The 130,289-nt window shown below is 39.5% G+C and overlaps 7 protein-coding genes across 16 annotated transcripts; 3 read left to right on the top strand and 4 right to left on the bottom strand.

Annotated features, from left to right (window-relative positions):
* Window positions 1–8,273: 8,273 nt before the first annotated feature.
* On the bottom strand, window positions 8,274–39,362 carry ptgfrnb (prostaglandin F2 receptor inhibitor b). The gene is made up of 15 exons (XM_077717921.1): window positions 38,939–39,362; window positions 34,366–34,478; window positions 33,632–33,890; window positions 30,010–30,417; window positions 27,763–28,191; window positions 25,293–25,439; window positions 25,035–25,195; window positions 24,817–24,937; window positions 24,094–24,313; window positions 23,813–24,000; window positions 22,347–22,454; window positions 11,880–12,066; window positions 11,311–11,429; window positions 11,180–11,230; window positions 8,274–10,466 (listed from the first exon to the last, which is right to left on the bottom strand). The coding sequence occupies exons 1-15, from the start codon at window positions 39,015–39,017 to the stop codon at window positions 10,354–10,356; spliced, it is 2,703 nt and encodes a 900-aa protein (XP_077574047.1). The 5' UTR covers window positions 39,018–39,362; the 3' UTR covers window positions 8,274–10,353.
* A 2,162-nt stretch (window positions 39,363–41,524) lies between these two features.
* On the bottom strand, window positions 41,525–46,684 carry LOC144197253 (uncharacterized). Of its 2 annotated transcripts, none has more exons than XM_077717940.1 (8): window positions 46,331–46,684; window positions 43,854–44,153; window positions 43,444–43,517; window positions 42,680–42,854; window positions 42,517–42,591; window positions 42,360–42,437; window positions 42,122–42,279; window positions 41,525–42,000 (listed from the first exon to the last, which is right to left on the bottom strand). In XM_077717940.1, the coding sequence occupies exons 1-8, from the start codon at window positions 46,353–46,355 to the stop codon at window positions 41,917–41,919; spliced, it is 969 nt and encodes a 322-aa protein (XP_077574066.1). In that variant the 5' UTR covers window positions 46,356–46,684; the 3' UTR covers window positions 41,525–41,916. The 2 variants fall into 2 exon arrangements, with proteins under 2 accessions (XP_077574066.1, XP_077574058.1); XM_077717932.1 differs by lacking the exon at window positions 46,331–46,684 and adding an exon at window positions 44,366–44,446.
* Window positions 46,685–47,358: 674 nt separating this feature from the next.
* On the top strand, window positions 47,359–51,337 carry pln2 (phospholamban 2). Its single transcript, XM_077731592.1, has 2 exons — window positions 47,359–47,492; window positions 50,675–51,337. The coding sequence occupies exon 2, from the start codon at window positions 50,810–50,812 to the stop codon at window positions 50,969–50,971; it is 162 nt and encodes a 53-aa protein (XP_077587718.1). The 5' UTR covers window positions 47,359–47,492; window positions 50,675–50,809; the 3' UTR covers window positions 50,972–51,337.
* On the bottom strand, window positions 51,195–74,399 carry fam184aa (family with sequence similarity 184 member Aa). 7 transcript variants are annotated; one of them, XM_077730861.1, is made up of 24 exons: window positions 73,407–74,148; window positions 70,369–70,446; window positions 70,068–70,202; window positions 69,905–70,003; window positions 68,803–69,009; window positions 68,276–68,449; window positions 68,013–68,174; window positions 67,038–67,173; window positions 66,654–66,835; window positions 66,391–66,576; window positions 64,660–64,782; window positions 63,769–63,930; window positions 63,395–63,516; window positions 63,164–63,314; window positions 60,032–60,146; window positions 59,378–59,475; window positions 58,332–58,485; window positions 57,847–57,974; window positions 57,572–57,756; window positions 57,166–57,312; window positions 56,947–57,064; window positions 56,762–56,866; window positions 55,638–55,763; window positions 51,921–55,463 (listed from the first exon to the last, which is right to left on the bottom strand). In XM_077730861.1, exons 1-24 carry the CDS (start codon window positions 73,587–73,589, stop codon window positions 55,431–55,433), a joined length of 3,309 nt encoding a protein of 1,102 aa, XP_077586987.1. In that variant the 5' UTR covers window positions 73,590–74,148; the 3' UTR covers window positions 51,921–55,430. The 7 variants fall into 7 exon arrangements, with proteins under 7 accessions (XP_077587150.1, XP_077586987.1, XP_077587071.1 ...); XM_077730945.1 differs by having other exon boundaries at window positions 51,921–54,417; window positions 73,407–74,147; XM_077731285.1 differs by lacking the exon at window positions 73,407–74,148 and adding an exon at window positions 71,536–71,624.
* A 1,370-nt stretch (window positions 74,400–75,769) lies between these two features.
* LOC144206395 (voltage-gated delayed rectifier potassium channel KCNH8-like) lies at window positions 75,770–92,992 on the top strand. Of its 2 annotated transcripts, none has more exons than XM_077731475.1 (15): window positions 75,770–75,803; window positions 80,195–80,428; window positions 80,784–80,915; window positions 81,022–81,167; window positions 81,456–81,714; window positions 81,787–81,944; window positions 82,022–82,229; window positions 84,768–85,145; window positions 85,222–85,421; window positions 85,767–86,016; window positions 86,711–86,925; window positions 88,963–89,237; window positions 90,014–90,126; window positions 90,202–90,254; window positions 90,325–92,992. In XM_077731475.1, exons 1-15 carry the CDS (start codon window positions 75,800–75,802, stop codon window positions 90,799–90,801), a joined length of 3,102 nt encoding a protein of 1,033 aa, XP_077587601.1. In that variant the 5' UTR covers window positions 75,770–75,799; the 3' UTR covers window positions 90,802–92,992. The 2 variants fall into 2 exon arrangements, with proteins under 2 accessions (XP_077587601.1, XP_077587529.1); XM_077731403.1 differs by lacking the exon at window positions 75,770–75,803 and adding an exon at window positions 75,924–76,323.
* A 980-nt stretch (window positions 92,993–93,972) lies between these two features.
* LOC144199404 (voltage-dependent L-type calcium channel subunit beta-4-like) lies at window positions 93,973–112,441 on the bottom strand. 2 transcript variants are annotated; one of them, XM_077721021.1, is made up of 14 exons: window positions 112,344–112,441; window positions 100,063–100,182; window positions 99,866–99,988; window positions 99,640–99,761; window positions 98,793–98,845; window positions 98,527–98,546; window positions 98,320–98,400; window positions 97,768–97,826; window positions 97,564–97,664; window positions 97,343–97,494; window positions 96,098–96,193; window positions 95,688–95,858; window positions 95,424–95,462; window positions 93,973–95,333 (listed from the first exon to the last, which is right to left on the bottom strand). In XM_077721021.1, the coding sequence occupies exons 1-13, from the start codon at window positions 112,422–112,424 to the stop codon at window positions 95,433–95,435; spliced, it is 1,209 nt and encodes a 402-aa protein (XP_077577147.1). In that variant the 5' UTR covers window positions 112,425–112,441; the 3' UTR covers window positions 93,973–95,333; window positions 95,424–95,432. The 2 variants fall into 2 exon arrangements, with proteins under 2 accessions (XP_077577147.1, XP_077577155.1); XM_077721029.1 differs by lacking the exon at window positions 112,344–112,441 and adding an exon at window positions 101,912–102,104.
* Window positions 112,442–119,701: 7,260 nt separating this feature from the next.
* Window positions 119,702–125,359, top strand: cbln4 (cerebellin 4 precursor). The gene is made up of 3 exons (XM_077721041.1): window positions 119,702–120,189; window positions 121,787–121,903; window positions 124,854–125,359. The coding sequence occupies exons 1-3, from the start codon at window positions 119,929–119,931 to the stop codon at window positions 125,049–125,051; spliced, it is 576 nt and encodes a 191-aa protein (XP_077577167.1). The 5' UTR covers window positions 119,702–119,928; the 3' UTR covers window positions 125,052–125,359.
* The last annotated feature ends 4,930 nt before the right edge of the window (window positions 125,360–130,289 follow it).

Below are 130,289 nucleotides of genomic sequence, written 5' to 3'. Positions count from 1 at the left end.
ACATCTCAAAGACTACACGCTAGATCGATGAAACCCCCCAGAATTTGCACATCTGTGATTTTTGTTTATTTACATATTCTGCGATAGGCTGGCCATCTGAATGATGTGTACACTGTTGCCTCCTGCAAAGACTTAGCTATAGCACCCCCGTGGGGCTTGTGATGATAAGCAATGCAGAAAATGACTGAATCAATATGTATAATCTATCCATTTTCAACGAAAAGAGCCCAGATACATGCAACACATGCAAACATGAATTATGAGAACATTTTTTTAAATGATCTGGAGTGTTGCATTAATTAGTCAAATATAATGTTATGTGATAGTAGAATGTCAATAATCATTCATTTCAAATATCCAAAGGCTGACAATATTAAAATATTCCATTGCAATACTAGCAATATCCCACTAGAGGGTGGTGTTTTCTTTAAAACTCAACTTTCTTTTTACAGGACTTTTACAGTTTATTTCAAATACAACAATGTGTTTCAGAGTGTCACACTCTATATATAAAGAGCAGCATAAGGTTCAGAGCAGTTTATACTATTGCAAATGACAACCACAATCACAAACATTAATATTTTACCACAGTCAAAATACTGCAGTATTAAATATGTAAACAAAGCATTTTGTTAAAAATATCCATATTGGATCTTTTGAATCAAAGGAAATAAAATACATGTACATAAATAAGAAGTGTTATTGTAACACAGTTAACATATCCAAAGGGCCGTATTTTTTTAACTTAAAAAGTTGTGCATCATGTAACATATTTTTGTGTGTGAGACTAGCTTGGGTTTGAATGAGGATCAGTGATACTGTGGTACATCTTATCTTTTTTCCCCCAACAAGATTGACACACTCACACTTCTGTATGGAAATGAAGGGCGGTGCAATTCTGCACAGAAAATCACTGTGGGTGGCAGATGGTGGCAGGAATGAAAGGCAGATGGAAAAATCACTTCCAACATGTTCATCGTTGTCAACTTTGTGTTTGGAGGGGGGGACTAATTCCCTTCCGTTAATGAAAAACACAAATGCAAGTTTTATTTGTTAATGCAGATCCCTTGGTTGACTAAAACATTATTCTGCTTGTAATCTGTATAAGATATCAAACTAATATCAGTAGCAGTAACACATAAATGTAGGGATAAATGTATAACTGTTGCTACGGTTACACTTACGTCAGTGCAGAAGACAAATTCTGGGAGGAAGAAAAAAAGTACGAGTACATGCCTGTGAAAGTAAGAGATTGACAAAGTGGCTAAACACCAGAGTAAGGCACACAACTTTGTGATCTCTACAAATACGCCTGTCAGAATGAAGTAGGCGTTGTTTGAATATGTGTAACAGACAGACAAACGTAGGGAGATGAGAAATAGAGGAGAATATAGCTTTGTACAACTCCTGGATTAGATAACCAAAATGTAGAAGTAAAATTGCAATCATTTCACTGGAGAATGTACTTGAAGAAAAAGACCTTGGTGAAATGTCCTTCATTTTGTGGGATCTTATACAGTCATATACTATACAGTATTATGGTCACAGGGGAAAGTCACACACATCCTCACATTCAAAAATGCTGACGCGCATAACTGGCTCAGCATATTGGTGAGGACAAAATTGACAGATGTATGACAGGGAAGGTGTAGCTCGTTGTCTTTTGTTTCTCCAATTTCTTGATTTAAAGAAACAGGAGTCTTGTGTAAATGATGTATGTCAATGTGTGGGGGAAAGGTATGTGATGGCTGGCAATTCTATGCAGATATAATCCAATTTTTTATCATTATGTGCGGATTATTTGTTTGAAGGTTTAACAAGCAGCAGACACAGACTTCTCGGGACGCTTAAACTGACAATAAGGTGGAGGACGGGCTAGTCTGGACACAGAAACGAAAGGCTTTGCAATGGCGTCTGAAGTGTAAAACACTGCAGAAGTCTTGGCAGGGAGGAATAAAATCCGCAGTTACGCGCACAGAGGAAAAATTAATTGGAAATATGGCTGCAGGCAGTGCTCGTTCATTGTTGGAATTTGACCCAAGAGAACACGAAGAAGCCGAGAAAGGAGCGCACCAGAGCAAAGACAGGGTGGCATATTTTACCAACCGAGGTTCACTTTAACATTTTCTGATGTAAACCATCCCAAAAAAGGACAACAACCCATGCGTTTTCTATGAGTTGTGTTTTTTCCATACTTCAGAATAATATAATTCATTCAAGACAACCAAAAAGTTGTTGTTTCCACAATACTAACACCAAGAACTACATTTATTTTCCAGACTATTATAAGTCACACCACCATTTTTTTTTCTCGCAGAAACAGGACCTGGTTATAAGGTGAATCCAAGTACTGCATTTACCATTCGTTCTTTTACTTTTTACATTGTATTAAGGAGATTAATATAGTACCTAAACAGTGTTATTAGGGGATTTTTATTTTATAAAGTGATATCTTTATTAACAAGAGTCAGTCCTGACACGTGGGTTTATTCCGGGTACTCCGGTTTCCTCCCACAAACCAAAAAACATCCATAATTGGATGCTAAATTGTTCTTAGCTTTCAGTAATTGGCTGTGTATCTCCTGGTGCCTTGTGATTGGCTGGCAACCAGTTCAGGGTGTCCCCTCCCTGGTCCCCAAACTCAGCTTGGATGGCTCCAGCACCCCCTAAGGTTAGGTGGTGCAGAAAAGTAATGAATGAATATTTCTTTATTCATATCCCATCTGCAGTAAAAATGTGACTCTATATTGAAGACACAGTAGGGGGCAGACAGCAGTACCATGCAAGGCAAGACCCCCCACCACTACCACTAAGGGTGTGGGGTCTAGATTCCTTCTATTGTCCAGGTTGCAAGAAGAAAGAAACATCAAGATAATTTATGAACTGAGTGTGTGAGGGGACACTCTTTTCTCTTCCTGACTCGTGAGAAAACGATAGCTGCAGTATTTGTAGATATGAAAATTTCTGCACGGATAAAAAGCTTCCACCTGTTCAACCAGAACTACCGTGTAGTACTCACTTCATTTCTATGTTCAACTCCGCACAAACTGCACCCTTGGGGATCACCCGCAGGCTCTTCAAGCTCTGGAATAAATATACGACACTGATCATGAAAAATACATTTAAGTATAAGCTAGTGGAAGCTGCGTTAGGCTAGGCCAGGGGAGGGCAAACTTTTCAGCCCGGGGGCCATATTCACTTTAAAAATTTGACAGATGGGCCTGGTCAGCACAAGATATGATACATATAAAAAAGTGCATCCGTTAACAGTACATATGAAACATAAACTGAAAAAAAAGATTAAAGTATCAACATACTCATCACTCATCATTAAAGTAGAAAGTATAAAGTACAAAGTAAAGTCAAAAAGAATGTATTAAGAAATATTAAAATGTCATTTAAAAAAAACATAGAGGGGCTGTAAAACACGAAAAACAAACAAGAGTGGACAGAGGTACTGCCACTGGCTTCCGGTTGACGGCGCCATCTTGGAAAAAAAAAACATTATTTGGACAATGTCGGCAGGCCGGATTAAAAAGCCTAGCGGGCCATAGTTTGCCCATGTTTCGGCAAGGCAATGTTTCATTTTAGCTTTTTGATGGATCAGCACTGTTATTGGGATTTAAGTCATTAATCATGACAATAAAGACATCATTTAGGGCAGGGGTGTCCAAACTTTTTGCAAAGAGGGCCAGATTTGGTAAGGTGAAAATGTGTGCGGGCCGACTATTTAGCCTGACATTCTTTGAACCATTAACATTAAATACAAATTAACCTTTTGGGATTTTTTTTAATTACAAATGGCATACTTTTACTTTTACTTTTTTTTTTTTTTACATTTAGGTTTTTACCGAAATCACAAACCACAAAAAATTAAGAAAACTATCAAGGATATCTAAGTTCATGTGAAACATCACATATTATTCACTATTATATGCTCACTGTAGGAACAGTGCTGAAAACAAAACAATGATCACTGCATATTCAAACTGTGATTTTGACCATCACAAAAAAAATAATGAACTCATGTATTTTATACTGTGGTCAACAGTGCTGGCGGGCCGTGTATTATTGATTTCATGATAGAGGCCACGGGCCGGTAAAAATTTGTCCACGGGCCTTAATTGGCCCGCGGGCCGGACTTTGGACATGTCTGATTTAGGGTATAAAGACCTCTATACAATATAAACATTCTTTATTTATGAGATTAAACTCATTCCATTTGACAATTGAATATTTTACAAGGATAGACTGTTTTACAAGATGAACAAAGATTCACGACAATTAAATCGTTCTTTACAAGATTTTAAGGACTTGCAGATTTAGGGGGTAAATCTAAAATTGCAACATTTACCAGCTTTGTGGAATGAGGAAGAGGGAAGAATCGCATTTCAATACAGAGGTTGTTTTTTCTTTATTTCACCATTATGAATAAAGTTCACGTGAATTGAGATGCTTCTCCAGTCACATTGACAGACATTTGGGATTTGCTAGATTTGGAAGGTACGATAAAGCCGTCCTCCATTTCTAAGAATGAAAAGCACACCGGTATTAGAGTCTCTGAAGACTAGACATACACGATGACTTTTATTTGTCCTCCTGCTTTGAGGTTACGCAACAACTATTTTCAGTCGCGTTGTTGAGGTTGCCAATATATACAGTGTGTGTATAATGATATACAGTATTTTATGAGACATTGGGCTGTTGTTTGATGTCGACATGTTCCAGCTCGACATTTCTGCGCTCTCGGGGTTTATGTGACCGTGAAATCCAGTGATTGATGGTGCGCTGGCCACAGGAACACACAAACATGGTGTCGCACTTTCAAGATGACTTGACCCACATTTTGCCTACGTTTCTCATTTATGGGGAACCCAACAGGACCAGGTCACACAACCCTTTTCATTTTAATCTTAGTTTTTAAACTATGATTACAATTGTCATAGGGGATGGGCTATCTATCAGGCTTCGTGCACTCTTCAACGAGAATATGTAGAATATAAAATGAATGAAATGAATCAGGCTGGTGTGTTAAGGATTGTTTTATCTGATAGGAAGTCTACACGTGATATGGCAGTTAGTCAAACATCAATCTCAGAGGTCCACAAATATTTTTCATTGTGTCAATAGAGCAATACTGTGATGTAAAATTATATTAAGTTCAATGCAACAATAATTCAAATAAGAAGGTTGAACAAAAGAAAGAAAACAAAAAAATAATAAAACAATGACCCTCAGGTCAAAACTAATTTTTCTCATGGGCCAGGTTGTATTTAGTTTCATTCAGATGGCCGCTATGTCTACCAATTAGGCTGCCGAAATTAATTGACTATTGATTTGACAGCAGACATTCTTTAATCAGCTAATTAGCCAAACCTTCTTTTTAAATGATTTTTGAAAGTCTTTTATTTTCATCTTGTGTTTTAATCAAAAGAAAAAAAATTGTAAATATTCATTATTTTTCTTTATTAATATAGAACTGAAATGTTTTTTTAATTGTTTGATTTTCATTTAAAAAATAAACTCAGAAAATATATTTAAAGAAATATATCTATTATCATTTATTTAGAACTAATTTTAGAAAACAGGAAATATCCTGTTTCATTTCTTTATTTTAAATGGCCATTTTTTAAAATGAAAAAGATACTGCAAAAAATGAAACTGTTGGACTTTTCTGACTGAAAATATGTATATTTTAAATGTATTTTTTCTAAAAGCACGAGAAATATTCTCAATGTATCTATAATCATTTGAATTTTAGCATGAAACAAAAGGTGACACACACAATTTATACTTACGCATGGCAATTTATACTCACACCGTGCTGTGGCGGGTCGGATCTGGGCCCCCGGACCACCGCTTTGAAAGATGTGCCTTAAGGGGTGGTGAATTTACAACACCCCAAGTTGAGGTTGAATAGGACCATCTAAGGAGAATCATTCTACGAGGTATTTTTGACATATTAACTCTTTCTCTGAGGATACTTATAAAAGTCTATTCATGGTCTTTTCTGTGGGCCACATTGTGTACATGAGACACATCATCGCCAGTTTATAGATCACCCAATTATAATAATAGTCTGCCAGTGTCTATTATCAGTCACATATGTGCCTTTCAATGTGATGCCTGACTTTTATAGAAATCGAGGGCAGAAGCAGGTCAAGCAGGGTTTTATAGGCACATTTACAATCCGGCAAGCCGGAATTGGAGACATTTATGTCTGAGCAGCCTTTATTCTTGGCTCTTGATTTCACGAAACTAGTCCTAGCTTGCGAGACATCACAAGAGCACTTCTGGTGAAAAGCAAGTTACAGTCCCACTAAGTTGGAGTAGTCGCCCCACGAATCTGCAAGTTTTTCTGGCGGATACTCACAAGTCTTGACAGCTGCGTATGACTTGCAGTGACTTTCCTTATCCCCTTACACTTCAATGCTTTCCCGATGAAGCATTAGCCGAGATCCCTGCAGCCTAATGTGGAATTATAGCCGGGATGTCAATACACTGTTGGCGATTAGCTGGATGTGCTCCTCAAGACACTATATCGTGCCATACTTAGAGTTTTGAGCACCATCGGTAATAGGAGATGAAATAAAAGGACTATTGATATCTCGGCCTATACCTGATTGCTTCCTGACGTGAAGCCGATTGACTCTCTAGTCCTAATGATGATAAACTGAGTCAATCCGGCACGGTCACGATCAGTTGCATTCGTCATCGTGGGTATTAATAACCATTCAGACGATGAAGTATACAGTATTAATGGCATGCACGTCAAGCTGTTGCTGTTGGCTGATCTTTCAGCGAGCTATAGGCTGGCGGCAAGCCACTGACTCATCCCTGGCTCATATTTGCACGACCAGTTATTTGTGGTCATGCGTGTATATGACACACCATGTAAGGGGAGGTTGGGCTGGAGGTCATTTGGGAGGCTAACAAACTTTGGTTCCTTAGGTCCCTATTGAGGTGTGAAGTATGGATAAAATCACAAAAAAATATTATTTGTCTTCAAAGTGAGATAGATAAGATGATTTGATGAAGCACATGCTAAATATAGTTTTCATAGATATTCGGGAACTGAATAAATGTTTATATGTTCCATTTCTTGGTTTAATTAAACAGACATGGCCTTTAGACGTTAACTAGCAGGGTAGCCATGGTATTTTGCTAAATGACACGGTATTTCTGACGTCACAAGCTCAACACAAGTGACTTTTTTCATGGTTTTCGTTCTGATAAGTGGTAGCCACTTACATTTCAGAAGCCTGATACCTAAAGTTCAAGAATCAGATTCTGTAATCCAGTCACCATCAGAGACATCTGCAAAAGCAGAAAAGTTTTTGGCAAAAATGCAAGAATTGTCTGATTTTTCGTTTTACTTGAACACACTCCAGTTGGAATTATGTTTGTAGCAACCAACTTTGTTGACAACTCCTTCAAAAAGTTGCACCGACTTAAGATTTACCAGTGGAATATGACGTTACGCCTTGCATAAAAAAAGCAAAAAAAACAAGCTGGCAAATAGGGTCCTGTATTCAAAGGCAAGATATAATCCTCACGGAAGACAATAGCGGAGTCGTACCAAGCACATATTACTAAATGATCCACGCCGAGAATGAACACCCCAAGCAGGACCACCTAACTGGGTCAAGTGGACCCTGTGAGATCACGCTGGAAATCCGCGCACGCGTACCAGACGCCACCCGATCCCACTTCTCTCCACATGAGATGCAAATGAGAGGGAGCAGGATGGATGGAGAAACCGGCAATGAAGAGGTGCTAAAATCAAAGCCCGGGAGAACAGCCTGGCCTCATCTGCATTTTCAATCAAGAGTGAGAGGAGAGGAATTGGTATAATGTGGCGAGGCAATGAAAGATGCGTCAAAATGGAGCGCAAAAAAGAGAAGCCGGAGACAAATGGGGAATAAAAGAATATATGCACTGAGTGGATTCCCGTAAGACTAACAAGTGGATGGGAGACAGTAAAATGTGGCCCAGTCCTGAATTATGAAACAGTGAGGAGAGTTTCGGAAGTTGGTTAAAAATGATTGATGGCTTGAACTGCAAATGCAGACAAAAAACAATGTTGCTCTTATTCCCATAATACAACCCACCCCTCTTTCCCCCTTGTGGTAACTCCGCACTCTCAACCACATCAGATTCGCTGGGAAACTCATCTTCAGCTGTGCGAGAGGGGAATGCGGGTTGGAGACCCTACACCCGCTTCTTTATTTACACACAAATCCATCTAGTCTGTGCCAATTAAAACACACCCATCAAGAGACAGCCACTTTTATTATAACTGTATGTTGGTTCGAGTAACATATAGAATCAGCCTTTTACAATTCTATTTGTTTAAAAAAAAACATCTCATCACAATACAATGACAGTACACAAAAAGAAGGAAGTCTGTCGTCAGTGGCATTTGTTTAGGTTGACAATTTGGCACAAAATATTTAAATGTGGTATTGCAACGTGTGTATGTGTGTGTGAAATAATAACGGTTGCATGTGGCGCACCTTTTGAAGAGTGTAGCTGCACTTTCACAGGCACCGTTTATCAGGCCCCGAGGACTCGGACTCAGGGTGGAAAATAATTAAAGACGGCACAATATTGCTCCTCTACGTTCAAATAGTATTCCTGCTTGCTTGCAATACTACTTGACAGCTCTGTAAAAATCCATCGTGGTTACACAATGCTGGCACCTTTTCTCCATAAAAAAAAGGACTGCCTTACCTTTGTGCAAAAACAACGCCGTGCTAACGTGACATGCGGATGCGATCCAACTACAGTATAGTGAGGAACTAGATTAGTTTGTTATTACACGAGAATTCATTTGGCTTTTATTTTGCATTGACTAGAGAAGGAAGCCAAAATAAGAGCGCTAGTGAATTCAACTGAATTTACTCTGCAATACGCAGTGAATATATTAAAAAATGGCTTAAAAAGGATCAAAACAGTTGTCAAACTAAATATAAAAAGAAAAGAACCCAAGGATCAATACACGTCAGGTATTTGAAACTACTATATGTTTGTTGCCAATACTGAATAATAATTTAAACACAATTTTAGACAGATAACAGACTGTATATTCTTTGTCCTCGGATAAAAGCGACCAATATTACTAGGTTTAATGAGTGACCAATGTATCTTCGTAATTGCATAACTTCATATAATGCATAAACATCAGAAGTCGCAATTATGATCCACAAATCATTTAATGAATCCTATTCAATTCCAATCCTATTGTTTCCAAACGTAGTCAATGAGACAATGCAATTTTCCTTAATTAAAATAATCCATTTTCCTTTAATTCTTCGGGAGACGGTATTTTGTATTTATTGCAATGGGCAAAAATCATTGGAGTATTTTGAGATGTGAGGTCAAGGGACAAATTAAACCCGTATCTTCAAAGCAGCATTTTAATCGGGGGAGAAAAAAAAACAAACCAGCTCCACAGGGTCTACAAATATAGTGGCTTGGCTTTGCTCAAACCCAGCAAAAATGGAGAATGCAATCATTGTTGGAGGGTGAGATGTGCAAGATGTGGAAATTAAAGGAACAATTCCTTCTCGGGAGCGTAGGCAAATTTTAGGAGGCTTTGATGTACCCCTAAAACGTCTCCTGCTGCTCACTTAGTGCTATAAGACACAACATGCACACTCACAAGAAATAATCCTCGAACAGTAACTTGATTCATACACACTTACGTACGCACACACATGGCATGTCTCCTTGGGACGCATAAAAATCTTTCACTTTAAAATTTGTTATCTTTAAAAAAAAAAAAAACTACAGTCGTGACTAAAACTTAGTTATTGTCCATTTGTTAAATCCGGATCCCTCGGGGTCGGTAGTGCAATGCCCGGTGCACCCCCCCAAAAAAATTAAAACTCATGCTGTCTCAAGAGTCACACTTTCTGGTTGGCTGTGGGACCGGACCACGTTGTTCCCTTTCAAACCCATTAATTCCAACAAACACATCCTGTGCATTCAAAATGTGGCTTTTGCTTGCACTGGGGCAGCCTGAGAAGTTCATTTGTTAATATTGGGTAGACAAGTGGTCTTTTATTCCCACATGGCAGTGAACTCACCTGTGCTGTTAAAAAAAATTAAAAAAATAAATGGAGAAAAAAAAGAAGAATCCCTGCACATCCACTGCAGAGCTGAAATGTTTCTGAGTACAGCAGGAAGCTTCTTGTACGCTCCCAAAGAAACACGGCGCCCATTTTACTCCCAATGTTCTCGGCTTGGAAACAACTGGGTGTCCCACAAGTCATTGGCGGGAGTGTGTCTGTGGTGCGTCTGCTGTTTTTTGGGAGCACTGCAGTGTGAAGGTGCAGGGGAAAGTATTTGTCAGTCCATCTCCAGGTCCATCAATTTGTTGCGTGAGCGTGGAGTGTGTGCGGCGTTGCGACAGCAGCACTGGGCGCAAACAAGGCCTAGAACCAATGAGAAGAGGCCCACACCTGCAGAGAGTACAAGGATACATTGGAGTTTGGGGTTTTTGTCTTAGTTGGTGGCGCTCTTTCCATGGTAGGAAATCTTTGGGAAAGCAGTCATTGCCTAAATGTATAAGCTATAGCCTTAAAATTGCCTTAAAATCCTTGAATTTTACAATTGCTCTCATATAAGATAACCCTCTGATTCACAAGTTTCACCCCCAGATTCATTGTATTAATAGGGAGTACAAATATGTTACTTTGAAGGGAAAATCTTAAGAAAAATCATAGCACGTGGTATCTCTGAGGTACTGTATAAATCGAATTGGTCATAAACTGTAATCTTTTCAATGTTTCATTAAAGTCCTTGAATCCAAGGGTTCACTTATGCTATTTTCAAATAAAAAATACAAACCGTTTTTATTTGTGGTATTAGTTTACATTGAAAGTACTTGTTTAACTCTTCTGGTTTTAATGAAGCCGAGTGCTGTAATACTGAATATGTTTACTGAATACTTAGGTCTTGCTGAATCCTGGTTTAAAAGGTTTTTGTTAATGTCATCACAAATGTCATCTCTTTTTTTGCCTAATTTTACAGTGACAAATGGTTTTTGGATCGAAACAAATGAGAAGAAAATCAGTAGAGTATATTATGCCCACAGAACAATATATTCTTGTCTCATTCAAATCCATTCCAATATCTTATTCATGCAAACAAAAGTATACCAAATATATTTTACCTATCGATGCTGTAACACCGTACAAGAGGGGAAACTTTAGGGACTCCCAAACTGTAAATAAAAAGAAAAAAAAAACAGGATAAGTAGTAAATATGCGTTGGCAATGCACTTCAAGTGCACACACTCCTTACCAGCGAATCGCACTGTCAAGAATATTCGAGATGAAGTCAACTCCCCAGCTTGAGTCCAAACTCCTGTGGAGGCAGACAGGTACCATGGAGTGGCGACACAGTGGTACTCTCCGCTATCACTAGGAGAACAAACACATCAAAACTCAGAACCATGAGCAGAAAGAGAATCACCCTGTGGTCATACATAAAATACAAAAAAAAAGGCCAGTTTGTCTCAATACTCATAGTACGAGTTAAAATCCAACCACTTGACAGAGTATGATTATTACTATTATGACGTAAGCTGTCAAGTAAGCTGTCACTGGTAATAAAAGACTGTATATATGCAGTTTTACTTTATTAATTTACTGAATGTACCTGTTTAAGGTAAACAATGGCTTCAACACAAATAATTTTTGTAGCCAATACAATCAAACAAGCCTCTATATTTTTTGTAGAAGGCGAAAATTGGGGTGTCAACTAGGAATGTCCTGATGCTGATTTATTTGGGATATGTTTTGTCGATACCGAACTGATGCCCATATTTTTAGACCAATGTTGTTTTGGCATTGGTAAAAACACACACTCACCTGTCATGTGCGCCATGGACATTCAGCGTGTACGAATGCGTGTCCTCACGCTCCATGGAAACGTCACTGGAGGCGTTGCGATACGCTTTGCTCACCACACCAAAGCGGTCAACGCTGGCTACCTGTGTTGTTGTCTGCCCACCTCGAAGTCTCGTGAAAAACCACCGCACCTCATAGGCCAGGTGGTCTAAAAGAAACACAAGCCTTTGAAATGTCAAGTCATTCCCATTAACCTAGTTTAATATTTAGATAAATGTCCCTCCCTAATTGGTGCAAAAGACGAACAAGGGGCTAGTGCCCATATTTTCTTCCTTAAGGGCTGTTGTCAAAACTTTCAATTAGTAATATTATCTTCTTGTTCTAAGCGCAACGAGGGAGTATAAATAAACCACATGGTTGGTGGAATGGTCGTTTCCTATACCTACCAAAGCTTGTGTATTCAAATCTAAACACATGCGACCATGTACTAGGCTATGTTCGCACTCCAGATTAGATTTGCGACAAATATCTCGTTTATAAATTATGTAGTGTGAACAGTCCAATTCAGATTTTTTCATCGGCTCATTCATGAATAAAAACTGCATCTATTTGACACTCTGCACTTTGAGCGCACATTTGAATGCATGAATTTGTCTCATATGTCATAAACAAATGAACAAAAGATATATTTTCTTACTTTTACTGCATTGAAACTATGAGCTGCTGGCAAGATAGCTACGGTGGCATAAAATCTTCAAACTATCCACAAGAGTGCGACGGCAGAGACCTCCAGACTGGTTAATATTTACTTCTGTGTAAACACTGCAACACGAGGCGGCATGTCACAGTGCAAGTGTATGAATTTGCAGTGGCATTCTGTTGACACTACGAGTTGCATATTTTTGTAATCTAAACGGCTACACAGAAGAAGTGGAATTCACCCCCGCCCCAAAAAATCAAAACTAGGAATCACACTTTTAAGTATCCTTGACCAAGACACTGAATCCCATTTGTTGCTGATTGTCCATCATCAGTAGCTGCACTAAGAAACAGTGTTAAAGTGCTTTGAGTGCCTTTCGGGTAGAAGTATGAACGCGAAAGGCCAGCTACCATTCACTACAACACAACAAGTACTTTATTGTACTTTAGTACCAGCAACTTTGTAGAGATTAGTAATACAAATAAAACACAGATGAATTTAGAGTTGGATTTCCTCAAAATCCCATCCCATTATCCATCTGGAATGATGATCTGTACTTTTGCATCTAGCATAACATTTACAAAGACATGTCACATCTTAGAAATACAGCTAATTGTAGTGTTTTGGATGCACCCCGACAAGTGACACCCACGTGTATACATCAGAACCTTCCGAGCAGCGTAGGGAGTGGCTGCTGCTCTCTCAGTTATGGCGATAAAACTAATGGATAGGCGCCATAAGAAAAAAGGATGCGGGTGATGACAAATGGAAGCAAACGGGGATGAGAGAGAATTATGATAATAGATGTAATCGTCGGAGGAGGGGGGGGGAAGCTAATTATTTGCAGGAGAGAGTGAAGAAAAGAGAGATAGGCAGAAAGGGAGAGCACAAACCAGTCATTAGTGTGTCAGGGAGAAGAACCATTAACACTGTAATGCCTCCTATATACAGACACACAAACTCACACTTCATACAATACATGTAGAAAAATACAGCAAAACAAACAGAGATGCACAGATACATACAATAAGCACCATATGATATAAACTATAGGTATCAGAGAAACTCAGGAGCCTTTGCAATTGACGCAAAAGAAAAGAAAAAGGCAAACAAAGATGAAAACCATTAAAAGACGGTGGGTGTCAGGCAAGAAAATGATAGATGAAGAAACGAGGTGGATGAGAGAAGAGAATGGAGCGAACATAATGAAGAGGAAAGAGTGAAGTCACCCGAAGCGGAGTAATGAATCACATCTCAACTTCCCTCGCTCGCCTGCTCACTTCCTAAAGGATTTGAGTGTTACGCCTTTAAAAAACAGTCATGGCACCCGCTATGATAATCAAGCTTTTGATTTTCCTTCTCATCAGGCTGAGCACTACCTACAACACTCACTCAACAAAATGCACTGACATCTGTTCGGTCAATTGTGTTGTAGACCAGATAAATGCCATAATATAACAGTTGTATTTGACCAAGTATCAACTATCACTGTAAGAAAATAACATAAACCAGAAGACAAACTATGTCACTACAATGAATGGATGTGAAGGATGAAATACCTCATTACATTTTAGCAGTGCTGATTAAAGGCTGAAAACAACTTTGCCAACCCCAACATTGGGATTTCCCAATATACAATCATATTAGTTAGATTTTGTATTGTTAGAAATGGGTACTTGTCAAAATATGCAAACCTGTTGACAGGGTGGACAATAACAAGGAGGGAATTCTCAGGTTAAAATAAAAACCAATGGTGGAACTTTACTTAGAAAACACAACATGTGCTCAGTTTTTATATCACATCTGTTAGCTAGACAATATCCAAGCACACACATGAGATACAAACCAGGAAAGCAATTTAAATAATTTATTCTGGTATTCACTGTTTCAGCATGCTTTAGACTAAAAAAAAATGTTACTTGTTATGACACTGGCAAGAAAGCCAAAAAGACCAAGAAAGTCCCCAAGCAAGTCCGGACAAAGTTCTTGCATAAAAGTCAGGCTTATGTTTTAAAAAATAAATCTTTGATGATGTGAATAGGGAAATGTCACATGACAGTTGTCACTCAGTTATTTATTTATTTATTGTTTGTTAAAAAACAGGTTTGCTTCAAAAATTGCACCAGATTTTCAGACATTGGGATACATGATGCGTTTTCCATCAGTACTCAAAAACACACACATTTTTGCATAATATCACAGGCTGCTCGTTTCTGGTAATGGCAACTACGTTCAAGGAATGAAGCTATATTTAGTAAGCCTCAGCTTTCTAACAGTTTGTCCTCTATCCCTCATCCATTACTTCTTTGTTCTTGACAGCCGTGATGACTGGAATGAGCAGTTTAGAAGGGGTGGTTTGAATTTGGAGATTTGGAGTACTTAGTGGGTGTGGAGATTATTTTGTTTACGAAATAGCTAAGAATACAAGGGGGACACCTTGAGCGTCTACCCACAATTTGCTCCTACAGATTCCTCAACGAGGCTGACATGCAGCTGTGGACCCCCCCAAGTGGACTACAGTCTCTGGACCCTGCTAGGTTAGGTCTTTCAAACCAAAATTGGGAAAGAAGCGTCCCCTTATTTGATCTGGCTGCGAGGAAGTGACAGGGCAGGGACTATCTTTTCTTTTATTCCCCCATAATCAGCTATAAGTCATACATAACAACAGAAAAAAATGGTGGTTCGATAAAAGAAAAGTAAAATCAGTCCTGTACATTTTACAGCACAATTAAAATAAAAACTAAGACCAATCTTTTGTTTTCTACCGTTTCCAACAAGATTACGGGTTTGGTGTCCAGCTATGTTTGTCCCTTCATTGTAACTTGGCACTACGAGGAATTGGAGATGCAACACTGGAGGAAAATCCCGTCAACCTGATTAGCGAACAACTTCACTAAGTACTAAGGCTTCATTACATGTTTTTTTTTAGTGATGTGGTGGCTTCATTAAGCAGGGAAGGAGCAGCATTGCAATGGCATATTGGGAACTACAGCACACCTAGAACGGAGTATCTGGCTTTCTTCTAAGCTCATAAAACTAAAATGGCTGTCTGTGGAAATGAAAACAGCCTGATTGGATTTTCTTCTGATTAATCCCTGGAGAAGACTACAAGGGTCCTAACTGCCTGAAATTCAAACACAGACACGCAAAATACCGGCAATTACCACACAGGCTTATAATGAAAATGGCTGAGTTCTCCGCACCATAAAGCAAGGCGGCGTTGGCAGAGCGGAATCCCGACAAAAGATAAAAACAACATTTAGCCTTAAGAGACGAAGCTGCCGGGCAGCAATCCACCCCTCATTACTGCTTAGCGCTCATCTACTGACTGATTCTTGTTCTTCACGCCTTGGCTTTTTTGATCGGTAAACTGAGAGTTGAATTTGATATTCAAGGCTTCATTGAAATTCTTTGCCTTTTTTTAACAGTGCAGCTCATAAAATGAAAATCACTGTACTAAATCTATACCTATTTTTCTATTACCTTGACATATTTAATACATTTTCCCGTCTATCTCTCTTCTGTATTTCTTGCTTTATTGACCAGCCTCCCACTACGTCCTCCATTACGCATCCCTTTTTGTTACGCTATCAGAAGCATAAAAGTGTCAAAAGTGTGCGCATCAATTTTGATTCAAGTCATCTGGAGGTCTCTGAATATTACAAATGTTTAGGAATAATTGAATGAGACCAGCTGAGGCGCATTAAAGTTATATGAAAGAATCTTCTTCCCCCTTCATAATGTGGAAAAGGCATTTATCCCACCTTAGTTGTGGGATATGCAGTACATTGAGTCAAAGCGAACAAGACATTTTTGCTGTCCAAACGAAATTAAAGCTTATGCTGTACAAGCGTATCCTGTTGAGATGAACATTGATGATTTAACATCCAATCAGGTGGTGTGATTTCAAGCTGCCAAGCTGCATCAACAAATCCATCTGTCTCCTGGTTTTGTTACTTACATAATCACCACTTTCTAGATTCCTGGAGCTCTTCCAGTAGTGGGGATGGTGGGGGGCAAAACATTCTAATGGTGGTTCGTTTTTGGACGTTATTCAAATGCAACTTGAAATGTACTAGTGTGACTCATCTTTTTATTTTTGCACCATCTAATGAGTATGTATACCTAGCTAATTTCCGGACAGGCAATGCTTTTTACGAACTGCTGTGAAATGCAACCAATGGGCAAGGATTTTTTCCCACCCCTCAACAAGCTTTTTTTTTTCCAACTCGGGGAAACTTTTCACACCATTCTCAAGCGTCCTTCTTCTCCATTTGCTGGCTGTGCTATTCACCCTCCATCGCTGTTGCTCACTTTAACAGTCTGTTTAGTGGCCTCCACTTTTCTCTCATTCACTCCCTCTCCACATCACCACCTATTCTTTCGCGAGCTCGTTCTGTCTCCTCGGCCGGCTAACGGAGCGTGAGATTGGCTAATTAACGGTTGCCTGTCGCCCCTGCAAAGACAGCTGGGTAATTTGGTGAGAGTGGAGAGGAAGGGAGAGGAGGAGGAAAAGGAGCAAAAGGAATGAAAAGAGAGACGATAGACTTGTGACTCAAAAAGATGATACGATCCATTCATCAGAGGTGCTCAACAATTTGGCAGGTGTTAATCACCTGCTTGGGGAAGGTCACAAAGTGCAAACACGACAAACATCGGCATGTTTGTCGCTTTACTTCAGCCCTAGCCATTTTAAAAAGATGGGGCAGAAACACTTTCAAAGTTCCACCTGTTATAAAAGAGCTGGAATAAATGTCACAGATGGAAGTTTATCTGAGTGCTTGTGAATTACTTCCGGATCAAATGACCGAGCAGGTAGAACATTATTATTTTTTTTTTTAAAGAGAGTTTTGGTCAGAGATATAATTTTTTTTTGTGTTCAGTGTGTGATGCCTTTTTGCATTTTCATGCTCCAATATCCATCAAATGGGCATGTGCATACGTAGCAACAATGACTCAGTTGGTTCCAAATTGATTTTGAGGAAATACTGAGATTAAAGACGATTGCTTTAAAACGTTAATCTTGATTTGTTCTTTGAAAAGCCAAAAAGCTGCATGATGCACACAGCTTAATCATTTCCTGGTGATTTTAAAAAGGTATGGAATTTCCCATGACTGAAAATAAGGACAAAGCTTCATTGTAGAGGGAAAAAAATATGTCCAAATGATGATGTCATGGCTGTCGGTAAAGTAAAATTGGAGTGTGATTTAAACACACTTCCTGAAGATGCATGAAATTTAGTTAGCATGCAGTGGTAAACTAGCAGAAAGAACATAACAGTTCAAAAGATAGTGTCATGTGTGTTTTATGTTTCGCATAGTATGAGCAACTATGCCAATGCTGTTTGAATGCTGCAATATGGCCTTAAATCAATGCCTGCCATTGACAAAAATGGGTCTTCATTTCATTTACACTCGAGCTTTCTTTCTTTACTAAAATATTGCTATAAGTACATCTGAATTATAACATATTGGTAACTAAATGCACCGATTTTAGTCCATCTTTGAGTAAAAGGCATTGAGACACCGCTGGGGGGCTTTCAGGGAATGCTGTTACATAGTTGAGGCAAAATAGTCAAGCAGCAACATGTGATCATGACTGAAACACAATCGGTGGATATTGCAAACTTTTGTTGGAAATACACCAAGTATGCAGAGAAATGCTTTTCAAAAAGAGAAGTTTGGCGCCAGAGCCTATTTATTTTAACGGACATACAAAAAATTAAAACATTTACATACTATTTACATGTTATCTGTTCCTGCTTAGATTTCCAGATAGCAGAGTAAACATATTATTCGACATGAACAGGGAATAATGGAGAACGCCATTAAGATTTGGAAAATTGGAAGGTGTTAGGAATCCAGTGTTGTAAGCAATAGGGTTTTTAGCCCTGATTAAAAAGGGTTGGATGCATTTAGTCGATATATGGCTGTCATGTGAAGTACATAAGAGTAACAGACGCACAGACAAATTGAATTCAGCTTTTAAACCACATTCCTCCCAGAGCTATCAGCAACAGTCAAAACAACTGACCTATCTCTCTTTTTATCTACCTGTCCTCCTTTCTCCCTACTTAGCCTGAGACCCAAATTTACTTAGCAGCAAATGTTACACTATTATAGAAAATCACTCCTGGGGAAAAAAAGACGAAAGGGGATGGATGGTTAGACTCGTCATTGGAATAGTAATGAAGTGTGGCCTCATAAAAGTGTAAACACCCCGTGTGATGTCACACTTTGGTCCGGAGGTGTGCGAAGCGCAGAGGGGGAGGCACACTTTTGATGTCAAATTGTGTCAAAACTACTCGACGGATTGAGACTAAAGCCTGCTATTATGTTGCAGGTGATTAGAGAGAGTAAGTTGGCCTAGAAAAATGGAAGGCGCAATTTTGGTTGGAATAGCAGTTTAATAAGAAGGAGTTATTTTTTAAGCCATTGAAAATGTAAATAACAAATACTATTTCGTACTCTTGGATGATGCTTTACATTTCTGGTGCTAAACCTGTCAAATCACTGTGTTCTTATCCATTAAGTGTATTAATTCATCTATTAAATGTCATTTCTTGATTTTTCCTCCCTCGGAATATAAAGACACTGTAAGAACATTATTTATACTTTTATTTTGCAATAAGTGAAGTTGCCGTAATTAAAGGAAGACTATTCAATTATTCTTTTATAGAATTGACATCAATGTACTGATAAATAAAAGCACTGAATTATTTGCTATTTATAGATGTGACAATCTTGAATTTTTCCAAAATGGGTGTCCTTTTTAAAAAATAGAAAACAGTCTAATTTTTTTCGTCAAACGAACAATTAGATGTTTGCTTTTTGTGCATTATGGAAAATATTATAGCAGGTAATAACGTCTATTTTACGGAAATGTTCACCTGTTATTTACACATGAACCAGTGAAATTATTTCATTAACACCTACCATCTGGAGAAAAATATGTTCTATTGCTATTACACAGACAAGTTTGGTCTTTTAAAAACACGATTGCAGTTCAATTGACTTTGCTGTACAAATGATTGCTGATGAAGTGAGGGAGAATCATGGGAAGTGCATGAATGAATAAATAATGCTCGTCTTAAAAGCAAGTTTGAACAGGAACGCTGTCTTTAGCAGCCTTTTAGGAATGTACTTGCTCAATTGCACAACTGAGTTACAAAACGGCCAGCGAGCTGGTGTGAGCGCACAAACGTCTATCAGGGAAGAATGAGTTATACAAATTGCCCAACTACGTAGGTAGCAAATTCCGAATCAAGGCCCCCATGCTCGTGTAGTGGTCCATTTGCCTGACTTAGGTACGGGCAGTTTGGGATCGATTCCTGCTTAGTGGCAGTGTGATTGTGATTGCTGTGCAAATTGTTATTTGTGTCTATATGTGCTTTACGATTGGCTGGCGACCAGATTGGGGAGTTGTCTGCCTTTCACCAAGCCAGCGGAGTCTCTGGCATTCCTATTTTGGTTGTATTAACGTGACATACTGGAGGGTACATCATTTTAATATATATATATTTAAATAAATGGTTTTAAATATTATACCAAAGCAACCGCATAAATGTGTAGATTGAATTGACCTGAAATGTGTAATTTGATATAACTAATGGACCTGGAGAGACTATTCTGAGGGAGCTGGAGAAAACTATTCTGAGGGGACTGAACCATCAGAAGACAAGATTAGTAGTGGTGTTGGACAGTTTTTGTCGTGTATATTGTTTATTTGGTTCAGAGTTTGTCCACCGATACAAGATGGAGGCCAATAATTTTTGATTAGTCATTTATGATTTGTTGAAGTCTTTTCGTGTACTTGGCAGAGCTGTTACACCAGAAGGTTATGGAGGATATTGGAATGATTATATTTTGCTTGAAACACATTCAGGTATGCCCCGAATGGTCTGAGAAACAACATTGAATGACCACGATGCATGGTGTATGAAACAGGAGGCTCCTGTAGTCCATGTGCCAGTGAAAATTGAAGATCTACTACTAATTTGAAAGTTTGTTGGAAATCGTCAATGATACAGTCATTAAGTAATCTAGAACCTCTCAATGCAAAACTGATTTCCATCCTTGAAAGGGGGCATGTAATTTCACATGACAGAAAATGATATGCTCCAATGATCTTATAATGTCTGATGTCAGGGAAATGGCAACTGGTACAATGTACTATAATGGTTAGTCTACTCTTTTGCCTATTTCACTGTGAGGACCAGGGTTTACTTTGCATTCATTAGTTATCATACTATGCTCATAAGCTTCTCATTTACTGTATGCACATTTGACTAAATAAAAATGTATTGAGGAATTGGAAAGCAGGATCTCCACAGACAGGTCTGATTAGTACAACATTGATCCCAATGTTCAGTAAATTGCATTCCCTAAACAATAGGAAAAAATATACAGAGGAAAAAACCAGTACTGGTGTAACAAAACGAAAACCCTGGCACACCCATTAGAGCTATTAGCAGACAAGTTAAGTCAGAACACCTAAGCAAAAGTTTGGCTAGCAAAAGCGGCACGCCTTTGTTTATGCATGTCATATGACACCAAGCTGCCCGATGGACTATTACTTAACATTCAAACCTACATGCATCCTCAACCTTTGAACCATAGAGTGACATTCCGAACCTTTGGGAATTTTGAGCTGCAAAACAGTCAAGAAACAACTAGGAGTGCCATTCATTGAGAGTATGGAAACCTGATACATCAACAGTTTCAACACCAAAACAAAAAACAAAACAAAAATTCTATTTCAGGGTCAATAAAAGTGTGAAGATGAATTGCATTTTGCATCTGCAGGTGAAAATAGGTGATCGCATTGGAAGAATCAAGAGCCATGCTCCACACTACATGCATGCACAGATTCATGCAAGAACCCAAGTGTAAAGAAACATATTTGCATATGAACAAAGCACAGCAGGGAATGCCATCCTGCAAAGAAACCCCAAACAAGCTCACACGCGGTGGCTGAGGAGCACCGTGTTTGATCAATTTGGGGATTAATCTTAGAAGGCATGTGATGGCTGGTATGGTAAAGAGGCAAGAGAATGTTGACAGGCGGATTGAAGCGAGCAGGGAGTGGCACATGGGATCATGTGACATGTTTACATCTACAGAACGTATGCATGACGACAAAGGGAAACTTGATGGGTTTCTAGAAAGCAGAAGGTTGAAGGCATGGCTGAATGTGAGATGAAAGCCTTCCTGGTTAGAATGATGCAGTGAAATAGCGGAATGGAAAACACAAACAAAATCCATTTTTTTCTGCATGTGGCATTGCTCTGCTACAATGAGACGAACATGCAATTTCTTGCAGAATGATTTTGATCAATGCAACTCAGTTGAGCAGGAATAATTATTGTTTGTAAGAGTGAATGTAACTTGCTTCCTGTATTTTGGTAATTTTACTCATAAATCACTTATATACTAATGACACTAACTAAGCGCTCTTATAAGCAGTGGTGTTGACTGATGGGTGAAAGTTCCATATTATTCACCTGAGATGCAGGGTGGTCTATTTCTGTATCTGTTTGTGAACAAAAAAGCATGTGGAAAGTGTGTATTTACAAAAAATAGGATACGCTAAGAGATTGATTTATAATTAGTTACATTTAACATTTATTAGAAGGATTATTTTTATGTTATTTGGATTCACTTTGGTTGTTAATGTTATTATTATCATCATTTTTTTAAAATACAATTTTAGTAGAAGTTGGGTTTCTGAAGATGACTTTGAACGTATGTAATGCAAAGCTCTGGTTGTGTGTGTGTGTTGTACCGACCCGTCTTTGGTGAGGATCCGGAGACGCGAAGGGAACACTTCATTTTGGCTGTTTGCCAGGGATAAACAGTGCTGGTGTCTGAATGGATGGCAATCGAGAAGGAAGGTCCTGGGGAGGAAAAAAATTAAAAAACGTGCTTAGCAGTAGGATTTGCCACAAGGATAAAAAAAAAAATGGTAAAAATCACATTCTCTTTGTAATCCCTGAGGATGTCAGTAATAATGGACAAAAATAAGTTACAACGACAATTCAACCTTGGGTCCCAAGAGAGGTTTAGATCACTCTTGACATCCTTAATTAAATCCAGTGGGCATTTATCCAGTGTTCATATATTTTGAAGCCTAATCCTCTTTTTTTAATCAATGTATTTCTACATTTAACAGTTCATTATGTGACCTGTGTATGAATACAAATATTTTGAACCAAAAAAAAAAGTTCATACACATGGTCCAGATTGCAAAGGGGCCTCAACTGTGGAGAATCTGACCCGGTTGTAAAAACAGAACTGGACCCCTTGATTTTTTTTATTTTTACATAGACAATATTGGAAAAAGAAAGCTAGTATAAATCTTATGGAACATGAGAGCAATGTTTGTCTTTTAATATTCTTCAGTCATCCCATGACTTCAACAATATTACACATACTATAGAATAATTTTGTGAAGAGTAATGAAAGAAATATTCTAAGTATTACACGTATACTGTGAAATAATAAAGATTTGGAAGCCCTTTCAACATTAAGTCTAAAGTGGCCCCACATTTAATCCAGACATTTTTTCTTATTAAAATCACTCATTCATGTTCTGAACCGCTCACAAAGGTCACGGGGGTGCTGGAGCCTATCCCAGCTAACTACGGGCACCAGGTGGGGGGCACCCTGAATCAGTGGTCGGCCAATGGCAGGGCACGAGGAGACAGACAACCATTCACGCTTATACTTGTACTTAATGGCAATTTAGAGTGCTCAACCAAACTAGCCTACATATTTTTAGGAAACAACATACGTGTATGCACACAGGGAAAAGGATGCAGTGGTGAAGATTTCTGTAGATGGATTATTAGCCAAAGGGTATCACTTTGAAGACATCCCAGGAAGGGAGGGGGAGAAAAGGCAAGAAACTTAAAGGAAAGGTTTGACGGATGGAACGTGAGAGAAAAATCGACAATTAGGTGAAAGAGGGCGCGTTCAAGGGCTGCCTTTTTCCTCAGAGAAAGATTTGCTTTGCTTAGCTCCACCTCCTTTCATCCTTCACATGTCTTCTGTGTGCATCCTTAAACAGAAGCACGTCTACTCCTTTTTGAACGTTTGTTCTGATTGACTCCCATTCACATCAAACATAGTAAAGTAGGTCAGATACGTGCACATGTGTAGAGTTGTGAGCTATTGACAAGTGTGGGTGGTCAATGAGTGGAATGCTACACTTTTACTGTGGAATGTGAGCATTTGTAAATGGCTTTGAACGCACCGTTTTCCTGAAAGTCTATCTTGACTTTGTTGGACTCTGCACTCGTGGCTCTGGTCCAAGTTTGACCGGGCTGTTGCTTTGTCCAGGCAGTGATGTCACACCAATAGAAACCTCGATCCGACAACTGGACACCACCGAGGCGAAACCTAAACTCAACCGGGCCGGACTTTGTCAATACGAGGCTGTCTCTGTATAAACACAAAGGACATTGTTTTCAAATACCAATTGATGAATTACAGTGAGCCAAGTAGGGGGAGGGGACTTCCTTGGGGGTTGCATACCTCCTGTTTGGGTCTGTGGCTCCTCCATGCTGCACCACACTGTCGGGGCTAAGGGTCATGATGGTTCTCACATTGCTTTGTAGGCTGTCTTGTGACTGGATGAGAACTGAATATCCCGCCTCACCGAGGTTCTGTGTCATCATGGTGCAGCCCATCTCAAAGGTAGCCCCGCCCACAGAAGCCTCGCGAATGCGTTTGGCTACAACGTCCAGTGATGGCCCTAGAATAACCCACCATTGGATCAATGAATGGCTCCTTTAACTTTATGAAAGACATTATTCAGTCGCGGTGGAAGTACATGCTCTTTGAAGGGCTAACCCCACAACAGGAGCAATCAAACCATGAAGTAAATTTGATTCATAGCAGATGTGCGTGCCCACAGAGCAAGACTATTACATCATGGCTCAATTAGCTAGGGTAAGGGCATAAAGTTCAGCATGTGGATTTGGTTGGGGAGGGGGAAGTGCATCGACGGAGGAAGACAAAAGACTCCGTTGAGAGATTTCCTCTGAAGTCTAGAAATGCTACAATTGTATTTCAGACATAAACTCATTGATCAAATCCAACAGCGGGGTGATTATGACTTGATGGAGCCATCCATTTTAAACCAGGCCACAGAATATACATCATAGTTTTGAAATAGATAGTGAGGTTCATAGAGACAACAAAATGGTATATTCAGAGAACATATGCATAGGGATTGGATGATTGAAACTCCCATACGTTTTGCGTCCCATCGCACAATCAGCGGCAAGCTGTGGTGCTCGGCAGTCTTTAGTACGTCGCCCTGGCCGTTAATGCTCCACGCAGAGACGGCGCAAATGTACTGACCCATGTCAATTTCCTGTAAATGGCAAAGACCACACAATCAGGAATTGACTCTTGTGAATGCTATCTTGAACCATTGAAATAAGAATTAAAATAAAAAACTGATTGTCTACCTGTGTGCGCAGAATTCGCAGTTTGAAAGTGTCAGGCTGGACTCTCGTTAGTGACATCATGCCGTTCTTCAGTCTGTCCGAATAAATAGCACCAGGCAACAGATTGCCATAAGCGTCCATTGAGCCAATAGAATGTGCAGCCTTGGAATCGCTAGTAGCTCCTGTGACAACAAAAAAGATTCAATGTCATAAAGATTTTTTTTTTCTTCTTCACTAATGCATTTTTTTTTATGTTGCTGATGACCAGAGTTTAAGTACCAGCAAGTGCAACGTGCTCCCATGTAACACCCAGCCGGCTTCCCAAGGGTAAGTGTGTAATATTGGTTACATGACAAGCCAACTCTGTCGGTTCACTGGTCATTTGGGGGTGAACGATGGTCTCAATATCCAGGGTGAAACTCGGTTCTGGGGAGAAAACAGAAAGCAAAACATGTTACTCAATGTGCTCCAGATATTGATTGAGTACCAGCAGCTATACTTCAGTGTTTAGAGACTCTCAAACACTTTGTGTTGAATAGGTTTCAGTGCTTCTATATAACAGTTGAAGTTACATTTCCTTCTCACTCGAAATATCATATCTGCTGTTAAAAAAAATCTAAGTACTATTTGGACCTGTTAAAAGCAGTACTATTAAGAGCAGCATTTCCTCAAACAACAGCCTAATTCTAATAATAACGCAGGTAGCAACGGGGCTGCCTCCGGACAAATGATTCCCATCCCCGGCACATTAATTTCATATGTCAATGCCAGGTTTTATCCTTAGTGGATAGACAGGTCCAGTGTAGCGATGGATGCTTTTTGCGTTGGATCTCGAATTCAACGAGCAAGGCCACGAGAGGAAAAGGAAAATAACACTGTTGACTCTGGGAGATGAGGTGTGCATCTCTTGTCAGCCCTACAGATTGCATCGTTACACTTCAGTGAGCAGCAAACACACACCTGCATGACGAAGGTGTTGGGCTGTGAGATGTTCCTAATATTGACCCACATTGTTCACAGATCTGTGGTGAACATCACCCTCCAAAGAATCAGCACAGTAAAAAAAAGCACATTTATTTCATGCACATTTATGCATTTGGTTAGAGTGATGTCATTTGTACGTCACATACACACAGCACCTCATGCACAGCCACCATCTGCTTTTACACTCCAGCACATCCCTCACACACAGGCACACAGGCACTCCCACTCACACACATACACACTTTGATGGATGAGAAAGTGTGAAGCTTCCCTGGCAATTATTCATGTGCCACTCTCGCTCACTGGAATGGCTTATTTAGCAAAGCAACACAAGCAAGCCACCGCAAGCAGACCGTTGATGTCAACTGGCACTCCTTTTCCCCAGTCTCACCAAGATTAGGCCAAAACTTCAAGTAGAGACTCAAAAATGTAGCTTTTGAGGAAAAAAATAATATTGCAAGGAACAATAATTAAAATTAAAAATCGCATTTTAACTGCTCGCACGTTCCCTTCTATAGGGCATGCTTAAATAAAGTTAAATAACATAGTGAAGCTAGCTAGATTACGTGTAATTTATTTAGAATTTAAAGGCATATAAACATGCTTATAAGAAATGAAACTGTTTTATCAATTTAAAGACGGATCAGGGGCAAGAAAAAGACTTGCATATTTATTGTGCTCAGATACACCAGATGACACATACATTTTTTAAAGGTGCCATCACTTACACGTCTTTCTTTTGTGTTGCCAGCGGAGAGCGTGGGTGCGACAGGCTGATTTGATCCGGACTCTGACAACACTAAACAGCCAGCCACCCACCCAATTCGTCTTGTCTCACTTTCCCGCTAACTAGCAAATGCAAGACTGTATGTGCATTCATACAACTCTCTGTAAGAAATACTAATTGGTAAAATCGTGAGGCTGGGAAGGCAATGGATGAAAAATAAAAACGACAAACTACTAATAAACTACAATACATTACCGTGAGACTAAATATTTGTTTGTTCCAGGTAAATGGATGATAAATGGACTTACATTTTTACAGTAGCGATTTTCCAACTTTCAGGGTCTCAAAGCACTTTAAATCCTAAATACTTATTTAACTACCAATCATTAGACATGGGGAATCGACCTCAAAACCTTGGGTATGGCTACTTAAACACCGTTCACCACTGTGCAGTGTAGTAAAAAAAAAGTTTTTTTTATTTTAATATCTTAAAGGGGCAAATGCCCAGAACGCTTCACCCACCAGGCACGCATCCAAATCAGATGCAGCAGCTTTACCCCGAACCCTGCCGCCAAAGTTTGCTATGATATAGAATTTTTTTAGCACTTTATTGACAACAATTCCAGCTGACAAAGCAACACTCACAAAGACCAACAAAAGATACTTCAAAGCACAGCCCATGGGTTAGAGGACTTAACCCCTAGTGCGTGTATAAGTGACTGTGAGCATGTGTGCACTTCAATAACAAGTTTCCACAAAACAGCTTGACAGTCTGGTGCGTGTATGGAAGGACTTGGTCACGTGTAGTATGTCGACAGATGAAGGATGCCGGAATGCATGCCTCCAGGCTACAACATGGGAACACCACCAGTTAGAACAGTTCCACATCCCGTGTATGTATGTGTGTGTCCAAACACATACATTTCTATGTAGACCCACATGTTTAAAAGTACCTACATGCTGAATCCATTTAAGGCTTTCATTCTTCATTTTAAAATATGTTGCCTATGTTTGAATTAAAAACAAAAAGACACTTACTGATATGCATCACCTTCACCATCACAGGGCTGGATGTTTTTTCAGCTGCCATGTGCCAGCGCCCTCCTCCTCCAGAACTCTTGCCTCCTTTCTCGATGAAGGCCCGGATGCGGCAAACATAGGCTCCGCCATCCTCCGTGCTCACCTGCCTCAGCGCTAACCTGTACTCGTTTGCACCAATCCTCTCGATGCTGGCCTCCTCGTGATTTCCTTGCATTGAACTAGCAGAGGTATTGGAGATCACGACCCCACTACGCTCCATAGTGATGATATCTCGGCCATTGGCCAGCCAGGAAACTTCCAGGGACAAGGAGGGCAAGTTGTCGGCGGTGACAGAGCAAAGCAGCATCAGTTTGTCGCCGGGTGTGAGGTGCAGATTCATGGAGGGTGCCGAAGAAAACGAAGAAGCCTTCACGCTGAGAGACTGACCTTGAAAAGAGAAAAAGAAAATGGCTGTAAATCAGACAGAAAACTTAACCATGTGGCTTTTGTGCTCATTTTACACTTGTAATGCATGTAAAATGTTGAATAATTTAGCGGAAACTGCAAATCTAAGACTATAGATATTGATTATTAAATGGAGAGCAACAAAAATTCTCAAAATTACACACAAAAAATACATTGCAGATTTTTGGAGAGACCTAATATTTTGTAAACCTTAAAGCCATACACAGTAAACTAGTCGCCAAGGCATTGAAAGCAGTGCATCAGCGTAATCTGTCATAACATCAATAAAGCATGAAGACTTGTCAATCTTCTAGATTTCCCCGCAGAAAACAGTCGTGCCAAATTTGAATTGCTAAGTCCTAAACAAGATGCTTTGTTTATTGATCTATACCTCTATAAGAAAATGAGCAACACACAAATCTACAATTTCCAGATATGCTTTATCTCTTCCTAATATTTAAAAATCACAGAGAAAAAAAGTCAAAATAAAAACCAAATTTGCTAATGTCAAATAAAGAACAGCAATAGTTTTTTAATTGTGCTGCCTTTTCAAAAGACAGACTGCTTAATTAAAAATGGGGGTTGGCTATCTTCAAACGGACAACTTGGACACAGTCTCCAGTAGCAACCAAGAGCGCTCCATGTTGGGAAAAGTCTCTATATGGAGTCTGGAGTTGGACACAATGAGACAAAGCCCAAACTGTTTGACTTCTCTCATCTTCTTTGCTTTAGTTGCTCAGTCAATAAGAAACAAGACATACCCCAGACCAACGGGCACATGTGTGTACCTTAAGTGTGTAGTAGTTGAACTCGAGACGAGAGTAATCATAAATCAGTCAGTGTGTTTTCCAGTACTTTAGGGGGTGTGGGGGACTCAGAAAGATAGAAGATATGGTGGCTACGGCAACAACAATGAATGAGTCAAGTATGTGTGTTTAGGCCTCACTAAAACACAATACTCAAGCAGTGAGGGTCATCAGCCTACTAGAAAAAAGAGCAAAGGATTCCATTCCAATGCAGACAGCCACACAATGGAGGGTACCCTCTTTATGTGAAGTCGATCCAAGCATTTTCTTTAGACTGCTGCTTATAAGTTGTTATTAGTTGCAGGTGAGCCTATCGCAGAAGACCCCTCATGAGAGGTGCTAACAATACAAAAAGCATCTCCGTAATGCCTTTCTTCTTTCCATCTTTAAACAAAAAGTACCATAGTGTCTTTTAGCAACCTATTTTTCTGCAATATCCAGAGGACTGAATACAAGTGATAACTGCAGACAGTAACCGAAAATGATTTACTTACATCTAAACATTTCCCAAAAGGTTGAGATTGTTTTCAGCTCCTTCCAAATAAATTATGGATATTTATCGCGGGTTATTTTGTGGGGAAAGAAATAAATAGGGTGGCTTTTATAAATAATTCCATAGTCATCACAAGTTCTTAGTGGTATACTAGGACAGACGCAGAACCAAATAGCTATGATAAGGTTTGAGAAAAGAGTCAAGACTTTTGTCACCAGGAATGACAGAACATGTGATTAAAAGGTCTATAACAGACATTAGAGTCTATTCCAAATGCAGCGCTGCTTTCGAAAATAACTGCGTGGACATAGCACCGTAAGTTTGAAGCCTGCTCTCACCACCTGCTCCAAAATTTTCAAGTCAGTGCAGCCAAGATTTCTCTAAATAAATAGCACTCTGAGCCAAGGCCATAAAAGCTGAGTAACGACCACTGCAATGTTACAAATCGTTTTTTTTCTTATTCTTTTTTTTTTCTATGTTGAAAGAATGAGTGTTTCTTACCAGTTGGAGTAACAGCAATAGTTCCCATTTCCTTTTTGCTTCCCACAATTTGAATCCATTTGCCTCCATTTTCATGTGTCCACTCTGTTCCATTGCACTCGTAAATCCCCTCATCAGATGTTGTCATTCTGGAAATGACCAATTCAAACAGTCCACTCTTCCCAGGCGCTAAACGGATGGCTCCATCAGCATATCGGCGTGCATACTTGGCACCCGTGACCACATCACCCTGAGGGCCAAAAGTCAAAATCTCCTCTGACGTTCCTCCTTTTTTTATCGACCAGGTGACGGACAGGTAGGTAGACTGTGTGAGTTCCCTGGTGACGTTGCAGGAGAGCGTGACATCGCTACCCTCTGGGACGACAGGGGGAGGAGTCTGAGGGGTCACCAAAAGTGTGTTTGGAATGACTGAAAGAGAAAAGGTGAAGAGATCAAATTATTTTTATTTTAAACATACCGCAAGAGGATGTGCTTTTGATTATGTTCAGCATGTTTTTTTTAAAAGGACAAATTGCAGGTTTAATAACATGCTTAATACTGGTCACTTTGGTGGATAGACATTTTTTTAGAGGTGGACCATTATATGCTGCTTGATGTAATTCTGGTTTCTCAGAAAATCACGAGACGGTTTAAATTAGGATAATGTATACTATACTGTCAAAGGTGGCTTATGTTGAAATGACTCATTTCTGTTATAAATGGTAAAATGTCTACAATGTGCTGACACTAAAAAAGTCATTTAAGTGTTTTAAGATAATGAATGGTCTCCTCATGAAAGGAATGTTTTTAAGTGCTCAGAAGAAGCGTTATTCATTGATTCATTTTCCGTACCGCTTATCGTCACAATGGTTGGAATGTGGGAGGAAACTGGAGTACCAGGAGAAAACCAGGTCCAGACCTGGGATCGAGCCCTCGATCCAAGAACTGTGAGACCGGCAAGCTAACCACTTTCCACCGAGACTTTATTTTCTTGCTAATATATAAAATTTACCGAAAATCATCGACAATAAAAGCCTTTACTGATAGCATATTCTGTTTCAGAATGTTTTGCTGCTGTTCGGATATCTGACAGTAGTTTATTTTGTAGGGGATAGAAAATTTACACCAGATTCATGTCTGCTACTTTTGCGACAAAAATAAAAACGGGAGAAAAACAAAAAGACATAATGAAGATGAGCCCTCTTTGCCAGCAACGCTCCCATTGCCCTACTTTTAATTTCAAGGCAAATCTAATTCACTGAGAATATATAAAAATTAATGAGCCTGAGGGAAGCGTGTGGTTTGGGTAAAACTGTCTGTCAATTACCACCAAACATCCATCCATTCATATATTTATGGTTTACTGCTTATCCTGTTCAGGGTCAGGATGGGTTGGTCAATCACATGTTACATAAAAGCAAAATGTTTGTAATGATTCATGTGCCGCAGCATGACGTCCGACAAGTTATTGCAACAACTGTTAGATCACATGGTGCGTGGATTAAACACACCCAGGAGCTGTTGTTGCAATTTAGTAGATGCAAGTTTTTGTCTTCAATTGGGTTAACCAAGTCATTAATTTAAAAACAAAAGTACTTTTTCCCATTCATGAGTAATTATCTTTTGCAATAAAGGGAGAGTCAGCAACTATTAGAAAAAACAGAGCATCAACATCACTAAAGTGGAAAACAGAAACGTTAGATACACACAGCGTTAATGTTGTGCGGTGGATGTAATTCGCGCATTAGTGTTGTGCTTACATGGTTATGTGTATTTTTTTAATGTCCTAAAGCTTTGCAAAAAGGGAACAATCTATATTAAAAAAAACATCAGTATAATCTTGTGCAGTTCTACACTGCTACAAATAATGTTAATGTACCTCTAATAGTACCAATTGCAAGGCAGATATTTACTCCAGCACTTTTGTTCCTTAATCTATTCAGGCCTTTGGAATACAGTACAGTCAATGGGAAAAAAAAGAAAAAGCCAACTTCCCCATTTGTTCAAATGTCAGAATAGAAATAACTTTATCAGGTTTCCATGGTTTGATTGTCAAGAGAATTAAGACAGATTTGGTGATGCCTCGACTACTGCCCAGTGCAACTTGTGGTCAAGGGGGCTATGACATGAGTGTTGATGACACGTCGCTAAGGCTGAAAGAAATAATAATCCTCGTTTTGCACTATCAATTAAAATTAGCCCGAACTGAGTTCTGAAACCCACAGCGACCTCCAATTCACTCGTTTCTTACATAACCAAACACCCTCATCAGGGGATAGACGCCGGTGTGTGTGTGTGTGTGTGTGTGTGTGTGTGTGTGTGTGTGTGTGTGTGTGTGTGTGTGTGTGTGTGTGGTGCACAAGTCTCGACTGGTACACACACCCCACAGCAGCAAATCCGACTCATCATCTCGGCTAACAACCAAGTGGCTCTCTCACACACTACATGAATATTCTGCGCCATGTGCATAACAAATTGCATGCACACGCTCACACACACACACACACACACACACACACACACACACACACACACACACACACACACACACACACACACACACACACACACACACACACACACACACACACACACACACACACACACACACACACACACACACACACACACACACACACACACACACACACACACACACATACACACACACACACACACACACACAGGCGCGCGTGTACACACATGGTCCACATAACAGTTCTGCCAAGTTAATTCAGGTCTATATTTAACAAGGTGCCAGGGGAGTTAAACTAGGGAGCAGCTGAACATGATTGTGCATTATGAAGCTAAATAACCTGTTCTCAGGCATCATCGCTTATGTGTCAAATATTTTAAAAACGCCAAACAAGCATCATTTTCTTTATGCATGATTGAGATGAGGACAGCCATAGTGTTACAACAGAAAGCCTCCTCTAATATTCCGGGTGTTTACGAGCAAATCGCAGGCCAAAAACTCAATTAAATTCAAAGAAATGCTGAATACATCATCTTCCAATTCTTTTTCCATAAAACAAGTCGGATTATGCAGGAGCGTGATTGCACTAAGGCTTCATGAATGCGCAAATATTTCAAAGAAAAAATATTTTCAGCAGGCGTTTCCCCAAACCTCCAATTTACTCTGCCCTTTAAGCAAATAAAGAGTCACAGTTTTTTGTTGAGTAATCAGTCCAGGGTTAAGGGTTCAAGGAGTGAATCAACTTAATGAAATACTGTAATAAGAAATGGTCCTACTCTATGTATTCATGCCCTTTTCTACCACACTGTGAGGAGATAAAGTATAAAAGATGGATGAATGTTTAAGTGACACCTTTTTCCTGTCTTGTGTACTTCGGAACTAATTCAGATGTTCGTTCAGTCGGGCCGAAAGTTTGACGCGTGTTTAGCAATTTCGTGTGAAAGTCTAAATAGGAACCAGGGTCATACTAAAGTGAGCCTTTATGGCTGCTCATGTTGTTATGTTTTAACACGTTCACTAGAGCATTGCTAAGTCATGGCAATGGCTGTTAAATGAACCGTGGGGAGATAACTACTTATAAAAAGTAAAACTAGATAGCTTGGTCAAATGAGTCGCTCGCCACGCGAACACACAGACACACAAATACCCCTCCACATTCCCTCTTACCAATGAGTTGGACCTGAGCCTCATAATTGCCACTGAAGACAGAATCAGTGCTTGGCGTTTGGCACACGTAGAAACCGGCATCTTGTGACTTGGTCTCCGCTATCTTCAACTCCACTGTGTTGTCCTGGAGACGCATCACTGAGATGTCACCTGACGCCACACGCTTGCTGAGAGATGCCTGGGAGTAGCTGGCATCGAAGGTAGATATCATTTTGATATGCTGGCTGTTGGGCTCCCTGGACATCATCCATTCAAAGTCCTGAAGGACAGTGCATGAGACAGTTCAAAATGAAGGAGGTCACACTGTGGAAAACTGATGCATTGATGAATTGCAAGCTGGTAAAACTAAAAGGTACTAGGCTGAAATGTTTCAAAATTGAATATGAAGTAAATGTAGAATATTAGAATTGGGGGAAAAAAAGTTGCACATAGTTATGTATTCAATGTTGACATTTGTTACATACATATGTAGCATTGTCATCATTATAATTATTTTTCTAATCTCCTTTGTCCTTCATATGATTTTTCTGACATTGCTATTGCTTTAGAACAGACATGGGCAAACTATGGCCCGCGGGCCACATATGGCCCGTTAGGCTTTTCCATCCGGGCCGACGACATTGTCCAAATAATGTTTTTTTTTTTTTCAAGATGGCGCCATCACACGGAAGCCATGAAAAAGAAAAAAAAACACACACACACAGTAGTCCTGTAGTGTAGTAAAAAGAACTTACCTGCTCACGAGGCCCCATGTAGTCAGTAACATCACATCTGATGGAGACCGGCTGACCTTCCACGCGCACCAGTGGGCCGGGAGATACTGTCACCACCCGGGCCAAGCAGCCACCTTGAGTGAATAGCAAAGATCAATCACTACCAAAAAATCTGATTTTAAAAATATGGTCATAAGTAGTGCCAGTAAATGAGTAACATAAAAAGTACAGAAAAGCTAATCGGCTAAGCAAAAAAAAAAAAAAAGAAGTCTTGAATTAAATGTATTTCCATACTTGCTGTAAATCATTGAATCTTATTTTTTTATTTTTTTATTCATATTTATTTTGATTTGGGCACTGGCAATGCGTATTTTAAAATATAAACAAAAATTATGCTGATAAAGTATCAAAAACTACAACCACAAGTGCCCATGAAACCAACCATAAAATCAGATGCATACTGGTCTCTATCCTAAACTACACAACACTAAACATTTAGCTGACAAAGTAAACACGCTGCAACATGCAGAGAAGAGGAACAGGAACATGAGCAATCAGAACCAACATGAAGAGAATTCATGTGAATGATTGTGTCAGCAGATTAAGAATGATTGTCCAGGAAGCAGAAAGCGAGAGATTTACGTAGATGAGCCACTCGGAAATTTACAAATCATCCTTCTCCTCTCATTAGCACAGGCAAATGTCATCGTATCAAATAATCTAGTATTAAAGAGTGTGAAGAGACAAGGCACAATGTGAGTTCTGAACTCAGTCCAATTTCGTGGCCTTGCTCGTCACTGATAAACCACCTGCATATTTTCAATCTAAATTTTCCAAACGGTTCAGGCAAGACATTTGACTAATATTGCTCGAGGTAGACAGTAGTCTAAGGTCGTACAAAAATATGTTTAAGAGACACCTGTTACAATTGTTCTTTCTTATTTGTAGTCTGTTCAAAGTTTGGCGGTTGTTTTGAAATATAATTTCAAACCAGAGATTGCTAGTAATGAACTCCAATTACTGTTGTTGTGCATTCAAGCAACTTACTTTTGCAATCTATTTTTATTTATCATAGATTTGCTGTTTGACTCTGTTCCATCAATCAAAGGAAGTCAAATGAATGCACTGCCTCAGCGCAACTCCACATAGAGGAAAAGTTTTCAAAGTAATTTATTGATGTAAAAAAAAAAAAGAAAAGAAAAAAAATCTATATTTACTGCAGATAAGATCACCTACAATCCAAGTGAGAGGTAAACAAATGACTGGATGGAATACCAAAAAGAACAGATAGTATGTCACATACTGTCATTTGTGTCTTCAGGTCGAAGAATTACACTTGTAACCTGAGGAAGATCAAAGACTGTTCATCTTATAAATGCAGTTTTTGTGTACTTTGTCTAATCCACTCAGACCAGTTTGAGCTCTTTGTTTGGGTTGTGTATATTCAAAAAGGAGTGGAGAGAAAAAGTAATCTGCAATGTAATATGAACAGAGCAAAAGATGTAAAGACAGGGTTCTCAATTTATGAAAATTGTTTAGATTGAGTGTGTCCTCACATGTCGGTGATTTTTTTTTCAGGACCAGGGACATAAATACATTGGAAAAAATAAATATTTACTTCTGTTCATTTATTTTAAGTCATTTAAATGCATATATCTGTAGCACAGGAGCATTAACATCATTCATATTATAAAAAAATATATAAATAAAGTGAAAAAACCTATTAACATTACCCTAATGCTTACTCAGATTAGCAATACACAGTGAGCAAGGGCCAAATTAACTTTAACTACCAGTCAATTACCTAACATCGCGTCTCATCAATAGATTTTGAATGTTTTTTTTTTTAACACTAACAACAAGGAAATGAGAAATACGCAGCACTTATACTTTGAACAGGTATCGTTAATCACCAGCCATTTTACATTGCGGTCATTTGTTAAACACAATATTATGGAATATTAAGTATCTTCTCTGAAATAGCTATTAATTGCTCCATTTTCAAAGGAATTTTAAGATTTTGTTAAAGTTGAATTGCAAGTTTAACCTGTACATGAAAACACTTAAAAAAAATACTACGTTTCCCTGTCTGTCACATCTAAATTCTGCCTTAAGAAGTTAACTTCACGTTGCAAAATTTCTGGTTTATTCCCACAGTTGCAATTCGGAAAAGGGTTCCAATGTTAAAAATCCTGGAATTTTGCAAGTCTATCCTTTTTGACAATGAAGCATCTTCTTTGTGGCTTTAGTAAATATTCAAAGATTTATATCCTTCCTAGATTATCATTGTTTACATTTGGGGAGTGGCTTGGAAAGCCTCCCATTCACCTTCTCTACACAATAAAACTTGATGTGTTGTCTTTTCTGATTTAATTTGAAAAGACAACCGTGAAAATGTTTCCTGAAAATGAGCAGCAAAAGATCAGAAACTTGATGAAGAGAGAACTGAGCTCCATTGTTGGCGAGTATGCAGCCTTTTCATTGATTATGCCAGCCAAGACGAGGTCTTTTAAAACAGAACTTGGCTTCCAGTCAGAAACCATCTAAAGTTAGCTCATAGCAAAACTAATGCATTTAACCATATGCTAATAATAATAATACCAATAATTTTACATTATAACAACAACAAAAAGTTGTTAGGAATCCAACCCAGCTGAGCTGGTCTTGTCACCATCAATGGACCAAATAGTGCTTCCTCACCAAATCATTTAAAAGTATGAAAGCAATGCCAATTAATTTTGTCCAAAACAAGTTGAAAATTGTATTTTAAATAGAAAGGAAATTACACTTTTTGTGCAAAAGTTCTTAAACGTGTTTGACACAAACACTGCAACACTATTCATCACCAAGAAACACCATATCTAGAGTGATGGTGGTGGCAACATCCTGATCATGGCTGTTTTTTTCTACATTTTGAGATAGGGCCTAAAGGCATCATTACATATACACTCCTTTCCTAGATTTGACACTTCCACCTTCACTAGTGTGCCAATATCTCTAAACTTAACAGCGCGGAAATCTAATGCCAGGATTTGGCTGACACTTGTGAATTTTTGTATTATTATAGTAGTGATGGCATTAAAAAAAAAAACGCAGACATTGTCCTTGCACAGCTTTTAAATTTGACAGTAGTTAGGAACCATGCCAGGGACATTTGAGTATGCTGTCACAGCATGGGACTGAACAGACAAATCACAAGAGATGATCGAAAAGGCATTCTTCGCGGAGTAACAATCTTTGCCGAGCGTGTCGAGTGTTGCCAGAAAAAAATGAGTGTCACATGATGCCATGTAGACACTGTTGCATACAGTCGTAAATCTACTTACGAAATGAATTGAAAGCCCATTCGAGGGTAGCGATGTTGGAAAAGTGAGAATCAATGTATCTGCAACGATATTTCAAAAATAAAATAACAGATAAGGAAATGCATTTACTTTTGGGGGGATGTCCTAACTTGGATTTTTTTCGTATCTTGAATCACTCATTTGCATACAATTGTGAACTGAAAATGTCATACTTAGAGGCATTCGTAAGTCAAAGTATGACTATATTTGTGCTTACAATGATAATGACAATGACCTTTTCTATTCCATCACAATTGAGAAAAGGAGGCGTGTCAAAAAACCTAGGATGACCAGTGTGTTTTGGTGTGAAACAATCTGATCTCGCCAAACAACCTTTTCTAACCATTTAAAGAATCTGTTTAAAATAAAGCAAGTTTTTGTAGCTGGGAAACAATTTCTAATTGTTTTTCATGATCACACCCTATCCAGTAAGGGAGGTTATAAGCAAATATCTCCTCTTTCCACTTGTTAATATCTTTCTATTTGCCTCTTAACTGTTTGCTTGGCCAGCATTTTCAACTAATGCCTCTCTTGGACCTACCAATATGGCTTATGTCTGTTCCACCAGCATATATAACTTTATTAATGGAGGAAATTCAAGGATGTTATCAGTTATCAGGTGCCCTCTTATTTTTTGTACATTTTATATGCACACAAATATAAATAAACATAAATATTACCAAAACACAACTATTGAGCTGCAGGTTCAGTGCACAGTTGGTTGTTTTACCGGTTTAAGAAAACTACCCAAAACAAAACAAAAAAAAAGAAAAATCTTAATATTTTGACTATTTACCAACAAACCTACTGCTGCCAAGGCAACAGAGCATAACAAACAACACCAGGCGCGTCTCAGTGCTTAACATAGCACGTTGAAATCCCAGCAAGTTAAGTACAGTAATTCAATTCCATAGTAGGTACTTTCTGATTTACTATAGAAAAAAAATCATTTGATATTTTAGTGTAAACACTTTTAAGTGCGCCTGTTCAAAACACCAACAATCTCTACTTATATGATGGAAAAGTGTCAACTGCATAATTCATTTATTTAAAATTGCTGGGTTAACTTAAAATATTCTGAACTTCTTTACTTAATGTCCCTATCTCACAGTTACGACATGAATTTTCCAAAGTAATTTAGTGTGGATTTTAAAAAAAAACAAAAGAAAAATGAAGGGGAAAAAAAGAATCAACCTAAAGCAAGATTCGTATCTCGAGTTAATTAGCTCTCAAGCAAGGAAACGTCTTACCGAACATAAGCGTCGCCCAAAGCACCGACAAGAGGTAGTTATCCATTCTTTTCCGTTCCATTACGCGATTATATCCCATTTTCTTTCTTTGTCCAGCGTAAGGGGGGAGGCAACAGCGTCCCCCCTACTAACCGCGTTTGTTGGACCCTTCAAGAAACTCTGCCGGCCACTTTAGTACCACCAATCGCCGGGCGGAGCCGCAACAAAAACGGGATGCCAGCCGTGGTTCCAATGAGGCCGATAAATCCACACCTTCCGGATCAACATGGAGCTTTTAAGTGGTTTCGGATACGGGGAGCGACTGCAACCTGCACGCGGGATACGAGTCGCGAAAAAGGCAGGTAGAAGAGCCGGAGAGCGTGGCCGGAAGTTAGGTGCTTTGGAGGAGAAGGGAGGGCGCATTAGGAAGGAGGGGGAGAGAAATAGAGAGAAAGAGAGAGAGAAAGAGAGAGAGAGAGAGAGGGGTGGGAGAAAGAGAGAGAAGGAATTCACGCTGCTTTCTTGCTGCATGACATATTAGTTTAATTAGCTTTTATGTGATACACATTGCCGACGCAGCATGGTGTCCTAGTGTTTTCCTTCCCTGGCAAAGTTGCAAATCCCTCCGAGTCTGGTTCCTCGATGAGCAAACATGACAAGACTTGAACAAAAAATGGATTTTTTTGAACATATGTCATCATTACTGTACTCGCCTTCCGTGTGGTGTGTGCAAAATCTGGCTCGAGGGCTACACGCTGCCCACTTGTTTCTCCGATTGGGCTCTTCCTGTGTATTTAGTCAAAAGCAATATTTGCAGGAAGTTGGTAAAAATATGTGTTGTTAAATCAATTTTAAATGGCAGAACTATTTTAGCCAATCAAATGTGTCGCTGATGGTGTGATGGTGAAGGAAATATTAATTCCAGTTTCTTTTATGTCCTTACAAATATTTTTTTCAATGTTGACAATTTATTTTATACATATCCTTTATTTTAGACTTCTCAAATCTTGATTGGACAAAAGATACGTTACAAAGACAACTGAGGTTATTCTGCCCTCACATGACTAAATATAATATCAATTATTACATTTAACAACAAATGAAAGATACTACTTTAGAATGTCCTGCCCTTTAAATCTGAAAAAAATGGGTGTCAAAGGAGAATAATTCCGGATCAGTGGACAAGAAACAGGATATATTTAAGAAATAAAAATAAAAACACTATAAATAGGTTGAGTGTGAATGGAAATGTTTTGTTTGTGAGCATGTGTGTGATTGTGTGTTTCTGGGAATGAAAATAGAAGACGGCTTTTAACCTTAATTTTGGGGACAGTATTATTTTGGAAATCTAGCTATTTTCCATCCATCCGTTTCTCCATATGATTTGAGCAGGTATCTTCTATATGTGTTTTCCCATTGCAATGCATTTGTTTACAAAACTAAACCGCTGTGCTTTCAAAACCAGCTGACCTTTTCACAGGATAAACTGTGTTGACGCCTCAGAGCCTGTACTGAGTCACTGGAAGTACAACGAGGTGTGTCTAGTGCCACCTCAGCGCGACCCCAGGATCAAGGTCATCATTTGGACGAGGCCTGAGGATGCAAACAAAACGGCATCAAGTGTTTTTGGTGAGAGGGTTTGTCATTCTATGTGGGGACTCGCTGTGAGAGAAACCTCAATCTCACCACCTGATGTTCTCAAATGTCAAAAATTAACCAACTGCTATATACTCAGATATAATCACCAATCATTAAGGAACATATGTGGTTTCAAATAGAAAAAAAGACGTATTTTAATTTAACATAACACTACCATCTTGTGGACACATATAACTAATGCAGGTTTTTCACTTGGATGGCTCAGCTTGGATGTGAATTGTGACTGTTTCATATCATCTCATTTTATCAACCACTTTATCCTCATTAGGGTCGCGGAGGGTACTGGAGCCTATCCGAGCTGACTACCAGGCCATGGGCGGGGGACACCCTAAAATTGGTGGCCAGCCAATCGCAGGGCAGAAGGAGACAAACAACCATTAATGCTCACATTCATACCTAATGGGCAATTTAAAGTGTCCAATCAGCCTACCATGCATGTTTTTTGGAATGTGGGAGGAAACTGGAGTACCCAGAGAAAACCCATGCAGGCCCGGGGAGAACATACAAACTCCACACAGGTGGACCGACCTGGATTTGAAACCAGGTCCCCCACTGTGAGGCCGACGTGCTAACCACTCAGACAATATATGTGTGTATATACATAGTACTATATAATTTCCCACAGTGCTGAAAGTGTTTTTTTTTTGCATTTTGCATAGGTTTTTTTTCTTAGTGGCGGATATGGGCTTGCATACAGTCCCGCCAGACACTGAAAACCACATTTCTGCATGAAATGTCATGCACCTGCTTTGTGTTGAGCTGCAAAGCACCGCATAGGTATCACATTTTCTTGTCATTTACAACCAATCTTCTCTTTAGCACATGCATTAAAAAAAATATGTCTACTGCTCCACTTCGATGTTCTAATTGTATTTAAATCATTCCAAATGAATGAATGAAAAAACCAAAAAGATCCAACTGTAAAAAAATAAAAGCTACATATACATGTTCAGGTGTAAAACAAATATTTATGTTGAACTTTGATGTAAAGTACATAGACATACATGTATTTGTTTCTTTTAAAGTTTGTATAATAAAAATGATTCCTAAGAAAAAGTAATGACATCAACGCAACAAACAGCTCATTCCAAATTGTTTCCATTTTGAAGATGATCATAATAATGATGAAAATGAAAATAACAATTAAAGATAAGGTGTGCATTTATAGGTTATGTTAGTGCTTTGAAAGCCTTTGCAATGGTTTTATTTCTGATTCTGATCATTTTATATCCTGAAAAACTGTCAACTTAAGAGGATTAGAAGCAGTAGGGAAAAAAAACTATTGAAAATAATGGTGGTAAGGATGATACTGTATCTGGACATAATGAACTCTCACGTCGTCACATTGTTTGTAATGGGACGGCCGTTTTTCTGGGTTTAGGATGAGCAGGACCGTGCGTGTGTGCGTTCACTGCTTGAGAGTCCTGAAGAAAAAGACACATTTGCATTTTTTTGCATTTATTCTGAAGAGGAGAGCTAGTTAGAAAAGTTATGTTGACACCCTCCTCTGCTTTTAATGCTGGGACAGGTTATCTTTCCACTGACCTGTGGGGCTCTTGGGGGTCCATCCTGAGCGTGGTTTCTTGGACAGCTTCTCGCTTTCTGGTGTTTGCTGCAGTGTTTGTGAGCACCAGTTTGACCACAATGATGTTGCTGATGTTCCCTTTCAGAATTGGCCCATCCTAAGCGAAGCTCCTCCTCCTCTGTTCAAATTTTATTACAACAAATGAATGTTCCAAATACTTTATGTACTAATTTAGTGGACTTTTATTTGTTACTTTACCTGTCTCTTGTTTTTGTTTTTCCTTTATGGCTCGAATACAGCAAACAAATAAGATAATGATCAACAACAGAGCCAAGCCTAATAAAGGGGAAAAAGTAATATACATTTGTAAATCATGTTTTAAATATGAAACAATCGATTAGTGAAGCAAATTTACCTCCCAAACTGGCAAGGATGCTCACCATGGTCGTAAAATCTTGGCCATATAAATCATTGGGGAAGATGGATGCACCTTTTTAATGGTTCCGCAGGAAGAAATGATTATTTTAGAGAAGCGACAGTAAATGGAAGGACAGTTTTGCTGTTTGGATAATACTCACTTGAGCTCGTGCAATTCTGTTTCACACTTTCACTGCTCATAGAACTGGCTTGATTGGAAACTTTGCATTTGAATAAATCTTGGGTGACCTCACTGGCAAGTCGCCGGACAGTCTTTGCATTTTCTCCGGGCAAAGGATTATCATTCTGAAACCACTCCACGGTCTCATAAGGTGTCTGTGTGTGAAAAATATATCTAGAGTAGTTCAAAGTGTTTTTTTTTTTAAACAATAAAAGTAAAATAAAAAATTAGCTACCGAAAATCTACCAAGCAAAAGTATGAATACTCAGCCCATCTTATTTATCCAGCTAACGTTTAAGTTTGTTGCACAGTATTACCCCAAAATAGTTGGAATTGGTGACGATATTTTTACATTAACACAGGTTAATAGTTTTTGGAAGGAAGTTGTTGTCATGGCATCATTATTATTATTATTTTTTCGCTATTCCTATTAGAATTGATGGCATTTTTTTTGCATTGTCCTTGATAAGTTAAAAGAAATGCTATTAATTACACGTTTTTTATAAATCTTTTGAGTATCGATAGAGATGAAAATATTCAGTAACAGAACAAATGAGTATGATTTCATCATTCATAATTGAAAAAGAAGGAGATTTTTTGCACTTGTGATTTTCACATTTCATTATCGCACAAATACGGTCACTATGATGTTTACAATTGCTTTTAACTCAGTCATAATCATCTCATCACATTGCATGTATTTCAGCTACAATGAGAAAAGAAAAAATGTGTGTTGGATCTTACCGGGCCAGGAATGCAAGTGAATGTCACATTGGACAAGGCACAGTCAATTTTCAAATCGGGCTTTGGAACAGGATCTGACCAGATATGGAAGATCATTACTTGCACACCAAAACTACTGATAAACTCAAGAAGCTCACATGAAAAACATATATATACTGCAATTTTTAGGGCCCTGAAATGTTGTTATATTTAAAACACCAGAATCATTGTCGGGTATTCACTTATTTGTTTTAACCATTGATTAATATAACAATTTCCCATCTAAATATACTATAATTATTCTTCAAATAACCCAATGATGGTCTAATTTGATGTGAGGTGTTTAAAAAAATACCTGTGTAAAATTAATGACCCTAATAGTAAATTTCCATAAAAAGCAAGGAAGACAAAATGTACAAGTAGATACGTACCCAGAATACACAAATACATGGGTTGCGTATTGAGTAAAGATAATCCACTGTCATCATAAACCTGAGGTAAATAGTAGCCTTCACTGCTTCTCTTGAGGTTTCTCAGTATAAGAGATCCATTTCCATCAACGTCATCTTGCTTCCCCACAACAATTGTGACCGTCTTGCCTGGTCTTCGATCAAAGATCTTGGTCCTGTTGTGCTTCCATCTCAAATTCTCCAATTTTTGTAGTTTGTGGTTCAGAGGCACAACAAAAGTCTCGCCGACAAGGGCGTGGGCGTCACAAGTCACCTGGGCATCTGTGGAACAAAAGAAAATAAGGGAAAGCATATTCAAATGTGTTAATTGCTTAAGAAATGAAACATTTTGCAGTGCTTTCTTTTTGACAGAACAACTGCGGAAGAATATTTTCATAACAGTATTAATAAAAACAGAATTCCTTGGCAAAAGCCCCGAACTGAAAACAATACAATTTGAATTCTATACCTGCATAGATATCAAAATGTTATACCTGTTGAGGTCAAACAGCAGCAAAAGAAAAACAAGAAGACAATTATTGAAGCCGCCATTTTCAGTGTCAGCCTCATGGTAGCTACTTTTCAATATGAAGGTTATTTCCTGTCAAAGCTGTGAACACCTCATTTCTCAACTGTTGAATTTGTGTCAAGGGAAGTGGTTGAGGGGGCTCTTTTGTCTCCAAATGCCAGAAAAAAATTAGCAAAATACACTTTTACACATACCTTTTTTATTATAATTTATTTGACTGCATTCTTAGAGATTTATGCATTACAGTACGTGACTGTGATAAATGTAAATACCCCACCCCCACCCCCTGCTCAATAGCCAAGCCTTTAACAACATTTGAATAAACTAAATGGCTGACATACATAGTATAAGAGCCTATTTATTACCGTAATAAAAGGGCAAGCAGTTTTTGTTTGACTGGAAATCAATTTTTGATGTTAAGAAATGTTAACTGTTTCACAGTTTTAGTTTTGTTAGCCCATTACTTTGTATCAAAATGTACCGCCAGAGCTTTTTCAGTCTATAAATGGACTTTATTTAAATTCATTTTGCAAGTGTACCTGATAAAATACAGTACAGACTTAAGAGGGCAAATTCAATCTAGCTATCTAGCTGCCCAACATGAATCAATCCTGTATAATTTGTAGAAGCATTATTTGAAGACAGAATTTAGATGGGCGGCCCGGCGACTGAAACGTTAGCTCGTCGGCCTCACATTGGGGGACCTGGGTTCAAATCCGGGACTGTCCACCTGTGTGGAGTTTGCATATTCTTCTGTGGGTTTTCTCTGGGTACTCCGGGTTCCTCCCACATTCCAAAGACATGCATGGTAGGCTGATTGGGCACTCTAAATTGCTCCTATGTATGAGTGTGTGTGAATAGTTGTTTGTCTCCTTGTGCCCTGCGATTGGCTGCCTCTTTAAATATTAGGACATGCTTTATAGCACTGCAGAGTGTAGCTCGATAGAGTTCATAAATATACAGTGACTTTATTATTGTTGTTGTTACACTTGTAAGTTGCTGCGGTTACTTTGCAGTGTTAAAATGTTACGAGGTGTAATACACCTGCTTTTGTGCACATTTCCTGGTTCCAATCGGATTGGTATTGGAACAGTTGCCTAGGTCACTGTTTTTTTATCATGTGACCAGAATGAAATAAGAAGTGGCCATTGAGTTTGGAGCCTCATTTGCACGTTGAGTGATAGTGGAGGAGTAACAGAAAATCCGTAAAAAAATATATCCTTGAAAACACATCCATTAATTCAATTGATTGATTTTTTCATTCAACTCCAGGAATGTGAACAGTCTAGAGAAGATCAAATTAATTTAAACTCAGTAGTTTTCCAGCTTTAGTTGAGTTAGTAGTACTAATAGTTTCAAAGCAGGGCTGATGCTGGCATCCAAAAGTCCATAAATATGAATTTGTGCCGGCCTAGGGGGATAATCTGGTTGGGGAGCTCTCCACATTGTTGTCTAAATCTGGAAAACACAGAGGGAAAGGGTGACGTGAGCGATTGGGGAAAGGGTTATGGGGGCGTAATGGACAGATTCAGAACCAGAGAGGAAATGTGTGTGAAGCTGCCAACAGAAGCAGTAGGTCTTCCAGAGTAAACACAGATGATGGGGTGAAGTCTTCTTGACCCTTTTCTATACTACACTGTACAAAAACATGAAAACAAGGGGGGTGGAAAATATCTATCCCAAGCTTGTTGACATACACACTAGACTAAACCTTTCATCAAAAATAATACTCAGACACCAGGTCCTAAAATAGCAGATGCACTCATGACAGTAGATAAGACACTGACCATTCCATGTTGTGCCACTCTAGTGTGTAAAAGTTTATAATCGATTGTAGCTATGGGTCAGAGCAGTGTGAAAATAGATGATTACTACATGAAATAAAGGCATTTTAGGCCGTTCAAAGGGAAAAAAAAAATGTATTGCTGACCTTTGACTTTGCCACAGCACTGCATGCCTACTTTTATCTCCTCTTCACAATGCTGGAGGATATGACTCGCTGGTATGCCAGAGAAGTGGTTTCTTTCTGTCTCTCATCCTCTGGCCCTCATTTTGGGTCAGTCATCTTTTCACCATGTAAGGCTATAAAGGCTGTACTGCTCCAGGAAAAAAAAGCCAGTCAAGAAGAACTCTCATTCTTTTCAAAAAGAATTAAAAACAGAAAGCCTTGTGAACTCCATTTGCCTTAACAATTGAAGGAATACTAAATTTCCATGGCAATTAATATCTGCCTATATTATTTTAAGTGATGAATACGCGGCAGCAAATTCTATTTCGTTCTTGTCTTCACACACTTTCTCATTGCGGTCTGGGTAAAGACTCTGCTGGGAAAACATTTGGATTATCTTGAATTCACACTGCACAGACGCTTAACGTTTGTGTTTGTCTTCCTTAATTCTTCATCAACACCGACTGGATTTTCCCAGCCTTTCAGGAGAGAGGAGGATGGAAATGCCATGTCCAGTCAAATCTTTGGGAAGGCAACAATAGAAAATGTCATTGTTTGTGTGTGTCTGGAGGTTATTACAGCAGTCTGAAACTGAGTTTATTTACAATAACTTTCAGCCTAATTAAATATTGAGATTGAAAAAAAAAGTATGTATTGGTTCAATTTGGTGGTTGTGTCTTGGGACCCTTAGACGGTCAACCATGCACACTCACACCCATACCTAGGGGCAATTTAGAGTGTCCAATCAGCCCAGCATGCATGTTTTTGGAATGTGGGAGGAACCCAGAGGAAACCTACGCAAGCCCCGGTAAAACATGCAAACTCCACACAGATGGACATGACCTGGATTTGAACCCAGGACCCCACAGCTGAGGATGACGCACTAACCACTCACTCCACTGGGCCGCCCCTCCACTCATAATTTTGTCAACAAAATAAAGTCAAAAAGTTTTTTTGGTCAGGGTTTGTTGAGCCTCAATGTTTACGCTTTACTGTTTTTCTCTGTTCCCCTCTCACTCACTCACTCTTCTCGCTCTCTCTTTTTCTCCCCCCCCCCTCTCTCTCTCTCTCTCTGTTTACAGCTTTGAATATCTGACATTTGTTCTCCCCTCAAACACCAGTCAGACCTGCTTTCATCTTAAAGGTAAGAAGCAACATTTTTAATGAGTTATGTGAAAATATGACGGTGTTGGATGGTTGTGCTTTACGTCACTTACGTAAGCACATCTTCATATAAACACTTAAGTATTGTTACGTATACTTTGTTAACATTCAATAGGAAAGTTTCACCAAATAGTGCAGATATAACTCAATTAATTAATCTCTTGATGAAAAATATAGTTAATAAAATATTCAAAAATATGTAGAAATGTACTGCATCCCAACCAAGACATTTTTCTTTCCCTTTTTAGTGCATTAAACAAGGTAATTTCAAGAGAAACTTGCAGTGGAAACCTTAAAACCATAAATCTCTAAATCTCTGAGTGTCAATCTGAACTATTATGACACCACTTCTTTGGACTTCATTTGGGAGAGCAATTATACCCGACACTATGGCAAGTGGGGGACTGCCATCTTTAACGAATTTAATAAATAGTTTCCTCCATGGCTCATTTTCGTATGCCATGTCAAGTTCCCATTGCAGTTGAAACCCAATTTGACGAGAACTATGAATGAATCTAAAGTGAAGGAATGTTGATGCAAGGTAGTGGCGATCAACAGCTGCTTTCAATCACACTAATTTGAAAGTGTACTCCGATTGCAGTTACAGGACATCACCAGTAGAGTAAAAGTCAATCTCGGCTCCAGGCTGTTAAAGGGTTAGGCTATCTTAATTTTTCAAGTTCTTGGAGGAGCCTGAGATTGCTAATGCGGACATAATTGACTGTGCATTCCAAGCAGAGCAACACTTTTTTTTGTACTTTCACATGCAGCCACATGACGCATCACAGCTACGCTGGAGTGATGCCATGTGAAGAGGGCTAACAATAGCTGTTTGTGTGCAGTTGCGCTTGCCAATTGGATGGGGGAATGTCTCTTTTTTCCCCCTGAAATGGACCTGAAAGAACCCAGAAAAAAAAAATCCATGACACTTATAAACGGTCTTAAAATTAGCATGGAAGTGACTGCACTAATGCAATTTTCAATAACAAAAACAATTTTGGGATTAAAATCTCATTATATTTTACTCTTTTATGAATATTTAATTCATAAACCATCTAGAGACGCTCACCTTTTTCTGAAATTCTGGTTGTGATGTCACAAACATAATAAAAAAAATCATTCCTAGTTTTTTAACACATGGCAGCCGAAAAAGGAAGACATATGAGGATCTGCTTTCACTATTAAGCCTTTTCTTTCCCTTTTTTTCTGGATTTGTGTCATAAATACGGTTTTCTATCATTTTATGGTCACATGCAATACCATTTCATAAAACCTTTTCGTGTATAAGCTTAATGATTCTTCTGGCAGAGTGGCGTTACCACACAAATAATGGCTTCAGCTGCATCAAGGCCAAATATAGTGCAGACAGCTAGCTAGTGGCGACAAGGAGATGACTTGCTGAAAAATGACGATTTTAAATCTACTTAGTCTAGACAACAGCTAAAATTAGCCGAGGCCCCAGAAAGCTTCTTGTATTTACTGTCAACACTGAACTATTTTCACTCATTAGTAGTGAAAAACCGAGGATTAATTGTACATTGTTCTAAATGGGAACAGCTGACAATCTGAATATGGCTCTGCATACACACTCGGATTAAGTGATGTTGTCACTTCTCTGGGATCACAATTCGATTGCTGTTTAGACCAACTATTTACACGTGGAAGACTTTAAAGGAGGAAAAATGAAGAACTGGTTTAAGAACAGCAAACGTATTATTACTTCGATAATCCAAGTGTTCCATAGATTGTTGTTTTGTCTATTTGGGGTTGGTTGTTGGTGCAGGGCATACCAACACACTTAAAGACTAATCTTTGAAGAAGTGCGGCTTTAAGAGGCATTAACAGGTCCAGTGATAATCAGGGACTCAAGAGTTGAGGGTGGAAGAATCAAATCAGAACGATAAAAATACAGTAGGGGTCTATTGAAATATTCCAAAGCTCACTACCTAGTAAAAATAACAAAGGACTTAGTGCAGGTGCCACACAAATGCAAGATGGTCGCTATTAGCAGCAGCTGCTAATACAAAAGCATGGTCACCTTGTGGGATTGGCACTGTTCAGAGGAAAGTCCCACATCAAATCATAAAAGGGATTCAAAGGCGGCGTTGAAAGACATTTAAAATGTCATCCCATGTGCTCGCATTCATCTTCCATCAAGCTCAACCCGCGACAGGCCTTTTGGCTTGCGAGCGTGGTGCAGAAATGTGTCAGAAAGCCGCCGCGACTTTGAGTTCACATTGTTGTCATGACATCGACGCTGCCGCTCCTGCTGGTCTGGGTGAACGCATCATCGGACCTCAACTGGCGCCTCCGAGCAGTTCCCTTATCATCGCACCATGTGGAGGTCGTGCGATTATAATGTAGAAAGTAGTGGAGGGCGCTGGAGTAATACACTTGAGTGCTAACCTCCATCAAGGGCAAAAGAGCCTAATACAGTAGAGTCATTCAGCTTTAATCTCCATCAAGGGCAAAGAGGCTAACACAGTAGAGTCATTCAGTTTGAATGCTTACTTAATTAAGAACAGACTTCGAAACTGACTGGTAGAGATGGTGGCAATTTTTCAATATTGGTTTTTATATGTATTTCTGTTCTTGTGGACTTTATCAATGTCAGGCAAGGTACTATTCGAATTCAAAAGTTGTGATCTGGCCAAGTCGGGTCGAATTCCTCGGATGTGTTCCGCACATTTCATTGAGTCGTAAGTAGATGGTACAAATAGGGTGAAAAAATTAAGGTATTATACAAGCACAATGTTGATGGAATTTTGTCAAAAATAGAACAATCTTTAAAAAAAAAAAACAGTCATTTGAAAAGTTAATGTTATAGCTTTGGAATATTTACATTTTGTAAGTGGTCAGATGAAACTAATTAGAAAGGACAGAAGAGGTTTATGAAATTTACTAAGTTGACATGTAAGGAGCTGCTGACCGTCCAAAAAAATACCCAAACCTGATTTAAATCAGCCCTTCACTTGGTTATAGTAGCTGTGTTTCTATACATTTAGTCGACTTTTTACTAAAACATGTTTTAAAAAGTGTGCTAATTTGTTTTCAATTAATGTGGTGCATTTTCTACATACCTAAGCACAACAACAAAAGCGGGTCAAATGACACTTTTTCATGTTTTGAGGTCAAATGACACTTTTTCATGTTTACCTGCAGGAGAAAGAATTTTTCCTTTGGCATCAGCAGAACTACTCACATCCAGTAAAATCTTCATGTCCTAAGTCTCTCTTGCACTCTCCGTGTCTCAACTCCTGCGTCTTTTCAGCTGTAAAAGAGAGCCAGAGTCCAAACATGGAGCGTGTCCAACACATTACCAAGTCAGCCATGCGCCGCGCATCCCAAATCGAAGTGACTCCGCAGGCCAAGAGGAACCTGCAGGAGCTCTTCGTCAACTTCACCCTCATCCTCATCTGCCTTCTTCTCATCTACATCATCGTCCTGCTGAGCAGCTGAAGTTGTGGCGGTGGTGACCCGGCACCCTCACACTTCACTTGCTGCTCACATCATGTTTGACTGCATGTCTCCCTACTGCTGCCCCTTGTTTCACTACAACTTGGTGCAATCTTTTTGGAAACTGAAAACATGAGTGAGCTATGCTACACAACGGTAGGCAGTTTAGAGTTGGACATTTTATAGATTTACCAGAAAGATTGTGTCACGTTTACTTTAAAACATAAACAATGTGTGGCACTCACAGCAACTCAAGACTTCCACAGGTTGGTTGACGTCTCACTCTTATACCCTGAAAACAAAAGATGAAATCATTGCTTGTTGTGCACTGTTCAATAAACACAAATAAACCATGATTATGATTGAGAAGATTCTCCGTTTCTTTATATTCAGTAGGAAATTGTCGAAAGATGTCATTTTCAGTGAGATACATACATACATTTAGGCCACTTACAGTAGAAAAGGGAGGAACAATGACTCAAATCGAGAGGATTTAGCTTCTTCCAGCATTTAATTTCAATTATTTGTAAGCACAGCCTCTTAAATGTGTTATTGGAGAATGATTTGTGAATTATGAAAAAGTTAATGAATGGCCTTTGACTGCAAAAGTCCAAAACAAAACATGTTTAAGATTAGCATTTCTGCTTTATAAATTAAAATACACCTTATATCAAATATGAGTCCTAAGTGCGATTTGACTTAAAAGTAACTTTGCCTGTTAAATGTTGTTTTGACAGATTCACATTTTTGTTTAGATTTTTGTAGTCACATTTTTTAAATTAATACCATAATACCAAGCCTGAAACATTGTAATGTTCTCTCGCATTGTACTCTGACTTTTCAAACTTCAACCTACAAAATAAAACAAACAAGCACAACAATACTCAGGTAATTATTTTCTTTCTGGCCTAAAAGCAATCTCTCAAAACAAAACATTACACAAAAGCCAAAGTTCACAACCAGATGGTTACTGTTTAATAACATACAACAGAAATGATATAAATATAAACATTGTTATAATTGTTGTACATTTACATCAAGACTAACAAACGTTTATATGACACAAGAAGGTTTTGATCAATTCGCTTTCACGCCTGTTTAAAGTGTGGATCAGCACCATTGTCTCTCTTCAGTTTGACAACGGGAGTTAAAAGTGAAATGAAGCAAGCCTTGGACAGTACTTTATATAACACCACATAAATAAAAGACTCCATTCACCCAAAGGAGTTGCTATTTATGGTTCACTGGCGGCCAACCGGTCGGTGGCAGTGTTCGATCATTTTCCATGAGTTGCTCCTCAGCTGTTAAGAGACTTTTGCAGGACTCAGCGTCAGATTCTCACAAAAGTCAATAAATACTATATCATATACGGCCAATGAAGTATTATCTTTTTTTGTGTGATTTGAACGTTAAGTGGGAAATTTTAGGGTGGCAGTAGTGAACTCAAAGTTTTAATTACAGTACTTCAGTTGGAAGACGATGGATGTCAGTCCGAGATACAAAACTTAAATGGAATTGTTTGGAAAAAAAGGAAACCCACACACACACACACACATTTAACAGAAAAAAACAAGCGGTAAAAGTGAATTTTGATTATCCTCCCTAACTCTTGAAGTCAGTGCATGGTTATAGTTAGTGTCAGTGACCTCTGTGCACAATTAAAAACATTCAACCACAACAGAGAATTACATTGATAAATATGAAAATGTTAGTTGTGCATTTTGCTATGAACAAAGTCAGAAAACAACCGTTTGACCCCCTGACCACATTGAAATGAAAAGTAAAAAAATAAGTGCAATTTGATGCAAAGAAGTAATATAAGAATCAAAGCTTAATGGCATCAACAGCTCAGTGTTCTCATCACAGTGTGCAAAGTGGAGTGAACCAACAGTGGTTCAGTATAGGACTGTATGCAACAATACAATCGGCTTTTTAAAAATTATTATTGTTTGTTTTTCCACCAAAAATTCAAATCATTTTATAAAGCGCAACCACACCCGGGATGAGATTCACATCCGAAATGTGACATTAAAGTAAAGATACATTCTTAGTTCCCATTTCTGTTTTATCAGCTTACAGGAAACTTTTCTCATCCTTCTAAGCCTTGTTGCTACTTTGATACAGAAATGAAAAAAAAAAAAAGAAAAAAGGAAGGAATCAGTTGGAAGATGTCGGAAATGAGCTACCAGTGACAATGTAGGGATAGTTATTGGACTTGTTGTGCCCTTTAAAGTTACTGCTATATTTAAGTTGTCAATGTATTGCACCTTTAAATTTTGAAAGGTTCAGTCTTTATTTACGGATTTAAAGTATTTTCGTTTTAACTTTGAAGAAAAGGGAAACTGAGATTGTAGTTACTAGCAAGTTGAACAGAAATTGCCAATCGCATATGCATACAGTACAATATATGAAAAAAAGAGATTAAAAAGAGAGTAATGATGAATCAACAGTTTGATGCAATCTAAAAGTTCACCACTAGATTGCACCAAAAAAAAATACTACCATTCCTTTCATATCGCTCATTGTGATGTATTGCGAAAATGAAAATATGTCAATATGAGCAACGTTTTTCTACGTGATGCACTTTTCGAAAAAAGGCTATCTGGGCAAATGATGATCATGCAGTTGGAAACTGTGCAGGATATCAAATGGGCATCATGTCATTTGACATTAAAATAATAATTCCCTGGAACTCTTCAAGTTGTTGTTTTTTTCTTTTTCAAATGGACCGTATTAAAAAAAGAATCCATGGTGATATTTCACGTGAGCAACAGCGGCATTACAAGAGTGATTTTCTTTTTGCATGCTTTATGGTCTGTATTGCAGGCAGAGACACAAACAAAGCAAATATATAAGTTCAATGCTTCTTCTGTGCAACCAGATAATTCAAAGATAATTCATTGCCAATTTCCCCTAATAGAACATCTTTTCTAGATGTCACTGCGCTGGTGACTGCCAATGAGCAGTTTTTTATGATATTAAAAAGATTGGAATTGGAAAAGAGCCCCTTTGTCACTGGCTCCCGTTTCCCAGATTGCCAAGGTGCCTCACAGTGAGCTCGGAGGTTGCACGGAATTTGCACAGTCAATGCAATGAGACAGATAGCTACAATTGGGGCTGAGGAGGTCAAAACCGGAATGGAAAGACCAAAATCAGTGTATCAAACTAGATTTCTTAACATAAGAAATAAGGACAAATATATATGCAATGCCTATAATTTTGACTGCTGCGATTGTACTAAAATCTTATTATTCTTGGCCAAAACTGAATTAAATTGTTCCCCAAATGTAGTTGTGTGTCCCATTGCATTCCCACGGAGCAGATTAGCGTTTAACCATCAGAAAGAGAAGCCGTGAGCATACAGCTCCTCTTTTTTGGCAGCGAAATCTTTGCTTTTTCCTCCTTCTTTTGCTTTGCAGTCTGACGCTTCTGCGTTTGCCTCATGAAGGCTACGGAAGGGAATAAAAACATCTGTTAAAATGACTGCCATTGGTAACGCTGTGTCGCTTTGATAAAAATAGAGGGCTGCGCATGTTTTCAAGGCACTACGTTACATGCTACGCATGCATCGAGCTGGCACAACACTTCACCTTCGCATTCCTTGATGCAATAGTAACACATACACAGTGTGGGACTCCATTTTTAAATGATCCAACATTACAAACATGCCATAAAAACACGCCACCAAAGCACATTTATTAAGAAACTTACATGTCCACGGATATAACCTATTAGTGCAAAATCATGTCGTAATTTAGCAAGATTAAATATCCTACACCCATTGGTATTTTAAATGTTATTTTTTGTCCTCCATGTTATGAGTTATATCGATTATACTACAGTATTAGTCCTCCACAGTTTCCAGAATGGATGTTCATAAGCCCTCTTTCTGAGAGAAAACTCATTGCAGATGTTATCTTTTTGACGCCTGTGCATTCATTTGGAACGCCCAACTAATTGGTAAATTTAGACCCGATTACAGAGTAACTAAACGTGGAGTGGAATTTGAAAGCCCTTAAATGGGGAAACTGGTGAAAAGACGGAATTGTAATGGAGACCCATAATGGCTACAAAAATGATTCATTAAGTCATGATCATTGCTTTCCGTTATGCTGGGAAATGTCAACATCCTGCAGAATCCAACTTTTCACGTGAAAAATATGTATTGTAAACTGGATCAATTCTCATGATTCTCAATGAAGAGTGACTCAAAAAGAATAAGGTGATCTGAATGTGACGACGCCTGTGTACTTAAGGCATGGTGGGGAAGCAAAGACGGTCTTTCTTGTTAAAAAAAATGCTGAAATAGCACTTCTTGAAGGTATTTGGGTAGGCGGATAAAGTGACGGATTGAAAGGGTGCGGATGGTTTTGAAAATTAAAAGGGGAGTTTGGAAACGGTGATAAGCAAAGGCAGCAAAACACAGCTGCCGCGTCGTCTCAAGGCGGCAAGTGGCAAGTTCTCACCTCCTACAACTTGCCTGATGCTGGGGCTCCTGAGGATGAGGAGGAGGATGGGAGAGAGCATGACTTGGTGGGGGATGAGGAGGAAGAGGCGGTGGATGCTGAGGGACGTTAGGGAGAGGGCGGAGGAGCGGCGGAGCTTTCTTAAGCCGGGGGAAGGTGCGTCGGAGGGGGGAGTGGGGAGGCACAAATCGGCCCGGTCCTACCTCCTCCACTTCCCGACCCTCCGCTTCCTCGCTCGCAAGACTCACGGTAGGAGGGCTGACGAATCGGAGAGCTGACTGGCTAGGAAAGCTGGCCAAGCGTTGGTCTGATTGGCTGCCTGGTTTTAGCTACACACAAACATAGAGAGGCGTGTCGGGCGAGGTGGGGGGAGATACTGCACGCTAAGCAAAACAGCAAATTTCTATAGAGGTGGAGGTCCACAAGAGCATGCTGCTTTTCTCGGCACTGGCGGATCATTTATTGATGAGACGGCTAAAGTGCACGAGAGAATGATGTCCTAGGATGCTGAGAACCTGTCTTTTCGTCTAACGAAATAACGTGGATCAGTAAAATCTGATACAATTACATTATTTACGATTTTATCAAGCTATGTTTTCCTTCTGGAGAATCAATGTTCAGCTGTATTTGTTGTTTGAATTTCTGATGTGCCACTTGATCCCACAAGAGGGCGCTGAAGTACTGTGCAAATAGTTTAAGGGGAATCTATACCGTGTCAATTTGGCTAATTTCAAGAAACCCATGGAAATTGCGACATAGAAGCTTTTAAGCTAAGCCCCTGAGAGATATTTTTTGCAGCAAAATATGTAGCATTATGTGTTCCAAGAACTGAAAATAATCAGGAAATAAAGCTTCCCCCCTTTATTTTATTTATTTGCATCATTTTTTTAGGCTCGTAGTTTCTTTTAACAATTAAAAAATAGGGCATAATTTATAAAACTGATTAGGATAGGGAGCTATCAGGTACTCGGTTTTTACTAATCTCAGCAGATTTACCTCATGTCTCCCAGTACTGTAATACCAAAATAATTATTGAAGTATTTCTATATCACACGGCATTATGTATACTTTTTTTTAAACTGCCGTATTATACAATTCGTACATTTTGATTTGGTTCTAAAAAAAAAAGGTAGTTCTTTGGATCCAGTTATTATATTAGCAAATATGCTTCCTTACTACAAGGTAACCATAACACAATATTTGGTTGTGTATGTGTTATAAACATGCATGATGTGCAAACATGCAGAAACACATCAAAACAGACAATCTGTCTACAGGACTACAGGCCATCTGGCACGGGCAGGTGAAGACCTCCATGCACACTAACCTTTATCAGAGGATTGATGACTCCAACATTGGCACTGGAGTTAAAGACCTTGCTGAAGCCTGTTTCTCTGTTGACCAACTCAAGCTGATAAAACTTTTTGTCATCCTGTTTTAAGACCAACACAATGCCAAAAAACTAAGACCTTTGCCGAAAATATATGCCGCGAAGGTATTCTGTTGACTCACCACCAGTTTTTTGACCAATGCCTCCCTCTCTGAGACCATCTCACGGAGTTCGGCGATAAGATGTAGGTCTTCAGGCCGGCTCTCTCTGTTTCTCAACTTCTCCTCAGTCCCCTCTAGTCTGGAGAAAGAAGAAGAAAAAGTAACAAAAAGTAATACATGCAATTTTAGGAAGGAGGCACGAAGAGAGTCATTCGGGAAGCCTTTCGCTCTGGCTCTTACATGATTTGCAAAGCGGTGATCTTGTCTTTTAGAACCTCCTGAGCCTTGTTGAAGTCTGCCAACATGATATGAGTCTCTCTGTGATGGACCACACTGAGCTCTCCCAACTCCCTTTCCTGCCTCTTAGCAAAATCTTGTTCGTGAGCCCTGTAGAGGTCAAACGTGCATTTAAGGCAATGCCACACATGAACACACATATATACAGATACTACACTCATACTGATGAAAAATGGTATCCTGGACCACTAACGTCTCAGAGAATAATCAAAAAAATACACGCATATGGAGAGAGAAAAGCCTCATTTTAGACAGCGTCACCTGATCTGGGATTGGTATGTATTAAATCCGATTTGATTTAATTGGCATTAATCTAGGCCATTCGTATATATCCATTGAATGGGATTACCTTATCTGGTGATTAGCTTCACTGCGAACCCGAAGCACCTCTTTGCCTTTCAACTCCAATTCTCGAGTGAGGGTGTCAATGGTCTCGTTCAAAGTGTGGATCTCGTGGTCTAGATCTGTGATGCGGTGACTACGGGAAAGCACTTCTGTCTGAAAATCTGAGATTCGAACTACCAGCTCTTGTTCCTGCACAGCACAGAAGCCCGGACGGGTTCATTTGAACTTGCAAGTAGATACGAGCAGACCCAAGATGAGTGAAAATGAGCTTGTGGCTACCTGTTGGCGGCTTTGCTCCATAGCTTTCTCTAGCTCTCGTTTAGCATGAGAGTTTTCTTTCAGGTGGATCTGCCTCAGGTGCTCTATGGCTGTCGCGTGGAGGTGGTTGAGCTCAGCACGGAGTGACGCTGCCACAAAAAGAGAGTGGTGATCAAGAATAAGCCTTAGTTACATTTAAATCATTGAGTGGACAAATGCAAGCATCCAAAATTCAGTGTCCAGGGAAATAAATCTTAAACCTATGACAATCTGCCTGGATGAGATTTGACAAATTAGTATGTTAGGATACAACTAACGTGAACGTGATGTACGTTCAGGGAACATGGTACACACTACAGGAAGGTCAACATTATACCGCTCGAATAAGATCTGGAGTATACGTGTCTAAACGTGTATAGTATATAAGTAAATTTCATAGATGTTTGATCACCCTCCAAAGAGATAGACCAAAACGTGTAGTCGTGGCCAAATCAAACAGCAATTACCTATCTTGGCTTTGCCCTCATCTTCCAATTCAAATCTCAGCGTTTGTAATTCCTGGTCTGACTGCTGTCTGAGGATGTCCAAGGTTCTCCGGTGGGCCTCCTTCAGGGCATGGACCTCCTCTCTTTGTTCTTGTTTCAGGCGTTCCTCAAGGGCCTGGGCAATGACATAGAAAAAAAAAGAGGAAGAACAAGGTGAATGGGAATGGAAAATCCATATAAATCAAAAGTCTCATCATTTAGGTGATATAAAACACTTTCAAATTAAAATAGATCTTCTTTGTCTGATAGTCTGGCAGCAAAGTGGTAATCGGTAGCCCACAATAAGAAAATCCAATCAAACAGAGCACACAAAAGTAGGAAAATCAAATCAATCACATCAAAATCAGATTTACAAATATACCCACCCATTAACATGATTTCAAACAAACTAAAACATTAACGCCAAAACATTAAATCAATCACTTCACGAATTATTTAATGTGACTGAATATATTTGAGCCAGAAATGTATCATGGAAACAAATTAGCCATGACTTTTGTAAGGAGCTAATGGATTCGTTCAAATAATGATCATTTAAAATCATTTATACTTGGGAAATTAGAAATAGTTAAGAAGTCAAACCCATCACTTAGTCTTCCCTGTTTCTGCTGCCTAAGGATTTTCTTCACAGGCTCACAAGTCATTTGAGGGCTTTTCCACAAAAGACCGTTTGTGTGATTAAATGATAAATTAATGTTCCATGCTCACCATTGGCAGAGCAAGCACTCAACTCTATGATTTCTGCTGTGGAGTAAATGACTTCAGACAATGTTGTGCTTCATTGCTTGTATTCTTTAAGATCTTCCTCTTTAATCAGATTTTCACGACTATTCCGTTGCCAAAATGAATCATTTTAATGAGGATTCACACTGAAAATGAAAGGAAACTGCATTCCAATTTGTTTAGTTCATTTGCATTTTTTTTCTCCACTTGCAATTCTACTCTGATGCAACTTCTGTTCTGATCTTTTTTTTTTTTTTTTGGTCCCCTTTGGCATGCATATATACCCTGATTTGATGCTGCCGAGCCTCCTCCATGGTGCTCAATGCGCAGCAGTGAGCCTCTTGTAGCCGATGTTCTCTCCTCTGGTGTTCTCTCTGCATCTCTGGGAAAAAAAACAAAGCAGTAAATAAGGGTATTAGCATATTCTACAAACAAGGTTTCGTAGATTAACATATTTCTCCAGTATATTATTATAAAAATGCGACAAATTAAATGTTTGTTTTAACCATGTCTTAAGCTAAACTAACCATTTTACGATCCGCTTTCACAATCCTTTTAATACTCTGCAACAACATCACCGTCTACACATGAGTTTAAATGTTAAAATAAAATAAAAAGTCTGTTCTTTGTGCGAGGACAATCCATGCTGCTCATGTTTCGGAATTTGGTAGTCCAGTTTGTGTCCTCACACACTCTGCTGTACTTCCTTACACCAAAATGTAAGTCAACTTTCCATTGACAAAAATCAGTTTCTCCTCCTGTAGCAGTTAAAGGGGATGGAATAAAGCCTGTGGATTGGGTACAAGCCAGTCGGTGTTGTTCACTCCCGTATCATGCTTGTGTGTCTTAACCTTCACTAAACACCTTAAACTTACTCACCAAAACACTAGGTTCGATCCAAACCAGGTTAAGAACTGCAGTTTGAATAATAGACTTACCCTTTAGCTGTTGGCCCAGCAACTCCCTCTCTTGGTTAAACTGAGACTGCAGCTGCTGAAGGGCCGCCTGCGACTGAGACAGCTGCAGCTCCAGAGACTGTTTCAACAGAGAGATCTGCAGGGGGCGACGAATGACGTGGACACACATCACAACACACACACAGCAGGATTAAAATCTATGTGATTGCTGGGAGCCAGAATGTGGCATGTTTGGCATGTTATTCGAGAAAGATTGATGACAAATACTAGATGTATCCCCGTTGCATTGTGTTTTAGAGTATTATTGATAGCCTCTCTAACGATGATATATCTGTGGTTGTCTATACGGTTGAATTACGCCAAGAAATAACATGTCCCCGATATATAGCCCAAACCCAAACATGCCATATTGGTTATTGCAACAGCATGATATGGAAGCCCCTCATTTCAAAATATTACAAGCTTGTCAGTGAAAGCCAAGAAGCATGTTGTTAGAGGCGATACAATGTTTATGAGATGCTTATGGAGCAGTGAAGGGCACGGCTATCCTTCATTTCCCAGGCCGTTAAATCCCCCGCAGGATTTGGTGAAGTAGGATGGAAATGGGGAGTTGTAGGGTTAGATGATGTTAACAGGAAAGGATGTGAAGAAGGACCAGTAGAGATTAGTTGGTACTGAATAAGGCAGTGTGGATGAACAAAAATGTTCATGGCTTTTTTCTGTATTCACTAGTATCATAGTGAAAATTTGGGGCTTAGATGTACGGTTTGGATTGCTGTTTTTTTTAAACAATTATTTTGGGAAACTCAAACTTTTTGAATCAAATAAATGTAATGATTAAGAATCTATCTTTTTGCAGTTTGAGTCCATTTGCTTCGAGGCCAAGTAGGTCAAGAGCTAAGCAGCTCTGCCCGTGGAGCTGCAACAGCAACAGCAAATTGACACTTGTAAGGCCTTAGTTGATAACATTGCTTTGGCACCCTATTTTGTGTTAGAAATCATCTCAGATGCCACAGCAAAATTTAAATTAAATCAAAAGATAGAAGTGAACAAAATCTCTGTACCCTCCAGTTGACATTTATACAACAGATTCATTTGTGACTTTCTCTTTATGTTCTACTCCAACTATTGCCTAAGGGGGTACTTTACTAAATTCAATCGATCAGACTTCACTGAGCCACAAGCCATAGTCCTTTTCTTTGTCAAATAAACAAACGGAAAAAATAAATAAATAAACAGAATACAGTTTTAATCTCATTTTGCTGTTGGGCAGGAAGCCAGAGTCAGTCAGTAGAGAAGGAAGTGAAGTGGACTTTCATCTCTTTAGTTTCATTGTTTTACCAGGCAGCCTTTTATTTTATTTTTTATTTTCTGTGTAGGTAGGTAGTAGCTATGCTGTCTCCCTCTCGTCCTCAGTTGCGCCCTGTTATGGTAATTTTGTCTCCAGTTTGATCTTGTATGGTAGAATCCCCACGGAATCATGTTCTTTGGGACTTACTTCTTCCTCTGACCCACTTTTAATTTCGTATTCCCACTCGTCGCCTGTCTTGCCTACTGTTTTCCATTGAGCCATATGCCCTCTATTAAAATCCTTGCATTTAATTATGTCATCTGTTTCAACTGTGAACTACAGAAACTGTTACATAAGTTATTTTTATTGCACAATTTTACCTTTTATGAGTCTTATACCTGTCAATGAGCATGTAATTATTATCAACACCTGAAGGTTAGTTAGGTGTTTGGCTATCCATTATGCATAGAATAAATAATACAATAAAATGCATTGTAAAGATGGGATCTAGCTAGATTCCCCAGTTGAAATTCATACTGCAAGAATAAAATCTTGCGTGGAACAATTTCTGAGCTAACCATGTCCCAGTTTGGAGAAATTCCACTTTTGTTACAAACAAATTATTTTACTGATGTTTTCAGAGAAACAAATTGATTTATGATTGATAATGGTTATCTGGGTGGGGAGTGGTAAATGTGGATGGATGGACATGTCGCTTAGCCTCCTAAGACCCATTTTCTCTTTGATATTCAGGCTATAATTAGTGTAAAATCAAAGAATTCCCTTTTTACATGATGTAGTTTTCGGAGTAAAATGCTTTCCACAGTGGACAGGTAGTCTTGTGACAACCAAAAATGTGATGTCCACACATGTGGACGCCAGGTCCTAGGAGGTTAAATGTGGCATTTTTACCCTAGTCAGTGGTTACTGCCTACAGCCTGTCACACAGTGTTTTCATCCTAGGCCGTGGGTGTCTTAACAAAAATCAGGACAGGTCTCTTTGGCGCTTTACTTTATGACTCATCAGAGCTTTGACTTACCCAGAGGCAAAGCCAGGACCCTCTGCACTTGAGCCCTAACCAGAGTGGCTCGAGCAGCCTTACTTGTGTAACCCTATCGCGAATGCGGCTCTTTTCTTGTGATTAAAGCTACAGTGACACGTGTGTAAATAAATTCAGCATATCGTGTTGCTTGAGGGGGTATTATGTAGTTTCTTTCACTGCTGGAGGCAAAAGACATTGGAAGCATATATAAATAGCTCTTCGGGTTCAATGACTGTAGCAGTGGGAATTATGGGGATTGTCCAAAAAAGGCAAATGTTATTCACAGCTTACTGTGAATCGTTATTCACAGAGACACACAGAGGTGCACAGCAACATCAGAGCAGAGCACATCAGTCAATCAAATTAGGAGAGGTGATGGAAAGTTGATGAAGAACAGCTGGCCCAAACAGATGTTGATCAACTGGTCATAATCTCAAATTATTTGTGCATAATTTTGGACTTTCGAATTTAGCCTTTGGAGCTCAGCAGAAAGAAATATAAAGGTGATCTCAAGCCAATAGTGCTGCACAATTCAAATCTTTTTGCTGTTTCAAAGGAGCAGCTTAAACTGCTATCAAAAAAATAACCAAGGTATTCCTTCACATCCGGAACATTCATCACCAAATATATTGAGTTTAAAACTTGATTACCTGGAAATGTTACATTTTTAAATTTTGGCTTTAAAGAAATGAGCAAGTAAAGCTCTTAAACTACAAAAATAGCTTCATGAAGGGTTCAACTTCAGTGAGCTTGCACTCTTCATGAAAAAAATCCCCTCTTTTGCATCCAAAATTGCAATGTATGACTTTTTGTTTTTACCTGTTCGAGCAAGTCTTCCACCTTCCGCTGCCAACCCTCTCTTGCCGCCATCATTTCCAGCTCCTTTTGCTGGGAGAGCTGAGTCAGGGCTGCCTGTTTGTCCACTTCATATTCCTCGCTGAGCTCCTCCCTCAGTAGACGCACTTCTTCACTAAAGACGGACGCAAATAATTTGAGAAAACATTTCCATTCAATAAAGTAGTGAGATATATAGATCTATTGGATTTTTACCGAAGCGCTTCTCTCCATTTTTGTTCCAGGTTGTCTGCCATTTTGTCCATTTTCTGCTTCTCTTCTGTTCGAATGGACATCACTCGAGCTTCATGCTGCTGCTTCTGGGTCTCAATCTCCTCCTACAAGCACAATATTGGCAATTACGCGAACAAATAATGCATCTTTCCATTATTTCCCTGTGCACTACTACACAACACATACGTACAAACACTTTCTGTCGCCATCAATATACGAGGGGGAGACTTGTCATATAATGGCTCTACCATCACAATCTCACAAATAGTCCAGTCTATTATTCCTCTGCAATTTGTCATTTTCTGCTGTTTGAATTCTTCTGGTCCATCTCCATTGCATTCTGTATTTTTGCTCACCTGTAAGTCTGTTAGCAGGTTGCTGGTCTCTCGAACCCGGGCTCTAGTTGCATCCAGTTCGATCTTTAGCTTTTCCTGTGTCTCCCTCAAGCAGCTAATCTGGTTCTGTGCTGAGCTAACGTTCTGGTCCCTCTCTCTCACTAGCTCCTGGAGGTGGGACACCTGCAATAGTGAAAAGCAACATATACTCTAATTATTTTGTTACTGCATTTAATGTAGTACTTTTGATGATCAAATGTCTTTGATAACTGTTTCCATAAACCACATATATTAAGAAAAAAAACATAAGAATACACAGTTTGTGTTGATGCATGGTAATAAAAGAAGGACAGTCAGTTTGTTTGTGTGGTAATGCGTGTGAAATATGTATTTTATTTATGTATTTATATGGTGGCCTGGTGCTAGAGTGGTTAGTACATCAGCCATTGGTAGGCTGGTTGTAAACTGTAAATTGTCCCTATTTCTGAATGTGATCATGAATGGTTGTCTATTTTCTTGCACCGAGCGATTGGCTGGGAACCAATTCACGGGGTTGTTGCCCGCAGTTGGCTGGGAGCGGCTCCAGCACCCTCGGGACCCTTGTGTGGATAAGCGGAAAGAAAAATGAAGGACTGAATACTGATCAGATATTTAATGTGTATAATTTGTAATAAATCGGTCAATTTGTAAATGTGTGATAATCATCAATGCCTATATTTAGGTATCACTTATAGAAGGTTAAGAATTCCATTCTGAAATTCTGTTATTGCTTTTAAAAAAAATGATTCATCATTAGTTGTGTTTACTCCAAGGTAAAATTAAATCAGAAGTCCTATTATATTTGTTTGATGAGTCATCACGGTGGTGGATGGAGCTAAATTGCGATCAAAGTTAATATTCTCCAAATCATACCTCTTGATTGGCCATGTTGAGTTTGGCAGATAACTCCTCTTTCAAGTTGTCCAGCTGTTGCTGGACTCGGTCCCGCTGTTCCTCCAGAGACAGACGCTTTATCTCAAACTCCTGACTCATTTTCTGCAGAGAAGATGTATAGCTAGATGAGCCACCGGAGATGGATGTTTACATTTGAAAGGGGAAGATTTAAAATTAGAGGACTGTTTGGGAAATGCGGGAACTGGGGAAAATAAATAACTGGGAAGAAGGATTGCAAGTTTTTTTTTTTAAATATATTTCTTTCATGCACATTGATTTTAAGGTAGGAGGCAAAATGGTAGAGTGGTTAGCTCCAGTTTATATTAAACTTGCAAGCCAGAGATGAAAAATAATTAATATAATCAATATATATGTATATATGTCTGTTCATTCGTTTTAATAAACAGATGAATAAAATAAGATGTTGCTGTTCTTATGATAGAAAATGTCTCTTTAATTAAATAAAATTACTAAATCCTGAGAAGATGTGGAATCATTGTTTCCCAAAATTGCGTCACCACTTTCCTATTCTCACCACAGAGAGGTTATGTACAAAGAATGTCAGTTCCTTTTCATTTTTGGCCGCGAAATGATTTTAAATTAATTATTCCCAACTCGGTTCTTGTATCCTAATGTCAAACGTCTCCTTTTGGAGAATGAAAGCTCTTACAATCTGGTTGACAGGTGGTGTTAACCTAATCCAACACAGAGCGCTTATCAACATTCACAGTTTCACACCACACAGAATCAGTTCTCCTCAAGGGCCAGTGAATCATTTGGCATGCCCAATCGAGCTGCCACCTGCAGGCGAATTGAAGAAATTCTGCTGCAGTCTTATCACAGCTTTGGAATTAATAGAGCATGAGAAATTAGTAGCATCTCTTTGGAAACTTTTTAATATCTCGCCTGCAAGGATTAAAAGTTTGCAGGCGATTCAATTCAGCTTTAAAAAAACGACCACTTCTGCATCCCTCATCTCTGTCCTAGCGCATACGTTCTAAGAACAGACATTGATCATAGGACACGAAGCACAATTCATTTCCACATTATTCATTCATTCTCTCGCAATGTCGTTCCCATTTTCTTTAAGGGAATTTGTCAGCTGACACCTACAGCCTTGCACAATGCACAAGGGTAGGATTTATTGTCAGTGAAAATCCACCAATTAGCAGTTTGTGGCAATCAGCCTTTGAAGTAGAAAAGCAGAGACTGAGTGAGGACACAATAATAAAAGATAAATCCCGTGTGAAGTAAAACAATTCGTTGTCACGGAAGGCTAGTTCATTTTCTTCAGTTACAGAAACCAAACAAACCCAGATGCGTGTTTGGAAGACGAAGGAAGAGGAGAACTTTGAGTGAGAGATGTGCTTTGACCTAATTAAACTTGTGCCGTCACGGAAGGGGGATGTGCATTTCTTAACCATACATTTATCTAAAACAAATTTTAGTGGAAGGGCTGAAATTAATTGCTGGCACTCCTGCACGCCTTTAGAGAGATAGAAAAGCCAGTGGCTGTGTGTCTTAATCACTCCATATGAAAGTTGGTACCTGCCAGATTTCATTATCGTCAACCATAGCTGGAATGCACTCATTTGGAAAAGTCTCCAGTTTTCATTTCAAAGTCACCTCGCCGCTCTTAGTTGCCATTCTTTTTAACCGAGACAAACTGTTTATTTACTTGGCACGCTCGACTCCAATGACCCAACTCACCATCAATAGAAGCTTTTTCTCTTCTTCTTTCTCCTGCTGAGCCTCCTCCCTCATGGCACGGTGTTTCTCCTCCATCTCCTCCCAGGCCCTGATCTGGGCCTCCTTGTAGCGACGCGACTCCTCTTCGTAGTGAGCTCTCAATCTAGAGAGCTCCTTCTCATATCCCTGGTGCTCCTCGCGAAGAGACTGATGAGAAGAGACGGCTTTTAATGGGATCATAAGAGCTGGCATTTCTGCCCACTTATGGCGACTCAAAAATGCACCTGCTCCAGTTTCAGCACTTGCTGTTTGTGCTGCTCACTGGCCACCTGGTTCTGGTTAAGCAGGGCTTCACGCTCTTTTTCCAGCCTTCCAATTTTCTCCTTTAGGCGACTCTGTTCTTGGTCCAAGTTCCTGATGGATGCCTCGTGGGCCATCTGGGTGGCCTGTAAAGATCCGATCTGACCTGTGAAGGAAGGATCAATTTTTTTTTAAAAAGTCTAATATAGAGTTGTTAATATAAAATAGAATTCTGGACATATGGAATGTTACATTAAAAAACACCTGCTGTTAAACTATTAAACAAAGCATGACTTGCATATTGTATCCTATATTGTTGTCGTAATCAGGATGATTCAGTGAGCATATGCTACAGGTCGGTGTCTCACTAGCTTTGTGGAGGATTTCCGTGGCCTGTTGCTGTACTCGTTCCCTGCAGCCCTCCAGTTCATACTCGGTGTCCTTCAGCTGCATGACCCAGATTTCTCCGTCTTGGATGGCTTCTTCCAGCTGCTTGTGCAAGTTCTACACAATATCAAAAATGACTCAATCATCTTGTGCACAGGCCATGAATATAAATATGTTCATTAATATGTGCTCGCAACAACTAGCTGACACTACTCCAACTCTTTTGTTTTTACCAGGAGGTGGTTTGCTTTCTTTTTTTCCTACCAGCAACAGTTGTACTCAAAGCTTATGTGAATCAAACCTAGAGATTTGATTCTGTATTCTTTTTGTTCATATTCCAGTTTTGCAGAATTTTCGCACATGGCTAAAATACATAGCCACCCCGAATGGATGGACTTTGTATTTATTCTCTGCCATGGAATGCCTTTGCTTTCATTAGTGGCACAATTGAGAAATACGTAGTTGTTATTGTATAACCGAGCCTATTTCTGCCACTGCATTGTGTAGTTATTGATCAAACTAGCTGCACAGGTATGCCTACTCTCAAAAATACATCTTCCCTGGATACTACATTCTACAGAAGAGCTTGTTGCTATTATTTTCAGTCAATTCCCAAGCATGGTGAATCTGAGTATGTGAGGTAGCTAATGGCTATCATCTATCATTGTGAAATGGAATGCTCTACAATGACCTGATGAGAAATTATATTTCTGCTGCAACAGGCTTTAAGCACATTCAGCAATAACACAGAGACTATGGATTTTTTTTACTATGTTGAAACTCATTCATATTTTTTTCCAGTGTTTTAGCAACACCCTACAGTCTGTCAACTGTAGAAAAAACCCCAAGAAATAAAATACATTTGTTTCTGGCAAGAAAATAAATCCATACGTTTAAATCTTGCTAGTATACTTTTTATACTACATTGAGCTTTCAAAGAAAGTATTTTTTTTTACCTTGATGGTTCCCTCAGCATTGACCAGTGATGTCTGCAATCTGTTAGTCTTATCCCGGTTTTCACGGGCCTCCTCCTGGGCTCTCTGTAGCTCGCTTCTCAACTTTGATAGCGAACGCTGCAGTGCCGCCTCCTGTGATTGGAACTCTTTCCGAAGCTCAACCTGAAAGTGCAGAGGTCAACTAATGACGTTTGTAATCGAACCTTTACGATGTAGGACAGGTGCTGAGGAAAAAAAAGGTATTTGTTGCAAAAGAGCTCCACCTCAGTCCTTTTCCAGGCCAGTAGGTTTTCAGTGGTGAGCTGGTGAGTCCTGGTCATGGCCTCCAGCTCCCGCTCGTAGTACTCTTGAGCCTTCGCCAGTTTAGCCTCGTACTCCTCCACCACCCGAACCTTATCCTTAGTCAGTTCTTCCACTCTTTCCATCAAGGAGTCAACCTATAAGTGTACACAGATAAAGCAGACCATTCTTGTTTCAGTTTGCTTTTTCCTCTCTTGTTTTGCATCTCATTTACAGACTGGTAACTTCCATTTTAAGATTATAACAACTGCGTTTGATTTTTTTTTAAATTATCTGTTATATTAGTTGATAGAAAAGGAAAACGTGAGTAAAAGAGAGGGATGACATGCAACAACTCACATCTGCACAACACCCAAACTCAGTGTTTTCTTTATGATTAAATTAAGCCACCGAAATGGCAATTATCCAGTTCAGTAAGTTCCTGCGCAAACTGTCTTCATTAGCCAAAGTTAATGAGCGTCAATCTCTTCTCTCTTCATTTCTGTCCCACCTCTTGTCTATGCAGCTCAGCCAATTTCTCCTGGTCTTCAGTGGAGGTGGCACTCTGGTTCTGCTGGCTGTTTAGGAGTTCCTCCACCTCCTGGCGGTGGTTGGACCTCAGCTCCTCCAGCGCTCGACGCTTATCCGCCTCAAACTGGGCCTGTGACTGGCTGAATGCACGCAGCTTCTCCTCAAAATCCCGACGCATCTCCTCCACCTAGTGAAATCACGGGAAATATTCCATTCCATTTGAAGTGCTGGCGTGCGAGCGGTGCCGAGCTCAACTCCTGTGCTATTTCACTCAGAAATTGCAAACATATTTTAAATTTAATATCCTGACGTAAGCCATCAAAGGTGAATGCTCGCAGCCTCCTTGGCCCTCCTGACACAAGAAATTGTACACGGAGAGGACTCACACAGACATGAGGTTAAAAAATAGAGAGAAATGTATCATGCCTCTGATTAGAAGATCTACGGCTTCGTCCCGTACGAGGGACAAGATGCCAAAAAAACGATGAAATGGATGAAGTGTGTGACATGGCCTGATGTATAATATTGGAATATTTACATTTAGTAAAGACTCGATGACATCGATGAAGTGTGTGACATGGCAGGATATATAATATTGGAATATTTATTTTTATTGAAGAATGTTTTTTGGGGGGAGGGTTGCTTTGTACAATTAGGTTAAGAAGTGAAGATATATGTTTGTCATGGTTAAGTTGTGGGCTAATGTAATAATATTTATTATTTTTAGTTGTAATTATATGAGTAAAATATAGAGCAAAGCAAAAGAAAGGAATGCTCTTCAAATGAATGACAAAATGTGGAATAAACCTTTTTATTCACTTGTTGTCATTCATCCAACAGAACTATAGGAGTAAAGGTTTTTTGTAAGTGAGCCTCATTTTCCCCAAAAATACTGCAATAATACTACAGAATGATTTTAAGCTAATGTAATGTCCCCAAGTGACATAGTCACAACTCCTAGTATCAAATGGCATGCCCAAAATGTTTCTAAAATTGTATTATATGCACTTTTCATGACTGTTGAATTGAGTTGATGTGTCAAGATATTTTGTGTAAGTGTGGTGAGCTGGGTTGGTATATACCTCTCTGCTCATGGAAACCACCCGCTGTGTGTGTTGGGCTTCTGTGCAGAGCTGTGAATCCTCCATTCTTTGTCTGTACATCTCGAACTCTGCCAGAGCCTACAATATGAGAACCGTTACCAAACAGAGGCCACGTTAATGAGAAGAAATAAAATCTTATGACCTGTCGTTTCATGTGTTCATGAAGTTCGACTGATTCCTCTAGACATGCTAGCCGTCGCCGTAGGTCAGCTTCGTCAAACATCTTGCTCTTGAACTGCATAATTTTGTCTCGGGTTTCTGTCACAATGTGCTGCACCTGAGTGGAGGAAAAAATGCAAGAAGATTCCAAAATGATTGAATGATTCATAACAAATAGCTGTACGTATTGCCTTATTGGCATTTTTCGCAGGAAAAAAAACTTTCAAAATCCTCTATTATTCCATTTTCAGGAAAAAGAGATGCATTCTAAAAGAGTCCAGTACCTCATCCTCATGTGTCTCCTTCAGTGAATCAATTTCCTCTTCATGTTCGTCATTCTTTGTGTTGAGAGCGTAAATAACCTGGAAAACACGAGGACGTGTGAGAATTGGTGGTGTAGCTTCCATGCAAAGAGTCAATCTGAGATCAGTCGCTGTGGAATGACGAGGAAAATTCCCCACACACTGTAAACTGAGAAATAATGAAACTAACTGATGGCACATAGACCCACTGTCTTTGTTTATGCCGTTTTGTGTCGTAACTAAAGTGACAATTGATGCGGAACATTGACACTTAGGTATAATGTTTGCATGTAAAGAAATGATGTCAGCAATTCACCTCCCTAAAAACTCAATAGTAACTGAAATTGTTGGATTCCCAATTTTCATGCAAGGATTACTTTCTTGATACGACCCACATGACGATTTAAAGGGGCTGCATTTGTCATTTCCAAGAAGTTGGACTAAAACGGCTGGAAAACAGTTTTGATGATGGTTGAGGTATTAAAGTTGATACCAAAATGAAAGTCTGTACTCATCCCCACACCATTCAATGAGAATATCCTGGCTAATACTTCATCCCTAGCATCACTAAGACGGACTGTTCATCTGTAGTTTATTATTGGCTGCAGGGTTTCATTCGTATTTTTGCAACATCTCCCCTGCTGAACCTGAGGAAACACTTCACAAATGTGCAAATTTATGAATGTTCTCCAGCATTAAACCTTCACGAAGCGATGTTGAGCCTCAAATGAGAATGCCAACACCTTCTCAATCATGCTCATTCGCTTCAATTGCTATAATCTGCCTTTACAAGTGCTGCTAGTCAGTGATATGCTCCTGCGGACGAATGAGGTTGATAATCCTCTCTCAAGTCAAGCCCCCGCCAATATCCCACGTAATGTTTAACCATAGTTGGCGCAATGCTAAACCTGCTGGAGCTGGCTCATCCATGATTATTGAAGAGGAGCTAAAGATAATTTAATTGCATTGAAGCACGACAGAAGCTTGATTTGCCTGCTTACTTGAACATTCAAGCCGACGCTGATGTTACAAACACCTGCATTAAGTGCAGTGAAACCAGGTTGGTGCCTGTTGATGGTGCATATAAGTCAAATTGGTTCCATGCTATTGATAAACAACAGACAAATTTGGACAGACAACAGCTCATACCTGAAAACCGATGTAAGTCGGTGCAAATATATCTCAAGGCGGTGTTGTACAACAACTAAATGCGTTATGCAATCAAGAGAATCTCTTGTTCCAGCTTCATCTGTAGCGTTTAGAGGCCATAGGAAAGTTCCATCTCAGCCTTCTGTTCTGTGCAAGGCTTTGATTCCCAGCCGCTCCATCAGACATGGAAGCCGCCTTTAATTATACATGATTATAATAATGATGCCTGGTGCTTTCATCTCTTCTTTTATTCTCACTTTCCTCTTTCCCCCGAAAGAAATATGCGTCACACATTTATAAGGATGCAGGAAAAAAATCTGCAAATGATGCCGATGAGACACTTTTTCTGTCCCATGGGGTTGAACCCAGTTGGACTCTAATGCATGAGGTCGCGGAAAACGGTTTATTGACCTGGCTGGTGTTTACAGGCCAGCCAAAAGATACATCAATTACCATACAAAAGTGCCGCATGTGGCTTCCGAGCCATAGATTCCCTGCCCCTACTGTATGTTTATTTGGAATGGTAACTTTGTGTTATATTTCTACTTGTGTTTGTAGGGAACCATTTTGATATTGTATATTCTTTTGATACATGTTTAGGGGCTTGCTGTTAGTGTATTTCCAACATAAAATATGTAACTGTGCAATATTGAGGAAGAAGTACTCTTGTATACAGAAAAATAGTCTCCCATCCCTATATTTGGGAGTGTATAACAAGATTAGTGAGAAAAAAAAGTAGCATGGCATGCTAATCTCAGCACAATGACGCAACAGTAAGGGAAAAAAAACTCCCATTTGAGAACAGTTGGGATGCAAAAGCCGCCGATGTGGTTTAGCCACACAATAATAATCCTCATTATTGTCTTTGTTGCCTGCAGTTTACAGTCATGTCATTTGTTAGCATTGAAGCACAAAGGGCCGGCCGTCTCGGGTGTGGTTAATGCATCGGCCTCACAATTCTGGGGTCGAGGGCTCGATCCCAAGTGGGTCCCTACTGTGTGGAATTTGCATGTTCTCTCTGGGCTTGTGTGGGTTTTCTATGGGTATTCTGTTTTCCTGTACGAGTGTGAATGTGAATGATTGTCCTTCTCCTTGTGCCCTGCAATTGGCTGGCCAACAATTGAGGGTGCCTCCCGCTTGGTGCCCGAAGTCAACTAGAATAGGCTCAGGCACCCCCTGCGAACCTTGTGAGGATAAGGACATACAACCAAAACAAACTGGAGGTTGAATTTGCTCAGCCAAGCAGTGAGGCTGTCGCATCCACCACATCAATTGACCTGAATTTCTATGGACTGTGGAGCAGGTAATTTGGCTTCATCGTGTGTGGTAAAACCGCCAGCGTTTGAACCTGCCCTTCTTTTTCTGAATGTTACATAAAATACACTGCTGCATCTTTTGGTCTTGCACTGCAGGCTCAAAGCCATTCACACACTGCTGCCAACTCCAATCTCCTACTACGATAGTACGCGCTCAGGTACACAGACTGACAAAACCCCTGCATCCCCCAAGATTACGTAAACCCCCAACCCCTCCTTTAGTCTTTCTCTGCTGGCAATGGCTGCTGCTCTGTGAGAACGTGCACAGATTAGGCAGTGGATTTTTGCAATTGCAAAAAACATCAGAACATTGCACACATACACGCCAAGGTAGGATGGAGACACAAATAAAATCATATTTTCAAATTCAATTCTGCCCAAACTTGAGCATCTGCCACACTGCGCCACTTTCATTCAGTACTGAGATGGCATCATCGGCAGCATGTTTACAAGAAACAAGGTCCCGCAGCAAACAAACAAACAAACAACAAACAAAAACACATTTCTCCACATCACTCCGTAAATGCAAACCTGCACCAATCGTACAAATCTTACCTTAGTCAGCTGCGCAATCTTCTTACTCATCTTTAAATGGAGGTCTTGCGTGTATTCCAGCGTTAAACTCCCATCGTAGAACAAGCTGGATGTTGACGGCGAGATGTATTTGGACGCTCCGCCGCCACTGGAGCCGCTCGTTGAGCTTCCGTACACGGGCTGCCAGCCTGTCCCCGTCGCCATGTTTTCAGACGACTCTAAAGCCAAATATTTGGCATAAAAAAGGGGGAAATTGAGCTAGCTGCGTCTAGCCGCCGTTCCATCGAAAGGGGGGCTTCCCATCGTACTATGCGCACCAGCTGCTCAATGATAAGACGCGGAGACGCGCACCAGATGCTGTTTAGCCGATGGAGCGCATGCACGCACGCGGTTTTCATTTATTTATTTATTTATATTTTAATCGGTGGATGTCGGTGCCAAGTGTTCATTCGAAGCAGTCAATGGCTGAAATGTTGACGCAGGATAAGACCGTCTGGCAGCGTCCCGTATCCACGCTGGAGATGCAGGTTCATCTCCGAAAATGACGCCCTCAGTGGCTATTGGAAAGTTTGCCTGCCTTCAAAATGCGGACTTAAAATCGCAAACTCAAAAGGAAAAAATAAGAAATACTATATTGCTCCGTGTCATACGTAGACATACGTAATGCTACATTGTTAGATACAATGTTGAGGAAACCTTGGGTTATTGTTATTTTCTGACGTCCAGGAAATAAGGACGGTCCTGCGAATAAAAGCGTTTTCCTAGTGGTTGACAGTTGTCCTACACTGACCTCTTGTGGTGAGAAGCGTCACATGCAAAAACACAAGAAAATTGAGGCAGTGGAGCAGCTTTCAGAAATAAATAAATCAATAATTAAAAGGTACTTTTTGACCAGAGACTCGACGAAAAATGTGAGTATGTTTTCCTTAAGATGTTCAAAATGAATAGATTTTGTCAATACTTCCTCTATTCTTTATTTGTCTTGGTTGCCTTGACCTTTCATCTGTCTAGCTCAGGGGTGGGCAAACTATTCCACAAAGGGCCACAGTGGGTGTGGGTTTGCATTCCAACCCATACAAAGGACACCTTTTCACCAATCTGGTGTCCTACAAGTGCAATCAGTGAATTGCAGGCAGGTGCTTCTTGTTATCTGCAGAAATCTCATAGGCCAAAATGTCTGTGCTGGATCGGTTAGTATTTTCAGGTGTGTGATTATTCACGGTTTTGACGTCATAAATGGATAATGAATAGATGGTCATGTTGAACGATTAAAGGATTTTCCACTAGATGGCAGAATGTGCAATGTAGCAACCTGTTGCCATTCATACTAAAAGCTTTCTGTTCCCTAAAGACACCCATTTTCGCACTAGTGAGTTCATTTGAAAGTACAATGAGACAAGTTCATCTTTTTCCTTTGGGTAGTGTGATTTTTCTAAAGTAGTCATAACTGCTTCAGTTTTGCAACTTTGGGAAATACAGTTCTCATTCAACCATCATTGATTTTTTTTAAAGGGAAAACTGTTACACTCAACCGCTAAGCACAAAAAGGCCTATATATATATACGGGTGGTCTTATTGCATCGATTTTATCACTTCATCACATGGATCTGTCCCGTGAAAATAACAAGACAGGTTTTGATGAGAGAGGATTGCATTTTGTGCAGTCATCTTGATCAAAAGGAAAGTGAAATCAATTGGGAGTGGTTTCATTATTTAGTGCACAGAACATTGCTGCAGCATTTGACATATGAACATACATGCAGTGTCCCCTTTGACTTTGAGATTAGTGTTTCGCTAGAAAAATTCTTAGTGCATGCACCAACAAATCATCGCTGCCAACTCTCACACACAAAATGTATTGTATGTATAGTGGCATCCATGACACTAAAACATAAACATTTACAAGCAGCCCTACACTTAAAATGAATTGGACATGTATCCTTGGCAATTGCAGGCAATGAGTGAAAGTACTACTACTATGAAATTTTTTTTAGTGTTTTCGGGGGTCAAAAACAGAGCACCTTCTAATTGTATTCATATGAATTGTATTAAATTAGTTTTTTTCTCCAATAGTTCAATATGATTTAATTTATTAACCATATATATCATATAAGACAATAATTGAGACCTATGCATCCACAAATGTGATGTCTCTCAAGGGTATAGAGGCCAGGATTTCCTGGGATTAATTTTTTCTTCCTTTTTTAATGAGCAAAAATAGTCACTCGCCCTATGAATTATTATTATTTCTGGTCTGATTGACTACAAGTTTAGTGCAAACATGAATGGCTGGACTTGAAATTATATTAATTTAATGAATGAGCAAAAAGACATCCCCCAATTCTAAGAGTCGGTGCTCACTGTCATTTAAGCGGCCATCAATCAACACACCAAAGGATGAGTGACAGAATTCAATGAGTAAGAGAGAGAGAGGCGCGCGCGCGCGCGTGTGTGTGTGTGTGTGTGTGTGTGTGTGTGTGTGTGTGTGTGTGTGTGTGTGTGTGTGTGTGTGTGTGTGTCTGTGTGTGTTTTGCCTGGGCTGAGGAAACTACAGAGTCCACGACTAGAGGAGAAGATGAAGAGTGAGAGAGGAGTTGCAGTGCAGCACCCCCGTGCGTAAATGTGAGCGTTCACGCCAAGCTCTCGGTGCAGGCATTCTCCGCAGCCCCCATATTAAGCGCTCGGTGGTCGCCGGTCAAAATTTGGACCGTGGAGTCCCAGGTGTCGCGGCTCGGCGCCCTCCTCCAGGGCTTAGGAGGAGCGCCCGGAACCACGTCCAGGTTTCTCCCGGGTTTCGTGAGCACCTCCGGCGAGAGTCATGGCTCAGAACGCCGGGAGAGACGCGGCTCGACCCGGTCCCGGATGCCTGTGATGCGAGGCTTGATCGCACCACAGAACACCTTTTTGGATACCATCGCTACTCGCTTCGACGGAACCCGTGAGTTCCAAGTCTGATCCGCCAATCCGGTTTGATATCGACGGCGTCATGTTTGAAAATTCTTGGTCGGCATGTCCTCAAATATCGACCAATGAATGACAATGAGTTCCGATTGTGTTGCCGGTGTGACTTGCATGTGCATGGATGAATCGATAAGACATGTACTGCACCTTATTTAATTTGCAGCACGTGAGTCGTTCAGAAAATGACTGACAGATGAAAACACACAAACACACACAAACACACACACACACACACAAACACAAACACAAACACACACACACACAAACACACACACAAACACACACACACAAACACACACAAACACACACACACAAACACACACACACAAACACACACACACAAACACACACACAAACACACACACACAAACACACACACACAAACACACACACACAAACACACACACACACACACAAACACACACACAAACACACACACACAAACACACACACACAAACACACAAACACACACACACAAACACACACACACAAACACACACACACAAACACACAAACACACACACACAAACACACACACACAAACACACACACACAAACACACACACACACAAACACACACACACAAACACACACACACAAACACACACACACAAACACACACACACACACACACACACACACACAAACACACACACACACACACAAACACACACACACAAACACACACACACAAACACACACACACACACACAGTGGGTCCTCACATTGTAGAGTTTGCTTGTTCTCACTGGGCTTGTGTGGGTTTTTTTCTGGGTGCTCTGGTTTCCTCCCACATCCCCAAAACATACAGATTAAGCTGGTTGAACACTCGAAATTGTTCCTATTTATGCATCCATGTTTTTTTCGTCTCCTTGTGCTCTGCGATTGGCTGGCCACCGATTCAGGGTGTCCCCCACCTGGTGCCTATAGTTGGCTGGCATAGGCTCCAGCACATCCTGTGACCCTTGTGAGGATAAGTGATTCAGAAAATAAATGAATGAATGGTTGTATTTTAGTATAAACTAGTTGTGTGTGTTTGTATATTTCATCTCATGTCATTTTCTGAACCGCTTTTATCCCCATTGGGGTCACGGGGGGTGCTGGAGCCGATCCCAGTAGACTCTGGGCCAGAGGCGGGGGACACCCGGAATTGGTGGCCAGCCAATCACAGGGCACAACGAGACGGACAACCATGCACACTCACACCTATACCTAGGGACAAATTAGAGTGTCCAAACAGCCTACTACGCATGTTTTTGGAACGTGGGAGGAAAACGGAGCATCTGGAGGAAGCCCACGCAGGCCCAAGGAGAACATGGAAATTCTACACAGGTGGACTGACCTGGATTCGAACCCAGGACCCGCCTTGGGTGTGTGTATATATAGGATTGTGTTTGTTTTCATTGACGTAAAGAGTTGATTATCAAATTGCATTCCTGGCTTTTGGCCAATTTGTGCGACTGGGCATCTGATTCACAGCAATATTGGGTGATCTTGCAAAGTTTTACGGCAGGGGTGGCCGTGTCTGGTCCTCGAGAACCCCTATCCGTTCTGTTTTCCATACCTCCTTCCACCAATACACCTGAATCAAATCATCTGGATTGGTATCAAGTTTCTAGACAGCGTTCTGATGAGTTGATCATTAGATTCAGGTGTGATGGAGGAGGGATTTATGGAAAACAGACTGGATAGGGGCTCTCGAGGACCGAAGTTGTCCACCCCTGTTTTAGGGTTTCTCCTTTCCTGTTTGCAACCGGGCAGTTGCCAGATGTTAGTCTTATGAGGGCAACAATAATGATTACATATAACTCTATGGTTCTTAACCTGGGTTCGATCTAGCCCTAGGGGTTCGGTGAGTCGGTCTCAGGAGTTCGGTAGAGCCTCTGCCACGGAGGTCAAGACACATCCACTCATCATGTCTATTCACGATGACATGCTTGACCATCATTGGCTACGGATGATCACGTAACATTGCTTGGCCAATCAGTGCTGCGAGTAATTTATATATCTTGAATCTGAAATAAAAAACATTTTATTTTACACTAAAGTAGGGTTCAATTCTGTGAATGCGCATTTTAAACTGGTAGGGTTCGGTAGCTCCAACAAGGTTAAGAACCACTGCTCTTCACATTAATCAACACCATGTACAGCCCTGATCAAAATCTTAACACCATTCAAAAAAGAGCTAAGATGTACTTTTAGCACAATTGGGATTTTAAGTAAAGCGAAAATATTGAAAAGCAAGAAGGGGAAGCGTGAAAAGTATAAAAATCATGATTGATGACAAGTTTAGTCATTTGAAGTGAAGTCCAAAAAATATTTTGTACGGCAGTTACTCTCAATTTGAGATATTTCTGTTGGAATGTAATGCAATTCATACTTTGTCCTTGTGCAGTGTTTCAGATTTAGGTGCAATACATCAAAGTGAGAGAATGAATATAAGTGCCCAATTGGCAGATCTTTATCGATAGCAATATAGGCACAAAACGAAATTGCACTGTTTAGCTACAGTTCTGGGAATGCGTCTTAATAATGGTCCATCAGATAGTGCTGCACTTGCACTGTCATCTGTCATCTTTTCGTGCTTACGTGTACGTGTCAGCTGACTCACCGCAATTTTCATCCCTTGTGAGAAATCTTGTTACATGTACATAATAACACACTCTAGCTTCATTACCTTGTCAAAATACAAAGCAGGGAAAGATAGGCCAGCTCGTTTGTCTGCTAAAATTGCCTTGGAATTACCGCATCCATAAACTGGCAGATGTGCTATTAAACTCAAAAAGACATTTAGAAAAAAATGATTGTATTCACATACGTTTAAATCCGATTGCGGTCGTATGAATGCCAAATCTGCAATGTTTGGGGAATTATTTAATTAATGTCTAACTTTAAAAAAGCGTGCGATGTCTATGGCTATTGATTCATTTTGGTTATAGACTTCATATTCTGTTTAAAATTGGACTTCAGTTACAGATTCATCAGGTGATCAAAAGTGGAAAAATAAAAGCGAATTATTTTCTGAGAGAGAGAAATAAATTTGGTACAATTGATTGCAGACATTTGCTTTTACAGGCACCACTTGACTCCTCTAATCTGAATACATATTGGATTTTTATTCACATGTCAATGAGTTTTTCCAATTTCTTTCTTTCTTTGCATTTAGTTATTTCAGTACAGTTCACAGCCTTCCAAGTGACCATTCAACTCAATCCAAATTCACTCATGAATGGACATTCAGGATCCTGCCGGAATGAATGTCGTACTTACTCACGTTTACAGCTCCCAAATGAATTATGCACAGTTGTCCCAATAACTGGCTGCTGTGCTAGCATGTTCACGTGTACATTTCCCTCTCTCATTATTATTTTGGAAGATTGCCTCTACACTGGTTGAGGCAAGATTGTTTGGAGAGAACAATAGAAGAGAATAGAATTGAAAGGAGATGGGAGGAAGTTCATTGAAAAGCAGCGGGCACGTTAAATTTTCCCCGAGGAGAACTCTTCAAAGGAAAGCGAATCACCACTGAGTCCGACCCACGAGCTGAGACGAGCGTGCTGCTGCCAAGCGGGAAACGCTGTGCATGAAATATTAATCGAGTTGTCTTTAAATTATAGTATTTTAACAGTGCTGCACTAAAACTTGGTTTATAGTAGCCTCGTTCTTTGAATCATGTTTGAATGAAAATGTTTAAGCGCATGCTGACAATGCAAAAGCAACAGAATCTCATCTTGTATGCAGAAAATGCTAATGTCACTGCTCTGCTGGTGATTGACCAATGCAATCAAAGAATCTCATTAAATAATCCATCTTTGTCTTTCAAATGGGTCCACTTTACATTTTACAGATAGCAACTTTGTGCTGGGGAATGCGCAAGTCCAAACGCTCTACCCGATTGTCTACTGCTCTGATGGCTTCTGCGAACTGACCGGCTTTGCCCGTGCTGAGTTAATGCAGAGGAGTTGTATGTGTACCTTCTTATACGGCGGAGAAACCAGCGACCATCTCACTTCGCAGATGCAAAGAGCTCTGGATGAACGGCGAGAGTTCAAGACTGAAATCATCCTGTACAAGAAGAGTGGTAAGACCTGGGGAAGAAGAACATATTTAATAATATTAAGTTCAACATCATGCTTCTTCAATATGGCGCAGAACCCATTATAAATTAAGAATGGTGTACAGTGGTGGAATAAACATACAGGTTCCTTCTGTGTATATTACTACTGTATATATGCTACCTAGCTATAAGTAGCATTGCAAAAGCTATTTGGGGACTGAAAGAACTGGATTTGGTGAAGGGATTAAGATCTGACAGAACTGAATGACTCTTAATACTTGATATACCACTTAGATTTTTTTATTCCTGCTTTGTGTCTATGACAATGTGACTGAACGCTGATGTGTAGACTTTTATATTAATTTTAATTCTCCAATAGGTTCCGAGTTTTGGTGCCTGCTGGACATTGTGCCCATAAAGAACGAGAAAAGCGAGGTGGTTTTGTTCCTAGTCTCGCATAAGGACATCACAGAGAACAAGGACCTCGACCATGGCAATGTGTCTGACTCTGGTGAGCCAAGGAACAGCGAAGCATCTAAAAAGATGGAATAAAATGTCCAACAGATCCAGCAAAATCTTGTTCTATTCAAAATCCCTTACTGGTTTCTCTTTTTAAGATGCTAAAACAGGACTGGAGGTACACCAGGTCGACCGCCCGGCTTGCTTTAGTACGGACCGCCGCCGAAGTCGCGCTGTCCTTTACCAGCTTTCTGGACATCTCCAGAAGCAAGATAAAACCAAGAGCAAACTCAACATCAACAATGTGAGAAATGGTGATGTGGCTTTATCCAAGTCGGGGAGGGATCATTGCAAAACCTCCCTCACATCAGACCTTAAATCACCAATTTAGCATCTTTTGGTTTTTCTTGGGTAAAACTTAGTAAACCTGATTTGACGTGAACAGAAGTCTTAGTATTATTATTTGATTGGAAGATTATACTTGCACATGTGACTTACTCCCACCTCTGTTTTTGAGACCGGGCCTCCCTACTTGGTCAGTCGCGGCTCCTTCATTGACTAGCATGGTTGTTTCTCCTTGTTTCTCATCAAGAGTGTTTTGGGAGCCAACGCAAACCCAGTACCTGAGTACAAAGTGGCAGATATCCAAAAGTCCCGCTTTATCCTTCTCCATTATGGCGCCTTTAAAGCTGGCTGGGATTGGCTGATTCTGCTGGCGACTTTTTACGTTGCCGTCACGGTTCCCTACAATGTCTGCTTCACGGCCGTCGAGGTACGAGAGGATGGCGCTTCAACTGCAAGAAGCCCGCCCAGTGTCAGTGACATCTTGGTAGAAATTCTCTTCATGATTGGTAAGGATGAAACTTTAGTTACATTCATTTCATTTTTTGTTAGCAATTTGATTACCATTTTTGTTGTTTTAGATATCGTGCTAAATTTCCGAACCACCTACGTGAGCACATCTGGTCAGGTTGTGTACGACGCTCGCTCCATTTGCATTCATTATGTCACATCCTGGCTGTTTGTGGACCTGATTGCTGCTTTGCCCTTTGACCTCCTGTACGCTTTCAATATCAGTGTGGTGAGTCTAACAATCTGAGAAACAAAGAATGAATGAAATTGGTCCATAACCTCCATGTTGTTCCTTTCATCACCCAGAACTTTGGCGTCCACCTGTTGAAGACGGTCCGTCTTCTGCGTCTTTTGAGACTTCTGCAGAAGCTGGACCGCTATTCCCAGTACAGCGCCGTGGTCCTCACCCTTCTCATGTCCACCTTTGCTCTGCTAGCTCACTGGATGGCGTGCGTTTGGTACTTCATCGGCCGCAGTGAGATTGAAAGTAACAGTCTGGCCTCCTGGGATATAGGTTTGTGACTTCTTTTTACAGAGGTTACGGGTTTTAAGTGCACAAATTAGACTTGACAGGCACAAAACGCCATCATGCCAGACAATGTGGCCAATACTGTCATTTTTTTCAAAGTAGATAAAACGATTAACAACATTTATTTTTTTGTCTATGAATGAAATTCAAGAAAAAAAAATACAATGTATCTTGCATAAAATGTGAAAAACTCACTTACTTGTGCCTGCCTTTGCTCACTGAAGACGCCGCCATCTCACTTACCTAGGGATGACAAACGAGACCGCTACGGATACACTGTGGTTGTACTGCCTACCTGACTTCCTTTTTGAATTTGTCTACTTGCAGACAACACCCTTTAGGAATGTGCAACCCAGTAATCGATTTATAGTGTCTCAGAAATACCACATGCGATGATTTTTCGTAAGATTTGCCCTTCAAAGTAACACATTTGCACTCCCTATTGAAACTATGAAATTGGAGGATAAAATTGTGAATCAGGTCACGTCTTATACGAGAGAAATTGTCAAATTCAACGATTTTACGGCAATTTTAAGGGTAAGGCTTATACACAGAGGCATCTAATATGCGAGAAAATACGGTAACTGTTAAGTGCAAGCTAAAGGTTTCCGAAATTCCATTAGTTTTAAATTCTAGCTCCATCCTTTCAAAGATGAGCAACAGAAATTTGATCGCATTCATTCAGCATGCATTCTTAAGAAATTATTATAGCGATCTGTCTCACCTCCTACAGTGTCTCCTGGAAATAACAACAATGCCGTGAAATGCTTGTGACATTACCTGTTATTCTTGGTCACATTATTTTCAGGCCAGAAATGAGTAATAAGAGGGGGGTTTGGTTATTTGTTTTTGTTGTGTTGCTTTTTAATGGATTCCAGCTAGCCCTGTATGACAGGACATTAAAGCAAATTTTATACTAAGTGCTCTGGTACAGGCTGAGTAGGATAGTAGGTTGGAATACATTTCCATAAGATACAATAACAAAACAATAAATAATAATCAAAGTAAGCCTCATACCGTGATGTATTAAGTGCTGCTTTTTGTTGGGAGTCTGGGTTTTTAGCCTACTAGGTTGGTTCATTTCTCATGGTGTCAGTGAGAGAGGTTTCTCTTTTAAACTACAGCACACTAGGTAGTGTTTGATTTACCTTTAAACCTTTTTCTCAATCTGGAGTGTTGTACCAGTGTTCCTTCTAGGAAATCTATCCCTGGGGTCCACTTTTCAGTGTATTTGCCTCATGGGATACTTGTGAGGCTTTCGACAAAATGGATGTTGGAGGACTAGAAGAGTTGTGAAGGCTACTAAATTGTCTAAGCATAGTTTTATGGCAGGATCCGAACCCATTCTACAAAGGGCCAAGAGGATACTGGATTTTATTCCAACGAAAACAGAGCAGACAGTTTAACCAATACATTTTCTGAAACAAGCAGCATCTTGCATTGAAATGAATGGCTTTATTCTCATGATATAAGTACCATGAGATTTAAAGACCACAATGAACTGATTACACTTGCAGGAGAAAAGATTGGTTGGAAGTAAACCTTGCATCCAGCCTGTATTGGTTTGGACACCAGTATTTTTGAGGTTTTGAGGATACCTCGGATGGATTTGTTCCAGTGGTATATTATCAAAATGATGAATCTGTCACAGTGGTTGTGGAGGTGAGGAAGCCAGGAGTGTGGGTGGAGAAAAATGAGTCACGCTCCATACCATATGGCTTTTGGGATCATCCACTTGGTTCAGGGGGCAACGGCAGCTGGCCTGGCACATGGACGTTTTTCCATTAACGCTTAAATTGGCTCTTTGTATTGTAGGTGTCTGTGTTTTAGTTAGAGAGAAATCGTGTGTTAGGTTTTTAATGAACAGAAACAACAACAAACATGTAAAATGATTTTTTTCTTTTTCCTGTCTCTATAAACCCTATTTCTGGCCTTTCAAAAATAGTGTTTAAGAGCTTCAAAATGTGAAGTCCAGTGTGCCTGGGTATCCCACGTAATGGTATGAATACTGAAAAGAAGAGAAGTTTAGTTTGGTCATGGGCGGGAACGCACAAATTCTCGCAAAAACGCAAGGTCCACGGATATACCGTTGTTTTATAACAAAACAAAAGAAATCCGATCTGAATTGTCGTATGAGTTTCTTTTTTTTTCTACATGAGGAGGACCTTACAAATTCATGAAAACATTCAATAAAGTTCAAATGGATTGAACATCATTCAAGGCAGCCAGTGAGTCAATTACACAAGTAACAGCAAGGGCGCACACAAGGAAAAGCACTCCACTTGGCCATGATTAGTGATGAAACATGACCATATGTGACATTGTACGGTAATAACAATTCACCAAAGCAAGCCTTGAGCAAACCCTGAAAAATTGAAAACAAAGACAAATCAGTAAATCAGCAATCCCAACAGGATCATGGCAGAGACTACACACATTGTTGACAGTAAATCCATCAACTGCTTTACAATGTGGCTTAGTGTAGAATTTTCCATTAAACTTCTACCCTTTTCCCCCAAACAGGCTGGCTTCACGAACTGGCCAAACGTGTTGGCACGCCATATTTCTTGGCACCACTGACCTCCCTACTGGGTGTGTCTGATTCACCTCAAGGCCCCGCGGCATCGGAACTCGTTAACGCCAGTCAGTGGAACAGCTCTGGCTTGGAGCCAATGAACGGAGATGGTTTGTTTGGCCCGTCCCAGTGGAACAGCAGCAGGTCTCGTGCCAGATCCCCAGGCGTCGCGGGCATGTCGCTGAGCGGCGGTCCGTCCGTGCGGAGCTCCTACGTGACGTCGCTTTACTTTGCCCTGAGCAGTTTGACCAGTGTGGGCTTTGGCAATGTTTCGGCAAACACGGACTCTGAGAAGATCTTCTCCATCTGCACCATGCTGATTGGAGGTGTGCGAAGCCTGACGTTGGACGGATAAGAAATGTTCGATCGCCGACATCACCGTTTCTTTTGTCTTCTCTGTAGCATTAATGCACGCCGTAGTATTTGGTAACGTGACTGCCATCATCCAGAGGATGTACTCACGACGCTCCCTTTACCACACCCGCACCAAGGATTTGAAAGACTTCATCCGAGTTCACCGGCTGCCCAAAGCCCTCGAGCAGCGCATGATGGAGTGTTTCCAGACAACTTGGTCGGTGAATAACGGCATCGATGTCAGTGAGGTACGAGCACTGCCTTTAAATCAGATATTGCGGTGATTAATCACAGTCAAAAAGTTTCCAAGAACGGTTAAAACTCTGCACTACACTATTCTGTCCCTCTTTCAGTATCTAACATTTATAGAGTTCAAGTACACATTTGACATTCAAATCACAGAAATGTCCCCAACTGTGTGTGGTCAAATATTGATACCAAGTACAGGATTACCACTATAAAAGAAATGGATCGATGGGCATAGTTTTCTGCCATCCATTGTTTTAGTACTGATGTTTATGCTTTGCATTTACCTTTCGTTTAGGCTTTTTTTTTATTCCCATGCACGTTTTTCCTCCGTTTCCTCTCCACAGCTCCTGAAGGACTTCCCAGATGAGCTGAGGGCTGACATTGCCATGCACCTTAATAAGGAGTTGCTGCAGCTGCCGCTTTTTGAGTCAGCCAGCAGAGGATGTCTGCGCTCCCTTTCCCTAATCATTAAGACGTCCTTCTGTGCACCAGGGGAATTCCTAATCCGTCAGGGCGATGCCCTACCAGCCATCTACTTTGTGTGCTCCGGCTCCATGGAAGTGTTGAAGGACAACACTGTTCTCGCCATTCTAGGTAAGAAAAAAAAAACTTCTGCTCTGCTCAACTGCCCCAATCCTAAAAAAAAAAACACACACTGACGTTCAGCACCTTGGACAGCGACACAGGTTTAAAGGGATCCTATGTAGTGAATGAAAAATAAACCAAAAATGCCACCCAAGTTTTTCAATGCGACACTCACACTCCAAACCAGATAATCGTTAAAACAGACCAAATTAAGACCAACAATTCTGGATTTGGGCCCCGATTGATGCAAAATAGCTAGTTGTATTAATGACCTTCAGCCTGTGAATAATGAATTGAGCACTACCCTCATTAGCATTTTGGCCTAAGTGTCTACCCACATTCAATGCCCACCCTTTCTCTCTCTCACAAGCACATACACACACATACACACACACACACACACACACACACACACACACACACGCCAATTATCAAGAGGTGTGTTGCTCTTCTCCAGGAGACACAGTTGCATGAGCGCAAATTGCTTTGGCAGCCCTGCTTTGGATTTACAGCTCAGCAGAAGGGATGTGATGCAGAAAAATAGAGAAAATGGTGCTACAAAGTAAACTTCATCACACCTTAAAAGATTCCATCTTCATTCATTCTTCCCTGAAGAATAACAATGCTATCACATCCTTCCTACGAATCAGTAAAGCAACACTTACACTCCCGTACTACAAGTACTTTTCTTTTCCCATTCTAGGAAGAGGCGACTTGATTGGCTCGGACTGTCTTACACAGGAAGAAGTCATTAAGACCAACGCCTGCGTGAAGGCTCTAACTTATTGTGACCTGCAGTACATCAGCCTTAAAGGGCTCCGCGAAGTTCTCTCTCTTTACTCTGACTACACCCAGAAGTTCCTCACGGAGATCCAACACGACTTAACATACAACCTGAGGGAAGGACACAGCGTGGAGGTACAGTGATGTCGATGGGTCCACTCTGGGAAACGATATGTGAGGGAATAAACAAATCACACACTGCAGACCCCCCCTCGGGTCCCCAAGATGTTCCCCAAACAGATGGCGTTTGCCTTTGGCACGTTTTGCATCTGTTTTAGGAAGCAATATTCCACAGAAGTAAGATACATTTTCTATAATTATCTTGGAAGATGAGTCTGTCACTCTTGGTCCTGCTTCTTATGTTAGTTTGAATATTTTTTTTTTAATTGGAATCCACAATTATCGTAGCTAATCAAAGGGAAACGGAAGGGGTTGGCTGAACCTGGCTATGTAAATTTATTATTTATGCATGTCTATGTAATATGTATATGCAGTATACATAGTACACTGTATTTGAATGAACCCATATCTTAAATGTCAGGGATCTAAAAGGTCTTTTTGAAATGAACATGACAGTATTTTTATATACTACAAATCCCAAAGCCTCCCAAACATTGCCTTCATAAATGTTTCTCATAATGTAGTATACTGCTTTTCAAAAAAGAATGATGAGAAAATAGGAAATCCCATAAAAGTGTATTGAAAAAAACATTTACTTTAAATGGTAGCATTAACTAGGCATTTACACAAAATCAGTTGCAAGTGAGCAATGAGGGATAAATAGATATATTCTGTCATTTAATTTTAGTCCTTTCCCATTAAATAGGTCACAAGTGTAGGTGGAAAATAAAGGGATTAAAAAAATGTCGGCATCTGCATTCAAAAGGCTTGATAACAATATATTTAAAGCTAATATGCCTGAATTACATTAACTGAATAGTTCCAAATCATATTTCATAACTGTATTGTTTGACCGACAAACAACCTTTGATGATTTGAGTGAATTGCCAATCAAATGGAAATTTTACAAGCATCTAATTTTACTTCTGCGATGAAATAATCAACTGTTCGAAACGCCTGAAACAAAATCCAAGATAAAAATCTTGCCTTGTGTCCATTTATATTTTAATATTCAACTCATTTTTGTCACATCCTTACGCTCCATTACAATATTTTGCACCTTTGTCCAGGGAAGGCAACATACACTATTAAATAAAACGGCAACAAAAAAATGCAGCCATCTGGATTTAGCACAAACAAGACAAGTCTTGTGCTTGACTCACAGCCAACAGTTAAAAACAAAAGCTAAACACAGCCGGTTCCTTTGGCAGACACTTACAAATAAACTTAGCTGTTGCACACATACGCTTGCCTTGACCCTTTTCTCGTTCATCCCAGGTGACTCAATGCACGCATGCACGTGCTTGTAGTTTTTCTCCACTTGCAGTAGCGCTTCTCCCCCATTCAGCGTGGGTCTAAATATAGACCTCTCAGAGTGACAGGGGAGGGGTCACCCCTGGCTGGATAATAATAGAATGGAAATGACATGCTGATGAGCTGGTTTAATCTATTGTAAACATGAAAAGAGCTAGCGGGGGAAAGAGGGGAATATCGAAGAGAGTTTTACTCTTGTTTACACACAAACATGCGTGCAAATGGCAAGCATTTGCATACACTGGCCCACAAATAGTCTTGTTTGTGCTCACACTTAGCGCCGCGATGCACATTCCGATGCTCTAACAGACACTTGCAGAGATACGCATTTGCTCAACGCACTTGCAGTGGCACGTGCAGAAGAGACACAGAATGAAATATCCCAAACACCCCCCCCCCCTCTCCTCCCCCTTCCCCCCCTGAGCAAAACCTCAGCTAAAATTAAACCTCTGTGATCTAAAAATACCAGCACGTGGACTGGATGGAGAAGATTCAAGAGCTGGGGAAAGGAATTGGAGGGTGCTGGGAAGAGAAGAGAGAATTATTATTCCCTTCATAGATTCAAACTAGAGGAGTGAATGGTGCTCAGTTCTTAATGGAAGAACTCCTGAACACGTCAATAAAGTGAATGAAACTCCGTTGCGGTGAATGGGAACCATGTTTTACTCGGGGGTGTCGTAGTTTAACGTTCCGTCAAAAGCACAACTTTCTTTTACGGTGTTTTTTTTCCGACATCAGGCCGACTGCGAGAGCAACGGAGGTCTTGTGAAGAAACTTCCGTCCATCAAGGAAGATGAAGAAGGGTCCAACTCTGAGGAGGAGCATTCACCTCTCCCGAAGATGGCGCCCACGGGCAGGCTGGGCCGAGGCCTGCGCTCTCCACTACGCTCCCCTTTGCGTTCCCCGCTACTCCCGCCGAGACCCTTCAGGGCAGCGAGCGATCACGCCCGGCCAGCCGGTCTGCAGGTTCCCGGGGTGAGCTTCAGCTGCCTGCAGCCGGAGCTCAGTCCTCGGTAGGAAGCCAGTACATGTGTGTCTTGACAGCGTGTGTTCATTGGCACACGATCACTTCTTACAGAATGCATCAAAGTGCACGGTCAATATTACATCACAGGGTCATGAACTATTCAGGATGTTGTGTAGCTCTTTTTCTGGCAGTATAGACACTTTTGTCGCATGTGAGATGGTTTGTTTGGCTATTTTGGGTTTGAGATTAGTAATAATTGGAAAGTAGGCAATGATTTGACTTTAAAATGTGTGTGATAATTACAAGCATGGCCCGGCGGGTGAGTTGTTAATGTGTTGGGGTCACAGTTCTGAGGTTGAGGGTTTGATTCCTGGTGAGTCCTAACTGTATGGAGTTTGCATGTTCTCCCTGGGCTTATGTGGGTTTTCTCTGGGTACTTCAGTTTCCTCCCACATTCCAATAACAAAATTACCCATAGCTATGATTGGTTGTCCTTTGTCTGCTTGTGCCCTGTGATTGGCTGCAAACCAATTCAGGGGATTCCCTGCCTGGCGCCCAAAGTCAAATGGGATAGGCTCCATCACCCCGCATTACCCTTGTGAGGATAACCAGTACAGAAAATGAGAAGAGGAAGAAGAAGAATTACTCTACTTACATCTTTTATCATAGATGTCTATACTTTCATTCATGTTCTACACTGTTTATTCTTGTCTAGGACGTGGACCTTAAACTGGTTGCCAGTCACACAGAGACAGACAATCATGCCAATTAGTGATGTTTATGCTCTCTGATTCCTTATTTCCTTCCTCACATGTGCATCAGCTTGTTAGATGCCGTTGAAATGGATCATAAAAGTACTACTCAAGACACAAAGTTTGACTTTCCCCATTCGAGCTCAACACAGCGCTCCTTATCCAGCTCGGATTCAATCCCAGGTAACCTAAATCCTTGTTTTTGAATGCATTTTTCATTATCAGTGATGTTGTTTTGCCTGTTCTTGCCATGCACAGAGGATGGCGATGATAGCGACACAATGAAGGCTATCGCAAAGCTAAAGCAAGAGGTGAGAATGCTGCACTCAAACGTGGTAACCTAACATTAATTTGAATTTCCCCTTCCTATGGCCGAGCCAGATGAAAGTTCTCTCTCAACATGTCACTAACGTGAGCCAGGACCTTCAAGAAATGACTCGACTACTCAAACCACTTTTTCACAACCAGTTGATAGCCAGGGCCATCAGCACACCTCCCGTCGTCTCCTCACCAGCACCACCGATTTTTACACAGCACGGCAATGGACAGCATTTTGGGCGCATCCCAATGACCGAACCGTCAGCTTTCCCGTTCGGCACAAAGGGATTGGACTGTTGCAGGAGCTCAACGGAGTTCGACCCCCTTTCACATTCTGATTCACAAATCCCCCTTTCAGCTGGCTCTCCTTGCTCAGCTCCACCGTCGCTTCAAAATTCTCCACATGAGCAAAACCTAATGTCGATCCCCTCCTGGTCTCCCTCTATCTCCTCGCAGAGTCTTGACCCGGGCTCGTCGCAATATTGGCCCCGAGCACAGCACCCCACTGAGGTCAGCTTTGTGGACGAGGGTCACGTCTGAGACTGCCATGTGACTTTACAATGTGAAATCTATTGGCGCAACGGTAGTCTCTGCTGCGGTGACATAATATGTGATAATAAAAGTTTTATGACTTTAAATTAAATTTGATGGTTGGATTATGAGGTTCCTCCAACAATAATTGAATCAGGGCGGCTTGATTGTTGCATAATGAGGTTTCTCTAACAATTGAATCACGGCAATCAAACTCATTTCGCATTGTTTTCCATTAGAGGAACATTTAAGGCTCTGGGAAACATAACCAACGCAAATAATTTCATGCACGCCTCCTCGTTTACATCAGGTTGTAAAGGTTGATGCGAGTAGAGAATCACAAATTTACGAGACAATCATCATTCATGTGCTGTATTTTTACAGCTTTATGTATAGTAAATCTAGTGGTGCATTTCAGTGATGTAAACAATGGTAAAATAATTGATCAAACACTTTTCACATTAAAAAAAATAATAAAGTGCGACGATTATAGGGCTGGTGTGCTCTCCCTCAGGTATTCCAATTCACACTGACTATTTTTTTGCAGTTAAATCAACTCACAATATCTTGTTAATGCAATATGTAACATTAAGCACTGGACTGGTAAAAATTATGACATTAATGTTTCAATTTCTAAGCATGTACACTGTACACCTACCTGTACAGCAGGAGCACAAATTCCTTATTAAAGGTCCTTTGTTGACCCAAGAGCCTGTATCTCCCTCTTTTGGCAAATCAGGGTATCACATCTTAACTTTGCATTGGTCTTGATGAAGATATGAGTGATTGGTTATCTAATATAGACACCCAGTTTTCAGTCAAATGTTTTCTTTTAATAGGTATGTATCAATGTATTCCACATGAATTATTATTATTATTATTGCTGAGGATTATGTAAATTGAAATCTTATATATATACAGCCAAATTTTACTCACCAAAAATACTTCTTACCTGTACACAATATCCATCCTCCTTCCTTTCCTCCTTCTATGTTTTTATTCGAATTATTGCTGAAAATGTTTGTTCCTGGTTGTGACAGCCTTGCTTGCTTTGGGGTTGTCCGATCATTCTTAATGATGTCCAGCTTTTTTTTCTTCTTGAAAAGTCCGTCTTGATCATGGCATTGACAGTAAATCTGCAAACAAATCAATTTCTTCTCCTCCTTCAGCCATTGCGGGTTGACAAAACCACTATTAAATCAACACAACAATATATTTCTTTGTGCAGCTCGCTCCAGATACAGTTTGGTAGCTCTGGCTAGTCCACTCTATGACTAGCCAATCATAGTTGGTGAAAGCGATGACGTATTCCTACACCTGCAAAAAGGCACTGATGTATCCGTACGCCTGTGAGAAGGCCTTGGTGTCACCAGGTGAGGGAGATTTCTGACCTGGTAACAAATAATGGCTGAAATGTGATTGGTTAAATGCTTCAATATGAAATCAAACATCAATTTGTATATGTGTGTATATATATAGATATATATCTTTAAAAATACATTTTTTATTTAGTATTTTCTTATTGTTTTATTGTTACACTAGCACATTTTGCCCTCTGGTGGACACATGGTGTGAATGCAGCGTTAAATATTTCATGGAAGAAAAATCTGACGACAGATCCGAAAAGTAGTGCATTTATTTCATCATCAAGCAGACGAGGAAAAGACAGTGTAGTGCAAACATACTCCACTAAATACCTGAGAAGGTATCTTGATAGTCTCAGCCTGTATTTCTGCAAATTGTTCCGTTTTGTATTGCATACACAACCCTCTTGATCAAAGTGTGCTTTAGGTTTTGGTAGAATCCATTTGGGTTTTGGAAAAAGGAGTTGATTGATGTTAAGAGATGGAAGATAGAAATATTACTTTTTTTCTACAATTCCTGCCGGACCACTCATTGCACTTTTTGCCCTGAATGCGGTGCAATGTAGTGCTCTTAAGTTGAAACCCCCAAAAGTTAGATGGCCTACTTTCAATTCATCTAGTTACTACACTTACTTTTTTAGTGTAAGAGAAAATTCCCAGGAGAAAAATCATCGGCAGTATCCAGATACTAGAATTCTATATTTTTTTAACTTGTTAAAACCGGGTCACTATTGACAAATGGTTTGACTTTTCTGGACTTTGAAATGTCACCTGAAAGGCAAAGTAACATTTTGCAGAAAACATACAGATTGCTTTCCCTCATTCATTTTTAACCCAGTTACATTAAACAGATTAATGTCAACTTGCATGATGAGAATTATGTCATAATTTAACTTGAATCACTCTACAATGAATAAAGAATGGATTATTTCAAATAGCATTGATCTTAATGATAATTTTTGTTTAGAGTCCATCCTTTAGATACCAATGTATTCTAATGTGGAGCGTGTATATGAAAATGGGTGCTTCCAGTGGTTTGTGTGCTTACCCACAGTTGTTGTGCAATTGGATAATATTCCTAATCATTATAACTCAGAATTGTAACATTATTTCCATTTTAGGCATTCAGTTTGTACAATGAAGCGGTGATTTTGCGTACATATCAAGTCTGCATGGGGAAGCTTCTGCCGAACCCTTCTGATTAAACAGCAATATATTTATGTCATGCACATCCTATTATTTACAATATCAACCAGTGGATGAGATGTAGAATAAATAATAAAGAATACATGAAATGTCTGTTTACACTGTAAATACATATTTGAAGTCATCAATATGACTAAGTTGTGCATTCGCTTGATTTATGTAAATTCTATTTCAATAGAGATATACTGCAATTCATTCCCTTAGATGCATAAAAATTTGTTTCAACTCAAATGTACAATTACACATCTCCTTGGCAGGTGGTATGCAGAGAAAATGTATGGGTGTGTGTAATGTATCCTGACAAGTGCCATATGATCAATCTATTTGTCATACCCTTACAATATAATTATGTTCAGTATATACATTTCAAGTAATTTACCTGATATACGAGAGTAAAATGTCTCTAATACATTACTATAGCTGAGGAAATATATATATATATATATATATATATATATATATATATATATATATATATATATATATATATATATATATATATATATATATATATATATATATATATATATATATATATATATATATATATATATATATATATATATATATATATATATATATATATATATATATATATATATATATATATATATATATATATATATATAAGCATTTTTGACTGTTGAATCTTTAATTATAACTAACATAATACGTGGTCCATTTATTCGGTTTGCTGGAGAACCCTGAATAAAATCACAATGTGCTTTGAACGTGTTTTGATTTTTTTTCCTTGAATGATACTGGTTCAAGTTTGACTGATTTCACCAAAGATGCATAATATGGTGATAAGAAATGAATTCTAAGTGAGGCATTTGGCAGTTATACATCCATGACTTGACAAATGAAGGTTTGTTTCCCTATCACTGTCCGAGTCTGTGCTTGACATGCATGGCTTTGTGCAGAAAATACGTGATCAGCTACCACACATGTTTAGTGTAGAAAGAGACTACGTACTACAAACAAACAAAAAAGCTACTTGATATGAGAAGTTAGTTGAGCATTTTCTAGAAATGTTTGGTTCAGTTGGAATGTCTTCTCTCACGGTTGATGTGTGAGAGTAAGGAACCTTCAATATGTTTGTCGTATTAAGCCCGCTACACACGTCTTCGTCATAGCGTCAAAGTAGCAACCAGCGCCAATAGTAGTCGGAAGCTGAAACTTCAACTATTACTTGTTTGGGGTTACCCTAATGACAATAAAGCGTTTCAAAAAATGAGATGAGATGAGAACCTTACCAAATAAGTAATATGATGAAGGTAGTTAGTGGTATTGTTAATAGTAATTGATATAAGTAATAAGAGTAGTATTGGCATTGGCAATATATAGTAGAGGTGAGTAGTAATCTGAATGCCCGTGTGTTAGTTAGTACTCTTTTTAATAGTAGTGGTAGTAATCTGTAGCAAAAATAGAACTGAAGAGTAACACAGTAGTAGTAATTCTAGTGATGAGGAGGCATTCTTAGTTGGAGTGCAATTATGGAGATTAGTAGTTACTGAACATAGCTGTTAGTTGTAATAGTGGTTAGAATAATATAATGAATTAGAAATAGTACTTTGGTAGTATGATCACAATAATGTGAGAAACAGTAGTCGTTGTTTTAATTGTGTAAGCAAAGTACAGGGGAAATGTTGCGAGCGTTCTTCACGTATGTAGTGGGCTTCATACTGAATGACAGACGGACCCAAAGTGGAACCCCTTACCATTGTGAGACGCACAGTGCCAGACTGCGTACGTGTCTGTGTGTTGCAGAAGGTGATCAGAAGGTGTGCAGAAAGCGACCCTGAGTTGTCACATGGCGCCGGGAGCAGGGGGCAGTACTCAATGTCACACTGGGAGAACATGACTCAAATTCCATCCTCTTCGTGCTGCTACTCATGCCGTTTCTCTTTATTCACAATGAGCACGCAGATGCTGGCTGCTACTGCACCAAGTTGGCACAATAGTCCCTTCCTGGTCTTCCACAAAAGGGACAAAAAGAGAACATTGCAAAATAAAAACTAGGTCATCAAACGGTGGAAAAATAGTTGGCGGACGACTCACCGCAAGTGCTCACTCGATTAACTCTTGAGTCTCAGAAAACTGGGGAAAAAAATCAAGATAACATGTTAGTAAAGTATTTGTGTAGCAAATGACAGTTAATGCACAAAAAACACTACCATATGTAAAATATATTTCTGACAGCTACGTTAATTGCTACAAAATCACATTCTATTCTTGGACTTTCAATTTTACTTGTAGTAGTAGAGGAGTCGGACAAAGTACCATGTCGAGAGGAACACATTGTTGATGCTCTTGCGATCTGACCTGTTGACTGGAGTTCGCAGACGGAGGGGTGATCACGTTTTGGTCCTGGACCAGGTTAACAGGGGCGGAACAAGGAAGATGGGTTGCACGCCAGTAAATATCCAGATACTCAGCCAGGTGTTCACAGGCGTCCTCAAGCTGGTTCTCGTCTAGAATCACGTCAAACATCTCCTGGTGGGCCCACAAACAAAAGATCAGCAAATACTCACTCAATTCATGTTCTATGGAATTGCCATTCATTGATATCCAACCCTGCAGCCTCTAATTTTTATGCAGCATGGAAAATAATTCTTTTGTTCTTCCCTATGGGCCTGAAGATGACCAGTTTTGCCCAATAAATGGATTCATTGATTTGTATAAAGGTGAAATGTTAATGTATTATTGGATAATACTTAAGGTAAAGGACGTACAGGGGGACACTGAGCAAGTTTGTCGCCCGCCATCATCTGGACGTTCAGATGTTTGCTCTGGGACTTCCCTCGGGATTTGATCAGCCTCTGCAGAACCTAGGTGTTGAGCCCAAACAACGATACAAAAATTTAATTATCAAATCAAATACAGCATTAAAGTTTTAACACTTAACAGTTCTTGGCCCTCTATTATTTAGAATTTATATGTACTGCCATTTGGAGGTATTATTTGCAAATCGAAAATGAGCTTTCATTGTTATGCAGAAGAAACCCAATCATGTGTGCTCTTAAAACTTAATAGCCCAATCGATTTACTGCATTCAAGAGGTGTGTCTCGTTAGAGATGAAATAATGGATTAAATGGTAGATTTTTGCTTCTTAATTCTGAAAAAGGCCAAACAACGGTGCAGTGTTTTTTTCTCCCCTGACTTTGGTAGCGATGTGAATATGAGGGCGAATGGTCGTCTGTTTCTACGTTTGCCCTATGACTGACTAGCGACCAGTCTTGGGTGTACTCTGCCTTTCACCTAAAGTTAGCAGGGATTGGCTCCAGCATTTTTCGACAAGGAAAACAGTGTTGAAAGCGTTCATATTTAAAACACTAGTACTATTTTTATAGTTCAATTAGGGTACTATCACTCTAAGTGAGTAAAAAACTTGGGCTTTTATGTGAGCCACATCCTTATTTCCAGTTGCACATTATAAATAATATTATTAAAACTGCAATTTCTTATTTCTGCAACATCCCAAAAGATAAATTTGATCGTTTTCATTGGTGACAAAGAGACAATAATTCACGCATTTGCTCCGTCCCACCTTAACTATTGTAATAAATTGCTCTCTGGTTTTCCCATGTCTGATATAAAAAGCCTGCAAATGGTACAGAATGCTGCGACAAGGCCACAAGGATGATAAAATTTGATCGCTTTATTATTTACTTTTACAGGCTAACTTGCATGAGCTACCAATTCACACACGATGTGATTTCAAGGTCCTGCTTCTCAACTATACTTCTATTAATGGTAAAAATCAGTGGTGTGAAAATGGCTTTTAAACATTCATTCATCTTCTGTTCTTATCCTCACAGAGGGTGCTGGATCTTAACCAAGTATGGGGAGTAGGCCCCTTTAAAACATGTTGGATACAAATTGTTTTGGGATGCACGCATCAAGTGTCACATTACACGAGTACATAGTTTGAGATGGAAAAGAATAGGTGAGTTTGTGTGGTGGGTTTGTGCTTTACTTTGGGTGAGGACACTTTAACGTAGACGACGATGGGAGCCAGGGAAGTTTTGAGAAGCTGCGCAGGGTGGTTGATGGTGTCTGCATCCAGGACAACCAGCTGCAAGGACTTGGCAAGCTCAAAGATCCTCTCAATCTCACTCTGAACTTCAGCTGAAGAGCACGGACAGAAGGGTGATATGAACATTCACAGTAGAGGGTGACAATGTTGTCATTATTCACCGAGGCTGGAACGTGTGTTGGATCGCTCCATGATGGCCTTCTTGTTGAGCACCGAGCGCTTGGCTAGTGACAGGTCAGCAGTTACTCGTGTGATGGAAATCCTGCAGACCAAAACATCGTCAATAAAACCAACATTCCAGCCTTTGTGCTTCATTATGCAGCAAAAAATGCAATCTCTCCTGGCTTTAAATGATCTGTACGCACCTGCCATCGAATCTGTGCTTTAGAAAGTCAAACAAGGCTTTCTGCATCATGTCAGTCACCTGCAAACATGATTTAATTTAACTTTTTTACTCCTCACAACATATACCAGAGGTAGATAGAATGAATGTCAAATTTTGCATAATTATACAACAACATTATACAAATTCAAATACTGCTTAAAATGTATAAACATACATTTACACTAAAGTAATGACAAAAGTACATAACATTGAGCTACATTGAAAAATTTCATTTCAGAGACTGAAAAGCCGAACATTCATTCGTTCATTCATTTTCCGAGCCGCTTATGCTCACAAGGGTTGCGGGGGTGCTGGAGCCTATGCCAGCTGACTGAACTAGTGGCCAGCCGATCGCAGACAACAAGGAGCCAATCATGCTCAGACTCAAATGTAGCGCCAATTTAGAGTGATAAATGAGGTTAACATGCATATTTTTTTGGATGTGGGCGGAAACTGAAGTACCCGGAGAAAACCCACGCAAGAACATGCCATTTCCTCAGCAAAGTGAGAGCCAACCGGAGAATTGTCTCACCTCGTAGCCTTTCAGCGAAGGCCCGACCAGCACCACCGGCCGCATCGAAGGAACGACATCATACGGTGGGAGGAGTTCCGTCTACAGCGGACAAAGATTCAACACAGAAATGTTGACCCAAACACATAGCTCCTAATTGTATGATGTAATTGTCATGAATGGTGCAAAGACATCCAATGAATTGCGTGTATTTCATGAAACACAAACCTGTTTCTGCTTCTGTTTGGCTTTCAGAACAAACATGAGACAATTTTTTGTTAAAAATATATAAATAAATAAAAAAACATGAACGAAGCACAGCACAACACTGTTAAAAGTAATGTATTTCATGCTTCACATGCATTCAACTTTTTAAACTCCTTCCTGTTAACATGGCGTACGTTAAAAGACTGGAGCAGCTGTCGCTTGGGAGGCAATCGGTCCCCAAAGGAAGAGCGATTCATTAGCAGGACTCCTCCAGCTCTACTACGTACCTGCAGATGGTGGTGTGGATCTCCAGCCTCCGGATGATGCATTGCCTCCTTTCCTGCAGGGAGACAATATTTAAAGTGTCAGTGGACGAATCACCCTCAGGTGGCAATTTAGAGAAAAGCCAGGAATACATGAGAAGTATGCGTGCCAGTTAGGTAGTCTTCATGTATAGCTTCCGGCCAATGACAGCAGGTGGATGACGTCTCACACACAAACTGTGTTGTGGCATGCATTCCAAATGCTACTTTTCCTTTACTTCTTTGATTTTAACAAAAAATGGCTAGAAATAGATGCTATAATAGTAGACAGATAATGGTAATGGCACTTGCTAGCAAAGCAATAACTATATTATGAAACATTAGTGTTTTGCAATATTTTTCCTATTTCCCAATTGAATAATATTCCCCCTATTTTTGGGAAAACCTTCCTCTATTATTCATATCCCCCAGACACAATTTTTGTCGTTATCCAGGAGTGACTTTTAATTTTTTTTTTTATCCATACATCATTAAAAAACGTTTTTGTTTTATTATTTACTTGTTCTGAGGGTTCAATCCCAGATTTGGCTCTTCCTCTGTGGAGTTTGCATGTTCTCCCCCAGGGCTGCGTGGGTTTTCTCCGAGTAACAATACAGTGCCTTATACTTTATCCACATTTGGCTATCATCCAAAACAGATTAATGTATTTAGGTTAAGGCTGCAGGATTTTGTTTGGAGGGCTATGCTATACCAAAACGTGGAAAAATCAAAACACTGTCCATATGTCTTATAAAAGCTGCCTATGAATTGGACCTTGCATTTAATTTGACCATTTTCCTCCTGCAATGTAAATGTCTGCATGGCCTCCAACCTCGCTGCTGCCTTCTGCTCCTGTTTGATCCGTATGGCCTCAAGTTTGACGGGACTCGGAATGAACGTGATGTCTGCTCCCTCCTTGACCAGTCGACCGATCCACCAGTCATTGTTGTATTTCTGCAGGATGGCAATGCACATGGCTTTGAGTGTCCAGAAAGATTTATTTCGCTTTGCTAAAAAAGAAATAAGGCAGACATATTAATGACAGACATCAGGATTACCTCTTTAATGTGCAGAAAGTCTTTGGTTTCAAAATTAATGGCTGCGCCTTGGACTGGACAATCTTCATCCAGAGCCCCGCAATAACTCACATTGGTTTTCACGGCAAAGGCCACTGGTTTTGACTGCTCCCAAGAAATTCATTTTCAAAAAAGGAGAACATTTCAGCCAATGAAAAGGACAAGAATTGAAATTTGACCTTAGCTCTCTCCAGCTGAAGCTGAGCCTGGCGCTCGGCTTCGCGCCGAGACGCCTCCTGGTCGTCCTCCAGGGACAGGTCGGAATCCGAGGGTCGACTAGTGTAGGAATCGGCAGAACCCTATGGAAAATTTGGAAAAATTCACTAAGTAGAGTGGGTATGACATGTTGCCGTTAATATAAAGTCAAATCACGTAAGGCAAAAATAAGGTTGTTTAAAGTTCTGTCAGTGAGTGTAATAGACATCAAATGGATTCAACTTTGTTACCCAACCCGCTCTTATAATGGAACAAAGTAAACACCTGTAACCTTATTATTTCATCCAGATTGTAATAAAAAATGGCCAATGTAAAGCGTAGTCAATAATGGCTTCCAAAAAAATTTCACACTCTAAAAAGGAGTAAGATTAACTTTAAATTTAAAGATGAACATGAGGAAAATGCAAATGCTACCAAAAATCATTTAGCTCTGAAAATGGCAACACTAATCAACCAACGTTAGTACTTTAGTAGCAATGTTTGTCCCATAACTTTTCAATTTAGAGTGAATAGAGATGAATGAAATACAAGCTCAGCTATATATGTACAAAGTATGCATAGCGCTATCTCTGAGAGAGCAACGAAACGCAATTCAGCACCTGGGAGTCCAAAGCAGACACCGATCGAAAGCCGACAGCTGTCCAAAAGAAGCCTAGGAGCACCAAGAAGTGCTTAGCTTCCAAATTGTAAACATTTTGTAATCGTAAGCTTCCCTGTGGCAGAATGCAAATGACTTTCAATGACTTCGTATTGAAAACATCACAGAAACACCGAACGTGTAATGTGGAGTAGTGGCCTGTGGGCTTTTGTTCTGCCTAACAGGCATTTAAATGTTCCATCTAATCATATTTACATGCTTTTATCACAACATTGACAGGTTGAGCATAGACAGTGAGGATCTTCCTGCAGCAGGAAGGGGAAATTTTAGGTAATACATCATAATATTTTTTGTTAGACAATTTTAGGTGCAGTCACAAAGAACTATGTAAAGGCGCATGTTTATATTTTCATTCATCGGAAAGCTAAGCTAATTGTCACTGTACTGAAATACTCATCAACGCATAATGATACATAGATTCAGAAAATGTCCAACTTTGGTTTGCAGGCTGTTATCAGACATCAAAAGTGGTCATGATTTGATGGAAATGGAAACGTATGTACACCTAAAATTGAGTCTACGTCATCATTTGTTGAATTATGATTGGATGAACTAATTTGAAGCATTTGCATATAGTGGGAAAGCTCCTTTATACCATGTTAAAAAATACAATACAAGCTGTACTCAAATGAAAAGATTCATGAAATCATCAGCGTTTAAGTAAGGTTTTAAAAGAGAACTTTCATGCAAATAATCAAAATAAAACAGAACATTTAGAATCCTATCATCACAGCCCAGTTTAAGAGATAATACAAGCATCTTTTACAGTCAACCAGCCAGTATTGTAATATTATTTTTTCACATGGATTAGCTGGTTATGACTTGCCACCAACTACTAAATTATAATTATGAGACTTTGGGACTTCCATTCAAGAAGTTTACCTCAAGATCCCCCCATTAAAACTACAATGAGAGGAAAATAAGGTGAACATCACCCAAGCTATTTCCCGTTATCTCAATCCCTCGGGTTTGGTCAAAAGGCTGCTTTACGAATGTCGCCGCCAGAAAACACTTTGCCATTTTCCACCTGCAAGAAAGTGTAACTTCATGGTGAATTGGTCTATATATAGAAGCGAGAGAGAGCTAGCGGGGGATTGGTGACCGTGAGTCTGCCTGCAGAGCCACGCAACAAAGACGGCATCATCGCAACATACCTTATTAACGATCAGTCCGGTAGCGCTGGAGTCAGACATGACTGCCCCCCACCTCCCCTAAGGTTGTACGGGGGGAGATGGAGGGAGGCACCATCAGCCTAAGTGCTTCACAGCTGCCATTGCTGCCTTCCCTACAGTCATTTCCGACACAAAAGTGATGCAGCGACTCCAAGGCTGTTCTGTGTACAGCTCAGCATCAGCATCAGCTCCACCCCGATCGAAAATCTCGAGCGTCTGACTGTGCAGTATCGCACGTTGCTACTACGTGTGGCAGCCAATCGCTCATTCAGGACATTCTGGTGTCACTTCTAGAATTCAAGGGGGCAGATTTCCATGCTCAACAGCGCAGTAAACAAGTGGTAGGCACAGCTAGCTTTCAGATGGACGATTTTTGTCTGCTGGAATCGTACATGACGTTTCCAAGTGGGTCCTGAGTTTGCCTGGGTTTCTAGTTTCGACACATATAGAAAACACATGCATTTTAGCTTCATGGAAGCGTCTACATTTTCTCAAACTGTGAGTACCATTTTAGATCTTCTGGATTTTTCATGTTCTCCCTGGGCCTGTGTGGGTTTTCTATGGGTAGTCCGGTTTTCTCCCACATTTCAAAGGCATGCAGGGTAGGCTGATTGGACACGTCCAATTGCCCATAGGTATGTGTAAGTGTGAGCGTGAATGGTTGTAGGTCTCCTCGTGCCCTGCGATTGGCGCGCTATCAATTCCGGATGTGCCCCACCTGGTGTCCAAAGTTAGCTGGGATAGGCTTCAGCACCCTCACGACCCTTGTGAGGATAAGCGGTTCGCAAAATGAATGCATTTTTAAAGTAACTATGCACCACTATAATGAACCAAAATGTCCCTGCCTGGCAGAACACTCAAAGCAGATCTTGGACTTTCTCCCAGGTCCATTCCCGCGCATCTGATATTGCATCACAACACAAAATGAGTGTCTATGATATTAAAAACCACAATATAAAATTGCTTAACACATTAGTCTTAGTTTGGTTGTCATTAATGGAAGCTGAATAATATTAAAATGGCTCTTGCAGCTTTCCATTATTCAGTAGCCAGCACTTGGAGAGAGAGAGAGAGAGAGAAAAAAAATAGTGCACATCCCTGTCTTAAAGCAAAAGAGCAGTCTTGAAGCCCTCCACAGCTGGGCTGGCTCATCTGCAGGCCTTAGGCACTGAAGACCCTACTTTGGCGTCCATTAGGTTGGTATGCTCTCATCAGCCTCATTTAAGGTCGCTGCCTATAAATGAAGTGCACTTCACCACAGCTTTTAGCAGAACATGTCTCAGGGCTTGAGTCCTGAAAAGTTTTTTTAAATGAAAAAGCACACAAGAATCGAACACACACACACACACACACACACACACACACACACACACACACACACACACACACACACACACACACACACACACAAACCCATGCTTTAGAGTGGACAATACAAAGTGTCTATTTTAATCATTAGGGCTGAACATGAGGCAGGAGTTGGGGGTGCCTCCAAACAAGCGAAGGATTGGCGAGAGACGAAAGAAATGGCAAAAGAGAAGAGAAAAGAGAAAAAATAACACCGAGAAATAATCGTTTGCCGTTAATCCAATGTTAAACAAAGATAGAAAGTGAAATGATGACAAGAGGATTAAGAGGGAGATGGCACAAAATGAGATTAGCACAATCTTGTCAATTTTTTTTATACTCTTCAGTCAGTCTAATAATAGCTCTGCATTGTCTCCGTTCTCTTCTCCATCTCTACTTCTTCTAATTCATTTCATTTTTCCTTCTCCTCCAAATTTCCACCTCCATTTGACCAGTTTGTCTCGTTTTCAGATGACATATTGCCAAGTTTACTGAGTTTTGATGAATTCCCACCAGAAAAAAAGCAGATTCCACCATCTTGACAGACTCTATCTTACTAAGTGCTAAGAACTAAATATCTGTCACAAAGAAGACAAAGTGGAAAAACACAAAAGAGCCTCCCCAAACAACAAAAAATGATCAATGATTACACTATGCAGTGTTACTTTATGCTCCTGATACTGTCATGCAGTTGTTTGACTGGTTCTTTTTTTAGCACTTGTCACAAGAGGACTCAAAAAACACAAAGATAAACACCCAGGTCAAATAAGAATATTTGGCTTTTGCTAGCTTCTTTGTGTTAGATCACATGCCAAAAAGATCAATTGAACCAGATGAGAAAAATTAAGACAAAGAGGTCAAGAGTTAATGCCACACATCTGGAAAAAAAACAATCAATTCATTAGCTTTCTGTGGACATCTCATATTCAAAAAGGAGCTGTAAAAAAAGCTTTGGGAAGGGAGTTTGCTAAATTCTCATTTCAATTTGGAGGCAAAAAGGAAGCTGAGGCAGCATTCCGGGCAGAGGTGGATCATAGCATCCCCTGACAATGCAACCAGAGTATGGCAGAGTGGATCAATAGGAGAGCCGCACAAACGCTCCACCCTATTCCGAACTGTTCCACCCTACTCACATTGCCTCGGAATACTTATGCAGATGCGAGATACAAGTTTACAGTGACCCTCAATTCCTTGTGGGGTACTGTATGTGTTCTATGCCCAACTGGGAAGATGACACACCAAAAAAAGAGAAACCATGTATTTAAGTTGTATATACTCCATGTACACTTTTAAACACATTTTAAATGATCAAAACTTATTATTTAAAAGGTTTCTTTCTATTGCTATAAAGTAATAGGAGAAAAGAATATTCACATTTCTTAGAGTTCCCTAAATAAAGATCATGGTTCTTTTTTCCAGTTGGGTAAATAAAATGAAAATGATGTTATGTTTTCAACCATCAAAATGTTCAAGCAAATCATAATATTTCGTTTAACATTAAGGTTTTGGTTGGCTCAGCGGGCGAGTGGTATCCCCTGCCTGGTGCTTGTAGTTAGGCTTCAACAGTTCCCACCCCATAAGTGGTTCAGAAAACGAATGAATTCATTCATTAAGGTGTTGAAGATACTCGGTGGGCTATTTACTTCTGGTTGTATGTAAAAATAAACCTTAAAACAGCTGTTAATAGATCACACAGAGAGCATTAGTGTACACAAATACAACAATCCAGGCGTATCTTTTATATCTTTGGGATTTTCTTCGCGTTTTGCATCTCTAAATGGCACTGTAACTTGCAAAAGAGCTCAATTCTGCCCAGCATGATATGGCGCAATGTGTTACTATACTCTAGAGGAGCACAACTCTAAATTAGGACTTGCCTGTATACTACAAAAAAAAAAGGAGGCGGCTCACTGTGTGTCATTTCAAGTCACTGGAAGACCAGCCTTGTTTGCCACCACAGACGACCATCCCACACGGTAGGAATGCACTGACATCTTGGGTTAGGCATCCGCAAAGAGAAACACTACTGATGCAATAGGGACACGGCAGTGACGTGGATGCACGCTGACATGCGAAGGCTGGCACCCTTCGAGCACGAAGCAGCGATCCAGGCCGAGATGCTTCGCCTTTCATTCACGCTGTTGAGCTTAGACCAAGGCAGGGCCACTCCCATCACGATCAACCACTGGTGAGCACTGGTCATGTTGCGTCTTATTTTGTATTCATTCATACTGCTATCTTCACTTTCATACAATTTGCCTCATAAAGACACAATTCCCCTATGTTATTTATGATTTAAAATAATAGACAGTGAATTAAATGTACTACTAGTATAAACAGTGTAACAAGACTGTGTTTGGTGTAATATGTGCGTTTGCACGGTACCACGGTAACATTCATTCATTTTCCATAGCGCTTATCCCCACAAGGGTTGCGGAGGTGTTGGAGCCCATCCCAGAATATTCCCAAATATGGGGAAACAGGTGGGGGACACTCTGAACTAGTTGCCAGCCAATCGCGAGGCACAAGCTGACGCAAAACCATTCACGCTCAGACTCATACCCAATCGAGTTCAGGAACGCAACATGCAACACAAACATATTGCCGTGACATATCTTCACAATATGTTTGTGACAAAAAATACTTATACTATCGACATTTAGCTTGTCAGTCCATAAAATGCTATTCTGCTAAAGACAAGCAAACTGAGGACAAGTATCACTCCAATCCTTCTCTATTCTAAATTCCCATTAGTTAATGTCAAGAATATGTAAAGAGTTCTTAAACAAGTGTGTCCTGACCTCAGTCAAGCATGTGGTAGAAGAAACATGCATGACAATAAAGGTAACTACTATGACTTCCAGAATTGTGATGGACTCTAGCAGATCATGATCCTCTCCACCAAATTTGAGATGCTGACAAGGAGAAGTCAAAACAATTCCTTTGGCAAGCTGTCTAACTCTTTTGAAATCTATACCCAAGAGAGTGAGGGCAGAAGTAGGAAATACAGTACTGGCGAAGACCCAAAATGACACGACACAGTTTCGTTTGGAGATGTGTTCAATTTATTGCCTGCAGTTTGGCCATTTATTCAATTTTTCTCCCCTTTTTAATATCAGGTTTCGACAAAATCACAGTATTTCTAATATATTTAACCAAACATATGCATTCTAGTCTGTCTGGAACATCTGCAACAATAAGAAGATGAATAGAATTCTATAGCCACTATATTGGCTTACCACCAAGCAATCCAAAAATAGGTTAAAAAAAAAAGAGGAGAAGAAAAAAAGTCTTTCTCACACTTCCATATTCAGCCTCACCCTATCATTTCCCAAGAGCTGTGTAGCAAACACTAACCAAATAACTAACCCACATGGAGCTGCACCTAATTGCCCATTGCAGCATTCTCTCCCCAAGATGACACGTGTTTGCTGCTCAGCTGACCTCTTTCCAGCTCTGGGTTTGAGTTGTGCCTAATTGGTGCCTCTTGACTGAGCGAATGTCAGACTTATCAATATGTAATGGCGCCCTACATAAGCGCACAAGCTCACAATTCTGGCGTTAAGACATCACAACTGCTGCTGGGAACATTTGCTTTGAGCCTGCTCTTGATGTATCCCTGGAATAATTGTTTGAACCACCCACGATGCACACAAGCCAACATGTTCCCCAGCAGGACCTCCTCCTTGCATGGATGGATGACAAGCTACCACCAAAATCAGCATAAGCAGTGTTTTTAAACAGAAACGCAATCTTTGGCTATCTCAGCATTGCTGCTTCATCAACTTTAATCAAGGCATTGCACACTGATGCATGCACGCACATACACAAAGAAAGCACTTGGCCCCCCACGGGACAGGCTTTTAGTGCTCCGTCTCATGCACTATTTAATTGACCCGGCACAGGAAGCCCGGCGGTCCCAGATGCAATCCTTCTCCCCCTGAACAAGTACGCCCACCCGCATCATCCGAGATTCTCGCACGACGCCATGGAATGCCGTTTGCTGACTTTTTGCTGACAAACAGGCGTGAAATGGGCTTGCTGGCGGCTCAGTGGACCTCACAAAGTTTCCTTCGACGTAAGAGGAGTAGAAGTGTTCTTTACATGCCATCCCCATGTTGTCATTCCATGCAGCAAAGACACGGGAACAAAAAGAGAGTACTTACTCCGTGGGAGGTGGGAAAGCATCTCTCTTTCTTTATTTCTCTGGCTCTGCTAAGCAGTCATGGTGCGCTCTCTCTCCTGGGCAACATTCAAGTGCACCGTTGCATGAGTGTACACGTTCTATCTGGTGGACTTTGTGCACAGCACCACCGCCCTCCAGTGCTGCTACGTCAGCAAGCCTCTATCTCGTCTGCATATCGTCCTTCTCAGCCTCTCTCCTCCCTCACCAAAGTAACACAACTACAGCACAAGCATCATCTCCGGCTGCAACACTGAATGGCATTTCGAAGAATTTACCAGCAGGTTCAAGTTAGGCCGATTGGCACGTCCTCTGTACCGTTCTGAATTCGAACCAGGTTCTCCCTTTCCTGTGTGGAATTGGATGTTCTGCCACCGCCTCTGGGGGTTTTCTCTTGAGGCACCATTGCTAGCTAGCCAACGACTTGTTGCTTTCAAGTAAAGCGTCCATGTTGTTGATGCCAAACTCGAATTAGCCATAATCGTCATTGCACAGTGGTAAACTTGATTGCCAATGGTGTGTATGAAGTGATTTTAATTCAGAGTAGGGGTCTACGAACCTGTTCTCAAAGGCCAAAGTGGGTTCTAGCTTTTGTTCCAATGGATCCAGCACCGACAGCTTAATCAATGGGGCTTCTGCTAAAACAAGCAGCACCAGACTGCATTTAACTGATTCCACTTGTCAAACAACTTATTGTCTTGCTTGGTTGGAATGGAATCCTGTATACCACTTTGTGTAATAGTTTGGAGACAACCCTGATTTAGAAAGTTCAACAGACCTTACGTGTATGTTCTTTGAGTGTCACAGGAACCTGCAATATCTGGAAAAAGCATGGGTAGAACATGAAAACTCCACACTGAGCGGTTAGAACCCATGAAAGTGCACCTCAGTCAATCGGAATGGCACAAAATACAGATTGACCACCAGTTCCTCATCCAAGATGTTGTGGGAGAGCCATAAACAATCCCTATCTTCAAATTTTATTCCTTGAGAGCCATACTAGGAGTTTAAGAGAAAAAATACGAAATTGGGATGTGATTGTTTTTGGAGTCATTTTACCACTTTTAAAGTACTAAATGAATTCTTTTGACAACATTGTTACGTAGTTGCTAATCAATGAAAATATGTATACAAAAAGTATAATGAATAAACAAGAAGTTAGAGGTAGTGTCAGCGCCATAGTGCCTACATGACGCTCCTATTGGTGCATTTGGGACTCGGCTCAGTTACCAGAAGTTTAAATACATATTTTACCTCACAGCTTAGTGAAGAGCCATATATGGCTCCTGAGCCATAGGTTCCCTACCCCTGCTTTACGTACTGTGACGTATGACATAAAAGACATGGATCAAAAATTGACTTTGAAATATAAATCAAGAAGGGCACTCAAATAAAGATGATGACTGTGGCAATTGTGAAATTTACCAGTAAATATTAATAATTCATAGAACAGCAGGAAAACAGAGTAGGAGAGGGGGGGGGGCAAGGAGAAAAGAAGGAGCAAGGCTGCCATTCCTATTCCACGTGTAGAAAGACGTGAATAAAACATGAATGAATGAAGGTTCCAACGATAAACAGTAGATGGCTTCCTTTTCGGGAACTGCTGCCAAGCATGAAGTGCACATGTCAGTTTGTCTTTTTGGCCTGTTTCAGGCCTCTGAGGGCAGAATCCTGCTGCTGGTGCATTATGGATGCACTGGAGCTATTTTAAGGATCTGTTCGGCTGTGTTTTGAATATTTGAGGGAAGTGACATGACACCTGGCCCAGGAGTCCTTTCATACACCTGATGGCCTCAGACATACTAGGAGCTAAGATGAGTTTAAACTGACTGGATAACACAATGCCAATGTGAACCGTATGTGGTGGCAAAGCACAAACAAATAATAAATAAATGACTATATAGATTAGGACAGAATTTGACATTTTGTATTGATATAAGGGCTTCATTGAAAAAAGAAATTCTCAATTTCCTTTTGTATATTTATCAATAATAGGTCATATTTATTAAGTATTTTAGGAATGACCAGCTCAGTTTACAGATCAATGGTTACATTTTTTTAAATCATTTTTTATCATCATTTTGGGTTTTTGGTTGAGAGAAGTACATATACAATGGCACTTTTTAATAAAAAACATTTGCTATAACATCTGAGTGTAGCATGCAATCACAAAAAAAGGAAGTTCTATAGTTAAGCTGCACATGAAATGAATTTGGCCTCCTGAAAATTTGCAACGTCATTCAAAGTTAACCACTGAATAGCTGAATGAAACAGGGTGTCATGTTTTTTTTTTGTTTTACCAATAAACCTGCCTTGTCCATCTGATTGTCCATTATTTTCACCTGTGTCAGCCTCCTGTTCCTTATGTCTCGTTAACCCATGGCTCATTTCTTGTCTTTGTCAATGCAATGTGTCTGTCAAAGTATTGCCCTGATTTGTTTTATACTCTAGCATTGGTTTCCACCTGTAATTTTGGACTACATACCTTAATTTGCATCAAGTTTTTTAAGTCTCTTTAATTGAACTTTTAAAGTTCCTCCCCTCATTTCCACGCCTGCTCGCCCACATTTTGAGACAGAAGGTCCTTCTTAATTATCGACACTTTTGCTCATGTTATGTGGAAATTTGGGCCTTTTAAAATACCATTTCAAATATTATTCATATTTCTGCATCTTTTTCTTTTAGCAGAAGAAGAATAATATAATCACACACACATTTCCCAGCTCTCAGAATAAAATAAGATGAGTTGAATCAAGAATTTGCGAAGGCAATATGAGGACCTCCTGCCGTTTATCCACAGGAGACACACTGAAGCAAAGAATTTAATTTCCTTTGTCTCGAGGAGATTTTCCCAGCTGGTCAAAACATGCCACTCACTCTGTACTGTATCTCGTATATAGCCACTTTTTACATTTCAACAACCTTGAACAAGATTCACACCCTTAGGCTAGCTATTGGAATTGCCATTTGGATTTTTATAATGATGTTCACAATCAGCAAGCCATTGGTATTGAACAAATTGTCACATAAGAGGATTTCTTGTTTAAAGACTTGTCAACAGTCAAGGCCGGGGGTAACAAACAATCTGTGTGTCAAGTTTCCTTTTCTGGTCCTACGGGTTGAATAAATCTTATCACATTTGTGCATATTTAGGATTACCGCACTGAGATCAGTACAAATGTACAATTTTCAGAGACACACAATACAATAGTGTTCTTTTGCTAAAAAAAATGGTTTAGGTTGCCAGATTGAGGCCTTTTAATGCATTCTGGACCTTACCAGTATCTTTATTTGGTATATACTGAGTAGATGTGGTTCACAGCTATGAGTTTTCTTTTTTTACAGCTTTATTTGTCTAAATGATTACACTATTTCATGGCTGAGTTTATGGATAGCACCATTACCTATGCTGTGGAGGATGAGATTTTTCTGGATTTTAAGTGTATACTGTCAGTCATGATGGTGGTATTTGTCCAAAAACATGACACTGGTTTGGGTTTGGACTTTTTACATGTCGGATCGCTCATAACATTTGAAAGATAGAAGTTGGTATCAGAGTAAGGAATATCAAATAACCACATTCAAAGTCTTAAATCATAGTCTTAACTCAGATCCATTTCCATCGATGTAAAGAATTTACAAAATAGGACTAAAGGTCCTGTTAAATCCATAAAAAGTCAAGCAAAATGACCACCCGAAGGTGCAGTGGTTCTTCTGCCTGACTTAGGTGCGGGCAGTCTGGGTTTGATTCCCTCTCTGTGGCAGTGTGAGTGGTTGTCTGTCTCTCTATGTGCCCTACAACTGACTACCTAGCTTCCAGTCTAGGGTGTAATCTGCCTTTCGCCCAAAGACAGTTGGGTTTGGCTGCAGCAACCCCCGAAATCCTTTCGAGGATGGGCAGCATGGAAGATGAATGAATGAAAAAGCAAAGTAAGCTGAGGCTTAATAGCATGCCACATTCCTACCATGCTTCATATCATATGAGATAAATCACTATACTAATGGGAAAAATAGAACACTCTGGTGGTTCCTGAAGGTTTCTGGGTGGCATCAAGCAGTAGAAGAAAAAAAAGCATCACAGAATGGCAAATATGGAGCAAAAAGGGCCCCTAGCGCAATTACTGGTAAAGATGAACTGCAAATGATGTATGCAAATGATCTCAATGTTGATACACCAAATTAACCAGTGAAATCATGGTGAATCCACCTATTCCAATGAAATAGAATTTAAAAAGAAATGAAAGGATTTACACTAAAACGCCATCAGAGGGGAGCAAAGTACTAAAAATGCAAGGCAGTTTTGAAACCATGTCAAAATGTACTGAACAATTTTGGAGGTTTTAACAAACAGTGATTACATTTACTTTCCGTAAAAGCTGCAAACACAACTAATGCTGCTCTTGTTAAATTATTTTTTTTAAATTATTTTTTTGATAGGCCTTTCTAATGTTTTATATTTAATTGTTTTTTTAACCAATGTATTTTTTATGAGAGAATCATTTAACAAAGAGATAAGGATACAGTACATCACTCCTCGAGCAACTATAACATTTAGACAGCTATATAATTTAATTGTTGTCTGCTCAAAATTTCCTTGCATATTGTTCTTGTTACCATTTTGTTGGCAATTTCAACACAAAACTTCAATTAGGGAGGGTTTATTGAGGCAATTATTGTTATTTCTTTCATCCATTCATCTTCCATAATGCTTATGGTGTGTTTTCTAAAGTGAAACATCAAATTGCCTTTAAAATCATAGCCCAAACTCCCTATTTGATTTCTACAATAAAAAGATATTGACAATTGTAAATTATTCCAATCAGATTGATGTCTATCCACTTTTTCTTGAGACAAAAAAAACAGTTCTGAAGTGGATCAGCTTACCCCGCATGAATACATTTTCCTGATAAATTCCCATCTTTTCCAAATAAAACTGTGGGCAAACACATCCACAAAGAGCTTCATTGTGTGCAGGTTTTCATTCCAACCAATCTGGTGTTTTACAAGTGTAATCAGTTGATTGCTGTCAAGTGTTCCTTGTTTCAGCAGAAAACTCATTAGTTCAACTGTCTGCACCGGATAGGTTGGAACAAAAATGTGCACCTCCAGGAGCCTCTAAGGACCGCTTTGGATGGCATTTCCTGCCAAAGTGTATCCCACTTTACCCTGCACATGAATACTTATTTTTATTTCAGGTTATATCATTAAAATTGTCAAAAATTATATTCATTTTGAGTCTGCATTTCCATGCAAGAGATATATAAACGAATCTTCCATCTAATATGAGTGATGATTCAGAACATTTTTATTTAGTTGGGATGCTTAGCGGAAATGTCAATGCAATCGCATTGGAATGGGAATTAAAATTCAAGGCGGAAAAACACTTTGCTTCAGAGGACATACAAGCACATCAGTAAACTAGAAGAAAAATAAATGCCATTGGCAGAAAGTAGCTGAGAAGGATGGGACAAATGCAAACTGGCAATAAAAACAAAAGTGCATTCATTCTATTGCCATCTATTGAGTAGTTTGCCTGGAATTTCAGTTACATTGGCGCTGTCCAACGCTTTCAGCTTCACCCCCCCAAACACCCACAAAAACCCTTAATCTGTTTTCCGCCAGTGTGACTGTTGTATTTAATAGGATTGATGTGATTTTAAATCTAGCTGTCTTTTTATATCTATCTGTCAGGGTGGCGTGTAAACATGCCCTTAAATTGCATACTGATTAGCTTAGAAATCAAATAGGAGGAAAAGCATGCAGTTTAGAGAACTTGCAAGGAAGAATATGGTCATTTAGTAGTAGTGTGATTGATGGGTGCATTTAGGTACCCTTGACAATAAAGATTTGACCTTTTTCTGGATAGTGTACTCAGGTAGGAGGTGCTTCGGGTTGATGGAAAGCTTCTTGAATTGATGTAAAACAACGAAAAAGGATCTTCTTCCAATTAAATGTGTTCTTTGTTAAGGAAATGTTGAAATAATTCAAAGAATGCAATTTAACATCACTCCGGAAATTTCCCATTCTCTATAAAGATAAATGAAACAAGAGAGGTGGATACAAAATAAGCAAATATTCTATTTTTTTAGTGTTTTACTTTAGTGAATGTCAATATTTCATCATTAGCCAGTGTGTCTTACAAGGCATCATTGTTTATTGGCTTTAGCGACTTCAGGCTGTGAAGTTATTGAAGTCAGACAGAAACAGCTCCATTTTTTTTTCAAATTTTTCACACACTGTTATTTCATTTCAAAAGTATCACAATGAAAGCAAATGGTGGCGTTAAATCTAAATGAATGGAGACGAAAACCTTTTTTTTGCACGCACTTTTGCAGCATGTTTTGGCATGTGACATTGTGTGTGTGTGTGTGTGTGTGTGTGTGTGTGTGTGTGTGTGTGTGTGTGTGTGTGTGTGTGTGTGTGTGTGTGTGTGTGTGTGTGTGTGTGTGTGTGTGTGTGTGTGTGTGTGTGTGTGTGTGTGTGTGTGTGTGTGTGTGTGTGTGTGTGTGTGTGTGTGAGAGACTTGGTACACAACCATTTCTATAACTTCCAATAAGGGTCTGGAGTTTGGATGAGGGCATTTTAGACCATCTTCCGTTCTAATCCAATCAGGTTTAAAGTTTTTGGACCAAGAAAAAGCCAATTTAAATCGTCCCAGATTTTTAATATCATTCAGGTCAATGACCATTCCAGAATGTAATGGAAAGGCTCACTACTGCATTCCGCATTTTATAAAGTTAATTAATAAAGTAAGTCCATTCTCCAAGCTATTTGGAAGTATTTGTGTATGCAGAAAATGAGAAAACATAAGTTCTCTAGTGGTTGTGTGTTGATGCCTGGTTGTGTTCATGTCAGGAATTCCCTCATCATTCATTTCTTCATTGGCAAAAGTTAAAAAGTCCTACTTTCACTTGAGCCTTGTGCTTGTTAAACAGAGACATTGTATGTTTTTTCCAGAGGGATATTAGCACTTGACACAATTACATATCAAATAATCAACCCACCCAACAACACAGGCCTGATTATTCATCTCATTGGGTCAAATGAGGTGGTGTTAGAATGGAGGAGGGAAAATAACGGAATTTTTTCTGCCTTATTACTTGCATTTTAAGCATGTTTGATGTGTCGGGGAATTAATTTCACCACAAATAAGAAAGTCAAATAATTGTGTTTGCCTCCATGTTGATTAGCTAGAAGACGGCAACGCGCAAATGGCTTCTTCATTTGTTTTTTTTGTTGCTGGAGTACCTTATGGTCAGTCACATTTACCACAGTGTGAATGCCGGGAAAGGAAATGGCCTCTCATCTTTTGCTAAAGTAAGACTCTACTGTTGGATGATTTGAAATTTGGCGAAGCTCGAATAAAATGGCGCTCATTGACACATACACAGTCAGAGTTCTTTTCATTTCCACTCTTGGTCTTCCTGCGGAAGCCCCTCAAGTTGTTTCGGATCCCTGGTGCTTACATTTTAACGTGTGATCACTTTGGACCCTCAAACCCACAAACGTAATGTGAATTTGTACTCAGTAGTAACTCGATTGTGTAACATAAGATAGCATTACAACATAGAAAAGGGGTGTCAAACTCCTTTTGGTCTGCGGTCCAAATACAGCTTAATTTGAGATCAAGCGGGCCGGACCAGTAAACTCATTGCAAAATTACATAGAACTAACAATAAGCCCACTTTCTTTCCTTTGTATTAGTCACAAATACTAATAATTAGTGCAAAGAATGAATAAATTATCAAAATGTTTATTAACAGAATTTTCCTTTTACATTATGAACAATATATTATGAACAGGAGAATAACATAAGAACATAAATAAATGTCAATTCATGTTGTCTGCATGTACTAAAACACTGCGCCCATAGCGGATAATACAAGAACTACAAATTTTAAAGATAAGTCATATTTTTTTTATACAATACAGCTTCCTTCCCCGGGTCGTACCAAACCACCAGACGGGCCGGATCCGGCCCGCGGGCCGTATATTTGACACCAGTGAAATAAAAGGTCATACTATAGCCCTACTTTAGAATTCCCAATAGCATAAGTGATCACAGAGCATAAATCATTTAAAAACATTTGATATAATACATTTATTAAAAAGGGACTCAGAATGCTGTTGAGTTTAGCCTTTTGCGGCTTGATGTAGTATTGCCTCATAATTTCGTGACCATAAGACTTGACTTTTTTTTACTGTGGTCGTCTTGCTGAGTTATTGAAATCCACAAGGGTTATTGAAGAATAGTGTGTTTCTCCTAAAAGTGTAAATTGCTTTGTGCTGGTGTAGCAGTTGGACATATAGGTGTAACTGTTCCAAATTTAATTTGAACCACTGTCGTGAGCAAGTGTCCCCACTGGAGGTTTCAAGGGCTTGTGTGTTGGGCTCATTCCTAAAATGTTCTCGACCCGCTTTAATGAAGCCAAGGCCTTCCGTTCCCTTCTGAGGTGTGCTGCTATTAAGTTGACATAGACTGAGATAGACTCTTTGAAATGAATGCCTGACTACATTGAAGAAAAAAAACAAAAAGAAAACCCTGACAATTTCACACCCATGGCAACTTTAAGATTTGCTTGGACCTTTATGACCTGAAGTAAATTGGATTAAAAGAAAAAAAGCTTTTCCTTGTATTGTGTCTCATTATGAAATCAAACAACATTGCCCCTTAATACTGTCCATCCAAAACTACAAAAAGCGACAATTTAATGGTGCATTCCCTGTAAAGCATGGTTAAGTCTTTGATTTTCTATTACCTATTACTATTTTTCCTTGATAGAAAATGTTCACCATGTTTGCTGCTTGCAAATTTTTATGAGAGACGTCTAATTTGAACCCTGATTAGACATATATACATAAATTTTTGTTCTGCTTATCCATACAAGGCTCCCAGGGTGCCGTAGCCTATCCCAACCAACTTTGGAGAGTAGGCAGTGGACACCCTGATTTGGTTATTAGTCAATCGCAGACCAAAATGAAACAAAATACCATTCACGTATAGCTAAGGACAATTCACAGTCTTCAACCAGCCTATCATGTATGATTTTGCAATGTAGGCAAAAAACTGGGGACCCGCGAAAAACCCACACAGGCATGGGGAGAACGTACAAACGGGAATCTTATGTAACAGGCTATTGGTGGTCAGAGAGAGAAAAAACAACAACATAACCTAAATAAGTCTCAGTCAAGTAATAGTCACATACAGTATGACAATAAAAGAAAGTTTGTCCCTTGTGGGCCAGAAGTTAATAAACTGAGCTCATTCAACATCACGACGCAGCAATATGGAAGCGGAATGCTAAACTAAGTGGTCTTATTCAGAAAGAATAATTAGTGACTAGTACAGATTGATTAGATTGAACACACAACTGCACTCCAGTGTTCCCCAGGTTGCAGTGGAAAAACACAAATCAGGTCTTTTACTCATGAAAAACTCTGTTTAATCATGTAATTTTGGCATAATTTGTAGCTGTGAGAGCAGGAAAAAAAGGCAGTAGTACTGTTTTATTTTGACTTTAAAGTTTAAAAAAAATTCTTGGTCATCGTTGTATCTGAAATCAAATGTATTTAAAATGAATGGTCCCAAAGTCAGGATTTTTCAAACTGTTTCTTCAAACAATGATAAGACTTAGTCACGGAAGGCCTTCAGTGTTGAGCTATAAGCACTACGAGAGCAGACAATTGGGGAATAGGAAGCCAAAATTAGGTTTCTCAGTTTCGTCCCTGCAAGACAAGTGCAGCAAATATTCAGTCTCAGATGTTTTGTATCTTCCTCTTAAAATCCTCCTGAAACCAATAATCCAAGTGATTGTCTTTCTTATTCAGTCGTACGCGTGTGCTGTTGCCAAGAAAGTTGCCTCTCGGGTAAGATGTGTCTTTCTCACTGCATGATATGGTAGACAGCACTGCAGTGGATAAAAAAAAAAAAGAGTATTTTCTTCAGCATAATAAATAACGCACCAATTGTTTGTGATGGGTTTGTCATTTTAATATTAATTTAATGTAATATTAATATTCCTTTCATGACTTTCAGCAATTTTATCAGTGCACGAGAAGAATTACTCACTGAATTGCTTTAATTATGAAAGGTCCAAAAAGTTCTTACTTTCACCAATGTGCATCAAGCTTGCTGAGTTATCAGCCATTTTGTCAGGAATGCAATTTATTTTTTCTACCTCAATGCTGAAGAAAACTTTGAAGAATATCTGGATATAAAATTGTAATAGTTTTTATAAGGTGTTCCATAAGATGATTCTTGTTTTTGTATCTTTACCTGATACACCTTGGTCATTAAATGTCACCAGAGGGGGAGTCTGGGGATTTGAACCATGCCGACCAATCCGTGTACCTGATAAACGTTGATCTAACCCAGGAGTAGGGAACCTATGGCTAGAGAGGCACATGTGGCTCTTTTGATGGGTGCATCTGGCTCTTTGCTAACCTGTGAGCTAAAATATGGAAATCACTGGTGACAGAACTGAGATATTACATCTAGAACTGCTTTAATCGATATTTTTTTTGCAGTAGACTCTTCTGAAACGCATCCTCTCATTGATTGGCAACAGCGTAAGAATCTTTTCAAAAATATTAATTTTTTTCCACTTTAAAAGTGGTGAAATGACAAAAAAATGAAAAGACACTCGTTCACATGTATGTATTTTGACTTTTAAGTTCGTAGTATGGCTCACAAGGAATACCATTGGAAAATATGAATTGTTTGTGGCTCTCTTCGTCAAAAAGGTTCCCTGATCTAACCCATAATGTACTTTAATACCAAAAGTAAACTGGGTTCCACAATGTAAAATGTGCATTAGAATGTTACTATATCTCAGCTAACTTTGGATGAACGAACATTTGAAAACAGGAAGTGGCCATTTGAACGCCTCCTTCACAATCTCACATTTGGAACGAGTCCAATTACTTTACAATTAGCGAGTGGCGTTCAGCCTAATCAGGGCAGCGATACCTGGGTGGTACATATTTGTTAACGCTGGTCATTTAAATTAATGACTGCATTGAATGCCACAGCATGTCACCTTCTCCTCTGGTGTACTTAACCACTGATTTGGACATGGATGGCTTATTTAATATTCAACTGGACAGCTAGAGGTCACCAACAGTGATTTCCAAAATTTGGAAAGGTTGATGTGGGTTAAGTGGAATAATCAATGTGTCGCATGCTTGTGGGAGTTCTGCTTTGAGCTTCCCAGTTTTTACAATTTCAATCGTGAAATGCTTTTGGTGGGGAAAGAAGCAGACATGACAGTGGCTATGGAGTTTACCGTTGACTACACAGCACAATGTACATATCTTAAAAGTGACATTTTAGGCATTTTATGTCATGCGCACCATTTTAGAGAGAGAAGTAAACTTGTTTCGTACGATTCGTGCCACATTGGTTGCTCGTGTCCTTGTCTAACTGGGTTCAATATTTTTTTTCTCCTATATTGAGGTGCGTTTAATTATTTTGTCCTCGGTTAATGGTCCTTTATAAACGTAGGAGACTGACCAGTTAATTGCAGGGTACAAAATGACAAAAAGCATTAATACCTCCATACACTTCATGATTTTACCATATTATGCATAGTCTTTAAACTCAAGAGAATACTGAACAAAACCCATGAACAAAAGGACATACAAGTGGGAAGTATGAGGTATTACCAGGAAAACCGCAGCAATGCACAGTTCTCTAATTATTTTCCCACACAAACAAAACCACGTATATAAACATAAGATAACTTTTGAACTGTGGTTGCCGCTGTCCTTAAAGGTTTCATTAGAGGGAAGTAATTACGACTTCAAATGTATTTACAGCAGCCTGGCGAGCACGTGGTTCATGCATCAGCCTCACAGTTCTGGGCTTGTGGGTTCGATCCCTTATTGTGTGGAGTTTGCATGTTCTCGGGCTTGCGTGGGTTTTCTTCGGGGAACTCTGGTTTCCTCCCATATCCCCATAACATGTAAGGTAACGCCAGTTGAAGCATCTAAATTGCCCCTAGCCATGATCGCTTGTCTGTTTCCTTGTGGCATGCGATTGGCTGACCACCAATTCAGGGTGTCCATCGCCTTGTTCCCATAGTTAGCTGGGATACGCTCCAGCACCCCCGGCGTCCCTTGTGGGGGGAAGCGGTAAGTAAATGAATGAATGAATGTATTTAGAATCTGGGATGAGTGGGGGCGTGCGTGTTTATATGCAACGCACGCCTAGATTTGGAGTCGAGGCGCGTGCACGTGCGCGCATGCAGAGAGAGTGCAGCTCTGCGCGCAAGTTGTCTGCCAGTGCGACTTTGGATCGGAACGGCATCACTTGACGTGCGCTATACGCTTGAATTCCTTCTTTTAACCCCTTAAGACTTCGAATCCAGATTCAGGATCAGAATTGGAACTCGACTTGATCGATGATGAGGGAGTCTCTGGTGGAGCCGACGCAGGTGGGGACCCGCTAGTGGGACGACGGCTGGTGGAAATGCGGTTGCTGGGCTGGAGCGTGCTTTGGGCTCTTGCCTTGGCGCTGAGAGCCCAGAATGACACGGAGCCCATCGTGCTGGAGGGCAAGTGTCTGGTGGTGTGCGACTCTAACCCGGACGCCGACTGGAGAGCGTCCAACTCGCCACTGGGCATCTCGGTGCGCGCCACCAGCTCCAAGGTGGCTTTCTCGGCGCTGCGGAGCAACAACCACGAGCCCTCCGAGATGAGCAACAAAACCAGGATCATCTACTTCGACCAGGTCTTCAACGTCTCTATTTCGTGTGTGTTCTCGTGCGTGTGAAGATGCCTGTGTCATGTATTGTGTTTGGGGGAGGAGGGGTCTATCACGATCAATCACTTTGACCCTCAAGGTATTTAACCAAACAACGCAAAGTTGTCTTTTCTTTATGTTATTATGAGCAAAACTAAACTGCAAACAGGCATAGCAACAATCAATATTGGAGGTTGGAGGACATCCATGCATTCTACTCACCCATATGTGCATTCATCCATCCATCCACTGCTCCAGTTCCATGTTTTACCCATATTTATCCATATATATAAAGATCAGTGGTTAGCACATCGGACGGACATTTCTGGGATCAAGAGTCCCAACGTTGCTGTGTGGAGATTGCATGTTCTCCCTGTGCCTGCATGGGTTTTCTCTGGGTACTCCAGGTTCCTCCCAAACCTGAAAAACATGAAGGGTAGGCTTGTTGAGCACTCTCAATTGTCTATGGTACGTGTGTGCGTATGAATGGTTATTTGTCTCACTGTTTCCCTGCAATTGGCTGGCAACCAATTCGGAGTGTCGCCCACCGATTGCCCAATCTTGCCTGGGATAGGCTCCAGCACCCTAGCGACTGCCGTGAAGATAAGTGTTTCGGAATAAGTGTTTCGAAAATGAATATATATCACTGCAACTTATAAGAATGTTTTGACTTTGGGATGTCAAGTAACAATGTATATTCTGGCTTCGTTTAATTGTGACCTTGTTTAGGATTCTTCCTGTCGCTATTATCCAAGTCCAATTTTCCAATGTTTCCCTCAAAAACCGAAAATAGAGCAAAGCTCACAAGCACTAATTTAATGACTCTATGTTTACTGAACTAGTGTCTTTTGACGTCATTCAAAAAGCCGCTTGCGACGTCCAAATATGTAAAATGAAATATTGTGATATCTGAAGAAAATACATCACAGTCAGATCCATACACAGGATATATGAAACAAATGTGCTTATCAATTTTTTATAGTTCTACTCCTGATACAAACTATAAGCAATGAAATTTCATATGACTAACAAAATCTCAATGGATTTATTATGAGTCATCTAAATCAATTTTCCTTTCTATTAGACGGCAAATTATAGAGCAGAGCTAGGGAACCTATGGCTCGGGAGCCATATGTGGCTCTTTATATGAGTGCATATGCCCCTCCCCTAACCTGTGAGGTAAAATACGGCAATCACTGGTGAGAGAGCTGAGTTCCGAACGCACCAATAGGAGCGTCACATCAACACTGGCGTTGACATTACCTCGAGCACCACTTTAATCATAATTTTGTCTTTTATTACTCTTCTGAATGTATAATTTAACTGAAACAGATTGATTACCAACAGCAGAACAATGTTGACAAAAGAATTCACAGACTTTTTGTAATTTAAAAGTGGTGAAATGACAAAAAAAATCCCACATTTTCTGGTATTTTTGATTTTCAATTCTGAAAATGGCGCTCAAGAACTAACATTAGAAAATATGAATCGATTATGGCTCTCTCTGTCAAAAGGTTCAACACCCCTGGTATAGAGTGAAGATGGATTGGTTGATTGATTTTTTTTTTGTTATCTCTTCTTGCAGGTTCTCGTTAACATCGGAAACTTCTTCACATTTGAGTCAGTGTTTTTGTCCCCAAGAAAAGGAGTCTACAGTTTTAACTTCCATGTCATTAAAGTGTACCAGAGCCAGACCATACAGGTAACATGCTCCTCTAAGAAAAAAAATGTAATTGTGCTACACTGAATGGCTAATGTGACAGTTCAAATTGGGGTCATTTACTGAATGGAGAAAACGGATTCAGATCTTTAGATCTCACTGTGCCAATTTGAGACTAAAATATAAATCTAGTACACAAAAAAAAGTGTCCTTCACCGAGGAAGAAAAGCAATAGAAAACCTCAAAGGGATATTAGCCACATTTAAATAAATAAGAAGAACAGTCAGCTCAATGTAATGGAGTGTAATATTTTTTGTATTGTTTTGTATAGTTTTTTATTTCTATGGGCTGTCTCTCACAACAATAAAATCTATTGATCACGAATAAATCCAGTATTTTTCTGCATGTATCTTAATTCTAAAATTACTCAGTAAGTCACATGACAACCTGCTTTTATGATGTCCTGATGCACTATTACGTCAAAACCAAAAATTTGATTGATAGTGTTTACAGGAATTGTTTCTGATGATAACATTACATCAATTTCAGAAGAAATTTTTAAAGTCGTGGTAAGAATATTTGTGTTTGTTACATTACTGCAACAATTGGTGGCTCGGTGATGAAATGCTTCCGTCACAAGTGATATTTGCAACGGCATCTCGATGGATGCGAGCATTAAGTGTGGTTGTCGGATTGGGAACTTTTTTTCTTAGCAAAATTGGTGAAGGGGAGTTTGGTGTATTTGTATTGGGTGATCTGTCTCTTGTGCCACAGAATGCTTTCATTTTGACTCTTTGGCAACTGCTTCTGCTAAAAGAAGGAATTTGACCAGCGATATATGACGAAATTGTAACTGAATGGGATTTTTGCCACTAAAATAGCAGCGTTTTTGCCATACCAAGAAATACATTATACTGTCCTTGGTGTATTTTGACAAATATCACAACACTGCTATTTTATCGAGAAAAGAAAACATTTGTATTCTTCATTTATTATGCTTGTTTAGGTGATGTTCTAGCATGGATGCTTGTGAGGTATAGACATTTACGGAGGACTAGCAAGCACCTAGAATATGAGCAACAACAACAAAAAAACGTTAGCCCCATTCATCAGTGCTGTAAAAGAAGCATTTCAGGAGGTTAACAGCGACACTTGCATGCCTGTTCGCATTTTTAAGCCCATATTTCCATCCAAACAATTTGGGGATATCACTCAAGCTGACAGAGAGGATTTTTGAAAGCTTTCCCCAAGTTGCGGAAAGCACATTTATAAAGGCTTTCTATATAGTCATGATAATGTTACATCGGAATATGTCTTCCAAAACAGCACAATAGCCAAATACCCTTTTCAGGCCTATGTGAGGTGTTTGTTGACGTCACTTTTAAAACACAAAACTGGCTTCTATTTGTTGACTCTCCCCAGTATACTAATATAAATAACTCAATGAGTTTGTCATCATTGCATGTTGAGTGTGAACGTTGGCTATCTAACGGCTGAAACGTATTCATTCGGAAATGTGTCGCCATATGTACATGGTAAAAGACCGTCAAAAATATATGATGTCAACTTTCAATTAAAATTAAACTCTTGGAACTTTAGTGTAAATCAGACCTTATGGCCAAAAGAGTAATTTAATATTGGTATGGGTATGAATATAGGACATTTTTCTTAAAGATTTATTTCAATTATTGTACACGAAATAATAATATATCGTTAAAGCCAAGTTCTAATTTGTTGTTTCCATTTGCATTGTCGTCTGTCTTGAAGTAGGCTGCGAATTAATAAATGCAGTTTTTACTTTACCCATTTCTTTTAGTTTTCCAATTCATTGCTTCTTTTTTTTCATTTTAACTTTTGGGAATGTTTCAGGCATTCATTCTCCTAACTTCTATTCCTGTTAGGAAAGTGAATCACAAACATTCTATTTCTACTGCATTAAAATGAAATACGTATTTATTGTGTCACAGTCTGAAGAAAATAACTCATTCATTAATCTCATATTTTCTTAAGAACACTCCATAAAATTGAAGTATGTCAGAATTGCAACAATCTCCTGATTACACAAGTGTGTTATATTCTGGGCTTTCAAAAACAATTACAGTTTGGAAAAGAACATAAGGAGAACATTTCGGTTCAAGAGAATTGAAACCTTCACATCTTAGATGTACTCTCGAACCAATGCAACCAATGTTTCCATTAAAACTATCATTTAAACGGTCTTTTCATTGTTTTTTGCTGTTCTATTTAGAAATATTTTACTGTAGGCTTAGCAACGGTTAACATTCTCGTACAATCATTGTTGCGATGAATACCTGTTCTTATTTTTGACATATATATAAAAATAAGTTATATACTGCATTGATTGGTGACTTTTTGAAAAGAAATAGAAAATTATAGCCACCTGGCTTATTAGAGCTGTTGGATACTGCATGTGTCAAACTGGCGGTCAGGCGATTTAAGATTTTTTTTAACCAATCACAAGCCTTAGTACTTACCAGCATGACATAACCATTCAATTCCTTGCCCACTTATTTGATCATTTGCTTGTCTTCATATATAATCTGGATATCATTATTACATTGAAAAAATATTCCAAGTTTGTTGCAGTAATTGGATCAAGTAAAAGTTCTTAACCTCAGGGGAAATCTGTCTTACTTAGCATAGAGTAAGTAAACACATTTACTTTAAAGAGGAAAAATGTAAACACAAATCTAAAAACACTGAAGGTTGGATTAAATAACAGAATCTAGTTGAGTGGAGTGGAGACTGGGAAAATATGTCAAGTGCTTATTATCAAATTTACGGTATTACAAGAGCTGTATTAAAAGAAGAGACTGTCTCGTCTGAGAGTCAATGATATGAGATGATATCACAGTTTTGAACAAAAGCCTTTTCAAAATCAAATTCATGTTTTATCTCTCATATTTTAGCGGTATTTTGTGTGTTACAGAACAATTTGAAGATGTTTTGACTCTTGTTTCTGGCTTGATAGGTAAATTTGATGTTAAATGGGAGGCCCGTCATCTCCGCCTTTGCGGGGGATAAGGACGTAACCCGTGAGGCTGCCACGAATGGAGTCCTGCTCTATCTGGAGAAGGAGGACAAAGTCTACTTGAAATTAGAGAAAGGAAACCTGGTTGGGGGATGGCAGTTCTCCACATTTTCTGGTTTTCTTGTCTTTCCGCTGTAAAAAGAATAGGAAAACAACAACAGTTTGTAAACTGCCTAACTTCTCTTTCGTCACGTATCATTGCCATAAACGTATATAGAAAGCTGACTGCCAAACAACATACAAAAATATGTTTTTGATAATGCTTTCTTTAGCTAGTGCCATTCTGTCATTCACATTGACCATAAAATTAAACACTAAGTATATTTGCCTTTCTGCTGACAAAGGTTACTGTGGTGTGGCCAAAATTTACAATATCCCTTTTATTATTATTTTTTAATGTAGCTATTTTTGTTAGCAAATCCATACTCTTTGATTTCAGGTGTTTGTGTCACTTATATGACAGCGCATGTGTAAACTGACGTTATTTGTTTTCATCTCGAACAAAAAAAAATTCAAATCATTAACTTTTGCCTTCAACATTGAACTGGATTTCAAGGGGAAAAAAATGTCTCGAAAGTTGCTCAAAATTTCCCCAAAAAATTCCTGTATACAGGAGGATGAATGAGCAAAACGTGTGTTAACCAATTTTGTTCACCAAATTAGCTATGTTTACCAATTTTTAACCTTTTTTTGTACTGGTATGACAATTAAGAATGTTTAAAAAAAAGGCATGTGAGGTGGGTTTATAAAAAAAACTGAAGGCTCTGCTCAACACGCCAAATCTATGATTTATTTATTTTTAAATCCATCACTGGACTTATGTAAACATAAATTAGATATATGTATCCTTTGGCCATACATGTTATGCTGAAATGACCCATATGTTATAGAAAGACATTTGTTCGATAAAATAGGGATGAATCAAAAGCTTTGGTGGATAAATGGTAGAAAGCCGAATACAGTCATGGGCAAAAAAAAAAAAATGCTATAGAAGTGAGAAATAAATGTGTGTGTAGCAGAGAGGCCACGAAAAGGCTTGAATAATTCTGTTATTATAGAATGTCCTTCATAGGAACTTGCTGAGTGTACTTGAAGTACAAAAGAAAAATCTTGAAATTGCCACAAATGTATCTTGTTTAATTTGAAAGAAACAATCTTATTTAACTGAATTTAACATCATACTATTGTGTGAATGTAACTTGAAGACGTGATTTTTTGCCCTCCACTTGCACATTAGCTGAGAATGTTAAAACATGTTTTTTTTAAACAACTCCTGTACAGTCAATAGAGATTTTTATCATAGAACTGTGTTTCCATGCAAAAATATATCTCATCTCATTTTCTGAACTGCTTTACCCTCATTAAGGTTGTAGGGGGTGCTGGAGCCTATCCCAACTGAGTCCAGGCCCGAGTCGGGGCACACCCTGAGTTGGTGGGCAACCAATTGCAGGGCACAAGGGGCAATTTAGAGTGTATATCCATGAAAAAAAAAGTTATAGTTCATCAACAATTGGTAATAAAATGTATACGTTTTATGGTACATTACATAGTGCATTTCCCTATTCATTTTGTTCGTCAGATTTTTTTGGGAATAACATTCGTTCGTAACGTGTTGAACCAATGAGATGCAATGAAGACAAAATGTTTCTTTTAATATTCCTATTTGAATCAATAATATGAATGTAAACATTTGATGACATTGTAAACTGTGTGAAAATGTTGGTCATTTGTAATCCCAAAAGAACAAAAGATTAGGTCATATCAAGGCATAAGTAAGGTTTTGAAAAAGAAAGTCATAAACTATTTAAAAATGTGGCCACTTGCATGGCAAGTTATGAAACATTCTCTTTAAGTAAAATGTTTATCAAAATTAGAAGTACTGTCATTTTTTGGACTACAAGGCAACCACCAATTTTTTCTTCATTTCTTGGAATATACACCACAGCTGTCCACATTGTACTGTATAAAAATGACATCCCTAACTATAACTTTAATCCTATAGTCAAGAAATTTCAATGCAATACAGTTTGGTAAAATTAAATGCAGACAAAAAATGCTTCGGAATATCCATTTTCAAATTAATGGTAGCCCCCACCAAGATATTTGTATTAGTTTATTGGTTCTATATGCAGTCGATTTTTATCATTTGATGAATGGATTGTAAGACATCCAACCACATTGTGAAATTGAGTATCAGCTCTTTGCACCCTGAACCGGTGGCAAGCCAAACGCAGGGCCCAATATTGGATCAATGTTGTTTAGTATTTGCATTTTGACTTACCAGTAGATTCACCAATTACATGACATTTCAAAAAGGGGGTTTGTAACAGTTGAATATGTAAATCAATTCTGAAACATAATGGCAAGAACTGAAAAAAAAAGAAATCCTTTCATTAAAAGCTTATTCTCAGACAGTTTGGAATTAAGTGTGACAGATAAGAGAGACTTTTTGGGGGTTGTACTTAATCATTTGAAGGTGTGTTTTTTTCCAGTAAGGTTTTATCAAATCACAGAGATTTTACAGCTAGTGCAGATCATTTTCTTTTCCTAAGCAGTTATCTTTCTTTTTTTTCTCCCTTGTGGAGCGATTCCTCCAGAAGTTTGATAAGAAAAGTTCACTTAAGAATGTAAAATTCTTCCATAAAAAATACAACCTTGCAGTTGTGATAATTTTTATAAACTTAGTTTCTTTCACACATGGTCTTATTTTTAAGGCTAATTTAACATTCAGATTTCAATATAGGCAATGAGGTTAGGAAATTCAATCATTTATTTCCAAACTTATTATCCTCACAAGGGTCACCAGGCGGGTGACACCCCAAATTGGTGTCCAGCCAATCAGAGTGCACCTTATGAAATTTAAACTTAAAAATCAAATCTAGATAGTTAATGTTCTGCTCTATAAAGTATAATAATGATATTCTCATTGACATTCTGCCATTCCCTGAAAATAATTCATGCTACTGCATTTAAAAATATATTTTTACGGTGTTATGATTGTAATTTAATCTTTTAATTTCTTCCAGTGGTTATATTTACAAGATTTACGGTTCATTTAATCCTTAGCGGAATAAAGAAACTCCAACTGTTTGTTGATGAAAAATACCATTTATATAGATATGTATATTAAACACGAACTTAAGAGTGGGCGAGTCATCTCCTGCTTTACTCATCTTAGTCGTCGTCATGACGTTAACCACGAATGACTTGCCTGCTTTCAGAATAATTCCTCCTTATTTACTTTTGCGTGGGTCTGTGAGTGAGTTACTTCATGTCAAGATGATGCTAGCTAACATGGACACCACAGGGACACTGAAAAGTCACTGTCTAATCTGTGTTGAAGGATAGCAGGGTCTGTTTCCTGTCAAGGCAACTATACTATAAACATCAAGAGACTTGAGTAGCTGAAAAACAAAACCCAACGAGGCTAAAGTGTTGGGGTACATGATGACAAGGGAATGTTTTTCATTATATTTAAAGTTCCAGTAATCGTCATCCCTTGGCATGAATTCCCAGTAGGGGATGAGGATCATTCAAATATTGTAGTACTGGGTTAGAGAAAAATCCATATTCATGCATTAAAAAAATACTAGATGAGGGGAAAAAGCAAGTAGGGAAACCATTGCAGTCAGTGATATTTTATTAGAGTACGTGAAGAGAAGAAAAAAAACGCAATCACCTTGTTGAACTCAACTCAAGAGAGAAAAAGCGAGATTTCTTGAAAATACCAACAAAATAAATGAGGTGCAAACAGGCAGCTACCAAGTCAAGGCCTGTGACTGAATTGTAAGAAATGACTTAGAGGAAATGGAATTTCATATACAAAAAAGGTTCACCTACTCTACTAATAATTAGAAAAAAAACAAGGCTACAGTGGGTGAAATAAAAAAAATCATGGACCGCAGATGATAGGACAAAATGAATGCTCAGTGATGAGTCATAAATCCACGTTATCATGATTCTAGAGTCTTTGGTTTGGTGTCTTTTCAATGAAATGCAGGAAGCGTGCAAATTTCCCACATTCACTGGTCATATGGGGCTGCATGGCAGGTAAGTACACAGAGGAGATTGCAGTTGTCACGGCTTCAATATATGGATATAGAGGTTTTTTTTGACAATCTTATCACTCCATAGATTTAACAGGTGTTCAGCAGTGACATCCTGTATCATGTGAAATATGATGATGTATCTTGCCATGGAATCAAAGCATTGAAAACATTTCTTGGAGAAAGACTGAACATGGGTTCAATTTTCATGACTGACACAATTACAGATTAGAGATCGACTGATGTGTTTTTTTTAGGATTGATAAGGATTATTAGTAGTAGTTAGAGGAGACTGATAACCGATATTATGGGCCGATATTCATTTGCAGCGGTAGTGTAAACATTGGTGTAAAAAAGTAATGTAAGCCCTGAACTTCATATAACTATATTTAATTACACGTCGATTATGATAGGATGGAACATCAGGCAGGAGAGAGAAGAGAAGCAATTTTAAATTGATTTCTCCTTATTGGCCAGTCAAAATTAAAAAAGGCAGATACCAATATCCGTCAAATTGCCAAATATTGGGGCCGATTATCAATCGGACGTTTTAATAATGCGGAGGAGTGGTGTTTCAAAGTCGGTCTTGGAAATTCTGTGCACATGCAAAGGCAAGAACTTTTGAAATAAAATATTTTGTGCTGCTCTGGTCGTGAAACCTTCAACATCAATGACAGTTGCTCAGTGATTGAAAATGTCAAAATAGTATGTCGTTTCAGCAGTGATGTTACATTCTGGGTTCTGGCTTTCTACATAATTTATCCCGGGCGCTTTGCATTTGTTTCTGTGGCCGAGGTGACGGTCAACGTTCAGTTTGAGCTAGTTTGCTACCAGTTGGGGCACACGGTCTGAAAGAAAATAATTTATAATTGACCTGACTGTCATGTTATGGTCTCTGTCCGTACCTACCCGTTGCATTCCCTGTGAATTGTGGCAAAATGGCAAGATTACCAAACAAGGACATCATGCAGTGATTACAGCAGGCATTGATCGATTTGTCTTCCCACATTTGGGTTCGCCCTGCCATTGATTATCTTTTGCGTGTCACCGTGACAAGCCATGTTATAAAGACCATTTTTCTCTGGTAAAGGATAGTTGTAATAAGAAAAGAGAGGAGGGTAGTCCATTACACGCCTGCATTAGTGACATTAAGGGACAATACCACAGCTCTCTGACAGAACATGTCGGCAAAAAAGTCACCCCCCATTGTGTCCAGTTATTAAAAGGGGTACTGTGCTGAAATATTGGTATAAAAAAAATCAAAATTATTACTTTTGTGCATGAATTTAAGTGTAGACATTTATGTCAGAGTTCAACCAGAACTTATATG

Source organism: Stigmatopora nigra, chromosome 1 (assembly GCF_051989575.1).
Source record: "Stigmatopora nigra isolate UIUO_SnigA chromosome 1, RoL_Snig_1.1, whole genome shotgun sequence".
Lineage (NCBI taxonomy): Eukaryota > Metazoa > Chordata > Actinopteri > Syngnathiformes > Syngnathidae > Stigmatopora > Stigmatopora nigra.
The sequence above is the reverse complement of the archived record's forward strand: the minus strand, read 5'-3'. Positions and strand labels throughout refer to the sequence as shown.

Bases quoted from the DNA above. Each gene is read 5' to 3' on its own strand.
- ptgfrnb (XM_077717921.1), bottom strand. From the start codon at position 39,017: ATGGGATATAATCGCGTAATGGAACGGAAAAGAATGGATAACTACCTC. The intron at 33,891-34,365 runs GTAAGTTCTTTT...ACTGTCCTTCAG, and splicing joins ACATGGGGCCTCGTGAGCAG to GACTTTGAATGGATGATGTC. The intron at 24,001-24,093 runs GTATGCAACCCC...GTGTTTATACAG, and splicing joins GCCACAGACCCAAACAGGAG to AGACAGCCTCGTATTGACAA.
- LOC144197253 (XM_077717932.1), bottom strand. From the start codon at position 44,441: ATGAGGCTGACACTGAAAATGGCGGCTTCAATAATTGTCTTCTTGTTT. The intron at 42,855-43,443 runs GTAAGATCCAAC...TTTCACACACAG, and splicing joins TCACTTGCATTCCTGGCCCG to ACACCTTATGAGACCGTGGA. The intron at 42,280-42,359 runs GTAAAGTAACAA...AAATTTGAACAG, and splicing joins AAAACAAAAACAAGAGACAG to AGGAGGAGGAGCTTCGCTTA.
- pln2 (XM_077731592.1), top strand. From the start codon at position 50,810: ATGGAGCGTGTCCAACACATTACCAAGTCAGCCATGCGCCGCGCATCC.
- fam184aa (XM_077730777.1), bottom strand. From the start codon at position 73,589: ATGGCGACGGGGACAGGCTGGCAGCCCGTGTACGGAAGCTCAACGAGC. The intron at 70,004-70,067 runs GTCATAAGATTT...CTCATATTGTAG, and splicing joins ATGAACACATGAAACGACAG to GCTCTGGCAGAGTTCGAGAT. The intron at 68,450-68,802 runs GTGGGACAGAAA...GTACACTTATAG, and splicing joins CTGAGCTGCATAGACAAGAG to GTTGACTCCTTGATGGAAAG.
- LOC144206395 (XM_077731403.1), top strand. From the start codon at position 76,248: ATGCCTGTGATGCGAGGCTTGATCGCACCACAGAACACCTTTTTGGAT. The intron at 80,429-80,783 runs GTAAGACCTGGG...ATTCTCCAATAG, and splicing joins CATCCTGTACAAGAAGAGTG to GTTCCGAGTTTTGGTGCCTG. The intron at 89,238-90,013 runs GTAGGAAGCCAG...CATGTGCATCAG, and splicing joins CAGCCGGAGCTCAGTCCTCG to CTTGTTAGATGCCGTTGAAA.
- LOC144199404 (XM_077721021.1), bottom strand. From the start codon at position 112,424: ATGAAGCTCTTTGTGGATGTGTTTGCCCACAGTTTTATTTGGAAAAGA. The intron at 98,547-98,792 runs GTACGTAGTAGA...TTGTTCTGAAAG, and splicing joins ATCCACACCACCATCTGCAG to CCAAACAGAAGCAGAAACAG. The intron at 98,401-98,526 runs GTTTGTGTTTCA...TGTCCGCTGTAG, and splicing joins CCAAACAGAAGCAGAAACAG to ACGGAACTCCTCCCACCGTA.
- cbln4 (XM_077721041.1), top strand. From the start codon at position 119,929: ATGCGGTTGCTGGGCTGGAGCGTGCTTTGGGCTCTTGCCTTGGCGCTG. The intron at 120,190-121,786 runs GTCTTCAACGTC...CTCTTCTTGCAG, and splicing joins GGATCATCTACTTCGACCAG to GTTCTCGTTAACATCGGAAA. The intron at 121,904-124,853 runs GTAACATGCTCC...CTGGCTTGATAG, and splicing joins ACCAGAGCCAGACCATACAG to GTAAATTTGATGTTAAATGG.